The sequence below is a fragment of the Sceloporus occidentalis genome, unplaced genomic scaffold (genome assembly GCF_023333645.1).
Source record: "Sceloporus occidentalis isolate IW3139 unplaced genomic scaffold, rSceOcc1.0.p SCAF_3, whole genome shotgun sequence".
Lineage (NCBI taxonomy): Eukaryota > Metazoa > Chordata > Lepidosauria > Squamata > Phrynosomatidae > Sceloporus > Sceloporus occidentalis.
The window spans coordinates 64,846,744-64,980,570 of record NW_028316983.1 but is presented as its reverse complement, the minus strand read 5'-3'; the positions used below and the strand labels follow the sequence as shown (position 1 = coordinate 64,980,570).

At 40.5% G+C, this 133,827-nt stretch overlaps 6 protein-coding genes across 28 annotated transcripts; 2 read left to right on the top strand and 4 right to left on the bottom strand.

The window, feature by feature from the left end:
- Window positions 1-3,270: 3,270 nt before the first annotated feature.
- KCTD20 (potassium channel tetramerization domain containing 20) lies at window positions 3,271-20,913 on the bottom strand. 4 transcript variants are annotated; one of them, XM_089514752.1, is made up of 8 exons: window positions 20,788-20,913; window positions 13,681-13,880; window positions 12,101-12,356; window positions 9,672-9,774; window positions 8,662-8,782; window positions 8,307-8,504; window positions 5,403-5,513; window positions 3,271-4,183 (listed from the first exon to the last, which is right to left on the bottom strand). In XM_089514752.1, the coding sequence occupies exons 2-8, from the start codon at window positions 13,865-13,867 to the stop codon at window positions 3,891-3,893; spliced, it is 1,269 nt and encodes a 422-aa protein (XP_089370878.1). In that variant the 5' UTR covers window positions 13,868-13,880; window positions 20,788-20,913; the 3' UTR covers window positions 3,271-3,890. The 4 variants fall into 4 exon arrangements, with proteins under 4 accessions (XP_089370878.1, XP_089370879.1, XP_089370881.1 ...); XM_089514753.1 differs by lacking the exon at window positions 8,307-8,504; XM_089514755.1 differs by lacking the exons at window positions 12,101-12,356; window positions 13,681-13,880.
- A 5,912-nt stretch (window positions 20,914-26,825) lies between these two features.
- On the top strand, window positions 26,826-39,709 carry ETV7 (ETS variant transcription factor 7). 3 transcript variants are annotated; one of them, XM_089514749.1, is made up of 8 exons: window positions 26,826-26,909; window positions 31,323-31,446; window positions 32,016-32,180; window positions 35,424-35,546; window positions 36,974-37,153; window positions 37,772-37,914; window positions 38,820-38,920; window positions 39,170-39,706. In XM_089514749.1, exons 1-8 carry the CDS (start codon window positions 26,904-26,906, stop codon window positions 39,285-39,287), a joined length of 960 nt encoding a protein of 319 aa, XP_089370875.1. In that variant the 5' UTR covers window positions 26,826-26,903; the 3' UTR covers window positions 39,288-39,706. The 3 variants fall into 3 exon arrangements, with proteins under 3 accessions (XP_089370875.1, XP_089370876.1, XP_089370877.1); XM_089514750.1 differs by lacking the exon at window positions 36,974-37,153 and having other exon boundaries at window positions 39,170-39,709; XM_089514751.1 differs by lacking the exon at window positions 38,820-38,920 and having other exon boundaries at window positions 39,170-39,288.
- A 2,369-nt stretch (window positions 39,710-42,078) lies between these two features.
- On the bottom strand, window positions 42,079-67,383 carry LOC149316072 (nuclear transcription factor Y subunit alpha). Of its 8 annotated transcripts, none has more exons than XM_089514740.1 (10): window positions 67,278-67,383; window positions 60,237-60,349; window positions 56,355-56,441; window positions 53,681-53,827; window positions 52,052-52,183; window positions 51,582-51,687; window positions 49,409-49,575; window positions 48,105-48,278; window positions 46,796-46,888; window positions 42,079-44,939 (listed from the first exon to the last, which is right to left on the bottom strand). In XM_089514740.1, exons 2-10 carry the CDS (start codon window positions 60,309-60,311, stop codon window positions 44,886-44,888), a joined length of 1,035 nt encoding a protein of 344 aa, XP_089370866.1. In that variant the 5' UTR covers window positions 60,312-60,349; window positions 67,278-67,383; the 3' UTR covers window positions 42,079-44,885. The 8 variants fall into 8 exon arrangements, with proteins under 8 accessions (XP_089370866.1, XP_089370872.1, XP_089370871.1 ...); XM_089514746.1 differs by having other exon boundaries at window positions 49,409-49,557; XM_089514745.1 differs by having other exon boundaries at window positions 56,358-56,441.
- Window positions 67,384-67,426: 43 nt separating this feature from the next.
- On the top strand, window positions 67,427-78,205 carry OARD1 (O-acyl-ADP-ribose deacylase 1). Of its 9 annotated transcripts, none has more exons than XM_089514733.1 (7): window positions 67,427-67,535; window positions 69,224-69,349; window positions 69,640-69,714; window positions 72,463-72,607; window positions 74,809-74,867; window positions 75,886-75,998; window positions 77,329-78,205. In XM_089514733.1, exons 3-7 carry the CDS (start codon window positions 69,682-69,684, stop codon window positions 77,429-77,431), a joined length of 453 nt encoding a protein of 150 aa, XP_089370859.1. In that variant the 5' UTR covers window positions 67,427-67,535; window positions 69,224-69,349; window positions 69,640-69,681; the 3' UTR covers window positions 77,432-78,205. The 9 variants fall into 9 exon arrangements, with proteins under 9 accessions (XP_089370859.1, XP_089370863.1, XP_089370862.1 ...); XM_089514732.1 differs by having other exon boundaries at window positions 67,509-67,531; XM_089514734.1 differs by having other exon boundaries at window positions 67,511-67,531; window positions 69,318-69,349.
- Window positions 78,206-79,210: 1,005 nt separating this feature from the next.
- Window positions 79,211-103,650, bottom strand: APOBEC2 (apolipoprotein B mRNA editing enzyme catalytic subunit 2). Its single transcript, XM_089514729.1, has 3 exons — window positions 102,222-103,650; window positions 80,947-81,494; window positions 79,211-79,748 (listed from the first exon to the last, which is right to left on the bottom strand). The coding sequence occupies exons 1-2, from the start codon at window positions 102,353-102,355 to the stop codon at window positions 80,954-80,956; spliced, it is 675 nt and encodes a 224-aa protein (XP_089370855.1). The 5' UTR covers window positions 102,356-103,650; the 3' UTR covers window positions 79,211-79,748; window positions 80,947-80,953.
- A 3,999-nt stretch (window positions 103,651-107,649) lies between these two features.
- On the bottom strand, window positions 107,650-126,872 carry LOC149316069 (translocator protein-like). Of its 3 annotated transcripts, XM_089514728.1 has the most exons (5): window positions 126,838-126,872; window positions 122,710-122,942; window positions 121,325-121,463; window positions 117,056-117,264; window positions 107,650-108,522 (listed from the first exon to the last, which is right to left on the bottom strand). In XM_089514728.1, the coding sequence occupies exons 2-4, from the start codon at window positions 122,880-122,882 to the stop codon at window positions 117,085-117,087; spliced, it is 492 nt and encodes a 163-aa protein (XP_089370854.1). In that variant the 5' UTR covers window positions 122,883-122,942; window positions 126,838-126,872; the 3' UTR covers window positions 107,650-108,522; window positions 117,056-117,084. The 3 variants fall into 3 exon arrangements, with proteins under 3 accessions (XP_089370854.1, XP_089370852.1, XP_089370853.1); XM_089514726.1 differs by lacking the exon at window positions 107,650-108,522 and having other exon boundaries at window positions 116,138-117,264; XM_089514727.1 differs by lacking the exon at window positions 107,650-108,522 and having other exon boundaries at window positions 116,138-117,264; window positions 126,842-126,862.
- Between the last annotated feature and the right edge of the window lie 6,955 nt (window positions 126,873-133,827).

Below are 133,827 nucleotides of genomic sequence, written 5' to 3'. Positions count from 1 at the left end.
AAAATAGAAATATTCATTTTGCCCTTAATTCCAAAACACACTGCTGAAATAATCCAGTTTGATACTGGTTTAACTGTTCTGGTTCAGTGGTAGGGAATCCTGGGAGTTGTAGTTTATTGTGGCACGAGAGCCCTCTGACAGGGAAAGCTAAATGTCTCTACAGTTCCTAAAATTCCCGAGCATTGAGCCAGGACAGTTAAAACAGTCTCAAACTGGACTTCTGCAGTGTGGTTTGGACCTAAGTCTGGGGGGGGGGGGGGGGGGCTCTTTAGCATTATCTAAGAATTATATTGTTTTTCAGTTAAAAAAACAACATGTATGTAACTTTGGACCTGTATGCACTGTTTTTTCCCCTAAAGATTTAGCTCATAACTATTAAGGAAAGTATAATCTTACAAAGGTGTCTTCAACCTGCCAGTCATCTTAACTGTATCAAATAATGTCAGATTTGCTTTTCTGTGGCATAGTTACTCATTCTTTGGATTACTTCATGTTTAAAGTTCAACCACTTATATGAAAACCTTTATTCTTTGAATCCTGTTTTAAGAACTGCTTCACATTTTATATAATTTTGGATTGGATCCAGACTTAGAGGATCCACTGAAATTGATTTCAGTAGGAAAATCCAGACCATTATGTTTGTTGTGCCAATACTACTGTCTGCTGCAACACATATACAATGTGAAGGGCAAGTGTATGTTTTTGAACATGCAGTAAACCTGGTTAGGATAATAACACTGTCTGGGATTCCTAATATCTGTTTAGAAATATATCTCTGAATTCATTGCTGAGTAAAATCTTTTCAAAGCTACACTGAACATTCATTGCTTCTCCTAAGTTCAAGTTAAAGATGTTAATGAAGTTCCCAGAACTATTTTTACTATGGAGAAACATGTCAAACCAGTTTAAAAACTGGCTTAATTTTGTGTTGGTGATTAGCTTTGAAGTAAATGTTTGCATTGTGTTTTGAGAACAATTGTGCCAAACCTGAGAGTGGCATAATTTAAATGCTGAGTGCCTATAAGTGTGCAAGTTATCCTACTGGATGTAGATGTCTTTTGTTAAAAGACCAAAGGGAGTGAAAACCACCTCAGTTTGTTGAGTTCTGGGGTGGCTTTTTTTCTTTGTTGTTTGTTCTTCTTCAAAAACGTTCTGTAGGCACTTTGTGAAAGAAACACTAGATGATTTGCTAAATAGAGTTAGACCTCTATATACACAGATTCAACCATCCACTATTTGAAAATATTTTAAAAATACATACAAATTCCAAAAAACAAACCTTGCTATTTTATACATTTTACGTATATATGTTGTGCCATTTTATATAAGGGGTACCATTTTACTATGCCATTATATTTAATGGGTCTTGAGCATCCACAGATTTTGGTATCCACTCTGTATGTGTGTCCTATAACCAAGCAGATACCAAGGGCCCACTCTGCATGGCTCTTACTATAAACTTTGAATAGTTGAAAAGTTGCAATACTGTGCATATGTTTCTAAGAGAAAGCCAGCTGAACACAGTGGGCTTTGCTTCTTAAGTAAATATATAGAACTGCATTGTAAATCTGTTTATATTTTAAGTTAGCAATGTGACATTACCAAGGTCTGTTGATCTTCCTTAAAAACAAAAGTGAAAAGATTAATTGAAATGGGTCATGGAGCTCAATGAAAGTAACAGTGATCTAGGGCAATTCATTCCCAGAAAATGTAAAATTGCTTTTTTCTGACTCTGCAAAACTATTTCCAGTATGTGGCAGAATAAAGTAGATGTTCTTTTGAGTGTGCAAAATAGATGTGCTTGCAGGCATTCCTCCCCCCCCCCCCAAAAAAAAAAAAAAGTATTTTCGTAGTTAATTGCAAGTAGGGATGGTTGCAAATTTCTCAACACATTCTTCAAACCAACACTAGACATTCATCTCATTGCTCTGCAGAGAATGTAGCTGCATCATCAACATTTAGAGCTGCTTGCAATTAAGCAGCAGGTTGGCATTAACTAGCCCAAACTGATAGTGTGATTTCCAAAGAGACACTATAGAACAGCCAGGACAAACATTCAGCAAAGCTACTGTGCTTGCCCATTAAAAACAAACAAACAAACATCTTGTACATGGTAAGTTAATATAGGAGCAAAACATGTGCCCAGCTTTCTCCCAATAATATTTTTATAGGGGGTATTTCCCTACATGCTTTCAAAATAAAACTATGAACCATGCCATAGTGACCTTGCTGACACAATTCAGATCTTCAGCACTGCCTTACCAGAGGGAGGAAGCAGCACAGAAGTTAATTGTTCGCTTTGATAATGTAACACCCTTTAAGCAAGTTCAGCTTCATGGGAACTGTGTAACAGCAGATAGAAGTAGTGCTAAGGCTAAACAGGTGAAAAAACAATTCTTAAGTGATGTATTGGCATCACTAATCTTCATAGTAGTTTGACGCTTGGAGGATCAAGTACTCAGTTCCTTAGCAAGAGAAGAAAGCACTGGCCTCTTGGTCTACAAAGCCTATAGCATTCAGCAGGTACTGCAGCCTTAGGATAGTATCACTTAACTACAGGACTTTAGGAAGAAAGGGCAAACTACAGATGCAACATTTCAATGCAGATGTTTTTTGTACACCTCTGTATCAAGACTACTTTGTGGATTTCACTAACACTTTCTGCCCAGATTTACTAGCCAGTGGAAATAAAATATTTCATATATATACTACAGGCATACATGGACACAAATAACTTTGCCCTGAGTTGAAAATGCAGCATTTTTGGGTGGTGAATTAGGTTTTTGAGAGCTACTTTCTTCATCCTAAAGAGACAGCTTTGCATGTTCCCTGGAAGATTATGCAGGAAAAGATCCTAATGTGTTGAGCTCAAAATCTTGTGTGTGTAATTTAGATTGTGTACTACTGTTATCTGCATTTTCAATGTCTTTTCAGCATCTCCCTGAGATTAAGAAGTTTATAGAGCTGGTTTATGAGGTGCTGAAGGAGTGAAGGTGGGGGGGGGGGGGGGGAGGAACATCTGGACTGTTTTCACTGAAAAGAACCACAGGGTTGGATCAGGAATAAAGATCAATGGAGTTCCACATGGCCTTCAAGAGAGAGGGGAAGCTCCAGTCCATGGGCCTAATCTTGCAAAAAGTCCCAAGAATGCCCATTCTCCCATTCTCTATTCCTTTCTGTCTAATGAGGGGGAAATAATGTCAGAAAGTGGTGGCAGAGTTGGTTGGTCCTAGGATCTGGATTGAATTCTGAGTCTAAGCCTTGTGGTAATTGTGGATTCCCCACAAGCCTAAGTCAGAAAGTGGTAGGGCTTGTGAGAAGCCCACAACTTCCACAAGGCTTGGACCCAGAGTGCAATCTAGATCCTGAGACCAACAAACTCTGCCACCCCTGCCCTAGAAGATCTTGGGGTAAGCATCCTTGGGACTCTTTCTAGCAATTATTACCTGCTGAAAAACTGGAGGATTTCCTTTGCAAGGCTATGCAGGGCTGCAGGGACAAAGAGGAATCAGTGAACACAGCTTCCAGAAAGAATCTTTCCATTTATGGAATAATAATCTGGATCCAATCTGTTATCTTTTGTTCCTGCTGACAGCAAACATACCACAGTATAGCTGAGTTGTTCATGTTGTCACGGAGGAGGCCTAAACTGTAACACAGGTGCAGTTCCTCTTTGGAGAAATGTGTGGGAGTGCTCAAAAGCTGATGAAATAATACTAGTCCACGCTGCTTGAAGAATCTGTCTTTAGAGAGCACAGCCACCCAAGAGTAAAATAGCTGGTAGGAGATCCAGTTAGAAGATGACTAGTGGTAGGATGCCCTGGGTATTTACTCCTGACCCAGTGCATTAACCAAATTGGCCTGGGACACCTTTGCATTTCACTAAAGTATTAATCTGGTAGAACATTAGCATCCATTTGAGAAAATGGGGCATTTAATCTGTCAAGTTCATCTACCTGGGGAGGGTGATGAAGCACAATCTGCTGATCTTCTGGTGCATCTTCACCCACCACCACAAGGTTTGTTAGGGATTTGCTTCTAACACACTGGAAATCAACATGGCGACTCTTCCCCTCCTCTTTTTCCCAAGACATCTGGATGAATGGGCGTTGCACATAGTTGTAGATGACTTCTGAGCGCCCTCCAGACCGCCTCTTCACTTTCTCTTTACAGGTGGGATAGCCTAAAACACAGTTATTTTGGCATCATTATAATCATTGGCCAGTTTCAATCTCTAAGCAGCCCTATTATGTATTCAGGAAAGGAAGAGAATTTCTAACATCTATATTTGTAGACTTCAAAGCCTTTTATATACATCAGCTGAAATTATGTATCACCTACAACTATGTAACTGCTTTAGTTACATAGCTAAGTAGTATCTCCCAACCCAACCCCCAATCCTCCCCCATCCTCACTTAGCAGGCAGCAGGCACTGTCAACCACAAGGTTTCTCTGTTGCTTGGCAAGCAGTTGACTGACTTTCTCATCCTGTGACTGGTGTGACTGGCAGAAACAGAGTCCCTGTTGCAATTCCCCTTCACACCAAAGACTACTAGTGGGAGTGGATGGGAATATCAGTCAGCTGCTTCCCAATACAGAGAAGAAACCCCTGTTGCTTGCAGCAGCTGCTGCCCAAGACGTAGGGACTGGGAGACTTTCATAGTCCCTGCTTACTCCCTAAACTAGTGAATATGCAGGGATTGTGAAGACAAACCAGTCAGAGATGCATAACTCTATACATTTGTAACTGCCTTAGTAAATTCATTTATCAGCTTCTCTTTGGCTTGTAAACAAAATTATAATAAAACCACAATACAGTAGACCACACTTCAAAAGCTGGAGGATATGGAGCAAAGACTGGGGAGTTTTACTAGGCAGCTTCCTACGAAAAAAGGCAGTCCTTTTAGTGCCCTGGACTCAAGCTGTTTCGGATATGTTAGGCCTTGGTATGGCAGATCCACTAAAGAGGAGGCAGATGTGTTCTCCTCATTTTACAAAGGAGTTAATCCTCACAGTGTGCAAATTTAACTTCTCAAGCCCTAGTTTTTGAAGTGAAGGACTGCAGTTCTCTAGAATGATTGATGAAAGGCACTGGGTTTTTAATTAAAAGGAAGAACTGGTGCGATATACTCATGCTAACAAGCAGGAAACCTTGAACACAGGACTGACCGCTAACTCTCTGTAGAACTAGTTCCTGGGAACTTCTAAAAAGGGGTTGTCAGCTATGGACCTCCAGATGTTTTCTCCAACAACCGTAGCCAACAACAGCCAATGGGAAGGATTATGGAAACTGCTGTCTAAAGACACCTGCAAAACCACAGTTGCTCATCCCTGGTCTAAAATGAAACTGCTGGTGGTTTCTTCTTAAAAGCTATTTATTACTTTCTAACATCTATACTTGCCTTCAATGCCAATTCGAATGTTTTTCAGGCCACGTTCTTTCAGCACAGCTTTTGCCACATCCCGATTCTCAATGTACTTGAAAAATCTGTAGAGCTTATTGCTATATAGAACTTGGGTGGGGGAGGGAAAGAGTCATAATTAATAATGTGTAACAATTACACCTCATTCAATCGAAAGCATGCAGAAATAAATTCTGAAAGATCTGCAGAAGTGAGAGAATAGGGATGAAAACCTTTGAATTTCAAGGGAGAGAAATGAAAAACAGGTGTGCACTGTAAAATTTGACAGTGCACAAAGGTTTTGCATTTTAGAATAATTGCTATATATAAAATACGCAGTCACTTCCTGCCACACACCTTATTTCAACATTTAGACAAGCAAAAAAATTCTAATTTTAGGATATATATTGCATCCAGGGGAAAAAAAAGTAGAATCAAAGAGCAATCTTTTTGTGCCTAGGTCACAAATCAGCACAAATGATCCCACTCCACTGAAATTAATGGGATGAAGTGTCCTTATACATTGTTCATTTGTGGTTCTGCAGTGACACAAAATCCTACATTTGGGGATCTGTGAATGATGCAGGTTTGAGAGGAAGAATGCAGGCTTCTTTATCACTAAATGAAAATGAGGACTGTTACTTTTAAAAATGAATAAAACAGGCTGAAACTGAGTGGTGACATGATGATGCTACAGTTCCAGACCATTCATTGAGCACTCCTCAGTTATTTATTCTTCTTAAAAGTAACGTTTTGGCCAAGAACCTACATGTGCGTATAGGCCTACAAAGTGGACTGCTTTTAGCACACAATTTAAATTGTAAGCAGCTTTGAGTCCCAATTTTGGGAGAAAAGTAGGATATAAATAAATATCATAGTATTTTATTTTATTCCATTTTATTTTATCACTATTTCACTCCCCCACCCCTAGTCTAAAAATCAAGACAGCTCACAATATAGTTAAAAGCATAATACAGCCAAATCAATCACAACAGTAAAAAATAATTAAATAACACTTTTATATTAAAAACAGCATTGAATATAACAATATAGATACATTTAAATCCTTCTGCAATAACCATTTAATCACAAAAAGCCTGCCTAAATAGTTTCAAATAATTATTTTAATCATAAGTAAACATAAAACTAAAAACAAGTGCACACACAAGGACAAGCACCAAAACAAAATATAACAAATATATATCCACTGCACAAAAACACAAAGACATATAACACTCTATCTTGGGTCTTTATTTTCTATTCTCCTTCCCTTTTCATTCTTCTCACTCCTACTTATTTGTCCCCTACTGTGACTTTTCTCCATATTTCCCTTTTATTGGGGAATCAATATAAAACCAATATTGCTTATAATCTGTTAGTTTTGATGGTTTTCAGTAAATTAATCTACTTTAATGTTCAGATATTTTATCATCTGTGACCCGTCCTTCTCAAACCTTTTAGTAGATTTGTCCCCAAGTAAAATTGTTAGTTCATCATTTTTATTAGAATCTTTCACTTTTATAAATAAAGGTTTTCCTTTTTGCCTTGTGCAGGCTGATTTCCATGAAGCTTTTGTTCTTTACTGTAGTATACTATGCATAGCAGTTTTCAGCAATGGCCAGGAATGCATTTCCACAGTTAAACCCAGTGCTCCAGCTGTGCCCTTTCCTTGAGATGTCAGACTTGGCACATGCCTTGGTAACATCCCATTTGGATTACTGTAATGCACTCCATATGGGGCTGCTTTTAGAAGCTGTTTGGAAACTTCAGTGGGCCCAAAGTATTACAGTTAAAATTTAGACTGCAGCTGTTTACAGGGGACAAACAACTACTTTGTTACAACAGGTTCACGACCTAATGGTCCTTTCCAGCCATAGTTTAAAGTTCAGGTTGTAACCCACCCTCTCCCAAGCTTTGGTCCTCCAGATGTTTTTGACTTCAACATCCAGAAGACCCAGAGAGTTGTGTCAAAAATCAGGAGTTCTGGGAATTAAAGTCCAAAGTATCTGGAGGGCCAAGTCTGGGGACTACTGTTTTAACCAATAAAGCCCTATATACCATGGGCCCAGACTATCTGAAGAGTCTCGTCTCCCCATACGTGTCTGCTCCTCAACTTTTGAGATCCTTTCCCTTGGTTCCAACAGCATCACAGACACATTTGAAAGGTCCTTCTTGGTAGATGCTCCAAGGTGTGATATGCCATCCCAGGAGAGACTAGATTGGTCCCTTTGCCCTGCTTCTGCTGTTAGGCAAATATCTTTTTATTTAAGCAGGCTTTTTGGAAGGAAGAATATCCTCCAGACTAGTTATGGCAGTTATAAGAATACATGGGAAATCTGTATCCCTATGTTGGGTACTGGAACAGAACAACGTTTTTTAGATATTATACAGACCATGTGGTCGAATATCAGTTTCTTCTCTGCTAAATTTTTTTCCTTATCTGGTTGTAATTTTAGTTTGTATCTCTGGTATTTCATAAGACAATATACTATATATACAATCCAGAGATACAAGGACTCCCTGAAACAACATCTCAGGCTCGGCCAAATTGATCACCAACAATGGTCCACCCTGGCCTGGCATCGGGAGGCATGGAGACGCACTATCCACGATGCTGCAGCCTTTTTTGAAAACTCACGCATAACGAGTCTTGAAGAAAAACGACAGTGCAGAAAGAACCACAACCCGGAAACATCACCCAAGGAGACTTTCTGCTGTTCTTTCTGCAACCGGACTTGTTTATCTCGGATTGGCCTTTTTAGCCATCAGCGAGCCTGTAGTAAGCGTGGGATGAGTCCTTCCTGAATCTTCATTCATGAAGAAAAGCCAGAGATACTATATATACAATCCAGTATATTTTTGTTATTCAAATAACTTTCTCTCTCACACAAACAGATCACCTACTTTGTGAGTATTCTTCTCCCATTGGAGGCGGGTAGTCTTCATCCCAGTCCACTATGTCTTCTTCAGTTAACACCACAATGTGACATTCACGTTCTCCTTTTTTGGCACTACCCACCATTATAGGTAGAATTAATTCTTCTAGATAGCTGTCAAACTGTTTGTGAGCTCCATCATTAGACAATTCATGCAATAACGCACCTGGCAGGAAACAAGTCACACATCGGTCCTTTGCACAGAAATGGACATTATCAACCTCACTAAATTCAAAGTGTCATCCCAATAACAGGAATAATAGAAAAATGATCAGATATGTGAAACCTTGACATGTCTTTCCTTTAAGTTTCACTACACTTACTTAAATCCTGACACTTGATTGTGTTGAAGTCAAAGTTGATGCAAAGATAGTCACACGTATCTCTGAGATCAGGAATAGAAATTCCATCAGGGCAGTTAATGACTCCAGTTTTGTAATAATCCTGAAAGTATAAATATTAAAGCATGGCTTTTTTTTGTATTACTATTGTACTTATTTATGTCAGGTCTGTACTTTTTTTCCCCCTTCAGAGATGGCATAGCAATAGTAATAGCAATAGCAAGTACATTCCTATACTGCTTATCAGTGAACTAGCATTCCCTAAGTGGTTTACAATGTGTAAGCCAATTGCCCCCAACAAGCTGGTTACCCCTTTTAACAACCTGCAAAATTGATGGAAGGTTGAGTGCACCTCGGAGCCCTTCTCTAGGATTAAACTTACAATGTTATGGCCACAATACCAGCATTTAACCACTATGCGACCAGGGCACCCGGGTAATTTCTCATCCAATAATCAACATCATAGCCCTCAGATGTGATTGGACTACATCTACATCTTCCATTATTTTTTTTTACCATAGCTCCCAGAATCCCCCAGCCAACATTTTCCCAAACTCTAAATCAGGATGAGAATCATGAAACCTTTCAGATATTGTGGGACTATAACTCCCAGCATTCTTCACATTTTCTCTACTGGTTGGGCTTATGGGAGCTGGAGTCCAACAATATCAGGAGAAATACATGATTCCTAGCCTTACTCTGAACTTTCTCAGGTTCCGAAATTTGCTTCAAACTCTCCTCAAATATCATGAATGGCAAACATGATAGGGGAGAAAAACAGAAGATATTCACACAGTAAGATATGATACAAACTAAATGCACCATATTTGAAGCATGCACAGGGAAGGAAATGAGGTCTACCTAAAGTCTGCAAATAGAGCAGAAAATGCTTATTTCAGAAGTTAAAATTTCTTTGGAACTTGAAAGGAAAAATAAAGATGTAAGAAACAAGGGGAACCAAACTACTTTTCCATCTTTGTGGGCTTCCTCACCAGCACAGTCCGGAAGACAGTGGAGCTGATTCCTTCTGCAATTTCGTATTCTCCCTTCTCATTTGGCCGAGTGAAGTTATATTCTCGTCCTGGTCCAAACATTCTGCAAGAAAACAAAGTATCTTAAGACATCTGTACCTGCATTCAGATACACAAACAACAATACAAAGGAAAATATGCAGTTTAAACCGGGAAAATTGCCCAATTGACATTAACATGTGATTAAAATGAGATTAACACAAGAGCCATTATGCCATGAATAACCAGGGAATAACGAGGCAATAAAACAGTCTTTATTATTTTGTTGTTGTTGTTGTCCTGTGAATGGTTTCCTGACATTTCTTGCCTGGTTATTCATGGGATAATGGCACTTTAATCACGTTTCATCTTGACGTCGTGTGAAAACCATTAGTGCAATTACGGGATTATCACAGGTTAATCACTGTTTATACTTCCAATTGTCCTACGTGTGATAAACTCCTAAGAGTAACTAAAGAATGACTAATCCACACAAATGCAAACCATATTTAAGCATGTGCAGTTATCTATATGCATACCTTATTCATTACATTAATAAATCATATTATATCAAAGACTTTAGTGTGGTGTATCATGGATTAAAACAGCCAAGTATTAAAGAGAGAGAGAAAGAGAGATTACAATAAAAACCAATAACTTAAAAACAAAACAAAACCAGTGGCTGGAATGTATCAGTCAGGTAATGTTTCTCTGTATATAAAGGATTTCAATAGAGACCAAAAACAGAGAAGTATAGGCGCATGCTGAAATCTTAATTGGAGTGGCATTAGCTGGAAGCCCTACTCATGGGTGTTTCCCAAGTGGATAGGGGACAGACAGCGTTTTTGCTACCAGAGGTAAGGCATGCAGTTCTCAAAGGACCAGCTCAGGCCTAACAATCTTGGCCCGACAAACCACGGGTTATCATTCCAAGAATGAGTTTCCCTCATTCCCCTGCCCTTCCCCACCATTTGGCTTCAAGATTCAAAGCTTGGTTTCCAAAACTGTGGTTTCTGCTGCCAAGAAACAAGAATATGAAGCATGGATTTGATCACTAGGCATGACTTTGAGGATGTGGTTAAAAACATGCTTACATTGCCAAGGCTCTTTGATTAGAACAACTAGATACAGAAGCTCCTAACCCAGATCAAGAATTTAGTTTAGGGAGGGGTGTTAACAGTCTGCCATGCTAGTTTACAGCTGAAAATGCTCCAGCTGTTGTTTGCTTTAGTTTTTAGAATATTAAAAATGGGGCAGGCAGCAGCTTCCAAGGAAATTTCAACATATAAGCAATTTAAAGAGATATTTTCCATTTCTATCTGATTTTTGCAAAATAATGTAGCCATTCTAAGAATGTTTTTAAAATAATGTTTTTGTTACATCTCCTTTGATTCTAAGATTACACCTATCAAGACACTACACAATCTATGGGATAAAGGTAAACTGTGAGTATGTTCATGTCTGATTTATAATATCATCCAAAGGAGCAGAAATTGGGGTGCATCCAATAAAATTGAGGCCCTTGAGATTTATCTCTTGGTTTTTTTCTATGGACTATAATCTGATTCATCAGATCTAACACATTTACTTTGAATTAAATCCTATTATTTTCAATAAGGTGCATTTCCAAGCAAAAGAGAACAGTCCTAATATGTTGTCCAAATTCCAGAGTGTCATTGTGCACAATGTGTTTAGGATCAGTGTTGCCAATCGCCCTTGAAAAGAATCCTGATTGGCTTCCCGGAATGCCTCCAAATTCCCCAGAATCAGGCGGGACTTCCAGATCAGGGACGAGATTTCTGGGTCAGGGTTGCCGCAAGGCATTTTGGGAAGGCAAAAGGAGTAGGGAACTTCTGGGATGGGTGGTATGTTGGCCATTTTTTGGGAGGGGAAAGGTATTTTCAGCCATTTTGGAGGGAAAGGGCTGATTCCCCAGAAGTTCCCCAAAAATATTATGTACCCAGAAAATAAACAGAATGGCTTTTTATTACCCGGAAACCGGGGAATTCCTCAGAAATCGGCAACACTGTTTAGGATGGCTGTTCTAAAATCTGAAGGTCTTTGAAAATGAGAATCAGGCGATGTAAAACCAGAGCTTAGAAAAGTTACTTTTTGGACTACAACTCCTAGAATTCCCCCAACCAGTATGTTCACTGATTATGCTGCCTAGGATATTTGTGGAGCTGAAATCTAGATGAGTAACTTTTTCTTATTCAGTATAAGATACAAGATCTTAGCAGCTATATACTGAGTTGGGACCTTATGGAGCTGCAGAATATCTATCTATCTATCTATCTATCTATCTATCTATCTATCTATCTATCTATCTGCCTTCCATGAATGGAGCCAACAAGCCCTGTCTGCATCCGAACACTGGTCTACAAGTTCTATAAAGTAGTAACATTGCTTACCTTCCCAACATTGTCTCAGGATGAGCTGTAAAAATCTGGGGATTTACAACAAATCTAGTGCCATCTACAACAAGAGTCACTTTCTCTGGTGCTTGGACGTGTGGACTGTTGTTCACGCTGTTACCAAATTGCTCCTGGGTCATATAATAGTCTTGATTTCTTTTACTCCCTGCTTGGAAGAAAATGCCTTGAGCTTCTTCAGGAGTATTTGAGCATTGTGGACTTCCTGGGTGAGAAGAGTATCTGTGCTCTGTGTCTAGATGCAGCAGACACAAGCAGCAGTTGAGAAACTGACATGATTCATTACTTTTTTAAAAAAGAAAGAGACCAACCCTTACCTATAATTTAAAAATAAATATTCAAACAAGTAACAGTATAACATTAAGAAAAGAAAAACTGACAAAGAACTCTCAGCCAGTGGTGATCTCCTTTTCCTGATCAATATGTTAGACTGGACTTTTACTGAACTTGTATTCACACTGGCTCAACATACACAAATTAACCAAATAGGAACCACAACACAATACAATTCATTCTCAGAGGGTTATTTAAGTTTGCTTGTTGTAGCCAAATCAAAAATTAGTCTTCTGACACTTTAAAGACAAGCACTTTTTCTTTTGACACAAGCTTTATGGACATTAGCCCACTTCATCCCATACTTGGGTTGTGCTTCTGATTTAGGTGGACTAGAGTGCACAAAAATGTATGACAAATATAATGTAGCCATCTTTAAGGTATTGCAAAAATCCCTGTTTTCCCCCAAAAAACTCATAAAATGATCAGTCACATCTTTCAGTATATTTCAAACACAATGTTGACATTTCAGTAATGGAAAAAGGACTATTTTAGCTCCATGCATGGCAGAGCTGTGGGAAATGCAAGTGGGAATGGGAGAGGCTGGCATACTTATGGACTGCAGGAAAGACCAACTGAGGGCTGAACCAAAGTTAAATTTCCCATGAGCTGAAATCCTGATCATAATTGGGGCCCCTCAGCCATGAAACCTTTGGCAAGTCACATTCTCTCAGTTTTGGGAAAACAATGGCAAACCTCTGAATAAATTTGGCTAAGGAAACTCCATGATAGGTTTGCCTTAGGGTGGCCATAGGTCAGAAATGAGTTGAAGGCACACAACAACAACAAACATTTAAACATATGAAAATGCTCATGCAACAGCAAAACTATCCATTTAATATAATGGATGCATTTGCATGGAATCATAAACCAGGATTCTGGAAAATGAAGAAGCAGTGTGCTAGGGCACATATTTCATTTGGTCCCTTTTGTTTCATCCCACTAGCAGGCATTTCTAAACATATTAGAAGTGTCTCCTAAATTCAGGATCCTGTTTTTCTTTTCCCTCCAAACAAGTCAGAATTCACAAAAAGAGCAAAAAGGAAATATTCCCTGTTTGGTTCGTATGATAAACAAACTATTTGTGATTTGTTTAGATACTTGTGCAAGCTCATTCACATAAGCCAGAATGCACTAGAATCCTGGATGACCATTCCAAAACAGTCACACAGTACTGAGTTGCAAGTTCCACATTCCAAAGAACAGGACACTCCTTTTGTCCTTACCATGATTTCTGAATAGTGGAGAAATGGTAAGAGTTTGACTGCCCTGTTTTGAGTTACCTTCTCCCAGATCACGGGCAGTAGTAACATTTTCTGTCAACTGAGAAGATTCTTGATTGCTTGACCTTTCCATTCCAGTGGCATGATTAACACTCATTTGGGGCATTCGTAATTCAAACTGACTGGCCATCTGGAGAAAGGTTCTGTAAGAGGTTATAAAATAGAGGTTAGATATGGGATGGGGGAGGGACGACTCTCAGCCTAATAGACCACAGGGCATCACCCATATATCACAGCCCAATTAAATCATAATTTATTGCGTTGGAGGAACCCTGAGGGTCCCCTAACAAAAATGTTCACCTTCTGCTCTAAGTGCTATACTGTATCCCAAAGAAGAGATACAAGGACTCCCTGAAACAACATCTCAGGCTTGGCCAGATAGATCACCAACAATGGTCCTCTCCTTGGCCTCGCATTGGGAGGCATGGAGACGCACTATCCATGACGCTGCAGCCTTCTTCGAAAGCTCACGCCGAACGAGCCTCGAAGAGAAACGACAACGCAGAAAGAACCGCAACCTGGAAACAACACCCAAGGAGACTTTCTGCTGTGCTTTCTGCAACTGGACCTGCTTATCCCGAATTGGCCTTTTTAGTCACCAACGCACTTGTACAAAGCGCGGGATGAGTCCTTCCTGAATCTTCGTTTGCGAAGCAAAGCCAGAGATAAATACATCTAGAAATTTTAGTCAAAAAATTGATCCAAAAAATGGGTCGATTTATACATGGGTCAATGTAAGTACAGTCGCCCCTCCCTTTTTGCAGGGGACCATTCCAGACACACACACACACACACACACACACACCATGAAAACAGAAATCTGCCAATATTCAAGCCCCATTGGCTTGAATGGCAGCATGTCCCTGTGGGCACCTGTGGGCACACGCCATGGTGTGCACTCCATTTTATGTCCCTCCATTTACCCCTCATGCATAATCGAGGGATGTGGATTCAAAGTCTGCACTAACAGAGGGACGACTGTACTGTAGTTTAACTCTTATCAAAAAAGGAACCGTCTCCTCCTCTAAGTAGGGTGAGTAAAGGCAAGAGCTTAATTCATTCTGAGAGCACCCAAAAGAAGTACCAACCCCTAGACTCTCTCCACTGTGGTGCCACTTCTGTCCTTTTTTGAATGCCTTGGCAAAATAGTGGTGGCACCAGCTCTTTGGCACTTCCCTTCAAAGGACAGCCAAGGGGAACTTGTCATTGAAGGATTTGAGTAAGACATTTGTGTATGCTTGACAGAATTTCTGGGTAAAAATCAGACAAATTTATCACATTAAAGGCTATAATGACTGCTAACATAGTTGTCATTTTCTTTGCTTTGCCTTGTCATCTTTTTGACATGCATAAATTTTCTTAACCCCTGCCTGTGCCTGGTTGCCTGCCCAACATATGACATAACCATGATTTATTGTAGTTCTCACCTCATCCATCTAGTCTTTAGGGTGATCACAAACAGCTTTAGCTTACAGTTGTAAACTGCTTAGACACTGTAAGTTCAGTATTAAGCAGTATATAAATGAAGCTTTGCCTGTCTCAATTTTATTTTCCTTTCTGTTGTCCTTTACCTCCTTTGGTACATGCCCCTAGGTTCCACCCCTGACTTATTCACAGGTCATATCAAAATCCATAATTTTGGCCCCAACATCTGCCCTCTACTTATATATGAGGTTGACTTATAGTTGAGTATATACAGTACAGTACTTATTAGTGCCTTGCAAATATACAAATTTCACAGGGAAAATATGCTTTATCTCACCACGAGTCCTGAGAAGTGGGAAACAGATAATTTCAACAAGAAACTCAAAACCACCAAAATTCTTTTCCACCCCTAGGTCTGTGGCAGGAAATAGCACAGAGGGCAGCTAACCTATAAATCAAACTCTGAGAGCCCAACTCTGAATGTATTCAAACCAACTTCCCTCCCTCTGCTTTTGTGGGGTGGATGCATCATTTTGTAATGATATTTTCAGATTCTGGCAACAAGACTCCTCTGTGCAATTTTAGTATAGACAGTTGTATAGGCTATCACATGGCTTGACCCTTAATTGTAGGTTTAACACATTCCTGTTTTAAAATAAATCCAATTTCTCCAAATAGAATGTTGAAACTGTAGCCTAAAATACAGGTTAGCATTTACAGAGAGGAGGGGGTGGAATTTGAGGTTTCCATCTGAATGTCACCAGGTTGTGTTTTGTTTTGTTTTTAAAAAAACAACTACCAGTGCATTATTTACTCTCTGGCTCAGAAACAGTGTGTGGCCAGCAGGAGATTTTCTTGTAATGACTTGATCTTTATCCATGCAACTCCTACTCCTGTAATCATTTCTCTTATCCCTGCTTAACATCATCATCAGCATAACCAGAGTGAACCAGCCATGCAACTGAGCTATGATTGGCCAAGGAACTCTGATGTGTCAGTAAGGATGTGCTTGTGTGAACTCACAATAAGAAATTGTGTCTAGGAGGACTGGGACAAACAAAAAAATAGAGTGGATCACTGACTGTCTCTAAACATCCAAGAGAACAACAGTATATTTGTATTAAATAAGACCTTTGGGAGCTTTTTTCTGAATTGTTCCTCTCAGGGAGTCAAGTGACTCACTAAAAGCAACAAAGAGGCTTGCAACCCCTTTAAAGATGAACAACTTTCATTTGGCATTAGCTTTCATGGACTCCAGTCCACTTCGTCAGATGCATCTGCTGCAATGGGTTACAGTCCACAAAAACTTAAACTTTTTGTCTTTTAGAGGTGCCACAAATGGATTTGTGGTTTCTCCTGCAACAGATTAACACACTACTCCTTAGACAATTCAAGAAAATAAAGGCATTTATTTGCCTCAATGTAGATGTATTACACTCTCATTAAAAGTTCTTCCCCCCATATGGGCAGTTTATAGGGACCCTTGACCTGTATACTCTAAAATATAAATAAATAGAGAGCCAGCATGGCATAGGGGTTTGAGTGCTGGACTGTGACTCTGGAGACTGGGGTTTGATTCCCAGCTCAGCCATGAAACCCACTGGCTGACCTTGGGCAGGTCACATGCTCTCAGCCTCCTCTGAACAATTCTTCCAACAAATACCCTGGGACAGGGTCACCTTAGGGTTGACATAAATCAGAAATGACTTGAAAGCACACAACAACAACAATGTAAAAAGTACTAATTTTCCACCAGGATTTGGTATAGCCTAAATGGGCTTGGATCTAGATGTGAGAGGTTTGTGAATGGAAGCTGTTTAAGCACTTGGTCTTTCTGACCCCTTTCTACTCACCACATCCTTCCTCCATCTACAGGTATCTCCTGAGGGCAACTGTCTCTGCCTTATTTCACCTGAGGGCTTATCTATATGTTTGTTTTGAACTGCAACTATGCTAATATCCCAGTAATGCATTCCCAAGAGTTTCCCTTCCTGTCCTATCCCTCTGTTGCATGACCAGTTCCAAGGCCTTTCCTTCAGAGGCATGGAAAAAGGGCAGAGGGCTACAGGGGGGAAGGAGGGGAAAGCCCTGTGTTCTGAACAGGTCCTGTTCAGGCAACCTTTCTCAATTCCCTTGGTGGATTTATGGTCTTGGCTTTATCTGCACTGAGCACTGAATTAGATAATTTACACAATTTAGTTTTACATCATTTAATACAATTTTGGATATTGTTTCGTAATCTGGCAATAAAAAAAATCCTATTATAAAACAGTAAGTAGATTTTCATGCCCCATGCTTAAAAGACAACAACAGAGAACCAGTGTAGTGTATGGTTTGAGTGTTGAACAAGGACTCTTGATTGGCCAGGATTCAAATTCCCGCTCAACCACAATGTGACAGATCCCTTTTCCCTAACACTCCAGACCCTAAAAAACCTAGAAACCTGCTGGGTTACCTTGGGAAAGTAGCACTCTCTGGGGAGTTTATCAAATGGGACAGGAGGCTCTCAATTTTGAAAGGGAAGATAGCGAGGTCAATTCGAAAACTCACACAATTAAATTCATTGTAATGGCCTCCCCAAATGCGACCCAGGTTCTGTGCAAAGTAAGCCATCACATCGGTGGGTTCTTAATTGCGAATTGGCACCCTTGTGCATGCTCAGTGAAACTCCAGATGACTGGAGCATAGCATATTTAGGCAAGTGAGAGAGAGGAACCAAGGAATCTCACAATTTACAAAAGAGGTTGGGGGGGGGGGGGGGAGAATGGTTAAAAGAACATGCTCTATTCACATTAAAACGAGCATATATTCACTCTTGTCATGTTAAAACATGAATATAATGGTTATCCAATAGATCCCGGGCCATTCCTCTTAATTAGCAGGCAGCAGCCCCCCCTCAGCAATGCTGAAGGACAAGTGGAAGCAAAATTGAAGCGGAATTACAGCATGATTTCATGGGAAGCCCCCGCTTCCAGATTGGTGGGGAGAACCAGGACCAAAGGAGACATGTACATCACACCAAAGAACAGCGCACTGAGTGCGAAGTTGCCTAGGACCAGGGTTTGAGACTTCGCTAGTTCACTAAATTTACTTAACTGTGGATTGATGCGTGATTGCGTTCAGAGTGCATTCGGAGTGCCAGCAATCACGTGTGGTAACCTTTCATGCAATAATGTGAATATGCATGATTGCGTTCAGGATGACACTGGATTATACTTCCAATTTCAGTCGTGTGATAACATTCTTGGCCTCTTAGGAAGATAATGGTAAACTCCTCTGAATAAATCTTGCCACGAAAAAACCATGATAGGGTTGCCTTTGGGTTGCCATAAGCGGGAAATGACTTGAAGACACAACTACTACTAAGGAAAACACTCATTCACTTAATTTTAAAAGTACAAAAATCTTTATAACACTGTATTAGTAAACAAGAACAGGGCAGGTTTTTTTTAAAGCCATGTTCATCTTTAGCAGCATAAAAAGGAGGAAACAAGGTAAAGACAAAATGTGGCGGCATCTTTAAGACTAACTGGTTTCTATTTTGTGGAGAGATATTGTAGCACCTTTGAGACTAACTGAAAGAAAGAAATTGGCAGCATGGGAAGCATGATGCCAATTGCATCTGAGGAAGTAGACTGAAGTCTACAAAAGCTCATGCTGCCAATTTATTTCTTTCAGGTAGGGGCTGTGCAGACAATCTCGAAAGGGCAGCCTCCAGCCGCCTCTTTTACAGCCAGATCAGGGCCACAGCAACCTCACAGCACAGCTCCAACCTGGCCTTTCCAGAGCACAAAAAGGAGCTGAAAAAAGCAGCTCCTTTTTGCACCCTGGAAAGGGTGTGATAGCCGCGGCAGCACGGCTTTATGGTGCTCCTTCAGCACTTCATCGTGCGGATGCAGCGCCAGAGGAGCGCAGTGATGCCGCACACCATGTGGTGTGGTGCGTCACATTACGCCACCCTGGGGGAAGAGCCAGGGCATGCATTGTGTAGAGACTCTGCCCCCAACCTGGCCCAAACTGCCGGTCTGAACAGGGCCTTAGTCTCAAAGGTGCTACAAGATCTCTCCAAATACTGATTCTACAGACTAACATGGTTTTTATTTTTCCATGAGCTTTCATGGATATAAATCCACGTAGTGGATTTCAATGGCTGAATGAAGATTCAAACTCTGGTCTCCAGAGTCATAGTCCAATGCTCAAAACATTATGCCAAGCTAGCATTTGCATTTATATTCCACTGTAAACATCTCTACCAAGTAGGTTTTCTGTTTCTTTTTAACAGCATGGCTTTTTGATAAGTAGCATTTTAGTACTCTATTTTATTTTATCTGTGTTTATGTGAGTGAGTCTGAGTATGTCAGAGAGACAGAAAAACAGGAAATACCTGTTTGAAATTAATTGTGGCAAGAGACTCTCCAAAAAGGAACAGCAATTTGTTAATTGTTGTATGTCATTACTGAATGAAGGTTTCAGTTGTTCAAAAGTAAAAAAAGCCTTTCCAGTAAAACAGGGAGCAAAAATCATGGAAATATTAGCTAGACTTGAACTCTATATTATTCCTTAATATTGCATGTTGTAAACAACATTATTTAACAAGAAGACTGGAATAATTTGAATTTATGTAAAGATAGTCCACAAAGCAATCATACTGGAACAGCACAGCCAACATATATATTTGAATATTGCGGTGAGGCATGAAGCAAAAGACAGCCTGGTGTAGTGGTAAACATTGGACTAATACTCTGGAAACCAGGGTTCGATCTCTGATTGGACGTGGAAACCCACTGATGGGGTCACACAATCTCAGCCCCAGAAAACCTGTAACAGTTCATTTTAGGATTGCTGTAAATCTAGGGTTGCCATAATTCTCTACTGAAAAGAGGGACAAAATGTAGGACAAAAATTTTCTTAAATGTCCTACATTTTGGGCTAAATTTTATCCTACAATTGTCCTATATTTTGGTCTAAATTTTGTCCTACATTTTGTCCCTGTTTCTAGTAGAGAATTATGGCAACCCTACTTAAATCAGAAATGACTTGGAGGCATACAACAACACAAGGACAGTAGGATTGCTCCCTTGGGTCTATGAGATATTCTGCAAGCCTTTTTATTTAATGTCTTGTGCATGACAAGACCTACTGCAAGCTTTCCATAACCTTCAGCTTTAACAAAAAGATCAGCAGAGGTTGTACACAAACACTCCTGCTGCCCATTTGGTGCTCCTTTTTGGAAAGGCTACTCAGAGGCCCACGTTAAACATGGACAGCTGATTTCCTTAAAACAGAAATTAATTCTAGATTTTTATGCCAAAGCAATGTTTCTTCCTCCAAACACCCGGCCTTTCATTGCACCTTGAAGTTTTCCATTTCTTAAGAACACTAATTTTAAGATCTTGCACGGATACTTTTTACACATCTGAATTATATAATCTGCATTTGAAGTGCCAGCAACCTGAGAAGGCTGTTTTAAAAACAAAGTAGCCTATTTTGCCCTAGATCTCATGAAAAACATATACAGGGGACTGAAAATCCTGACCTACTTAACGCCAAGATCTATTCTTGGAATCAAAGATTCCAAGGGCAAATGCCTTCTGAGGGCAAAATAAACATATATATTCCACTCACCTACATTCGATCCGTGGCTCCAGCAGATGCAAGAATAAAAATTTACCTTTAGGAGGGAAGGAGGACAAATCTAAGCAGCAGAAATGCTGACAGTTAACATTGTTTCTGCTGTAGGGATTTTATAATCTCCACCCTCATCTAAAGCCAGATGGTGATTCATGGACATATTTCAAGTTAAGAGTCCCTGCTCATCCAAGCACACAGAAAACACACACAGAAAACACACACTGACACTATGCCTATGCCCAGGGTTTAGAGTTTCTTGAAATATTGGCCACTGGATTCACCCTGGATCTCTTAACAAATATACAGTACTATATTTATATTCCCAGCACTGTTCTATTTCTGCTCCCCAACCTGCTTCCTATGAATGCTCTGTTAACCCCTTCCTGGCGCAACATGATTTACTTTTAAATATCTTCACTTTGGTGATAATTTCTTTGTGTGTGTGATGTAGTTAGCCACCTTGAGCACCATATTTAACAGAAAAGGGGTGGGATATCAATGTAGTTAAATGAACAAGCAACCAAATATGGTGTAGTTATTATTTTCTGCCAAAAGAAAACACACTGAAACAGAATTAATTTTCAGATGCAAAGACTGACAGGTTTGCACAAATAAACTGTACATAAAGAATGCAATATTAATCAGGGGGAGGATAGCCATATTAGATTTGCCACAAAAATAGTGAAGATTTTTGTGACCTTCAAGACCAACATGACTCCTGGTTGGGCTATAGCTCTGATACATCTGACAAAGTGGGCAGCGGTCCATAAAAATATATAAGTGCCATGATAGTGTAGGGTGAAATTATTCTTTAAAAATTGTTTATCCTGATATCTGTCATAGAAGTTTTCACAGCTTCAGGCTGCTCTTCAAGAAAAAATAAATGTATTCTAGTTCTTAACTCACCTGAAACTGTTCCTATGCTACATTTTACAGCACAGAATAAGTATAGACATAGGGCAGAAATACCTGACTACTCTAAATACTACTAGTACTACTACTACTAATGTGTATGTTTCCACCAAAGGGTGGTACATATACAATAAAAAGCGAACTATAAACACCACCCTTTATGAAAGTGGATCAGATCCCGTTCCAGGCTGAAGTGCAAAGGAAGGCTGTTCCAAGAGTCAGACCCTGAAAACCTTGATAGAGCCAAGTAATCATTTGTCTGCAGACCTTAAATTTCTAGATGGTACCTACATGCTAGCCAAGCTGCCAAATATGGGGGAGGTTAAAGCACAGGGCCTGAAATGATTAAATGACATCAACTTTCCAGGGCTAGATGAACTTCATCCAAGAGTATTAAAAGAGCTGGCAGGAGTAATCATAGAACCACTGGCAATAATCTTTGAGAATTCCTGGGGAACAAGAGAAGTTTCAGCAAACTGGAGAAAGGCAAATGTTATTCTCATCTTCAAAAAGGGAAACAAAGGGGCAATACAGACCATCCCTTTCCTGGCCGGATTGGAGCCACTACAGCCTCAGCTGAGGAAGTACTTTAGTCTATGAAAGCTCATGCTGCCAACTTCTTTCTTTCTTTCTTTCTTTCTTTCTTTCTTTCTGTTAGGCCCTTATCACACGTGAAACTGGAACTCCAATCCAGAGCCAATTCAAAGTGAAGTGGAAGCAGAGTCAATTCGAATCCAAGATTCATGTGATGAATTATTACGTGTGAAGAACGAAATTGTGGTCATTCCTGAGTCAAAGCGGAGTGAGTGCACATTAAATTACCACACCAGTACATACCATGTGAATTCACCAATGCGAATTGGGACCCTTCCGCATGCTCAGTGGGGGTCTGAACGCATCGTGAACCTTTGCACTTCCAGGGTGAAGAAGGGGGCTACTTCCTGTTTCCAGTTTTACGTGAATCATGTGAATTATAGGGAATGTTACCTATCCCTACTTGCCCTCTGCTTCATCAGAATGTATCACCAGCAAAATTATTATTATTATTATTATTATTATTATTATTATTATTATTATTTTGCAGCAAAAGACATTTTTATTAATGATAATAATAATAATATTTCCTTAATAATAATTATTATTATAAATTCTTTCACTGTAACATAATCAGTGTAGAAGCTGCAGCTTTACTTGGAAGTAAATCCTTTGGATCTGAAGGAGATCCATTTTGGAGGAGTGCAGAAATGATCTGGTTTCCCTTATTCTCCATGCTCCCTAAAGTACCACCTCCCTGAATCCAATCCACTCTCCTTCCCTTTGTAACACTTGCCTTCTCTCAGATTGCATCCTCACTGGGGAAATAACCCGGTTTGACTCCATTTTAACTGTCCTGGCTCAGTGCTATGGAATTCTGGGAACTTTAGTGTCATGAGACATTGAGCCTTGTCTGCCAGAGAGCTCTGGTGCCTCAGCAAACTAATAACTTATTATTATTATTATTATTATTATTATTATTATTATTATTTTGCAGTGCCTTGTTCTCCTTTATTCTACTTCTTATTATTAAAGAAATATTATGCAGCCTCCATTTTTGAAAGAGTATCGGAAGTAAATGGAGCAAAATTGCAGCGCAGCATCATGGGAAATGTGGGACCTTGGAGGTTTGTGGGGTGTACCAGGACGGAAGCAAAGTTGCATTCCACACCAGACTAATTCGGATTGAAATTGAAGTGAGCTTGGAAACAATTTTTGTGAATTCGCTTGTTAACCAAATTCACAAAAATCAGGAGTCACTTTGGATTGACTGTGGATCCACCTGGAACAGACCCCCATAGAAAGCAATCGCGTGAGATAATACATCATGTTTTAACGTGAATTTGCATGGTTGGACCCGCAGTGGCTTTGGATCAGAGCTGCAAAACCCTCCGTGTGATAAGGGCCTTAGTCTCAAAGGTGCCACAAGACCTCTCTACATAAGGATCCTTCTACTTTACAGTTCCTCTATATGGGGAATGGGAATGGAGGGAGAAGAAATCAGCAGGGTTTCTGTGGCTTGTGAGTAAGAACACAAACTGGGAGAAGAGAAAGAGAAAGTAGGAGCTTTTGTGTTTGTGGCAAATCATGTCTTCCTTTCAGCAAGTGGCAACAAACAGTACCTATGAACTTTGGGGGACTCTGAACCTTCTGTGAGGGTGTTTTCAGAGTTTCAGGGCACAATAATGGGTCTAGTAGGCTGCATGGGGCCCATGGGCGCACATTGCTCATCATCGCTGCTCTTTAGGAAGGTGCCCTCTATTTGAAAAGTGGTCTGACCCAAGATCCATAAGAAGGGAGGGCCAGAAGGGCAGCAGATGGAGCCAGCAGGCACACAGGTCCTCTGGCTACAGTCTTCCTCACTAAGGGTGAGAGGATGTATGGTATTTCCTTTTAAATCTTAACAATTTAGAAATATGCTCCTAAATATACAAGCTAACACAAGCAAATTGTATGCAAGTGTATTTTGCACTTTTTTTTTTGGAAGGAGGTGATGTGTTTCTCACTGTTCCGATCTGTCAGTGGCCAAACTTGCCCTCAAGGATGCCCCAAGACCCTCATGCTGAATGCCTCTCCTGAAAGTAAGGAGCTGGTCTTTGTTTTGGCTTGATGTAAACTCCTAGCCCAGCAGGGCAACTATTTGGAATGCCCCAAGCAGATAGGAAGAAAATCAACTCATCTGAGAGATGGTGCTGGAGAAGAGGAAAGCCAGTGTGGTTTTGAGTGTTGGATTGTAACTCTGGAGACCAGGATTTGATTCCGTGCTTGAGCATTAAACCCACTGGGTGGCCTTGGGCAAGTCACATGCTCTCAGCCTGAGGGGAATGCAATGGCAAAATGTCCTCTGAACTAATCTTGCCAAGAAAACTTCAAGATAGGGTTGCCATAAGTCAGAAATGACTTGAAGGCACACAACAACAACAACAACAACTAGCAAGCAATAGCAAGTACATTTCTATCCTGCTTATAAGTGCACTTAAGCACTCCCTAAGCAGTTTACAAAGTGTAAGTTAATTGCCCCCAACAATCGGGGTACTCATTTTAGCAACCTCAGAAGGATGCAAGCCTGAGTCAAGCTGGAGCCACCTGGCTGGGATTGAACTCGCAACCTTATGGTTTGTGAGTGACTGGCTGCAGTACAGGCAGAATGCTGAGGATATCCTGGATGTCCAAGAAGACAAACAAATGGGTCCTTGAACAGATCAAGCCTGAAATCTCCCTGGAAGCCAAGATGACCAAACTGAGGTTGTACTTTGGCCACATCATGAGAAGGCAAGAATTGCTAGAAAAGACAATAATGCTAGGAAAGGCAGAAGGTACAGTAGAAAGAGAGGAAGACTGCATCCTAGAGGGATGGATTCAACCAAGAAGGACATTGGGTTTGAATTTGCAAGACCTTAGCAGAGGAGTGGAGGACAGGGGGGCTTGAAGCCACCCCAAAAATGTAGGACATTCAAGAAAAAATGGAGGACATTTCAAAATAAAAGCTAAAAACACCCCTAGAAATGTACATTAATGCTTTTTAGTCCTGCTCCAAATAGAGGACATTTTGAAATCCCTCCTGGACAGAAGGTGGGAATGTAGGACATGTCCTGGAAAAGGAGGACATCTGGTCACCCTGGCTTGGAGAGGTCTCATCCACAGGGTCACCATGAGTTGAAGGCAGTTAACAATAATAAACCCTCCTTGTGGACAAAACAGAATGTCATATTTGGGATATAATTTCATTGTGTTTTAATTTACTTTTGTGAGTTAAGTGTATAAAGAAAGAAATGGATATCTGGAGGATTACTGGGATCTGAATGTTTATGGAAACTGAATGTCTTTTCTATGAGTTTGTCTTTTATTCTTGGAAAGAAGACAAACAAATGGATCCTTGAACAGATCAAGCCAGAATTCTCCCTGGAAGCCAAGATGATCAAATTCAGGCTGTGGTACTTTGGCCACATCATGAGAAGGCATGCTGTTGTTGTTAACTGCCCTCGAGTCATTCTCGACCCATGGCGACCCTGTGGATGAGCAAACTCCAAGATTCCCTGTTCCTCACTGCTCTGTTTAGGTCCTGTAAACTCATGTCCATGATCTCCTTAACAGAATCCATCCATCTAGCATGTGGCCTTCCTCACTTTCTACTTCCCTCCACTTATCCTAGCTTTATTATTTTTTCCAGTGACCGTCCCTTCTCATGATGTGCCTCACTTTCGTCGTTTTGTCATCTTGGCTTCTAGAGATATTTCTGGCTTGATCTGATCTAGGACCCATTTGTTTGCCTTTTTGGCCGTCCACGGGATCCTCAGCACTGTTCTCCAGCACCACACCTCAAACAAATTGATTTTCTTCCTATCTTCTTTCTTAACTGTCCAGCACTCACATCCCTACAGGGGAACAGCAACTACGATAGCGTGTATGATTCTAACTTTTCTGCAGAGAAGGCATGCCTCACTAGAAAAGACTATAACGCTAGGCAAGGTAGACGGCCGTAGGAAGAGAGGAAGAATGCATGCGAGATGCACTGGACTCCATTAAGTAGGCCATTGGGCTTGGACCAGGTGGCCAGATGTCTTGGAAAGAATACAAATAGAGCAAAGTCAAAGGCTTTCACGGCCGGCATCCATAGGGCCTACCAAGAGCCACACAGTATTATGTGTGTGTGTATATGTGTGTGTGTGTGTGTGTGTGTGTGTGTGTGTGTGTGTATATATATATATATATATATATATATATGTCAGCAACAAACTCTCCTAGAACAGGGCCACATAATAGCCCCCCAAACTCACAAGAAACCTCAATAAAAAGAGGAGCCCCCAGCCCTCCCTGGCAGGGCCAGTTTCCTCAAATGAAGAGGCAGAAAGCAAGGGGGAGCTGGGGAATGGAGCAGGCCAGCCCTTGCCCTTCCTCTGCTGCTGCTGCTGCTGCCTGGCAGACCAGACAGGAGGACCAAACTCCAGCAACACTTTCGGGTCGCTCTGGTTTCATTTTCGTTTGCCGGAAGGAAAGAAGGGAGAGTCATCCGAAAAGACCGCATTGCTCTTCCTTGCAAGTTCCATCCTGAGCCGCCTTAAGGAGGAGGAGGAGGAGGCTGCTCGGGGGGGTTTTGGGGAGACGTTTGCTGTGGACCCCAAGGATCCCAGGAGGCCCCCCTGGCGCCAGAGCCTCCACCTGGGATGCAGGTAAGGAGGGAGAGAAAGAGAGAGAGACCCTCTGGCAGCAGGAGAGGCTTGGCGCCTTGCTGCCCTTGCTGCCCACTCTCCTGCCTGCCTGCCTGCCTGCCTGCCTGCCTTCCCTGCTCCTCTTCACACACATCCTCCTCTGTGCCTCTGTTCCCACACAGGTGCAGCAGCCCTTCCACCTCCAAAGCCCCCTCTCTTTTCTGCTTCAGCCTCAGTGTTCAGCTTTGTTTGGTTCCAGTGCCCACCCTGGCAACCCACTCTCTCTCAGCCTCAGAGGAGAGCCTTGGCAAGCCCCCTCTCAACAAACCTTGCCAAGACAAATCATACCAGAGGTTGGCCCTAAGTTGGAAATGAGCTGAAGGCTGGCAACAGCAACAACAAAGCTCCAAAACACACCGCAGACAAGAATCCAGTTTGAGGCGGCTTTAATTGTCCTGGTTCATTGCTGGAATATCCTGGGAATTGTAGTTTACCGTGGCCCAGAGCTCTCTGACAGAGAAGGCTAAATGGCTCAGAAAACTAGAGTTCCCAGACTTCCATAGCATTGAGCCAGGGCAGTTAAAGAGCTCTCAAACTGGATTATTTCTGCAGTGTATTTTGGACCAAAGTAATGTTTAGCTGTTGAGCCCCCTTCCTCCCCCCAGGTTTTATAAAATCTCCTTCCAGGGTAGATCGGAGCCACATGGGAGTTTGTCACCCTGGGGCTGATTTTGGCTTTAAAGCGAGATTGAAGCGCATTTAAAGCATCCCGCAAAGGAAGTGGGACTGGCGAGGAATGGCATGAATGATTATCCCACACAGTTGTCCAAATAAAGCGGTGTCAGGAATGCACTGACATCACTGCTTCTTTGTGATCACTGTAACAGCGGGTTTTGTGCAGCATCATGTGAAATTGTTAGATGTAATGACACAATTTTCCCGGGATATTCATGGGATAAACTCCCAATCTCCTTTGCATGATAAATTCCATAGCCGTGTTAGTCTGGAATATCCATGGCAAACCCCCTCTGAAGAAACTTGCTAAGAAAACCCTGGGGTGGCCATAATTTGGATATGACTTGAAGGCACACAACACACACACACATACACCCTCGCAGTCTCCAAATGCTGTGGGTTTCCTGTGGACTGCATCAAACCTCCTTTGTTATTGTTGTTGTGTGCCTCCAAGTCATTTTGGACTTGTGGCAACCCTATCATGAGTTTTCTTGGCAAGTTTCTCCATAGGGTTTTTTGCCATGGTCCTCCTCTGAGGCTGAGAGTGTGTAACTCATCCAAGTTCACCCAGTGGGTTTCCATAGCTGAGCTGGGATTCAAACTCTGGTCTCCCAGAGTCTAGTCCAGTGCTCAAACCACTATGCCACGCTGGCCCTCCAAACTTCCTTACATGGCTTTTTTCCCTCTAAATATTTTTTGTCTCTTATTTCACCAACAGGCTCTGGAATTCCCCAAAGCCACACATTACAAAGGCTGGGAAAGCGACAGAAGGAACTGGTTGTGAGAGCAGCCTTGATAGCTTTTCAAAAAGGGAAAATGTAAGGTTAGGCACACAACTGGATTATTTGCAAAGAGAAGGTGAAAAACGTAATAATAGTGTTAATCTAGTTTTCATTTGGGTAAGGCCAAGTGTTGTGTTTGGCAACATACTGGATATGCACAAACTTTAAAAGACATTGGAGTGGAGAAAATGCGTGCTGGGCATCTTTCACTTTTATTTTCTCTCTTGCCTGGGGTTCAGAATAAATCGGAAGCATTTTTTGTGTGTGTAATGAGCTAGCTGTGGTGTAATGGTTTGAGCATTGGATTAGGACATTGGGAGATAGGGTTTGAATCCTGCCTCGGCCATGGAAACCCACTGGGTGACCTTGGGCAAGTTACACTCTCTCAGCCTCAGAGAATGGCAGTGGCAAACTCCTTTCAAACAAATTTTGCGAAGAAAACCTTACAATAGGTTCACCTTAGCGTTGCCATAAATTAGAAATGACTTGAAGGCACATAACAGCAACAACAAAGTGATGCTTCGCTGTTGAGCTCCCAGGGTTTTATAAAATCTAATTACAGGGTGTACCTCAGAGACATAGCCGTGTTGGTCTGGAATATCTGTATGCCAAGAGATCTTGTAGTTCCTTTGTGATAACTTTCATATACCTCAGTTAATGAAGCAGATGTGTTCCTGGAAGTGACATTTTTAACATACAATTTGGTACCAGAGGCAGAAATAACATGGAAAGAATAGGGATAGGTTCCAACAGCACAAAAAAGAAGAGCAGTTCAACATGTTTCTCCAAACTTTTTATCCAAACCTAATATATACATGTGAAATGAAACAACTAGGTCAAGTAAGTATTCCATAAGTAAACAAAAACATTTTGAACTCAAAGAGCTCACTTGAAATAGTAGAAAGGAAAATCTCAAAGTTGAGTCAGGTGTTCCAGAAAAGTAAGTAAACTGCTCAAAAATATAGTTTAAATCCTGCACTGAATAGCCACTAATAAAACTAACCCAAGTTCTAATGTAAGAGGCATCTCAACAACCATGGTTAATTATTATTTCGCTTTTGAAACTGAAAGAGATTTACTTGCTTAAAAGATCACACAGTAATTCCGATGAGGAGGGACATCTTACAATCAGTAGCACTGACTTCTACTTTCTTGGGAAGTCAAAAACCCACTACACACTTAAATGTATCCTATGCAATACTGAAGACTATTACTACTAATGCTGATTATCACATTGTCTGAATTAACATAAATATATATATGAATGTTAACAGCACTACTGCTGGCCCTAGATAGTTTTTTTGCCCCCTGTGAAATGGGAATAGGTTGAACAGTTCGGTTTCAGCAAAGTCTTCCTTCCAGCAAGCACTTGCAATAACATTTGTGCCTTGCTTGAAAATAAATTAATTACTGACACAAAGTGAAGCTACAAACTCTGTGCTCCCTCCCCCCCCCCCCCCAAATCATCAACTGTATATTTCTAGAGTTTTGTGATCAAATCATGGCAGTGATAATAAAGGTCTCAATGCTAGACCCAATGTAGTGACTGGAGCAAAAAACCACAGTAGTTTAGTTGTATTGGGTTTAACCACTGAGCAAGCAATACTGCAATAGAGAGTTGAAACATGCTGTTTTGCCAACTGATTCATAATTAAAAATTTCATTGGATCTGTCAGTTGCATTAATTTTAGAAATGTAGTTTTGTTAGAGGAATGTACCTGACCCAATGTCATCATTGGATTCAGGCCAATAATACAATCACATTGAAAGTTCACCCGTTTTTATCACCCGTTCCGTTTAAGTTGCTTAAAAGGTTATCCCATTTGATCTTCACCACAACTTCAGGGTGATCACAGAATCAAAGAATTGGAAGAGACCACAAGGGTCATCCAGTTTGACTCCTTGCCATGCAGGAATACACAATTAAAGCATTCCTGACAGATGGCCATCCAGTCTTTGTTTACAAACCTCCAAAGAAGGAGATTGCACCACCCTCCGAGGGAGTGTGTTCCATTGTTGAACAGCTCTTACTGTCAGGAAGTTCTTCCTAATGTCAAGGTGGAATCTCTTGTTGCTTGAATCCATTGCTCCATGTCTTAGTCTCTGGAGCAGCAGGAAACAAGCTTGCTCCAACTTCAGTATGACATCCCTTCAAATATGGCTATCATGTCACTTCTTTACCTTCTCTTCTCTAGGCTAAACATACCCAAATCCTTAAGCCTCCCCTCGTAAATCATAGTTTCCAGACCTTTCACCATTTTGTTGCCCTCTGTGGATACTCTCCAGCTTTCAGTATCCCTTGAATTTTGGTGACTGAGCTTAGAGCAGAGAGGTCCAGGGTCTTTAATATACACTCCTCATTGGGCCTTGAAGAGCTGTGACTCACCACTGCTATACCTCATTGTATGATTTCTTCAAAAATTGTGATATATATTTTTTAAAAACCCTCTGGTTTACTTCATTATTTGAAAAGGACTTTTCCTGAGCCTAAAAGAGCCTGAGGGGCATTTAGCAAAATTGTGTCCATGCCCCTAGAGAGTGTGAGGACATTTTGAGTTTTAAATTTTTAAAGTTCTTTTTAAAAATGGGGGTAGATGCCCTTGGAGTCCTCCAGAATGGAGTTGCATGTGGCACTTTCCGCCAGCCCTGGCTAGAGACTCTGACTGGCTGAGAATCACCCATGATTGTGTAACTAAATAAGATCTTGACTCTGGATCTTTGCAGCACACTTTCAGTTACACCATACTGACTCTTTTGCTATATTTCTCTACGGTAGTTCTCTTGTACTTTGATCAGATTTGCACTTGCTTCACTTTTAGCAGAAAGTGACATATCAGTTAAAGTGGGACACTACTGAAATGTAGATGATTTCAAACAGGAAATCTATATAGCATTAATATGGTTTTCCTCTCTTAAGGGTGAAGGAGCAACTAATTCTTCAAGTCCTGTCGCAACAGCTGCTTTGCCCCTACAGCCCACTCCTGTAACATCCTTCCAGCCATTCCATGGTGGACAAATTTGTGCCTTGCCTGGCCAACTAAGTGAGTAGAAGATTGTTGTTTAAAAGGATGAACATGAGAGAGCATGTCTTTTAAGGGTTTATTTTTAGAGGAGTGGGCTGAAGTGTGTCTTCATACATTAGAGAGTTTAGCAAGCAGAAGTTCCCAGGTTTGTTTGGTCCTTGGCATTGCCACTGAAAAGTAGCAAGTCATGGAACAATCCTCTGCTTTAGATCTTAGAGAGATAATGCTAGCCAGAGTGGACAACTGCAGGCTGATTGGCATCAGTTATCTTATTTAAGGTAGATTAAACCTTCAATCAACAGAAAAAGAAGCCACCCCTCTTTAAATGGGATGGGAATTGTTTCTTCAAAATAGTGGGATAGGAGAAAGAAGAAATATAGGACAAATCACAACATGCTTAATTCATTTTCTCATTATTACTTTTCTGTCTTTCCCACTCCTATCACTATTGTCATTGTCATTGTTGGGAGTAGTACTGCAGTAATACCATTTCTTGGACTTTTTGTTTTCCTAAAAAAGACTTTGGCAACTTACAGGCTGAAATGTATTGTGACATTTAATGTCAGTGTCAGTCTGATTTGTTTCAGGAATCCAGCCCTCTCTGTGGAACAAGGATGATGTGATTCACTGGTTAAGATGGGCAGAAAAAGAGTACTCACTCAGGGAATCAGAGGAAAGCAAGTTTGAAATGAATGGAAAGGCTCTTTGCATTCTCACAAAAGAAGATTTCAGACTCCGGTCTCCTAATTCAGGTTAGAGCTGCTGCCCCTAATTCTCTACAGGAAAAGAAGAAACTTTTCCAAAATCATATTTCTTACAAGGAAAAAAAGTTGCTTAGTTTTAGTACAGTATGTGGAATGAACATGTAGAAACCTTAGCATGGCTCAGTTTGCTTATATGAGCATGTCATTTTTATTTTTAAAATTTTAAAATTTTATTTCTATTCCGTCTTTCTCCGAACAGGGACCCAAGGAGGCTCACAATATAAAAACACATTAAAACAATTTTTTTAAAGACAATTGAAATCATTCTTGAAGTTGCTTTGAAATAGATTTACACCCTCTTCTAGCTAGATGTTTATTTTATGAGCCTCAGCATGGGGATGATGAAGAAAGAGGGCTGGAGAAACACAGACTTTCAGTCTGACCCTACTGTAGCCACAACAGGCAAGGTAAACAGTAGCTGCCTCCAGAGTTCTTTACTAAGACTGAACAGCAATAGCAGTAGCATTTACATTTCAATACCACTTATCAGTGAACTCAGCATTCTCTAAGTGGCTTACAATCTGTAAGCCAATTGCCCCCAATAAGCTGGGTAATCATTTTACCAACCTATGAAAGGATTGAAGACTGAGTCAACCTTGGAACCTTGGGATCAAATTAACAATGCTGTGGCTGCAGTAACAGCATTTAACCACTGTGCCATCGGGGCTCCTAAACATCAAAACAGAGAGCATGGTTTTAAATAAATAAATAAGCCTAGAGATATATGTTTGCCCACCAAAATGGAAATAATAAAAAGTGGACACTGGGAGCAGGGGCGGGGAGGCATCCTTGGATGCATTTTGGAAGAAATGTTCAAGTGGTCTTGTTTCATTTCCCATGAGCATACTTTCAAACAATTTTGAATGAAAACTTCGCTGGAACATGTTAAGCTACTCTTCTTTCTGTGGTGTAGGAAACTATCCATATTCTTTCTATGTTATTTCTGCCTCTGGTATCAAATATTGTGTTAAAGAAATAATGCCCAGGAATACACCTACTTCACTAAATGGGATGTACAATTATATCCAACCTCTTTATCATATAATTACACTGATGATGTGGGAGAACAGTGGGAAGAAAAAGTTCAAAGTTCAGAATATTTCCTAAACTTTGAGATTTATTGTATGAAAAAACAAAGCAAAAATGGAGCTAGAATAGTGGCTTTCTCTGTGCAGGATATCATAGTGCTTCAGTTCTCTTCCCACAGGAGACAGTTGTATCTTTTGTCAAACTGACTTTTTCAGCTAGACAAAGGATGTGCTTTTACAACCATTTTTCGTGGGAAGAGAACTGAAGTGCTATACACCGGCCCAGTTTCTGCTTTCTTTTCTTATGTGATAAGGCTCTTTAAACCTTTTCTTGAACAAATTCTGTTCATTAGGACAACCTTGGGAAGGCTGCCTTAAGTAGTCCACAGTGGTGCTTCTTAAAGACACCCCCCTTTTAAATTGTTTTGATCTCCACTCTGCCTTTGTGCAGTGGTCCACTGAAAGCTAGAATAGTGATGGGTGCAGTTTCATTCTTAATGCTAGGCTGATCTTTTTCATCACTAAAGTTCCAGTGCATATACCACATATGAAAAATAATGGCCCAGATTTCTGTTGGGCAGTTATGAATATGTAACCTACAATTATGTATTTGTAACTGCTGTGCATTCATTATCCCTATGTAGTCACTTCAAAAGCCCCCTAAACCCCACTTATCAGTAAGCAGCTATTCGGATTCCCTTTTTGATTGATGCCCCCCCGCCCCCAAAGCAATGTGTACCAGTGCCTATCACATTGGAGATTATTCATGGCACAGGGTGGAAACATCAAGCTCCAACTTCTCGATCAACAGGGGAACAGACTCCCATTGATCCCAGTAACTGCTTACCAATAAGTGGGGTTTGCAGGAGTCTGGTTGGAACCCACTACGTACACCCTAGTTGCAGTGCTACATACTACATATTGATCAGGTTGGATTCTGCTGCGTGGCACTGGATGGAGTGAATTGGTTCCTTCAGAACAGATACAAAGGCCTGTTACAGACTGCCAAAATAAAGCTGCTTCAGGTCTCTTTGGAAGTATGCTATTTAAATGATGCTTGAGTCCTAAGAGTCCGGAGGTCGTGCCAAAGCCACACTCCATTCCTAAGCACTGGAGTGCAGCTTTTGGTGCAGCTTCCGGATTCTTAGGGTGCATGCATCATTTAAACAGCATACCTCCAAAGAGACCTGAAGCAGCTTTATTTTGGCAGTCTGTAACAGGCGAAAATACACTAAATTTGCTAAGGGCCATTGTAACGCATGATATTCCATAGAAATAGATTGTTCTTCTGAACTGTCCTCTGTGTAGAGAATTCTGTATTTTTGAACCAAGGCTCGTAGAGCAGTGTGCCAGTTTCTAACATGGTCTATTATTTGTTGGAGGGAATCAATTGCTCTCCAGTGCTCCTTTGGTTTCCTTTTTGATAATACATCTCCCAAATGGTGCTTCCACAGAGTAGGAGATTACAGCACTGGAGGCAGGAGTTAACCCATTTTAAGTGAGATAACTACATTGTAGGGTTTAATGAGAGGTATCAGTTTCCCATTTAGACTGAGTCTCCACTTGCCAGAATGCTCTGAGCTGTTCTTGGAGTATTGTGGTCCTGAAATCCCCTCAAATTCACCTGATCTTTTGCTGCTGGGTTTCACTTCTTACAGTGAACAATGAGCAGCTGCCTCCCCATGCAGCTCTGTTTATCACCTGGCCCCATTTCTTGGGTCAGAACAGGACACTCAGCCCTGATATTGACACTGGGCACCTTGTTCTGACCTCAGCTCGCAGGGATCCAGAAAAGGCAGCTGCTATCGTTGCTGTGAAGAGAGCTGAAAATCCACAGCAAAAGGTGAGTAATTTAAATATGGGTTATGGGTGGGAGCCCTGAATTGGGTGTGGGTGTTGTGAAGATAGTAGAGTCCTGATTCAGGGTTTTTGACCCCATGTCATGCGAAAGGATGCAGTGAGCCCGAGGGGAAGTGTCAGGAAAATGAATTTCTGTTTTCCAAAAAATTAGAAATCTCCCAGGCTGGATTCATCCCTACTGCAGAAAGTGGCAGACAGGACTTTCCTTTGAAATGAAGACAGCACAAAATGCCACCCAGTTTTCCACACAGTGCTTACATTGATAGCCAAAGGCTACAGGTAATATTAATGTTGGGGGTATAAGGGAAGTGAGATGGAGCCTTCTTTGTTTCTTTTCTTTCAGGAGATGTTTTGTATGAGTTACTCCAGTACATTAAGACCCAGAGAAGAGCCCTTGTTTATAGCCCTTTTTTAAATCCTCCATTTCAGGATGCGGTACTTTCACAGACTCAAGGCACTACAGAAGGTAAGTGCTATGAGGCAGTGGTTCATCAAGGTAAATTACCTGCTGCATGAATTCCAAAGGCTGTGTTCTTGTGTTCAGCCATCCTGGGAGGACACTTCGTTATCCAGCAGAGTTTTCTGTTTTTCCTCCAAGTAGGGTTGCCAGGTCAAGAATGTCCTAGGCCCTGAGACCTAGGGAAAGCCTCTTTGGGATATCAGTAGGTAAGCCTGTGGTGATGTTTCAAGCGTGATGTTACAAGGGGTGCCTCCAAGTGATATCATCAAGCGTAATACAAAAGCCACAGTGGCACAAAGTATGCCAGTCAAACAAAAAACTTAAGTATAAAAAAATGAAGATACACACACACATATACACACACACTTTTCATGTCAGTGTTCTCTAAGATTCCTCACCCTGAGGACTGGAGAAGTGGGGTTAGACCCTGAGATTTGGCAACCCTACTTCCACATACAATATTTGGCATTTCATCTTGACCAGTATTATTCTTAAAATACATGCTATCATATTTATACCTTAATTATGTTATTCATTAAAATAGCATCTTAAGATGTCAGGGCAGTGTACAGACAGAAATGAAACACCATGGAGGAAAGTCAGTGTCAGGAGCAGAATGTACAGAAGGGATTCAGAAGCCCTCCAACTAAGCAATCACTTCCTGCATATTCAAGAGGATAGCATTTAAGATGACCAAACAAAAAACCAGCAACAAGGGATGCTGCATGCCAAGGAAGGAGTTAAGGTAACTGTCAGCCCCAACAAGAAAGGAAAAAAAAATGATGCTGGTTGTTTCTTAGGGGTATAGAGGTATCTGTGTGCCAGCAGGACAAGGTGAACTGGGAAGTGTGTTTTCCTGGTGTACACATTCAAGATGTCATTGACAACTTGCCAAAATTCATTAAGAACACAGACGAGTATCCCTTTCTCCTTATTCATGAGGGTACCAATGACATGTCCAAGAACACCTTTTAGCAGATCACCTCTGAGTATGAAGCTTTGGTCAGGACGCTGAAGGCATTTGAGACACAGGTAGTAATCTCTACTCTGCCAGTGAAGAATAGAGAACTGCATATCTACAGAATCTACATAGCCAATTATTCACTTTAGATATTAAAAGTCAACGACTGACTTTATAGATTCTGTAGGTGGGTGGGGTGCATCTGAGGAAATAGATGTAAGTCTATGAAAGCACATGCTACCAGCTTCTTCCTTTCAGGGCCAAAGCTGATAGGCCAAAAAGAGTGTCAGAGCCACTCTGGCCCCAATCAGCCTTGGACCATGCTGATGTGGTAGAAGAAACCTTTAACAAGTTTGTAGATGACACCAAACTGGGAAGGGTAGCTAACACATTGGAAGATGGCCTGATCTCCTCAGAAACTTGAAGTGCAGGTTGAAAGCTCTCTCAGCTAATCTGCATGCTCTCCTTACAGAATGTTCAAGTGTCACTAATGGCCACCGAAGAAACACAGAGCAATCCAGATCTCCCTCAAAGTTGTTCTACACCCCTGGGGTATTCTCTCTTTCTCAGCACAACACTGGGATCTGTTACAGGGCAGATGTTTGTTCTTTTCCTGCAACATCACTAGAACCAGTTAGTGGTAAGATCGCAGGTAAATATGCCCATTCAGAGACTCAGCTCTGTTGTAATTTGGCTCTCATGTGATTGTGAGAGCTGCATTTAAGTTGCATTTAGCCTATATCAGACTACTGTAATGCACTCTAAAGGGAGCTATCCTTGCAGATCACTCACAAACGAAAGCTAGTGTAAAATGCAGCAGCGAGATTGTTGGCTGAAATATAGATAAAACATAACACTGGTCTTAAAGGTGCTGTGCTAGACACCAGTTTGCTTCTAGTCTGAATTCAAGGTGGTGGATATGACATTCAGAGCCCTAAATGACTTGGGACTTTAATATCTGTGATCTGCTGAAGGGCCTACCTCCATGTTCCACCAGAAAGAGTTAAAAATTATATGAGGCATAGAAGAGGGCCTTCTTTGCTCTGTTGGGGGAGGGCTGGTGCTTTTCTCCCGAACTAAAACTGAACTTCTGGTCTCTGCTGACTTATGGGAGAAGATGCAGCCTGAAGTCTATCCCTCAGGCTTGCCCTCTCTGCCTCCAATTGAATCCTCATCTGCTCTTAAAAGTCATACAGAAGGATGGAGCTAATTTATGTGAGCACAACTGCACAACTGTTTTAACATCTTATCCTATGCTACTAATTCTTAGACTGCAGGTTACTTTGGGATTATGTCTACCAGCTCCTCTGTGACAGCCGATATGAACCATTTATCAAATGGGAAGACAAAGAAGCCAAGATCTTTCGGGTTATTGATCCTAATGGACTTGCCAGACTTTGGGGGAATCACAAGGTACCTAAGAAATTTAGTGTATGAGATTATATAGTAGGGGTGGGCAACCTTTGCTCCTCTTAATGGCTTCACACTGCAACTTCCATGGTTCTCCAGGACTTGCAGCCAAACACAACCTGGAGGACCACATATTCCCCATCACTAATTTATTCGGAAGTTTAAAGCATCAAAAAAAGATTTTGGTTGTTTGGATCAGTCCTAATTCAAGTTGAAATCATTAGATGAGCTTGTACCGAAGGGAAATTCCATATACTTTGTGGTTTTTCCCCAGTCAATTTATAAATAGCATTTGTAAAGTCATCTTTAGGTTGCAGAGTACAAAGTAATGTTTCTGAACTCTGGATCTTAGTGTTTTCCAATGACCACAGCCTACTCATGGCTTACTCCCACTGAATTTAAAAAATTTCAGCTGGATTTCAGGGTGCTCTCTAGCTCAGCCAATCCAAACCATTCAAACTGCCATATCTATAAGTAAAAAAATGTATGCCAAAAATTGATCCCAAAATCCCAGGTCAATATGGTAATGTGATAGCACCTCTTTCAGATTTCCCCATGCGGTCGGGAGAGCAGTTTCTTTCTCTCAGGTAGAAAGAATCCTAGGTGACTGATTGCTGTTTCTTTAAGAGTCCCTTTCCCATGCCGTTGTCTGGGAGTGAAGGCTGAAATGTTAAAGCAGAAAGCTTCATGGGTGATAGATTGCCCCCCCCCCCCCACACACACACACTGAAGGAGCCTCCAAGTTTTACCCTTGACTTATCCATGGGTCATGGCAAAATCCATAATTTTGGCCCCCAAACCTGCCCTCGACTTATACATGAGGTTGCCTTATAGCCCAGTATACTGTATATGGTATATTCAAGGGAATTAGTTTTCAGGCTTACAACTATTATCTTTTGAATTTTTAGAATCGTAAGAACATGACATATGAGAAGATGTCAAGAGCCCTGAGACATTACTATAAACTCAACATCATTAAAAAGGAACCTGGACAGAAACTTTTATTCAGGTCTGGAAAATAAAATTGGGTGAATTCATTGGGGTTGCTGGAGAACAGCATGACAGCAGAGTCAAATGTAGGTGTTGTTTGCTTTGGTGAAAACCTGGGGCCCCATAGCAAATGCTTAGCCTCATAGTGGCTAAGGATGGAGGGCTATGCTTTGACCTCAACTTTATTGTCCATCATACAAGCAAATAAGCATCTTACATTTCCATGTGGCAGAACTCAAGTGATTAAAAAAAAAAATTTCCCCCCCAGATTCCTGAAAACTCCTGGAGAAATCAAACACGATAAAACCACTAAGTTTGAACAGCTAGATAATGAAGATCAAGAAGGGGAAGACTGGAAAGATGACAGGTTGGAAATCTCACCATAAACATTTGCCATGCAAAGGTTTAAAACAATGATGTGAAGGAAATTAATGCCTCAGCAGTGTGTTTATGTTGTAGTTTTCTGTAACTCAAATGGATGAATTTAACTACCACATCTTTACTGCAGTTGCACCTGCCCACCTCCTTTTAACTACTGTTAAATTATACGAACTTTGTAAATACATAGCAGTGAGCTGTATGCAAAACAAAATCCTCAGAACCAGCTGCTTACCATTCCTCATATCGGGAATGAAGCATGTACTTTAGTGCTTTGCTACAGCAGAAAGAGGCTGACTGCACAGATAGGCTGAGGAGAGGCATATCTTTTGTTTTTGAGAATGGATGACACTATAAAATAAACTGATCAGGAAGTGTGACTCAAAAGATATGTTGTACTTTTGTCTACTGACTTTTTAATGCTTTATATGCCCCATTATATTTTCCCACAAGCAGCATACTGAGAGGCAAGGACTTACTGAAGGCTATCCAGCAAGGGCTCACATTTGTTCAACATTAAGCTGCAGTGAGGTTTAACACTTGAATTTCAGATCCCATTTTTCAAACTCTGAAATTCAAGAATTTTTTTACAAACTTTTTGCCTCTAATCTGTTTTATGATGGTTTGTGGGATGACAAACCACATAGATTAGATCATACTGAAATATTCTATAAAAACGGATCTATATCCATATATCACATTTCAATTGTGACATCTTTCAGCTGTTAAGAACATGATTAACAGCAAGCTCATTCACTAGGTTCTTACAAGCATATAAAACAAGTATGATATATGTGATATATAAAACTCTTAGTCAATACTATGCTTTGATATGTTTTAAAAATATGGGAGAAAGATTAACTCAACTTTCCTCTTGCCATAAGAACTGCAAGTGACGACTCAGAATTTTCCAAGATCTGAGCAGAGCTGGGAACAGCAGGATCTTTTGAAGATGGGGTTGTCTTAAGTCAATGTCAACTTGATGCACAAGAACAGAGCTTTGAGATGACATACTATCTGAAGAATGGTGTACCATATATACTCGACTATAAGATGACCTCATGTATAAGTCAAGGGCAGGTTTTGGGGGCAAAATTATGGGTTTTGAAATGAACTTTGCATAATAAGTCCAGGATAAAACTTAGGGACATGCAACAAAGGAACTAAATAAGTAAAGGAAAACAATGCCAAACAGCCTACAAAATTATGGCAGGCGCTCACACTAAAGACTGGATGAAAGAGAGTGGAGGAAGGTCAGTGCTTCCAGGACAGATTGCACTCACCTTTCTCCAGGGGATGGTTCCCTTTTTAATAATAGTTAAAGTATAGTTTTTTGTGGGTTTTTCAGGCTATGTGGCCATGTTCTAGAAGAGTTTTCTCCTGATGTTTCACCAGCATCTGTGGCTGCCAGCCAGATGCTGGCAAAATGTCAAGAAGAAACTCTTCTAGAACATGGCCACATAGCCCGAAAAACCCACAAAAAACTATGGATGCTGGCCATGAAAGCCTTAAAGTTCACATTAAAGTATTTACATTCACCTGTGGTTAAGTCGACTTAGATTTTTTGGGGTCAATTTTTTACTAGAATTACTAGACTTATACATGAGTATATACAGTATATCTTTGTTTGAACTGTATTACATCAGGCTAATGGAAAGATGGGCTTCATGTCCAATTTTATGTCAAAATTCTCCTTTGCTCTACAATCCAAAACAACCTTGCTCACAGAAAACTAGAATTCATTTCCCTAGTATGCTCTTTTAATATGTGCAGACTTTTTTTTTTATGGGAAGTAGAAATACAAGTTACCCACCTTGCATGTACTGCCCAGGAAGAGCTTCACCATGCAGTCATCAAACCATGCAATTTTGCTGGAGTCCATTGGGTAAAAGTGATACTTACTGGAAACCAGGGACTATCATTACATTAGCAAAGCATGCTTGAACTCTTGGTATAGAGGAAGACAGTTATTTCAATTTATACATGTTGTATAAAGGAATTATACAGAATCCAGACAGATTTGACCGGTCGTGAACAACTAAGCTCCCAGCAGGTGTGCTGAGGTAAGTACATATCTAGTATACATCCCACCAGCTTTGCTACCTCATTCCCGTAAAATGTTTTGGACTGCTCCAAATAAAATACTCTCCCAGATAACTCCTTGCCATCAAGCAACTGACAACCTAGGATGTACACGTTTCCATGAAAACACTGCTAAATACCATACTGATTCAGGTTGAAGCAACTACTTACTGTTTACATTTAGATTATCTCTTGAGAGCCAAATCAACTTTGAAAACACTTTAAACACGCAATTGTTATCCTGTGTAACACATCAGCTGTGTAAGCAGGGAAGCTCTTGAGCTTATGAAAAAGCAGCATTACAACCTCACAGTACTAAAAGTATGGCTAAAATATCTTATGTAGACAATGATGAACTGTTACTCAAAAATAGAACTATGTTGGTTATTTGGAATAAGATACAGAATTATTGGGATGTACTGTAGATAAAAAAAATTCAGATAAGACTAGACAGTCTTAGGTAGCCAACTGAAGCCACGCAACTGGAGGTCACTCAGTCTGATACACAAAAATTAGCATGCATTAGTCTTGATTATGCAAGTATAAATAGATGATAGGGGGTTTATTAGATACAAAGAGAGGTTGTGCCCCTTGCAACTACAATTGTTTGAAAAAGGTGCCCTTGTTCTTATAGTGTTTTATTACCCCTTTCTTTACAGTTTAATTTTTTAACTATCCAAATAGAGTATAAGTATGTTTAGACTAGATGCCAACATATATTTTACAAACATTTTATTGGCTGGATAGTGTACACAGTACTTACAGTTGTATCTATTAAAGACAAAATACACTTCAAAATGCAGCATAAAAAATTATAAACTTTTGAACTATGTACAAACCTTTCCTTACAATTTCACAAATATCAATGCACCCAGCCCAAGAAGTTTCACATGCAAAATATTTCAAAAAAGTTTAATATTGGAGTTTGCTACTCCACCCCATTAAGTGTCACACTGCTTTACATAGGCTCAATGTTCTAGTGCTTTTTAGGTCAATAGAAGAATTTGTATCTTTTTTTCAAACGCATTACAGGTCTATCCTCAATTGTATTATTGTTTGAATATTTACTTCTAATTAAGAACTTGCATTTGGTATAACTTCCACTTTAATTTTTATTCAGGAACTGATCATTTTGTGACATGTTCTAGTTTAAGTCGTCCAATATTAACTAATATTTCAAAATAAGTTTGACTTACACTATGAAGTCTAAACCACTGGTATAATAGATCCTATTCGGTCATTTTACACCATTACAGAAAAACCTGACTACAGGAATTCTCTAGAGACCAAAAATTAAATAGCTGTCTGCGTCATCTACATATAAGTATCACAAAAACAATTTAATTTTTAATGTGGGGAAAATAGTGACAACTAGGTTGTTAAGTTGTAAATGTCTTTATGATTTTATACACACAAAGAATTAGAGAACCTTGATTCCCTCAATATCCCTGTTAGCAGTTATAAAACTAACAACTGAAAAGGAGAACTATGGAAAAACATCTTGAATCCAGACTATGAAGTATTTCCCCCTCACCATGCATATCACTATTTCAGAACATATACCAATGCTTTAAATATTTACAGCAATTCTGAAAAACAATAATCCCTCCCTCAAAAGCTTTCATTGTTCCTTCACAAATACAGTTACTTAAAGCCTGCATTGGATATTTATTGTAAAATCCAGTGAGAAGTGCTGTAAGGTATTGAAGTAGTCAGGTGAAGAATGCCACAATGGTAACTAAAGGCACCTAGGATGCTGAAGTTGCTGGAGTGAATTGAAAGGCTAGTAGAGATTTAAACACAGCCTTTATGTAATTATAAAAATCACACGGGTAGTTGATGCAAAATGAAACAATATTCTTCATTCACTCTTCCAGCTTAAGTTAGGGCACTGGCACTCTAGATGACCATAAACTGTTTAAAACTCTTCTTCACAGATTTTTATGGTGTTTTCATCAAACTCATTTTATTGACCCTTCAGCTATTGTCTAGGTTTTTTCACTAACACAAAACATTTTCTCTCTCAATTCCTTCCATCAGAACTGTTAATTTTAAGTAATGAAAAATGAATCTTATGAAGGTGTTCTTCTCCAAGCCATGGCAAGGTCATGTGATGAATTAATTCTTCCTCCCTCATTGGAAAGAGCTATTGCCAAACAGTGATTTTTCTTCTGAACTCACAAGACCCCTGTTAAAAACTAAATGCTCAATATCCAGACAGCACCTTTCTTGCTACTGCTTTAATCATCTTTCAAGTGATGGGCCTCCTCCAATTACCTTTCCCTCTCAATGCTGGTAAATGATGCAGACTTAAACATAGATATATGAATAAATAACAGTAGAACACAGTGGCAGCTGGATGACCTAAATGAATAGTGCAAATGTGAAAAAGGCAGCAAGGTGAGGCTTGCAAGAATGATTTCCAGATCCAAATTTTTGAATTATCAAACAAGACTAGAAAAAAAGCAAAAGCTACATAGTGCTTAATCACCCAGCTGATAAAAACATGAGGGGCAGACACAAGAGGAAGAGGACAAAGTGACTTTCATATCAGAAAATGACAGCTACAGAACTGTTAAGTGCCCAGTTTACAAATATTAAATATCAAAGAGGAAAAGAGTCCACATTAATTCTTGGGTACACAGCTGTCTGAGTTAACAGCGGGATATAATGATGAATGGTTTGGTTTAGGCAATTATGCGGATCTAACATCTTAACCAATGCTCACAAAACTATGTCTAATCCTCCTACCCTGGAGAAGACAACTGTGCCAAGGACAGGACCGCTTTGCCTACCTGCAAATAATTCACTAGCTTATGGGAAGAGCAAGCCAGTAGTTCTATGACAAGAACCACCATTTCAGCTACTGCATGCATTATGAGCTTCAACACCAGCCTGTTCTCTCCACCAATGACCACTCCCATGGCAATCCCCCAGCTATCCTTCAGAATGTGTATACTAGATGGATATCTGATGACCAAGACTGGGCAATATTTCCTAAAAAATGTTCAATGTTTGTCAAGAGTTTTATCTGAGTTGATGCTTCTGTAGTGAGACGCTGTGCTGTCAGAAGACATGAAGGCTGAGACTAAAAAGGTTACATTGAGAAAACAAAACAATACCAGCTCTGGCTGCTCCAAGCATTAGCATTTCCTCTGGGTTTGAAGAACCATGGCTTGTAAATGCTGTAGCTAGCCCTATTTTGTGCCAGTTATTGCTGAGACAGTGGCAGTTCAATCTGGTCCACTGTTACTGTCAAAGATATTAAAGGTACGTTGAAGCAGACTTTTCAGCTCCCTGGTCTGACCTGGGTGAGTAGAGAACAAACGTTCACAGTCATTTCCGTTGGCTGATACCACTGCAGTTAAAAACCTAAGATGATCCACTCACTGAGTGTAGTATTTGTTCTGAAAAAGAACAGGCTGAGTAGATGGCAAATTTTCCCATTTAGAAGTCTGTTTGATAGGTAGGATAGGGAACAGTTGCAGAGACAAAAGGTATTTGTCCAGATGTTTAGCTGGCTGTTAGGATACTCTGATCATCTGTGTCATTGCTTCTTCATTTGCCTGGCCAGGATCCTGTATGGGGCGGAGGGAAGGTTTTGTTATCCACGCTATCTTCATTAAAGTAACCAAAAACAAACAGTAGTTAGCCATTTAGGGTACACACCCAAGTTTAGTGCAAGAGGACTGGTAGGCAACCCACGGCTGTGTTACCCACTCTCCTGTAACCAAAACACTGCCAGCCACTTTCCCTTGCTATTCAGCTATGGACTAGATGGCAAGGGACAGATTTCCATTTCCCCACCACTAATAGTGGCAGAGTAACAGCCATCTGGATCTAGACTGCTGGACAAGTGGTAACAGTATTATCTTACACCCCTAATGATCTCATCCCTGGATACCGTGTACTCCTAGCCCAGCAAACACCTGTTTCACATTCAGGGAGGAGCTATCTGCTGAGGTGAGACAAGTTTTTCCCTTCTCCATTCCATCAGGAAGAGCCTTTGAAAGTGAGGACAGTCACAAATATATTGGGAGAACCCAGTTTTCAAAGCACTCCCTAATCTGGGCAAGCAGGAAAAAGATGTCTTAACAGCCCTCCCTTGTGTACAGTGATATGGGTGGGTGAGAAGATAAGATGTCTACACTCCAATGGCCATACACATCTGCAGTCAACAAATCAGTGCTCTTGGGGGTAAAAAAGGGTGCCTATCCTTGTGCTATAAGAGCTGTGCAGGAAAAGGTACCCCTTAAAGTACCACACAATAAGCATCTTGTGTTCATGTATAGAATGTGCCACCTATGCTATGTTCTTGCCTACTAAAAGAATCAGCAGAAATCTGACTCTTTTTCAATATCTGTGAATAAATGCACAATACAGCACATTCAACCATGACATAGTCCACCAGTGGACAACTGGCAACAGAAGGGTAGCATCCTGGTCCCAAGAAGCTGACTCTTTTGTTTTGCTGTTCCCAATTCCTCATTTAGTATTATTTACCTATATGTTAACAATTGTGTCACACACAGAAGTGGGCTTCACTGCATTTCACTTGCTCTGTCAGCTGCTATCTCCTAATCCCTTTCATTTAGACATGTCAAGAGGACTGGAGGTTCTTCCTTTAGATTCCAGGAGAGAGGGTGACACCCTCAATGAATAGTTATAACTTGCCACCATATTTTGAAATAGGTTAGGGGTGTTTAGTTGAGGTGGGGTTGCTGGGGGGTGGGATGGGATGTAACAACCCTTTTCTTCCTGCCTCTCACAAATATATGGAAAACTCAATAGTTGCCTCAGCAGGAAATGCAGATAAATGCAAAGTATTCTATGTTTACAGACACTCTCTATTATGAAACAGTATAATCTGAAGTATCACTCTGTCATCAATCACTGCACAAAAAGTATTGTGAAGAAAGGTGGAAATCCTGTGGTGGGGATTTTACAATCCAATCTTTTAGAATATCTAAATCCAGCACTTAACTATACAATGGACTGGATCCCTTAAGAAAACAGTTTCTGGTTAGAAATGTTACTAGCATCAGTTCACTAAGTACTGGAATAATGCCTTACAATTTAAAACGATTATACAAACCAAATCTAATCAGCTTATCAACTTTGCAATTTTGGTTTAATGCTATCAGTACTAGTTGGAAATCATACAGCTTTGTTGGTCACAGATTTTATCTGTATAGTAATCCAGCTAGTACCATAATCTTTACTGGTGTTAAAGTGTCCAAGAAAAGAACAAGTGTGGAGTGTGCATGTTAATTCATGGTAAAGTAGCAAACCTAAGGTCTGCAAGTTTAACAAAGTGAGAGCAAATGGCAGATGTTTTGAGTTTGTTTCTAACTTTCATTCAATGATAAACTAGATCATATGCATAGAAACACTGGCTAAAATACAGCACAAAAATGAAGAGCTTTTTACTGACCTGCATTTCCTTTTCTTTTGGAGAAAAGAAACGTCCACCTTCTCCCCGCTTTCTTGCCATAGCATGCCTATGCCGAGACTCATGCAGGTACTTCTGCAGATGACACCAATAAAATTGTAAAGATAAAAGGAATGCCTTAATGTTATCACATATACCCCTCCCATTATGGGGCCACAAAATCTTAGCAAAATTGAAGGGAACGCATTTAGAGAACCAAAACATTTCAGATCCCCACACTGCTTGTAAAGCCCCCTTATCCAGTGTTCGCTATTAAAATTGCTGAGGTATGTTTTAAAACAGAAATGATTGCAGCAGACTGTGTCTTCTTATGGTTGCCATTCTGTTCTCTCGTGCCTTAAGCTGCTGATAGGCACACAGGTTAACCAGATACAGCCACTCTCCATCCAGGTATCCTCCATAATGACCAAGAGGAGAAGTGGAGCTTGAAAGCAAAGTTATCAACAAAGATTATAGAACCATAGAGTTGGTAGAGATCACAAGGACCATCCATCCCAACCTCCTGCCATGCAGGAACACAGAATCAAAGCACCCCCAACAGATGGCCATCCAGCCTCCGTTTAAAAACCTCCAAAGAAGGAGACTTGTTGAACAGCTCTTGCTGCCAGAATGTTCTTCTTAATGTTGAGGTGGCATCTCTTTTCCTCTAGTTTAAATCCATTATTCTGGGTCCTATTCTTTGGAGCTGCAGAAAACAAACTTGATCCATCCTCAATATGACATCCCTTCAAATATTTAATCAGGTCTTTCATATCACCTCTTTGCCTTCTCTTCTCCAGACTAATCATATCCCGCTCCCTAAGTTGCTTATCACAGGATTCTCTGCTGTCATTTATAGTCAAACCTGTGACCAGTTAAACTGCATCTGGGTCAATCATTTATTGGTTTTTATTGTTGTGTGCTTTCAGGTCATTTTCAACTTATGGTGACCCTAAGGCAAACCTATCATGGGGTTTTCTTGGCAAGATTTCTTCAGAGGGGGTTTGCCACTGCAATCCTCTGAGACTGAGAGGGTGTGACTTGCCCAACAGCTAACTAAAGCCCAGGCCTGATTCATTGTAATGCAATATAAAATAAGGCATTCACTGCCTGAGTGAACCACTTTACAACTTGACTATAGTATGCTTTTGAGTCCAGTATTATACATCACACCCATTACAACTAAATGAAAAAAACATCAGAGGTGAACGAGAAGAGTTTCTGCTTTAATAGGAATACAACCAATTGCAATGGCACATCACAAAGATTAATCACATCCTGATTTTTGTGAATGTTAAATTTTTAGCCTCACCCTCCTCTCTTTAGGAATTTTCCCTTCTGCTTCCAGCTTGGCTCTTGCTTGCCTCCTCTTCAGAATCCGGTGGTACTGCTTAGCATTCACATACAAGGGCTCCTCTTCGAGCATTTCTGCTCCAGGCAAAGGTATCCTCTGAATAGCTGGCACTGATCCAGTACCCGGAACCATCTGCATCAAACCAAGAAAGTAATCTGATAAAATCAAGACATCACTCACTAGAAATAACATATAAATGACAGGTAAGAACTGAAAATATAATAGAGCTGGATTTCTGGAAATTAGAACTAAAAATAAAAATAAAAATTGGAAAAACAGTTTGAGATAGATGTTTAAATCCTGTAATATGATAATGCCAAGAGCATGATAGCTCAAGCAATAACTATGTTAATTCAATGAAACTAGAAATATTTACTGCAACAAGCCAAATACCACGTCTGTTGTTGTGTGCCTTCAAGTCATTTAAGTGTCACTAGGAGGGTGTGGGCTGTACCAAGTGACACCTTAAGGGACAGGGAGGCTGACAACACTGGTTCCCAAAAAACTACCTTTTTTGCAGAAATAGGCTGTGGTGTTTGCTTGTGTCCCTTTAAAACCCAGGGGAAGGGATGGTGTGAGTGGGGCAAGGTTCAGTGGGAGGAGAAAGGAGAAGCCTCAGGTTTTTTAAAAAAAATAAATTTTAAATTTTTTAAAATTTTCTTTAAAAACATTGTATTTTACAAAATTTTCACTTTAACCACATGTAACAACATATAAATACATATAGTTTTAATTTTGCTAGTTGTTTATGTCACAACTATTACCATTACATTCAGTGATTATATAGGAATTATGATTTATGCTTAATATTAGTACAAAACATTACTAAGGATTCTGTATGGTGGGGCATGGGAAGAGGTCAGTGGGTGGGGTGACACCATGAGTTATTGCACCGGGTGATGCCAACCCTAATGACGCCACTGAGTGATATCTGACTTATGGCAACACTGAAGTGAGCCCATCACAGGATTTTCTTGGCAAGACATGTCCATAGAGGGTTTGTCCTTGCATTCTACTGATGCTGAGAGACTGTGACTTGCTCAAGGCCACCCAGTGGGTTTCCATGGTCAAACTAAGATTTGAACCCTAGTCTCTCAGTCCTAGTCCAACATTCAAAGCTCTAGTGTAAACTACAACAACAGATACTAAATACAACAATTTTTTATGAGCAAAGCAAAAGATTGCTAAGTAAAACAAAGAAAGTTTTGTTCTACTGATTCCATCCAGCAAGGGAAGGGATATTAGAAACATGCAATACATACCATGACCATCCCACCAGAATTAACCACATTTCCAGCAACAGGCAGCGTCACAGTTACCGTCCCTTGTCCACTGCTGGTTGTGTTGGTATTGGCGCCAGTCTGAACTATTTGTGCTCCAGCCAAACTGGCTGCTGGAATGGTGATCATGCCTGTAACAGGGACTGTAACTTTAAGAAATGAAAACAAAACGAAACAAAAAACATACACAAAAGATGAAGGGAACATCATTAGTCCCACTTCAGATTCATTTGTTCTGCCCTGAAACATACCTGTGGATTTATTAACTTTTTCAGGAGACTGTTGAAGAGATAATGAGCAAATTCACCCACAATTATGTTAAATGTTAACTCTGAATATCTACTGCTCAGGAGTAAAACCAAGAGGCACATATTCTTTTTAACAGCTGTCTCAAAATTAAGCAGATGAATTATTTGCTAATGCTATTAAGAGTTCAGTTGTGGCATGCACTACTGCAGACAACACAATCCAAAACCACATACAACCATTTAGACAAATAAAAACAAACCACATACAGTAATTTCAAAAAATGAACTAAAACTACAACTAGGATCATCTATATTCTACCTTGCATCTTCTTGCAAGCCGCCTTGGATCCCATTTTGGGAGAAAGGCGGGATATAAGTCCAGTAATAAATACATATTTACAATATAACCTAAGATCCATACTGATGCTGCTACAACCTGATACACTCCGCATTTAAAACATTTCAGCATTCCTTTTAAAAAGGATTTCTGATCCTTTATGAGTCTGTAAATAAATCTGAAAACAGACTGGCAGTGCCTGGAAAGGGACAAAGATTAGGTAGCATCCTCCTGTGGTCAGACATAAATTTACAAAATTTCTAAATTAGCAGAAACTTGTTTTCTTTTAATTTAAGCAATTCAAAAAGTGTATACTGTATATATTCATCTATAAGTCTAGAAATGTAAGTCAAAAAATTGACCACAAAAACCAGAGTCAACTTATCCATGGGTCAGTGTTAGTACTGTACTTTAACTCTTATTTTAAAAAATGTACCATTCCCTGGTGAAAGGCAAGAGTATAATCTTTCCTGGAAGCACTGACCCTGCTTTGTTCTCTCACCCATCCAGCCTTTAGGATGAGCACAAAAAGTTTTGCCTGCTGGAATTTTGTTAAGTTCTTTGGCATCGTTTTCCTTTGCTTCATCCTTTAGATCTTTTGTTACATGCCCCTAAGTTTTACCCTCGACTTATCCATGGGTCATATCAAAATCTACAATTTTGGCCCCAAAACCTGCCCTTGACTTATGGTATACATGAGGTTGACTTATAGTTGAGTATATATGGTAACTCTTCAACAAGATTGAATCTGATTTGCTCACCACCAATTTCAAGTACACACACTTCTGTATTTGCATCCATATTTTTAAAATTTGTATTCCTTTGCTGTCCATTCTCTAATCTTTACACCACAAAATTCAGCAATTACTTGTATTTTCTAAAAATCACCACCACAGTCAGGAAAAATATGTCTTTACAAGACATATGTAATTTGTGTCAATTGCTGAAATGTTTTAAATGCTGAGTGTATCAGGTTGTAGCAGCATCAGTGTGGATCTTAGGTTATATTGTAAATATGTATTTATTACTGGACTTATATCCCACCTTTCTCCCAAAATGGGATCCAAGGCGGCTTGCAAGAAGATGCAAGGTAGAATATAGATGATCCTAGTTGTAGTTTTAGTTCATTTTTTGAAATTACTGTATGTGGTTTGTTTTTATTTGTCTAAATGGTTGTATGTGGTTTTGGATTGTGTTGTCTGCAGTAGTGCATGCCACAACTGAACTCTTAATAGCATTAGCAAATAATTCATCTTTATGTCAATTTGTCACAATTTAATTTTAATTTCCTGCTGAAACCTTAGAAAATTTGACCTTCATGAGAAAAAAGTATTCAGGAAATGGGCACTTTTCATGACACAAAGTATCATCACCATAAAAATACCCAACCATCAACACAGTAACACAGTAGCCAGAACAAAACAGGACTAATATTATTTACCAGTAAACTTAACTTCATAATCTTTCTGACTAAAAGCCAAAAACACAAATTAAAGACCATGTTGCCCTGCCAATGGTAAGCATTATTTTAGAAACTGTCATAGCAGTTTGTAGCATGGAGAATCCATACCTTGTTGGAGAATTGTTCCATCAGCATTCACTGGTTGATAGACAATCGTCTGGCCCTCTGCGGTCTGGGCTACCTGCTGTCCCTGAACTGCAATTTGTGGCTGGGTCTGCAAGTACAAATGTGCCATTAGATAAAACACTACATAATATAGAACAATCATATCTTGTGGCTACCTAATTTCTCAAGGGGAGAGGTCCCTTATCAGCCTGTTTTCAAAGATGTTCTTGGGCACTGCAGTCCAGTGGTGGGAAGAGTCTAAAGCAAAAGAGAAAGTCTCTTATTCTTACTGCAAATAATGATACTACAGAGTTTTCAACCTTTGGTGTGGAAAAAAGTTCTATAAAAGCTTGGAATCCACACCATGATGGTGTCACAGGGAAGGAGTCATGGTCATCTGAGGAATTCCTGGACTTGAGGTTTCTGGCCCCTCGGTATCCTTGCAAATCTCTACCCTCTATTCAAATGTTTACCTGTGTCTGTCCAGCAGTAACTGCAGTCTGTGGCTGCTGAATGATGATCTGCTGTGTTTGGCCCTGCTGACCTTGAACCTGCACAGCTTGACCACCCTGAATCTGAATCTGACCAGGTTGGACCAACTGGATCTGGGGAAAAATAAATGGGGAGGGGGCAACTTTAGAGGCAATACATCTAAATCTAATATTGGCATTGCCTAAATATTATCAGATAAAATTCAAAGATATAGCCATGTTAGTCTGTACCATCAGTATGTAGAGAGATCTTGTAGCACCTTTGAGACTAACTGAAATAAATAAGTTGGCAGCATGAGCTTTCGTAGACTTAAGTCTACTTTCTCAAATGCATCTTTGGGTCTGAACAGACAGACCAAAATAAAGCTGCTTTGGATTACTTTGGAGGTATGCTGTTTAAATGACACACACAACTTAAGAGACTGGAAGCTACGCCAAAGCCACACACCATTCCTAAGGACTGGAGCTCAGCTTTGGTGCAGCTTCTGGCTTCTTAAGATGCATGTGTCATTTAAACAGCATACCTCCAAGGTGACCTGAAGCAGCTTTATTTTGGCCTGTCTGTTCGGGCCCTTTCTTTCAGTTAGTCTCAAAGGTGCTATGAGATCTATTCTCAGATAACTTCAAATTAAGTCAAATCTGCCTTTTATTCCCTTTTAAAACAGAGACATAAGATATTATTTCTAAACATTGACAAAAGTTAAGCTAATGCCTATAGGAGCCTTGGCCATACCACTGTATATCTCATCAACTAATCCACTTTTTGCCAAAGGAGTACAGCGCGCCCGCGTCGTATGCGGGCGCGCTTTACGCAGCTTGAGCATAAGCGCTCAAGCCGTGGGGCGCGCGTGGGGCGGAAGGGGCAGCGCGTCCCATTCAACTGAATGGGTGTGTGCGCCTGTTGCGCCCCGCGCGCACGAGCCCCATTGTTTCCAATGGGGCTTGAGCATAGGCGGAAATAGCCTTACGCGGAGGGATCCGGAACAGATCCCCGCGTAAAGCAAGGACACACTGTATTATACAGCAGAGCTGGAATAATACATTAAAACCTTTGACCATATTTCAGGCATATAAAAACGGATTCTCTCACTCCCAGTTCTAAGCAGGAATGTATTCAATGCACTAAACCACATAAATCTTTGAAAACGTTGGTAGGGAAGGAAGGAAGGGAGAGCACAAGTGAGCATGGTAAAACTACTGTAGCATATTCTCTAGAAGCAAATGTCTCTTTCTTTGTAAAGATTTGAAAAAGCAGAGCAACATTAGCCCACTGTAGTGATAGGAAGTACATTTAAAAAAACAGCTGGGTCAAAAAGAAGTTTCCTTGACTTTTTTTCATGCACTGCTCCTTTATACAAAATCTTATTGCTGTTGATAATTGTCCTTGAGTTGATATGCACACATGGTGACCTTATGGATAAGACATCTCCAAGACTCCCTATCCTCCACTGCTCTGCTTAGTTCCTGTAAATTCATACCTGTGGTCTCCTTAATAGAATCCATCCATCCATCTAGCATGTGGCCTTTCACTCTTTCTACTTCCTCCCACCTTTCCTAGTATTATTATTTTTTTTTCAAAACCTACAGGTCATGAAGTCTGGGCATACTGACCTGCTGAAGTCCTTGTGATCCTGAAACTGGGACTTGCATAATGGTCTGACCTTGACTCCCAGGTACTGCCTGCACCATAATGGGCTGACCAGTTGATGTGATCAGCTGGCCTCCACTCACTTGTACCATCAGTGGTTGACCCTGTACCTAAAGGACAGGAAGAAAAAGGCAATGAAACAAAAGTCCAATATGCCAGTTAAACCAGGAATTGCAAATTGTTCAGACATTGTACAAAAAGGCCACAGTGCAGCAATAACAATATAGTTTCATGCATCACAGCAGGCTCAGACTTCCAGCACTGATCACTTTAAAATGCTTGCTTCTCAAAATTTTTCACCTCTACCTTTGCATTACAGACTAACAAAAATGTTAAGTCTGAGGAAGAAACAATCTGTCAGCAATGCCTATATTGATAGTAAACAAATACTTACAGCCAAAGCCCTGTACAGACAAAGAAGTTCACATTTGGTTTTTATATTTTACTATCTCATCAAATTACATCAAATCCTGTGGAACTTGAAAGATTAACAGATGTATTACAAATAAGCTTTCACAGGCCAGAATTTATTTCACTATTTTTAGTAGCACTTCCATATTTCTTGCAATACACAGTTGTATTGCTAGTAAGAAAGGAAAGGAGAAATTTGCAAAACAAAGCAGAAGAGAACATTGTAACATCTCCTCCTGCTTTTGAAAAGAGAAAGATTGCAAAGAAGAAGGCGTCTAGTATCTTTGTGTCAAATAGCTCTTGAGTAGTAAGTGGTGAGAAATAAAGAAAAAAATGTCACAATCCTACTGCCAGACTTTGGCCAGAAACACACAGGCCAAATAAAATGGCTTCCAGCCACTTTGGGGGAGTAGTGCTTACGTGACACACTCCCAAAGTGGCTGGAAGCCACTCCGAGGCCACACTAAGGGGGTAAAAGCAGGGCCTTTAAGGAGTGGAAATAATCTGGCTCCTGGCAGCCTTGGAACTGTGCAAGAAGGCCATGCAGTCACTACAGTCCCAGCACAATCATGGCCAGAGACCGTTCTTTATCAGCTGTCTTCTTCACCCCTTTGTTTCTGATCAGTCTACTGATTGGTGAAAGACAAGGTTAGGAGACGGTGCCCAAAAATATTAAGAAGAAACTTCTTGGTTTAGGCCTCTCAATTGAGGCAGACCAACTGAGTGGCAGGGTCATCAAACATGTCTTCAACCCCTCCACCAAGTGTATCTTTCAACTTTCCTAATCTATAAGGAAGAAGTACACTATTCAAACTGATGGGGCAAATAGCATTTACCAAGTTGAGAGTAACATGTAACATATCAGACCCAATACAAGTACTTTTAAAAGATGTGGCACAAGGAAATAACTCATAGGCTCTTACATAGGACCTATAACCCATGTGCACAAGGGCAGTTAGAGGCTCCCAAATATAATGTCTCAAATCCTCTCCTGCATTTGATTGGCCATTGGAGCATGCCAATGCACCAGTGTCCTTGCACCCCCAGGGAGGAAGCTGCAAAGGTTGTGCCAGCAGCTCTATTTAATCTTGACCTCACATAACAGTCAGGACTTCTAGCACTCGTAGTTCAAACAGACCCCTGAAATCATGAGATCTGAACTGTCTTCAGTGCACAAAACGAATCAGGCACCTAAAAAGATATATTTATAAAATGATTCCGACAGGAGAGCTGCCAATCATGTTATTCACTCAGTACTATGAGGCACGTAGAAATGCCATTATGGGGGGCAAGCCACTGAGTTTCCTGGTCCATTGGCCTTACCTAAGTCCCCACAGGCTTATTACTGTGGAATTTCAGACTAATTCATGGGGAGCTAGCATTCATTTAGGAAATGAACAACCAGTCAGAACAAAAGACAGATAAGATACATTTGGGGGGGGGGGGGGGGGAATCTATCAGAGAAATCAAGAAATTTTTCCCAAGGTGCTTACAACATACAGAAGAGATGAACTGCATAATGAAAAATCCAAGCTAAGTCAACTCCATGCAAGCAAGCCACTTTAATCACTCTAGAACTTAGAATATATTACTGAATTTTAATTCAAATAATTTAGCAAGCAAAAGAGCAAGCCAAACCAGCAAAAGCCACTGTAAAGCTTTCTGTGGTATAAAGTGATGATTAACAAACCACTTGATAATACTGATCATTTACAAAACCAACCAACCAAAAGTTAAAAAAAAAATGCTTTTGACTGTCCAAGCATATCTCAAGTGAGATGATCTTTGCAGTGACATTATTTCACAAAAACACAAATTGGGGTTTGAAATATCTCTCAATGAATTTCATTTTTAAAAATCTTATGGACCATTTTCACACAGATTGTTTTTCAGAAAGAGAAGCTATAACTAAAGGTTGCAAATCTTCAGCTCTCTTCTCCACCCCCAATTTCATATCTTCATATTTACAACAGGAAATTTTGCTAGAACTAGATTTGCCACATGCATTTTTAACTGGAAAGGGAAGACCAGCTCTTAACTATTTTGTTAATTTTACTGTTACCCATCTACAGTCAGCATAAGCCATGGCTGTTACAAAGCATTAGAACTGCCACTATTTTTCTCTTCCTATTTCAAGCCCCAGTGCAAACACAGCATCAGATGTGAGATGATGGGGAGGGAGTGATTCATGCAGTGCTCACACAAATACAACAGATAGATCACCACTACCTGGAGGGTCTGGACTTGCTGGCCTGAGGCAGATGCCACCTGAGCCTCAGTCTGTAACTGGACAGCAGTGACACCGCCCTGCTGCTGGGAACAGGAACAGGAAGAACTTGAAACTTTGTAGGAGGAAAGGAAGAGCTCAAGACAAGAAACATCTGTGAGGATGATGGGCTCTATAAGGGGAAGAAACTGGGCCACTCTTAATATGAGGATCTCTCCAATGTTTGGTCTGAATAATATTCATAGATAAAGACAGAAAAAATACTGTGATGCTGTTGCCCACACTAAACATGGAAGCTTCTTAATAAGAAGTCTTAGATTTTGGGAGGTATACAACATAAATAAAGAGGTGATGGGAGGATCTGAAGTCTAAAGAACAACTCTCAGCACCCCGTAACTGTATCATACTTAAATCAGTACATCTTGTACATTGTGGTCCTAAGACTTTGCTCAGAACACCTTACCTACATTAATCTGCTGCATTTTATTCCATATACTGCCTTTACTCCATATACAGAAGCTTTAAAAACAACCTGAGGAGTGAAACAGGGATGCCTTCGGGCACCCACCCTCTTTAACATCCATATGAACGATCTGGTGCCTTTCTTATCTTCAGTTGATTCTCTTTCTCCAGTTATCAGGAACAGAAAGATCTTCATTCTGATGTATGCAGTCGATTTAGTGCTCCATTCCCTATCTTGTTTGGTCTCAAAAATCTATTAAATGCTTTCAGTGTCTATTGTCAGCAAGAACACTTGTCAATAAACTACTCCAAAACCAAGGTAATGGTATTCGGCAGAAACTCTCCAAAGCACAAATGGATCTTAGACTAACATAACATGGAACAAACCCAACTATTCAGATATCTGGGCATAGTTTTCAGTGAGTCCCTTTCTTGGAAAAACCATAGGGAGGCAGTAAAACTGAAAGCTGACAAAACAGCCAGAGCTTTGTTGAAATTCTATTTTTCCAGGGCAGCCAGTTGATTGAACCTGCCTTAAAAAAATTTAACAGCAAAGTTATCGCCCAGATGCTTTATAGTGCAGAAATATGGGGATCAGATATCCACACTGGCAAAGCCTTGGAAATACTACAAAATAAATTTCTCTGAAAGCTCTGCAATTTACCAAATGGAACTCCTGCACCTTTTTTGTGCACTGAATTTGGCTGCCCTTCAGTTAAAACAAGAATAGATTTTACACAGATAAGATATTTTAAACATATTGCTACCTTATCAACTAATCGTCTCCCAGCATTGTGTTACTTGGAAATGTGCAACAACCAGTTCTGGAAATCAAGTTTTCAAATTCTTTCACAAAAATATAACTTTTCTGAGCTGAACGCTGTTATTGGCATGGATCAGAGGCAATTAAGAGAATGCCTTCTTTGGACTGATTCAAGAAAAGATTTGCAGTCTATTAGGACCTCACAACTCTCCTTTTGGTTCTCCTTTTTGAAGACTGAACATTTTAGAGCCAGATATTTGACTAAACTCAAGTCGCCTACTTTAAGAATTGCCTTCAGAGCTACGACTTCAAGTAATGCCTACTGCAGTTCTAGACCGACGCTACAACAAAGTGCCTTTTGAGAACAGACTATGCATTTGCAGTCAGTCTCAGGTGGAGGATATTGTTCACTACTTGTTAATTTGTCCATTGCACAGCAACCCTAGAAAGAAATTTTTAACACCCTTGCTGACAAACAAAAGTGGGAGCTCCACTGTTGATTCAGTCCAATTCCTTTTGAGTGATACCAATGACTATGTAACACATAGAGTGGCTCTTTTTGCCATGGCTGCAAAAAAGATTAGAAAGAGAGTAAAACAAAATTGCCATAAATAGCCATGGAGGTGCCAAGTACTAATTCGATTTTATGATTTTATTGTATATGTTTACTAATATTCAGGAAAGATGTCTCTTTTTCCTTTTGTCCTTTTTAACGGTTAACTATTTTAACTGCACACTAAATGTTGGGACATTTTTTGTCCTCTATATTCTGTGCCTTTTGTTTTAAACATTTTATGCTTTTTGATAAGCTCTTTTTGTCATGGCCTTTGGCTAGTATAATAAACATTAACTTGGCTCCTAAATCAGTAAATCTTGTGCATTGTGGGCCTAAGACTTTGCTGAGAACACCTTACCTACATTAATCTGCTGCATTTTATTCCATATACTGCTGCATTTTATTCGAAGCTTTGGCCTTGATCTTAGGATGCCTTTATAGTGCTAATAAGTAAGGCATAATATTACTATCGTATTTCAACTAAAAAAAAGCTCAAAGAATTACCTACTACAAATACATGTTCACGCCCATGCACGCACACTTTTTTCTTTCTTTTTAAAAAAGTTTCATAAAGTGAGGCTAATTAATGCCACTTAGTTTGGATGTCAGCTAAAAATTCATTTCAGAATAAAGACTTTTCAAGATTTCCCCCACCCACCCCCAAGCCTTATAATAGCACATCAACGTTGATGTTGTTGAACAAAGTTGGAATCATTTGTAAAAATGGATAAAAGAAGTCTGAAAGACAAGGTTCTTCCAGTAATTACTGTGATTGTGATGTTTTATGTTATGACCTATAAAGACCTATACGGCCTGACTCCAGGCTATCTGAAGGACCATATCCACCTATGTGAGCCTGCCAAAGCTTAGATTTCTAGGGAATGACCTTCTCTTGGTCCCATCCTGTGAGATGACCTTCTCAGCTGCTGATCCTTCCCTAGGGAGACTAGCATGACTCTTTTCTTTTTAATAGCATCCCATATTATTTTTATCTTATGTTTTGTTGGTTTTTTCCTTTTTTTTGCAGAATTCATTTTAAAAAGGTAACGGCTGACAAGGTTGTCAAGTCGTGGCCAATCATAGGAGCGGTGCTCATTTCCATTACTAAGCCAAAGAGCCAGAGTTGTCAGAGACTACTCTATGATCATGTGGCCAGCACATGATGGTGCTGTTTACCTTCCCACCGGAGTGGTTCCTATATATCTACAGTGGACCCTTGGTATACGCTGGGGTTTGGTTCCAAGATCTCTCGTGGATAACAAAATCCATGGATGTTCAAGTTCCATTAAATATAATGACGTAGCAAAATGTTGTCCCTTAAAAAAATGGAAAATTGAGGTTTGATATTTGAAATTTATACTTTTTTTGAACATTGTCAAACCGCGTATGCTTGAATCCGTGTATAAAAAAATCCATGTATAAGAAGCGCTGACTGTACTTGCATTTGCATGCTTTCAAACAGCTAGGTTGGCAAAAGCTGAGACTAGTGATGGGAGCTCACCCCATCATGCGGCAACCAGGCCTCAAACTGCCAACCTGTCACTTCTGCAATCAACATGTTTTTAATTCTATACATAGCTTAACTGCATTTCAACAATAACTTTTTGGTATGTTTTTACTGATGCTTCTGTATCTGATTTCATCTGTATCTATTTTAATTTATGTATGCTACCTAAATCTCTACTTTTGGAGGAAAATCAGGATATAAATGGAAACAATTACAGTCGCGCCTGTGTTTTCGCGGTGGATCCATTACGGACCCCCCACCGTGAAAACGGAAACCCACAATATTCAAGCCCTATTGGCTTTAATGGCAATGCGCCCCTGTGGGCGCACACCACAGGCACGTACCCCATTTTAAATCTCTCCATTTGCAACTCATGAGGAAGCGAGGGGCGTGAATTCAAAGTCCGCACAAACAGAGGGACAATGTATCATTACTTAAGGTGTCTAAAAGAAATCTGGAAATTAATCTATGGAAAGAAGATTACAATGATCATTTCAAATCATACTTAGCAAGGAATTTGTCTATTCTTATTGGTTTAAACCAAGTTTAAGAATGAAAAGCATGAATTCATAATCTAAAGTACATTCCCACACCTGTTGCTGAATTTGTCCAGCTTGCACAACTATCTGTTCTGTTGAGCTATTGCTGTTTGTTGTGTACTGCTCCATGGTTTTCTAAATCCAGTCCTCTCTCCTCAAATGGAAACCTAAAAGGTAAAAAGAGAATATTAGTTTCACAAATTATGAAGATTAGATTTATTTTATTGCAAATGAAAAAAAAAAGAGAATTCTTGTAATTAAAAAATCCTCCCTGTCAAAAATTGCATTGCTGAAAATATAGGCAACACAACAACAACAAGTCAATAGGCTTTTGATATCCGCTGTGTTTTGGTTCCAAGACCCCCCTTGGAAATCCATGGATGTTCAAGTCTCATTAAAGACAATGACATAGTGAAATTGTGTCCATGATATAAAACAGCAAAATCAAGCCTTGCTTTATGGAATTTATGTCTCTTGGGAATATTTTAAAGCTGTGGATAATTGAATCCATGAATAAAGAATCTGTGGATATGGACTGTACTTCTGACACTCTTATGCTCAGACAGTAATACAAATAGCAACCATGCACATTACTTTGGTTTTTAAGAGGCACAGGCTTACATCAGCTTAGAGACTGCACACAGATCCAGGGACCTGGGCATAAAAATGTGGTTCATACAAATTATTAGAAGTTCTATTGAAACATTCTGTCAGCTCTCCATGGTACAAAAGAATTCAAAGACATGCTGTGTTAGCCTGGAGAATCAGTAGGCAAAGGGATTGTGTAGCACCTTTGAGACTAACGGAAAGAAAGAAGCTGGCAGTTTAAGCTTCTATAGCATCTGAGGAAGTAAGCTTAAGTCTACAAAAACTCATGCTACCAGTTTCTTTCTTTCATTTAGTCTCAAAGGTGCTACAAGAGCCCTTTGTATACTGTTAGTACATAAGCATTGTTTCCAGGCTTAACCCAACTATCTTCTTCCAGAATCCAAAGACATAACCCGGTTAGTCTGAAAAATCAGTATGCAAAGGGATCTAGTAACACCTCTGAGACTAACTGAAAGAAAGCAGCTGGTAGCTTGAGCTTTCATAGACTTGAGTCTACTTAAACATGCATCTGGGTAAGTAGATGCAAGTGTAGGAAAACTCATGCTACCAGCTGCTTTGTTTCAATTAGTCTCAGAAGTGCTACAAGATCCCTTTGCTTTTGTTAATTGCCCCCACAGTGGATGAGACTTCTCCAAATCCCCTATCCTCCATTTCTCTGCTTAGGTTCTGTACATTCATACCTGTGATCTCCCTCATTGAGTCTATCCATCTGACATGTGGTCTTCCTCTCTTTTTACTACCTTTCCTAGTATTATTATCTTTTCTAACGAGTCCTGCCTTCTCATGTGACCAAAGCACGACAACCTCAATTTGATTATCTTAGGCGGGGTACAGACCGCCGCTTTGCAGCGGTCTGGCACCGCCGCCAGAAGGTCCGCGGGGGAGCCGGAGCCTTCAAACGGCCCGACTCCCGCGCGGACCGAAAAAAGAAGCTCCAAAATGGAGCTTCTTTTTGCGTCGCGTTTGCGACGTAGCGAGGCGCCAGGGGCGCGCTCGCTACGTCAGCAGCGGCGCGACGCGTCTGGACGCTGTGCGTCCGATGCGTAAAGATGGCGGCGCCCATGTAGAAGGGGCGCCGCCATCTTGTACGGACGGAGTCCGTACTAGACCATGGGGCGTCTAAAAGAGACGCCCCTTTTTTAAAATGGGACGTCCGGAGGACGTCCCAAATGTCCGTGTGGAAAGCCCCACAGCTTCCAGGCTTCCTGATCTTATCAGGGGCCCATTTGTCTGGCTTTTTGGTTGTCCCTGGTACCCTTAGCACTCTTCCCCAGCACCACAATTCAAATGAACTGTTTTGCATTTTGATGGTAAAAAAGCATTGCTTCCCCAGCCTTACCCCAACTATCCTATGACCAATATGGCTCAGGACCAGGCTATTTGGCAGACCGTATCTCTGAGTATGAACTGGCCTGGGCTCTGCGATCTTCAGGAGAAACCCTTCTTTCAGTGGCACAACCCATCACAAGCATGGTTGCTTGGGACACGAGAGAGTGCCTTTTCCATGGCCTCCCTCCTACCTTTTCTAGGCTGCATCCACACTGCAGAATTAATCCAGGGTGACACCACTTTAACAGCCTTGGCTCCATGCTATGGGATTCTGGTGCCAAAACAAACTAAAGTTCCCAGAATTCCATAGCATAGAACCATGGAAGTTAAAGTGGTCTCAACACAGATTAATTCTGCAGTGCAGATGCAGGGTTAGCATCATTGCCTTTTCTAATGATGTCATGCCTTCTCACGATGTGGTCAAAGTAGGGCAGCCTCAATCTAGTCACCCTGACTTCCAGGGTCCAAAACAGACATATATCGGATGTAGGGTTGCCATATCCCGGTTTCTGCAGGACATTCACAGTTTTTAACTATTTCTGAATCTCCTGGCTCGGATTTGAAGCCAGTCTTGGCTCCTGCCTCCTTCTCCACCGCTGCCTCCTGCATGCAAGGCCTAGCTGCCTTGCTAGGCCTCGCTTGGCTCGGGGAGGGAGTCTTGGGGTGGGGCCTCCACCACCGCCTGCCATGCAGGGCCTCAGCTGCCCAGCTGGGCCCTAAGGACAGAGGCTGCCACAGCAGACTCTCCTCCACCGTCTGCCGCGTGGGGCCTCTGCCTAACAACTTCACATTACACAATCCACAAGTTTGCCACACTTATAGTCCAACAGAAAAAGAAAACTTGATTTTAAAATTTGTTGAGAGAAAGCTGCCTTTCTCAAGTTAGGAGAAATACTAAAGATACGCACCATGCATGCTAGTTCTGTGATGTGTGAAGAAACTTACATAGGAAGCCAGAGTTAGAGATTATCAATACAATGCTACAGCCACCAGTCATCAGTAATGCTGAGACAAATTTCTAATTATTTTGCCATACTAAATACTAACATGATGACTAAAGGGACAGGTTTGCCTTTGCCTCTGAAGGAGGGACAGTGCCAGTTTCGCCTGGGACCCTGGTCCTCACCTAAGGTTCAAAACACACTGCAGAAATAATCCATATTGAGACTGCTTCAACTGCCCTGGCCAGAGCAGTTAAAGCAGTCATTATTTAGGACCTCCATCACCATCCTGAAACCACAGATACAAGCTATTTCAACCATAAAAATCATGTTATTGTTCTTTTCTGCAGAAGTTACATCTTTTATAATTTTTGCACTGGGTAACACCAAAACATTCAAATCAAATCATATTACACTTTTGCTTCCATTCATGTTTTGTGACTTGATAATTCTTTTGGCATCCTGTTGTAAATGAGGATCCATGTTTATATGCCATGGATTTATATGCCATGGATCTTATGGGAGTGATTTTGGGGTACAATGTAAAAATAATCCAAATCCAAGAAAATCCCAAGCCTAATGTTTAGAAAATTACTTGGAGAAGCAAAATGTGTGTGTGTGTGGGGGGGGGCACACACCATGGCTCCCACAGCACATTCTCATGATTTTAAATCATGGGATCCGAAAACACTGGGTACTCTGGCTCCAAATGAAAGCAGAGAGACTGGGTAGTGGCTTCACTTCTGTGAAATTCCTTTATGTCTGAGACATGTCCACACATGAATATGATCTTTGGAAGATAATGCAGGCGCTATTTGCGCTAATGTCTTCAGACAGGTTTAAATTGGTAGAATGGCAAATTTAGGACACACAATTATAATCTCTAATGTTTTAGAGAGTATTTAAAAATAAACTTGAATCACTCTGCTTTACATGTTACCTGCCTACACTTTTGGCATAAAGAAATTGTCTTCTACTATTTCCTTGATAGCAAATGACGATTCTGATTTTGTAAAGTAATTTATTTTCAATGTAAAAAAAAGGTTCAACACTGGTTCCCAACCTTTGGCCCTCCAGATGTTTTGGACTTCAGCTCCCATAATTCCTCACTGTTGGCAAAATTGGCTGAGTCTTCTGGGATTTGAAGTCCAAAACAAGTGGAGGACCAATGGTTGGGAACTATGGTGGTACAACAAAACAACTGATATGGGTAACACACACAGCAGTTTTGCAGTTGCTTTTTATTTCTAGCTACTTTGTATTGTTGCTGAACTCTATGCACCTGTTTGTTGTTGTGTGTCTTCAAGTGACTTATGACAACCCTTTCAAAGGGTTTTCTTGGCAGGTTTTGTTCAGAGGGGGGTTGCCTCTGCCTTCCTCTGGGGCTGAAAGTGTGTGACTTGCCCAAAGTCATCCAGTGGGTTTCTATGGCTGAGAAGGAGTTGAACCCTGATTTCCAGAGTCATAGTCCCACATTCAAAACAATACACCACTCTCCTATGCACTGTACTCTTCAGTTAACTTTCATCAAGATCAGTAGGTCTCACTTCTAACTTTAATTAAATCACTGTCTGAAGCACAAATAGAAAACTGTACGTACTGAAAATATAATACTGCACAAAAAAGAGAGGCTTTTAAAAGTTTCTCTCAACAAATGCATTATGAGATACCATGAGATAAGCTTTCAAAGGGCCTTTAGAGTGCATGTGTAGATCGTCCTGAGGATTTTATAGAAGAACAGCAGTCTTTCCCAAACTTCAGATCATATCTCACAAGGAACCAAAGTTCTTCTGCCAGTACCTGAATTGGTTCATTATACTTAAAACAAAATACTTCATTACTTAAACGAACAACATTTTTAGTTTTTAAGATGCCATGCAATTCCTCATTATTTTGCATTACACCTTTACTGAGGATGCAAATCTATGGTACCTGAAACAGCATTCAAAAGGCCATAGTGTCTCATCACCAAGGGTGGAAGGAAACTTGCATTGCCCTTGCTCCTCTGATGCTGGGGTTCTGTCAATAAAGGCAGAGGGGAGGCATTCTGGCACAGGAGTGAGAAGCGCAGTGACCATTTACACCAAGTAAAGAGGGCAGATTTTCACAAAATGGTATGTGCTAATTTGTATATACAGTGCAAAATGCGAAATGATTTTAATAATTACACATAATTTAGATTTAATAAATTAATATCTAAAGTAATAATTTAAGCATCTTGTGAGAGCAGAGCAGTATGCCTGCTGAGTCAGCTGTCCAGGTGTTTACTGCAAGCAAATTCAACCTTCATGGTTCTTTTATCTTTAAATCAGACTTGGATTGAACAGCACTTCAGAGATCTGTCCTTCACGGAGAGGAGAAACAGATGACTCCAAAGCCTTCCCTTCCCGGCCTATCAGTGGTCCAAAACACACTGCAGAAATAATCCAGTTTGAGACTGCTTTAACTGCCCTGGCTCAGTCCTAGAGAATCCTGGGAATTGTAGTTTGTGGCACCAGAGCACTTTGACAGAGAAGGCTAAATCTCTCACAAAACGACAGTTGCCAGAATCCCCTAGCACTGAGCCAGGGCAGTTAAGGTGGTCTCAAACTGGATTATTTCAGCAGTGTGCTTGGACTTGTGTTGGAGTTAGGGCACAGTATTTTCCTTATCATGCAACTTGTAGGGGGCTAATGGTAAAAGTAATGAAACACTCCAAAGGTCACTTCCCTCTGTGTTCTGCCCTGAGCTCTGTAGAGCTTTGGAAAAGGCAGTCAGTCCCCCCACATTGATCCTCTGTCCCAAGCAGTGATCTACATTTATACTTAAGCTATTCTCTTAGACAGGGCTTTGTAGGACACAGCTCCACTGACAGCAAACAGTAGAACGGTCTCCAGCAGAGACAAGTTACAAAGTAAGCTGTGAACAAGCAGCAATAGCAAACCCGAAGGGTGTGATAGTTGGGTGGGATATCAGTCTTCAGCACCCTACAATTGATTAGGAGAGAGGGAATAAGGAGATTTGTTTAGATAAAACATCTGGTATAGGATCCCATCATGAAACAGTAGATGCACAATAAACACATCATCCAAACAAATGGTACAGCTAAGCTTTCCTAGATTCAGCTCGAGGTCCAGAATGGAAATGGGGTGAAAGAGAAACATGAGACTTTGCATCACTACTTGAGATTAATTCTTCCTCCCGCTGCAAACCTATCAGTTTAATGGGAGAGCTGTATGGCAACTATCTACTGCAGCACAGAGTTGCTTACGTTAAAAATTACGCCTCTCGTTTTCTAAATGTTTGAACAATAATTTTGTTTCATCTAGTTATACAGGAATCCCACTGATTTCAGGTAGCCTTTTATCATTTACCCATAAGAAAACAATAATATGAACCATTATCCTTCCAGGTTGTAGTCCAGGTAGACAACAGATCACAGTCCCAATGGCACTGGAAGATACATGTTTGAGACCAATCACATCACATGTAATGGGCAAAACCAAAGCAGCTTCGTATTACACAATCCACAAGTCTACAACACCAGCCCTGCTGAGACACATTTCTAGTGATGTTGCCATGCTAAATATACTAACATGATGATGAATAAAGGGACAGGTTTGCCTTTGCCTCTGGAGGAGGGTCAGCGCCACTGTCGCCTGGGACCCTGGCCCTCATCTAAGGTCCAAAACACACTGCAGAAATAATCCAGTTTGAGACCGCTTCAACTGCCCTGGCTCAATGCTGGGGAATTCTGGGAACTGTAGTTTTGTGAGGCATTGCGCCTTCTCTGTCAGAGAGAGCTCTGGTGCCACAACAAACTACAATTCCCAGGATCCCCTAGCACTGAGCCAGGGCAGTTGAAGCGGTCTCGAATTGGGTTATTCCTGCAGTGTGTCTTGTGGACCTTGGGTGAGGCTCCGCTCTGGGCCCCGCAACGAACTCCAGCTCCCAGAATTCCATAGCCTTGAGCCAAGACACTTAAAGCGGGGCCAAACCGGGTTATCCCTCCAGTTGGACGCAGCCGCCGAGAGGGGCCAGCCGAGCAGGAGGGCGCCCACCCAGAGGCCGCTCGCCCGGCCGCACTGGCCCCTTGGCTGCTGCTGCTGCTGCTGCTGCTGCTGCTGCCGCCGTGGCTGGCCCTGGCGCGGCCTCCTCTCTGACTGGCCACTGGGCCCCGCCAATCCCGGCTCTTGGGCCGGCGCTCGGGGGCTCCATATTGGCTGCTCGCACTCACCGTGCCTCGCTCCCCCCCCGGGTTCGGGTCCCGCTCTGATTGGCTCCGCCACCGGCCCCCGAAACCCAATCAGCGCCTCCACTCAGCCGCCGCACAAAATGGCGCCCAGCTCCCCCCCCCCCCCGCGGACGCCCAACAAAGAAAAAGGGCAGAGGGAGGCTTCCTCCTTCTGCGCAGGCGCAGCTCCGCCCCAACGCTCGTTTGAAAAGAAAGTGTCCGCGCATGCGCCGAGTAGCCGTTAGAACTGTGCGTGTGTATGTATGTATGCATGTAGTGGTTAGCGTCTTTACTCTGTTCCCTGTGGAGCCTTCTGGTTGCTTCACCACGCATGCGCAAGACAGGGTCTCTCTCTCTCTCTCTCTCTCTCACATCCTTTCCCCCAGTACTTTCTTCCCCCCCCTTTCGACATACTTTGGGGGTGATGCCATAGAGTCTTGTGCCTAGAGGGGCATTCCTAATGGCGGCCATTTTGTGTCTTCCTTGGGGGACTAGTAGAGTGGGCGCCCCAAACAGAGCGAGAGACTGAGGGGACGAAAGGGGTTCCTGGGGGCGGCGAGGAGCCATAGCGGCGGAGGCTTCCCTCAGGCCATACCTGTGGCTGGCTGCCAGGCTTCAGCTCAGTGCTCCCCACAAACTGCCCTTTAAGAGGGGTTTTTTTTTTTGGGACTACAGCTCCCAGAAGCCTCAGCCATGTTGGGCAATAGCTTGGGATTCTGGGAACTGAAGTCCAAAATTCCCTTAAAGAGCACAGTTTGGGGACCACTGCAGCAGTATTCAGTTCGACAGTGGGACACAGTTCCTCGAAGGGTGGTGGTATCTCCTCCTTTGGATGTCTTTAAAGAGAGGCTGGATGACTATCTGTCAATGGGATGCTTTGGTTGAGAGTTCCTGCATAGCAGAATAGGGTTGGACTGGATCAGGGCCCATAGGGCCTGCCTCTTCCAACTATGATTCTACGATTCTAGTCAGTCCTGAGGAGGATGAAGGGGTGGAAGAAGGCAGGAGCTTCCTCTAGACCAGCAGTTCTCTAGGGTTTTTTGAGACTTCAACTCCCAGAATTCCTGAACAATGAGCAAACTGACTGGGACTTCTGGGAATTGAAATCAGAAAAGCATCTGGAGGCCCAAAGGTTGAGAACCACTGCTCTAGAGTATTTATGAGCCCTCTCTTCCGAAACAAATGCTCTCAGAGTGGCCTACGAATTGTAAATTGGACAGTTCCCTGCCCTCAGGCTTACGATCTAAATAAATAAATACAGTATAAAAAACGACGACGTGACGCAGAGAAGAGAATGGCAGTGAGGAAAGAGGTCAAGTCCAGCAGATACTGAGGATGCTCTTCTCCCTCCAAGGCCTGGGTGGTAGCACTTAAGATGGAGGGAGGGCTTTCCGTCTTCTTTGGGGAGGCATGATGGAGCTGTGACTGCTCCTTCTCTCCCTCCCAAACCAGACTGCTATATTGAATCAGCTGCAGTGGTGCCTTCCTTAACTGACTGCCATCCAGAGCTATTCGACTGTGGCCCAACCGCAGTCAGTGTTGGTGCAAACTATATGACAGGCTCCAAATCACAGACAGCTGATTGTCACTTAGCTTTTGACTTTTAACTTTGGGTGGGGGAGTCAGTGTGGTGTGATGGTTGTAGTGTGTTTTATGTTTTCTGGGGCTATGAGTTTTCCACTTTCCAGACGCCTCCATAGTTCCCATGGGAAGGCTGCGAAAACCATCCAGTCACATTGTGGATGATGGCGCGCGGAGGAGCTAAAGCACAGGCTTCTCTCTGGTCCATGTCCTAGCTAGATGTCAGGCTGTAGCACCCACATCACCAGTTTACTTCCCTCATCCCTAGCCTTTATCCTTATTTTCCTGTTCATAGCTTTGTGAGTTTGTTTGTGGCATATGTGAGCACTGGAGATTTTATTTTCTCCTCACCTTTGGGTGTTTTCTAGCATGAGGCCCTGATGCAATTGGGGTGAGAGCCCGGGTTAGAGAAAGGCAGGCCGTGTCCTTGAACATTGCAGAATCCATCTTCTTTTGTTACAGTAGGAAGACAAATGCTGTGTGGTGTCATGGAGGTATGTGATAGAATAGCTATTACGAGTTGGGTTTAGCAGGAACCCTTTATGTGTCTATTGTTCTCCTTTATCCCAGAACATTGTAAGCATAGGGGGCACTTGTGGTTTGGTAAATAAAAGGGAGAAGGATCCAAATATTAAATGCACATCTTGTTTTTCAGGATTGCCACAGTGTTTCCTGTTCCTCTTTTCCTGTTTATTGATTTGGTTCTGCAGCTGTTTCTTTTCTTTATTGACCATTCCAATTTGTTTTGCTTTTCCTTAATTATGAATGCTATATTTCTTTCCAGTCTTGGAACTGAAGAAATCCTTAAAAACTCTCCCATGCTATCATGGCTAGCATCCAGCCTGCAAAAGAAGAAAGGGTATGTAATGGAGTCTCTTTAAGTGTTGCAATTCTATTTTGCAAGTGCAGTGATAGTTGTTTCAGCTGTCATAGCAGAAAATGGGATTTATTTTTCTTCTACGTCTGTACCCAAGATGTAGGAAGACTTCATTTAAGCCTTTTGTTTTTTGCAGAGGATTTATAAATGTAGATAGTCACAGAAGTTTGTTGGATTAGTCTTTTGATCAGGGCCTGTTTTGTTGTTGTTTTTTGTGTTCCTTCAAGTCATTTCCAACTTAAGACCTAATTTCTTGACAAGTTTCTTCAGAGGAGGTTTGGCATTGCCTTTCTCAGAAGCCACGAGAGTGTGACTTGCCCAAGGTCATCTAGTGAGCTTACATGGTCGAGCTGGGATTCGAACTCTGGACTCCAGTCATACTCCAACATACAAACTACTACACCACATGCACTAAATGAAAAATATTAAACACTCAAATGCCACTTTTGTTGGAATACATGTATAGAACCTGCCTCTGTGTTCAAGAGGACTCAATATATTATTGAAAAGAAAAGAATGAAAATGGACCCCCCCCCCCCCCAGTTTTCAGTTTCTTTCCCTGATACAGTACCAGAGCCATAAAAAGCTGAAGTTCTCTAGCGTGGTTCTGTGCCTAACGTTATTATTATTATTATTATTATTATTAACCTTTATTTATAAAGCGCTGTAAATTTACACAGCACTGTACATACAATCTTTTTAATTGGACATCTAATGGGAGCCTCATGAAATTGGCACTTTTTTCAGTACAGTTGGCCCACCCCTTACACAGGCTTGCTTTCCGCGGACTTGAGCTCACATGGAAGGCAAGCCCCAATAGAAACAATGGGGTACATGCTGTGGGAGTGTGCCCCATTATCCTTAATGGGATTTGAGCATACGCTCCATTGCACTTACGCGGGGGGATCCGGAACAGGCCAACTATTACTGAAAAAAATATACTATTGTGCCATCATGTGTACAAAGCCCTTCATAGTTAATCCTGTGTTGTTCAATCTTCTTTGCTAAACAATGCACTTTATTTGGGGTTTCGAATTTAATACCCAGTAGTCTAAATCCAACTGTTAGTCTTAACTAATGTAAATCCAAAGACCCAGTTAGATTTTAGTAAATCCACACTTATTTAAGTTCATTGATTCAGTGGGTTTGCTCTGAGACTAGCAATCATATGTAGGCCAATATCTTCTTAAATATTAAACATATCAATCTCCTCTTTCCTAGTGTGTTAACAAAAGATAACTGTGGAATGGTATATGTGCTTAGAACCATAACAGCTGAGGTTATTATGACCACTGAATTCTTCTAAGGAGGAAACCCTTATGGTTCTATGTGGGATTGAATTCAGTTTGCGAGGCCATCAGCAGGAGACTTAGGGTTTCTCTTCAAACAAGTGTTTCCTGTCAATCATTTGTTTATTGCTATACATTTGTCCCTCCATATTCGCTAGGGTTAGGGACACAAGACCCCCGTGAATATGGAAAAACTGCAAATAACAAATACACCATGTTTTTACCTGAAAGGGCACCTCTCTAGGAATCTCTAGGTCCTCCAGGGCAACTCTGTGGCCAACATCTGCCAGACACTGACCACAAATGCCTAGTAGTGTATCCTCTCTAGGAATCTCTAGGTCTTTCAGTGCAACTTTTAAAGTTGACCATAGAGTTGAACTGGAGGACCTAGATATTCCTAGAGAGAACCTATTAATCAAATCCGTGAATAATCAAATCCGCAAATATGGAGGGATAACTGTATTTGTTTTTATTCTATGTTTTCATGTTGCCTTATATTAACCCTAAATAGGGGAACAAGTTTGTCAGATTGGATTCCTACACCTCTCAAGCTTAGAATAGCCTGCCCATGTTTTTAATGTTACTGTCATGCACCCTGATTTCACAGGTTTCTTGTCTGTTGTGCCAGTGCTCTCTTTGTCTTCCCTGTGTACAGTAAAATGAGCAATCAAGAAGAAGCAAAGCTAAGAAGCTTTACCTGCTCTGAGCTTTCTCTCATCAGGAAAGATATGGTGCAAGCAAAACCAGTTCCCAAACCTATGCACAAGTTAATTCCTAAGGTTCAAGGCTTTAGGAAAGAGTGATTTTCATGAAGGCAGAGGTATCTCCAAATTAACTGGGCTAAATTAAATGTTCAAGCTGGAGATTCTCTTCTCTTTTAATCTGTTGGACACCAGTCTATAATCTCATATGTAGAGGTTTATAGTGTGTGTGTGTGTAGATAGATAGAGAGAGAGAGAGAGAGAGAGAGAGAGAGAGAGAGAACATATAAACATTATATTTAGTTATTTTAAAAATAACTAATGGCAGAAGTTATATACATGCCTTTTTCCTTCTGTAATTTTATTTATACAGTTTTTACAATAAAATAGTAAATCATCATACAGAAAGCAAACTAACAAAAATGGACCATATTGTAGTCAAAACTATATAAGAACATTGCACTCCATCCACCTCATCTGTTTTTGTACAGTATGATATCTTGGGCTTTTTAAGCATGACATGAATTAGTCCATATCCAGAGATTATGGGTAGTCCAACAATACCTCCTATGGCACTCGGTTGGGAAAAAGTGTTGTATTCTATACAGTGGGAGTTAGATCTGAATAAATGTGCATTAGAATTCCCTTTTAAAGGACATAGTCACTGGTAGGCTGAGGAATTCTATATATTATTCTAATATATTTATTTTCTCATTCTTTTTTTTCTAAAAAAATATCAGATTGTATACAGACAAGGAGACCTTTTTACCTGTCCTGAAACAAACTCCTTGGCTCACTGTATCAGTGAGGACTGTCATATGAGTGCTGGCATAGCTGCAGTTTTTAAGAAGAAATTTGGTGGTGTTGAGGAGCTTTTGAACCAACGTAAGTGACACAATCAAGCTAGAGCAATTTATAAAGTAAAAAAAAGGAATGCATACCCTTTTTATACACTTATCAAACCATCTAAACCAGTTTAAATGTAGCTAAATATAGCTTTGGTAAAATCAAATATTTTTGGTGATTCCAGTATCTAAAACTTTCACAGAACAACATTGTTTCTTGAAGGATTATTAAAATATTATTTGCAACGCTAACAATGGAGTGTTTAAAACTGAAGATGTTACAGATTCTTCTGCCAATAAAGGCTGCTTCCAGCTCTTCAGGAAAATATGGCCTGATACAGACAGGCCAAAATAAAGCTGCTTCGAGTCACTTTGCAAGTATACTGTTTAAATAATACATGTGTTCTAAGAGTCCAGAATCTGCACCAAAGCCACGCTCCAGTCCTAAGGACTGGAGTGCAGCTTTGGTGCTGCTTCCAGACTCTTAGGATGCATGCACCATTGAAACACCATACCTCCAAAGTGACCTGAAGCAGCTTTATTTGGGCCTGTCTGTATAGGGCCGATGTTTGTTTTTTTATATTAGTCCACAAACTAATCAAAGTTAATGTCTGCCTTTCTATTTTTTTCACATCTATGTGGAAGATGGATTTGTTTTTTTTAAATATTGTTAATAAGTGAAGGTTTTCCTCCCATTTTCTGCAAGGCTAGCCGTAATTTAGGTGGTTCTTGGATTTCGAATGATACGGAGTACTAATGGGTTCTGAACCAGCTAAGACTATGTAAACCCAAATCTCCATTTTGGTTTGTAAAGTTACAGCAGCCCATTTTGAGTTGTTACAATTGTACATACTGCAGCAACTCCATGCACACCTGTATGGGGAGATACTGTATTGGTTTGTACCTCTGGTGCCTCCATGTGTTGTAAAGGTGGAATTGCAAAACATCAGCATCCCCTCTGTCATACTTCCATGGGTAATTATACGTGTCAAAGGTGACTCCAAGACCTGAGTCACCTAGAAATTTTATTTAAATACTGATGCAAGAACTATATAATAAACCTAACTAACTGTACCCTGTATCTGTGACTTCAGAGGATTCAACTGATGGAGCAGGAATCCATTAGTATCCTGTAAGTTTGTTATTTTTTTTTGAATGTGTGTGTTCTGTGGAATGCATGTTGCACTTAAATTAGTCTTTTAATATTTACTCTGCCATCAGCTGATTCAGTAGTAACATTCTTTTTGCTAACATGAAAAGTCAAAGAAAAAAATGGCTTGCTCACCCATATTTTGGTTGTACTGTTTTTGGAATGAATTCAATAATAATTTTTGTAGTTGGTTTTTATCCTAAAGTTGCTTGTAGTTTTATTCATTTCTTTGTAGCCATCTTAATCAAAATCATGCATAAGAACATTTAGAACTGTTTTCTGTGCTCAGTTCCAAAATTATTCCCAACTATATTATTTTTTAAAATCTTATACAGGCTTTGAGGCTAAATGTTTGCATGTCTATGCATACTTTCAGAGATATGCCTAATTAATGGATAAGAATATTTACATTAGTTTGCAAATCACATTTTTGTTGCAGTACAGGTATTCATACACATAGGAAAGATTGTCATAAATAAATAAACAGTTTACAGAAATTATAGCAGCCTGTTATAAGTCCATATAGGATAGTCAGACTGTTGGCTTTGGCCACTAAACTCTTCATTTTATGTATAATATCCCCTACATTAGAGTTCTCATGGCTATAGTTGAAAAGACTTAATTGGGCTTTTTGTTCCTTCTCCCTATTTCCAAGCCATAGGGAAAAGACAAAGGATTTTACTATAACTGCTTTGTTTTTATATCCTTGTTTTCCCTAGAAAGATCAGAGAAACATCTAAAAGCTCTAATTGTGCCATTCCACTGCAGCTTTCCCCTAGACATGGAATGCAGGCATGTTTAGGAGCTTTTCAGATCATTCATCATGGACTGGTAACCATGGAAGGTATAACATAGTGATAAGCTTTTTTTAGTGTCATCTTCATCACTAAGATGTTTGATAAAATGAGGGTATATTATCCTAATATTGATGTATATTTAAATCTGGTTTGTGATGCTAGAGTCAGTAAGTCCTTAGATTAGGAAAATACTTGTATCAAATAGTTCAGAAGGTTTTTGAAAGTATATGTTTCTAGAGTGCTTCAGAGTATCATCAATTCATTGGTTTTAAAATGGTTTTAACTCTGTCTTAGAAAAGAAGACTGGAGAAGTGGCTGTTCTGAAGAGAGATAATCGATATGTGTACTATTTGGTAAGTGTAAGGCATCTAATGTTATTTTTTGAATGGCAAATTAAAAAAAACTTCATACTTTCATCTTGCTTGCAAATTCAGTGACAGGTTACACTGACATAGATATTTGAGTATTACTATTATACTGCTGCTGGAATGACCTATTTCTAATATGTGTTAAATTTTTTAGTAGTGGACAATCCAGTATTCCTAACAGTGCCATTTAAAGTTTTCTATTGACATCAGCATACTTGGTAAATATATTGTTTCAAGATTTCAACCTAAATGTCCAAATTATTGCAAATCCCACCATAGTGCAGTAGAGCTTTAATTTGGTTATTTGATCATTCATGTGATCTGACTGGCTAGTATAACAACAATGGTTAAATGTGGCTAATATTCTAATCTAGTATAGGAGTTTTAACAACAAAATCCTATTCATAACTATTCAAAGCTCAGTAGAACTTTCTGTATATCCCCACGTATAAGTCTAGAAGTTATAGTCAAAAAATGACCCAAGAAACCTGAGTTGACTTATCCACGGGTCAATGTAAGTATGTACTGTACTTTAACTCTTATAAAAAAAGGAACCATCCCTGGTGAAAGGTGAGAGTGTAATCTGTCCTGAAAGCACTTACCCCCCCCCCCCGCTCTCACATCCACCCAGTCTTTAGTGTGAGCACAAACAGTTACGATTGTTGGGATTTTGTACGTTCTTTCACATTGTTTTCCTTTGCTTTAGATCTTTTGTTACATGCCCCTAAGTTTTACCCTTAACTTATCCATGGGTCATATCAAAATCCATAATTTTGGCCCCAAAAACTGCCCTCGATTTATACATGAGGTTGACTTATAGTCGAGTATATACTGTAGTCCCAGTCTAAATTCAGTGGGACCTTCTCCTGATATAAAGCTGCAACTGTAAAATGTTTATTTTGGTGAAGTCCTTTAGATTTATTTTTGAGTAAATGTGTAACTTGCAGTACAAAGCAGTCTATTCAAAAAGGTTGGTAATGCTAATTTAATCTTAAACTTTCAGATTACCAAGAACAAATACTTTCATAAACCGACGTATGATAATCTACAAAAGAGTTTAGAAGCTATGAAATTCCATTGTGTGGAAAATGGTGTACCTCACATTTCTATGCCTAAGTAAGCAAACTTTGTGCTCAAAATTTCTATTATAAATTTCTATTATATTTTATATGGATGTGTGTGTGTGTGTGTGTGTGTGTGTGTATAGGTGTGCTGTTATTAACTGGAACACATGAAATAACAGTTGTATTTACCTCTGGTGCTGAAATATGATCAAAAGCATATATTAGTCTTTGGGTGTGTTTGCCATTATTATGTATGGCTTCTTTTAATCATTTTGTGATACCCATGTTCTTTGTGGTCTGTGTAACTGGCACAAATGGGCCATTACTGCACAGCAGATATTTAGAACCTATAGCAGCTCACAGATGACCATTGTTGCATAGGCCACAGGCTGTTTAGCAGATAACCAAACAAACCATGACTTCTCTATTTCTGGTCTGTTTTGCTCTCATCCTTTTGTCACCTGTTTCAAGATCAGAGATTGGAGAAAGAGCCCACAGACAAGCCATGATTGTAGGTTACATATGAGAACAATCCATGGTTTAAGCCAGAGTTCGTTAAACAATCATGTGCCATAGGTTAATATTGTTGTTTCAGTATGGTTAACAGGCCATAACGTATTACCAGAGTTTGCTTTGCACTAGATTCTAGCAAAACCCACTGGCATGTCCTGATATTCAAACACATTCAGCGAGTCCGAAGGAGACAGGTCTAATTAGTCCCCACTTTTTAGACCTGGAGAATAACTCATTCAGAATTATCAAATAATAATTACCTTGGAACTGGTCCATATGATGTATGTTGATTCCTGACTAACAGTTCTATGGTATCCATGTTGTAAGGACATTTGTATGGTTTTCAGTGAAAGACTAAAGTCATAATCCTGATTGTGTTTACTAGGAAGCAAACCTTATCAAGGAAATAAATTTTCAGAGTAAACATTATGATAGTGTGGAAGAGGAGGTTCTGAGGATATTTCTGTACAGTGAGTTACAGAAGTTGTGAGTGTGAAAGTGCACAGGTGTGCAACTATTTTCATAGTCACTTTTTCACCTAACTCATAGAACAACATAGAGACAATTTGATTTATACAGTGCTCCTGTGCCATGTGTGGATGCGTTTTACGTGGCTTCCAGCTTACATGGAAACCGCTTGGGGAGAACAATGGTGTGTGTGCCCGTGGCGTGCGTGCGCCACACCGCCACATGCATGCACCCAATTATTTCCTATGGGGCTCAAGCATAGGCGGAATTTCACTTATGCGGCAGGAACCAGAATGGATCCCACTTGTAAGTGTATTTGTTTTGGCTTTGTTTTGTTTTGCACTTTGAGTAACTCTCAAATGAAAGTGGCCAAGTCAGTTGGATTTTGTTTTATGTTCCAGGATTGGCTGTGGACTTGACCGCCTGGATTGGAGAAAGGTTTCAGCAATGCTTGAAGAAGTATTTGAGGGTACAGGTGTTTATATTACAGTTTATACTCTTTAATTCTTATAACATTTTTCTTACTGTCTTGTTTGTATGATTGTAATTGATTTGGAAGAATTTAGTAGCATGATCTTAATCTCATCATTTTTCTAGTCTTCCAGATATTTCTTATTTTTCTTGGTTTTCAGTCACACTATTGTAAAAAATTGCATTGATATGTTTTGGTTGCAGCAAGCATTGGTATTTAATCTTGCATTTAAGAATTAAGACCAAAAAGTGTGGCATTTAAGTGGTCAGTTATTAAAGATGTATATGTTCAGTTAAAAGAAATAAAACAGTGAAAGTAAAACAATCTTTCAAATACAAATTATTATTTGAAATGGTTCAGTCTGTCATTGGGCAAATGCTAGGACCCACATGCACAGCCTGTTACACTGCTGAAATTAATGAGAAATTTTGCATGTTAAAGAACTTGGTGTACCTAATGTCACGGTGTTGAATTCTAGGAAAGTTTTGTTAAGGCCATATGTGGAAAAATAGAGAAATCAGAACTAGACAACATAATTGAATAACTGGATTTTTCCCCAGACTTTGCCAAATATAGACTTATCTTCTGCAGTACCTGTACTTGATCTTGTAATATATATTTTCAGTATTTTCCAGATTAATTCTGTATGCATAATACATACTTGAATATGTATGTGGAATAGATGCTTGAATATAGGTATATAATTCAGTTAGCATACTTCCTTGATTAACTGTATAATGTGCTTCCTAAAGGATCTCGGGACCAGATAATACAAATGTTAAAAAATAAAGATATCCTGAAGATTGTATTTGATTAGTTCCTTCTACTACTGGAGAAGCTGCCATCGATAGTCTGGATTATTCCACCCTCTGAATGTTGGCTTCAGAAGATTGGGGGGGGGGGGGTTCCTGTAAAGTGTATTCTGAGATGAAGAGTTTTGCAGAGAGTAACTGAGGAAGGTCCTGTGGCATGAGCCAGAGGTCTAAGAATATTGTTTTCATTCACATTTCCTAAAAAGAGCTCATGAGTAAGCAAGCAGATCCTTTTAAAACCTTCCCCACTCCCCAACTGAGGAGGCTACACTTGTGTGCACACACCATACATATTTGTTGAAAATTTGGCAGAAGTCAGACTTCATTCTCTTAGAAGAGGCTGCTATGCTTTCCCATTTTATCCACTTCAGAGTTGGTATTGATTTATGGTTCATTGATTTCCCAGTCATAGTGGAGGCACCACCTGCAATGATTTTCTAAAGTGTAATTCTTACTTGGAACATAGGACTGCATCTGCACTGCAGAAATAATGCAGTTTGACACCAGTTTAACTGCCATGGCTCAATGCTATGAAATCCTGGGATTTGTAGTTTGATGTGGCACCGAAGTTCTCTGACAGAGAAGGCTAAATAGCTCACAAAACAAATCCCATAATTCCATAGCATTGAACCATGGCAATTAAAATGGTGTCAAACTGGATTAATTCTGCTTTGCAGATGCATCCAAGGTAATTCTCCAAAGTAGTCTAAGCTAACCAGGCGGCTTTCTGAATTGCTGAAACAGAATGCCGATCGAATCTTGTACGTGCATATCCCTAGTCAGCTGCCTTGAATGGCAGTAGACAGAAGTGGCTGTGTTCACTTCTTGCAACAAAACTTGAAACTGATATTACAGTAACTGGTATGGGTCACAACTTTCTCATCCTACCATATGTGTGTCTCTGGAAGGTGGGTAAAATGCTTTCTGAAAACCCAAATTAGCTTATTAGCTTAGCTCTGAATTTTCATTCTATTCAGAAAAATATTCATTGAAGGTAACTTTGGTAAAGATAATTTGTTTTATTTTCTTATTTGTTTTTTTAACCACATGAACACTTATAGTAGAACCAGCATTGTGTTCTACTTGATGCATTTGCCTTGGAGCAATTAACCTGCATGATAAGCTACGGGTTTTAGTTCTGCGTTATAAAAAGAAATTTAAAACATTTTAAACTAACAGTAATTTTAAAATCTCATTTTTTAAAAAAAAAATACACGTTGGCTAAATTTGTTTAATTTGCAGTATTGTTTCTCTAAAATGTGCAATGATGAAAGATTTGACTGCAGATCTTTAACTTCATTCCACCTTACCATTCTTTTTTTGTTCCATATGAACAGCGGCAGTGCAGATTTATGTGTTTCAACTACTAAATGCCTACATGCAGCACAGTAAATGTATTTTTAGTCTATCAGCAGAGTGGCATGTCAGCCAGAGACTTGTGTTTTTCTGTTTCGAAGTGGCTCTGGAGGACTGAATAGGGAGTCCCAGATGTCGAAGTATATCATGGTTGTCTCTCCACAGTTTTAGCAGATTTCTCCTGGGGAGAGAAAAGAAGACTTGGGTTGATGTTTCATTTTTCTCCCTCAAATGTTTGGAGTTAGACTTTTATTCCTGCATCCATTCTAAATTTTAAAATAGATTCCATGTGACAAAGTTGGTAGATAAAAATAATTACCTTTGGGCTTGTACAACTTCTCTATGGTTGCTGCTGCAGTTTTATAATCAGGCTGGTATTGGACTTTAGTTTTATAATGCTGCATTTTCAGCTAGTAGGTAAATGTTGGGTGAAAAATTGTTTCTATCTCTTCCTTCTCTAATATAAATTGATGTGTGTTGCAGCACTGAATTTGTGCTGCAGGAAAGGCAATACTGTTTGAAATATGCATCTAGAAGCTATGACTTATAAATTGTAATGCATACTCTTAGATGTAGAGCATAGGCACACAAGTGCCCCCTGTGTGGTGTTGGACTACAACTCCCATCAGTTCTCACCAAAGTGAGGTGGCTGCTTCCCACCAGCCCCAGACAGACATGATCATAGGCTAAAATGCTATTGTTTATATAGCGAAAACCATATGAAGTGTGTCCTTGTTGGAGACAATTTATTATTATTATTAACCTTTATTTATAAAGCTGTAGATTTACACAGCGCTGTACATATAATCTTTTAATTAGACAATGCTGACTTAAATGGATCAGTACCCCAGCTTTGCGTGCAGCAACTTCCTATGCTTATTTGCTAGTCACACTGAGAATATTTTAAAAGCCTGACTCCATGAGGTGGGGCAATAGTGCTTCCACATATTAACAAGGAAGTATGTGATACCACTGTCATATAGAGGATTTCCTGCATTGACTGCTAGTTATGAGGCAGGTTGCAGCATGGCTCTTCTGAAATGTGGCGGGGGTAGGTGTCTTCTCTTTTCTGCCCATCTTGAAACATTTTTTTTTAAAGACGGGGCAGGTCAAAATGCAGAGCTGGCCCTAGAGAGTGAAAGTCAAAATGAGTGAGGTGGCTACTTCAAGGAGATGATTATGATTCAGGGTTAATTGCATTCTTTTGGTGGGATTTGTGGCCTTAGACTCCAAAAGAACTTGTCCAGCCTTGAGTACTGTGTACCTTGACTTTCATGGTGTGGCACAATTTGACGTTTTACCTCAACAGAATATCTTGAGCTCACCTGCCAAGAAGTATTTTATTACTTGAAATTAATTTTCAGAGGTCATATACTTACATGAAACTCAATGCAAAACCTCAGCTAGTTTTTCTTCATAATACTGGAAGTTCTCTTGAATGTCCTCCCAGGGAGTAAATGCCTTTGCTTCCTCCCCTTCTTCCTGCTCCACAAAATTCTTCCAGATATATTCAAAGTCTTGAGGCTTCATGATCCTCAGTTTGCAGCCAGCTGTTTTCATTTTCCTCAGAGCAGCTTGGATGTCAGGTTCCTCCCACATGAAGAGACGGCCTACTGCGATGGAGAGTCGCAGGTTCTTGTTCTTCTGCAGTGCCTTTGTTATCCGTTCAGCACAGCCCACACAGGGGCTAGAAGACACATACCAAGTGACATTGTAGCGGAACCCTGGCTCGCAGGTGGGCAGGATGGTATTGAAGAAGCCATCTTCTGCATGGGCTGCTGCATGCTCATCCTCCAGATAGCCTTTTAAGGTTTTTGATTCCTTGCCTTGAATCTCTACAATATAGCACAGGAAGGTCTTGTTCCTGCCTGAACTGTATTCTACATTCTTGAACTGGAACTTGAAAAAGAAGGCTGGAAGACGTTCCCTGTATAGAAGAGTAAAAGTCAGTATTTATATCTACACCGTTTATAATATATAACTTTGTTCAGTAACTCATACTGCTCTGAATACATCTGATGTGAATTGATTTCAGAAACTGAGCATGGTCATTACTGGGATGGGAAATCAAGAGGGAATACCAGTGATTTCCAGGCAGAGCTAGGAAAGGACTCTTGCCCAAAACTCTTTGAGAGCCATTGCTGCTCAATATGACAGTTTCCACTATTTTTGTGCTAAGAAAATTTCACACTAGCACTACACACTTGTGTAGTACATGAAAAGTTAGAGGAGACTTGGACAATAGCTAAATGTCCTTCATGTGGTAATTCCATGTATTGAAATCACTTTACCATTTCAAGTAACCTGAAAGTTGAGGGTAGCAATTGGTGAAAATAACAAAGACTTGTGTTTAGAATTGGGAGCAAGAGTACCTGTTCACCCATAGTTGGTGGCCAGGTTGGCTAGGGATGATGGAAATTGTAGCCCAGCACATCTGGAAGGTACCAGACCAGGACATGCTCTTCTAGAAGATATGTTTGCACCACCTGTCATTTGGTTGCTGAAAAAAATCTGCACTCATTCCCATGTCATCACTGTTTAGTTTTTTATTTCTTCCCAAGGGTCGATAGTCTTAGGAGAACAGGTATCCTAATCTTCAGCATTTATTTTCCTGTTCTTTGTCCACTCCTCTCCCCTTTTCCATCAGAACTCTTTGTGCTTCCACACTAAATTTACAATTGTACCTGTTCACCCATATCGGTTCAACATCACTTTCCCCATTTATTATTACAAGGAGAGTGATAAATAATGAAATAAAAACATGATAGGTACTAGTTGCCTACACAGCCTTAGTATGGGCAGATTTTCTACCTTCTAGATATATACCTTGCAAAAGTAAAAATGTGTACTTAGGCCTGTTACAGACTGCCAAAATAAAGCTGCTTCGGGTCTCTTTGGAAGTATGCTATTTAAATGATGCATGGGTCCTAAGAGTCCGGAGGTCGTGCCAAAGCCACACTCCATTCCTAAGCGCTGGAGTGCAGCTTTGGTGCAGCTTCCAGATTCTTAGGATGCATGCATCATTTAAACAGTATACCTCCAAAGAGACCCGAAGCAGCTTTATTTTGGCAGTCTGTAACAGGCCATAGATTCCAAAGTGACATGTTGTGGCTTTGCATAGATGCTTGTGTTCAAAACTAAAAGTGGTTCTTTTAGTCCTTGGTTATACTTGACCAGTACTTCATGGTGATTTATGAACATGTCTCCAGACTAAGCTCCAAGACACTGAATTATGAGGGTCCCACAAATTGGAGTTGACTGAAAGGCATAACAAATGATGAATTAAAACTAATCCTTAAAAAATCTGTTTTATTTGTATAGTCATTTTGGCTTACTAGATATTAAGGCATGTGTCTTTATTTCTTTTCTAGCTCATTTATTACAGCCTCATCTTGGGCCATTCAGTCCTTCATTCCAAGTCTCACTAGGTAGCACTTAATCCCAATACATATTTTCCTTGCCCGCAGGAGTAAAACTCTACTCTGACCTTTCTGCAGCTTGGGTACTGACTCTGCTTGAGTCATATATGAGTCAGAGTTTGGAAAACTGTGTCGTGGTTGGAATCTATATTGCCCTGCAAAAACTCTTCATTCTACAGACTTGGTTTATTAAAATTATATATTAAAATTTCCTATTGGGAATGTAAAAAAAGTGGGAGGTGGGAGTGAATTTCATGCAGGACGTTTACAGTACTGCAATTATCTTTAATTTTCTCTACAGCTGTTCATCAGCTTGCTATACTATATCCATTATTTCACAGTTCTTTGGGATATGTGATCAGTTTCATTTGCTATTTATCCAGTTAATTTAGATCCTTCCTTTCTGCAGAAATGGACCCTCAAGTTGGGTAACAACAGTGCAGTTGAAATGAAGAATGAGTAGAGTTAAAACATAAAAAACAGGGTGGTACAAAACATATTAAAAAAACAATTGCAGCCCTCATCGGGTGAAACCAGCTAAGTGTCAAAGGTTTAGCTGATTAAAATGGTCTTTGCCTTCTAGTAGGAGGGCAAAGGAGAAGGAGTTAGCCTTGCTCCCCTCAAAATGAAGTTCCACAGTGGGACTGGCCACAAAAAAGCCCTCTTCATGTCCCCACTACTGACATGTCCAGTTGTCTCATTTGTCAAATTTGAGAATTATTCTACTCAACTAATTTGTCTTCCAGATTTTTATTCCCAGAATTGCAGGTCTCAGCTATATTGATTTTTTTGGTATATCTTCTATGACAGTGGTTCCCAACCTGTGGGTCGGGACCCCTTTGGGGCTCGAACGACCCTTTCACAGGGGTTGCCTAAGACCATTGGAAGACATGTATTTGCATGTAGCAATGAAAATAATTGTATGGTTGGGGGTCACCATAGCATGAAGAAGTGTATGAAAGGGTCGCGGCATTAGGAAGATTGAGAACCACTGTTCTATGAGGTGAACTGAGACAGCTGTTTTGAGGGCGATTATAGATGCCATCACCATGAAACATGAAGAAGCAGGGCTTTCCCTCCAAGTGGGAAGATATGCAATGTAAATATAGTAACATAGCTCAGTGGTAGAGCATGCACTTTGTGTGGAGAAAGTCCCAGGTTCAGTACCTAAAGGATCAGATAGCAAAGGATGCTAAAGACCTCTCACTGAAACCCTGGAGAGGTGTCACCAGACAGAGTCAACAAGCAATGGGCAATATAATATCACTGAAGTTTGTACAAGAGAATGCTCTGTGCCATGCCAATTTGTGGGTGGGTGCCTTTTGGACTTTGGGCACCAGAACATGTTGAATTGTCTTGCCAACAACTGTAACGTTGGGTTGCAGTAAAGTAACAAATAATAAAATGTCAGAGAATGGCATGTAATATCTAAAGTGGGGGGAATGCATATATGTATGCATTCCCCAATACCAAAGTAAGGAAGAGCCATAATGAAGAAAAGGTCTACTTACACACTGAAAATTTTCTAATTTCTTAGTGATGTCAAGTTAAACATGTACAAAACATTTGGAGCCATGTTGGAAGCATCATGATGTATTCCGCTGATAGAGGATACCACCCAGAACATCAATGTGAGATACAAAGAACAAATGTCATACACATTATTTCCAACACATTGGAAATAACACTTGTTCCTTGTTTTATATCCTTTAGTTGCTCAATTATGCTGCATTTTTTTAGAAGTTTATATAAAGATAGTATAATTGCTTATTAGGTATGGAACCCAATCTTCCAGGTCAAGGTCTATCAAGACTGCTCCATTAAATAATCCACTGTCATTCATTCACTAAGGCCTCCATTCTTGAACATGGAAAGGAGAAGTATGTTTACCCTAAAAGTGAATCAGTTAACGCCACACCAAAATGAGTCAATGTTATGTAGTCATTTGAACATTTGGACTAGGACACTGGAAGACCAGAGTTCAAATCCTCACTCATCCAAGGAAACCCACTTGGTGACCTTGAATAAGTCACACACACTCAACCTCAGAGGAAGGCGATGGCAAACCTTTTGTGAACAAATCCTGCCAAGAAAACCTATGCTAGGTTCTCCATAAGTTGGAAGTGCCTTGAAGGCACATGACAATACGATTTCATTAAAAAAAGGAGTAGAGAGTTAGTCCTCTGAGCATGTGCCATGCCTTTACTTTTAAACTGCTTCCAATAGGCCCTGGATATATCCAATCCTCTTACTAGTCAGTTCTATTGGTATACATGCAACTAGCATTGCGCCATGTTCTTCAGCTTCAGCTGATAACAGGTGATCCAACCAAAATGATATTCCTTTTGGCTTTGTTTGATTCCCATGTTTTAAAACTGGACTGTCTATCCACTCTGTTTTTTCCCACTGAATGTTTGACAACTTTATGCACTAGATATAGTCAGCTGTTCACCTTCAGAAATTCAGACTACAATAATCAGTACAGCTTGTTCAGTTATTTTGTCTACAGCAATGAAAAATGACAGCTTTTCTGGAATCATTAAAATCCATTTACTTCAAACCATAATAGTTACCTCCTAATTAGATTACAATTATGTGCTCTACATGAGGCTGTTTTTGAAAAATGTCCAGAAGTTACAATTAGTGCAAAATGCAGCAGCCATACTGGTGTCAGGTGTACATATTCGAGACCATATAACACCAATCTTACAAGAGCTGCACTGGCTTTGAATTTGCTTCAGGAGTCAATTCAAGGTGCTGATTTTGATGTTGCTGCTGCTGCTGCATGTCTTCAAGTCATTTCTGACTTATGGTGACCCTAAGGCAAGATTTGTTGGGGGGAGGTTCCTTTGTGGCTGAGAGAGTGTGACTTGCCCATGATCATGCAGTGGGTTTTTGTGGAAGAGTGGGGATTCGTTCCTTGATCTCCCAGAGCACTAGTCCAACAACCAAACCACTACACCACACTGGCTCAAGAAAGTCTTAAACAGCTTGTGTGTGTATGTGCCTTCAAGTCACTGGTCCACTTATGGAGACCCCATTAATTACTTAGAATTTTCTTGAGCAAGGAATATTCAGAAGTAGTTTTACCAGTTCTTCCCTCTGAAATCAGCACCTGCATTTGTTGGTAGTCTCCCATCCAAATACTATCTAGGTTCACCCTGCTTAATTTCAAAGATTAGATAGGACCTAGTGCCTTTAGCATATTTAGGGCTCAACTTTGGGCCAGGATATCTGAAAAACTACCTTGTTCCATATGACCCTGTCTTAAATTTGAGTTTCTCAAAGGAGACACTCCTACATATCCCAATATTTCCTGAAATTAGGTTGTTATATACACATAAAACAGCCTTCTCTGTAGCAGCACCCCAGCTGTTGAATTCTTTATGGAACAGAGGTTAGGCTGGCTACATCTCTTTTATGCTTCCAGTGGGCACTGCTGATCCACATAGCTTTTAATATTTGAAATTGTTCTGTTTTAAAATTGTGTTTTAGGAAGTTTTTTTCTGTATGTACTCGTGTATAAGTCTAAAAATTTTAATCAAAAAAATGACCCACAATACCTGGGCCAACTTACCCACAGGTCAATGCAAGTACAGTACCTTAATGCTTATCAAAATAGGAACCATCCCCTTCTCTGAGTAGAATGGAAAAAGACTATAGAGTTTAGTCAGTCCCAAGAGAGCCTAAAAGAAGCACCAACCCCCTCTACTCTCACCACTATGGTGTTACTGCTGGCCTTTTTTCACGTCTGGGTGGGAAAATAGGTTCATTTTGCATCGTTATCCTTTCCTTCATCATCTTTTGCTATGTGCCCCTAAGTTTTACGGTTGACTTACACAGGTTATACCAAAATCCATAATTTTGGCCCCCACACCTGCCTTCGACTTATACATGACATCAATTTACAGTTGAGTATATATGGTAGCTTGCTTTTAAAACATTAAAAATGTTTTAACATGTTTTTTAAATGGTTTAACTTTGCATTGTTTTAATTGATATTATTTGTACATCACCTCGGGAGCCTTTGTGGGCTGGTAGGTGATATAAAAATACTTAGATAAAGTTTTTCAGTAGATAGCAAATGTTCAGGTGACTGCAATGTATACTTAAAGCAAAGTAGAGAGACTTTAGAATGTTAAGTGACTGACTTGTCTCAGTACCATGTCTTCTACAGTGTTTATACCAAAGTGTCCAGAAAGCATGGTATAGATAGTCTCACCATCTGTGCTCTTTTTACGTTCTGTTTAATTGCAGTTAAGTACTGTCACAATGTACAGATTCATGTGTATATGTGTGTGCTGATTAAACCTTAAACAGAACTTGCTCCGGGGCTTTGAAGTCTCTGGCCTCAGCAGTCACAGACTGTAGCAGATGGCATGTGCACCCTGTGGCTCTGAAATGCTTAGTTATCCATCATTGAAAGGGCAAGGGAAAAAGAAGCCACATGTACTATAAATCAACACATATGCACACGTCTCTGACACACAGTTGTCTTTCAGGCTGTTTTTCATGCCTTTCAACTCCTCCTAACAGTAGCTTTTATTTCTAAATCAGCAATGTTTTCATTTACAGCATATTCTTATGTAATTGACAATAATATTGTATCTAAGGAATGTAAATAGGAATTTACTGAATAAAATATAGGTTTAAATTTTTTATATCATATTCAGATTTATAGTACACTGAATTTCTGAGACACAGTCTAGCTGACACTGGTTTTGATATGCTTAGTTTTTAGTGTGATAATGACAGTATTACAGTATATGCACATTTCTGTTTGAAAATGAGTGAAAATGTATGACTTGAAGGCACACAGCAACAACAGCACAACAATATGTGGAAATAGATGCATCCCATTTGCCAATGCTATATAAACAAGTTATCCCATATTACTCCTTGAAACAGATGCCAGAGGATCTGATGTTTAAAACAAGCGTATATATGAGAAAATACAACCCTATCAGAAGTACAGGATTCTTTCAAATGAGTCTCTTCAGGACCTGAGGTCTTTGGGAGAAAGGCCTTCTCTTGGGTCCTGTCATCCTTACAGGCCGGCTGAGTAAGGACATAGGATAGGGTTTGCATGGGGATTGCTCCCAGGTTGTGGAACCTGCCACTAAGATAGACCTGTTGTCCATCTGGCTTTTTATTAAATAGAATTACCGACTGGCTACTGAGGAGGGAACATTTAAAGGTGTTTTGCTTTTTATTTCTTATGTGTTTTTAAATGGTTTAATACCATAGAATTTTAATTGTAAAATTAGTGTAATTATATTTTAATATTATCACTTGAGGGTTTTTTTTAAAAACAAACTAACTTCTGCCTTCCCTTATCTGTTTCCATCTGTGCCTGTTTTCATCTTATTATGAGATACCTTGAGACCCAGTTCTGGGGAAAGGCAAAATATGAATCAAATAAGTATATGAACAACAGGCTCTCTCTTAGGGTTTAATTTCATCATAGTGTTTTTCATGTGTAGAAAGATGTGTGGAACTGCCAAGTGAATTTGTGAGTCAAGTTGGTTCATTTATTGTCCTTTTATTAGAAATTTCCCGAGAGGACAAAAATAATTTTATTGTTGTAGTGTTTTCTGGAACTGCAGGAGACCAGGGTTTAAACTGGGCAAGTCACATTCTCTCAGCCTAGCAGGAAGGCTGTGGTAAACTTTCTCTGAATAAACCTTGCCAAGAAACGCCTATGACAGATTTGTCATAAATTGGAGTTAACCTGAAGGCACATAACACCAATGTTTTTGGTGGTGGGATCTCTGGACCTCTTCAAAAAGAGACTGGATCGATTTACCTGCTGGGGATGTTTTATCTGGAGATTCTGCATTGAACAGGGCGTTGGATATGATGGCTCTTAGGACCACTTCCAGTTCTGTGATTCTGTGGCTTTGTTTCTCACAAACAATTAGTCTAGGAGCACCTCTATGGAAAATGGTGACGCATTAGAACAAATTGTTCCTTATCTGCCAGTCTTATTATTTATTAACAGTAAATAATATATGAATCAGGGTGCTATAAGAGTGTCAGGCTAGTTAGATATGAGACAAAATTAGGCAGGGGACAAGGAAGAATGATGAACATTGCACTGCATTGCACTCCTTGGTGTATGCATGAGATATAAGTATAATAAATATGATAAAGGCACAAAATAAATAAAGTTACAAAATAAACAAATACACATATGTATGCATGTGAAGAACAGCTTGTAAACTAGACAAACTGTTCCTCAAACAATTACACCTTTACTAGGGTTCTCTTTTAACTGCTCCCACCCCTTCTGTGGGTGGTTAGGCTGGCCCTCTCCCTTCTTTTCTTTCACCAGCATGGAAAGACATTTTTGTTTAAGCAGTCTTTTAATGTGTAAGCAGGACAGCCTCTTATTGGGATACATTGGCCTATTACAGACAGCCAAAATAAAGCTGCTTCAAGTCACAATGGAGGTATGGTGTTTCAATGATGCATGCATCCTAAGAGTCCAGAAGTCGCACCAAAGCCATGCTCCAGCCGTAAGGACTGGATGGTGGCTTTGGTGCAGCTTCTGGACCCTTAGGATGCATGCATCATTGAAACACCATACCTCCACTGTGACTTGAAGCAGCTTTATTTTGGCTGTCTGTAACAGGCCATTATTTTTCTTTTTTCACTTTTGTATGTCTTTTAAATTTATACTGTTCTATGTGGTGATTTTAATTATTTTCAAATTTTGTTATGAAGGTTTTTAATTGTCTCTGGGGAGCTGCCTTTGGTCCCACTCTAGAAGAAAGGTGGCATTTTAAGGAAATAAATAAATAAATAATTTCATGGATGCTGGAAAGAAATCTCATCATCTGGTGTCTCCCAGTTTTAGAAATGGAACTACAGGATGGGTGATCACCCACTGATTTAAGATAAACATGGAAAAAATGAAGTTCTTGGTGTTTCAGCCTCACTGTCCAATAGCCCTTCTTTCATGTCCTTTGCTATGGTTGCAGTGTTTCACAGTGGTTCCTGTTTCATTTGTCAGGAATCTCAGAGTCCTGCTGGGTGATTGTTCCTGTGCCCCTTTACTGGGGTAACTGCAACAGCATGTAATTTCCATTTTTGGAACATCTGTAGGATCTGTAGGTTCTTGACCACTGAAACTGCTCATCTGCTTGTCCAGGCTTTTGTTATGTCACACCTGGATTACAGTAATAGCCTGGCAAATTTGCCTTCTTGTTCTCTTCTTCCTCTGGCCTCAATTTAGACTAGTGCCATCTGGACTGTTTAAATCTCCCTGTATATAGGGTTGCCATAAGTGAGGACCTCCAAACCGGGACAAATGTAGGACAAATGCAGGACAACATTTTCAAATGTAGGACACATTTTTTTTTAAAAATGGAGGACACGCAAAAAAATTGAGGCTTTTTTAGAAATGTTAATATAAATGCATGTTTCTTAGGCATGATCAAAATGGAGGACATTTTGACATTATTCGTAGACAGATCACGGAAATGTACTTCCTTTTCTGGCCACCCCCCTCTCCCCATTCCAAACAGCACATTTGGGCATTGAACATGGCTTTATTTTAACATTGCCTCTTGCATATTTCAGAGGCTTATTCCACAAACAAACCCTTTGGTCAAGGGACTTTGGTTTTTCTTCATTTTGGCTTGTTTTGTCTGTATTCCTCCCCACTAAATAAAGGAGACATGAAATGGAGTTAATGGGTACAAGTTGTTAAACAAAAAAGTCTTGTGAGACTCTGTAGGCAAGAGGTGCACCATGTTAAGAACTGCATTAAGCACACTTAGGCTGCTGCCACACTGCTTTCACTCTCATCACTCCATCCTATGGAATCCTGGGATTTGTAGTTTGTTGTGGTGCCAAGGCTGGGCTTTGAAATCTCAGGCATAAGAGAGGCAAAAGGCTTGGGCTGCATCTACACTGGAGAAATAATCTGGTTTGAGACCACTTTAACTGTCTTGCCTGAATGCTATGGAATTCTGGGAATGGTGGTCTGTTCCAGCACCACAGCAGAATGGCAGTTAACCCCTGGAAAGCTCTCTGACCAAGGTGACCAATGCCCTCACCCCAAAATGTAGGGCACCCAAGCAAAAAAATGTAGGACATGGCCAAAAATAAAAGCTAAAAACACCCACATAATTATAAATCCATGCTTCTTAGCCATGATCCAAATGGAGGACATGTCCTGGAAAAGGAGGAGGATGCCTGGTCACCTTGTCTCTGGTCCAAAACACACTGCAGAAATAAAACAATGCTGGACTGAAATGCCCAGAGTTCCTCACAAAAGCTGCATCCACACTGAGGAAATACTGTAATCCAGTTTGAGAGTGACTTAACTGTCCTGGGTTAATGCTGGGGAATGCTGGGAACTGTAGTACATTGTGGCCCCAGAGCTATCTCTGACAGGGAGTCCCATAACCCTCCAAACGTAGTTGAACTGCAGTGCCCAGAATGCCTCCCCAGGTGCATCCACACTGAGGAAATGGTCCAGTTTGAGACTGCTCAGTGCTGTGGAATCCTGGGAATTGTAGTCTATTGTGGCCTCAGAGCCATCACTGACAGAGAAGTCTCAATGTCTCCCAAACACTAGCATTCCCAGGATTCCCTAGCACTGAGTTAAAGCAGTCTCAAAGTGGGTTATTATTCCTGCAGTGTGTGTGAGAGATATAAAAGCTAGGGACTGGATTCATTTGGAGGATCCCTGTGTCCAAAACACACTGCTTGGACTGCCAGGGCTCAGTGCTATGGAATCCTGGGAATTGTTGTTTATTGTGGCACCAGAGCTCTCTGACAGAGAAGGCCAAATGCCTCACAGACCCCAGAATTCCAGAGCATTGAGCTTTGGCAGTTAAAGGGGTCTCAAAGTGCAGAGGGGGGAGAGAAAAGCCAGGGAGTGTGAATGAGCTCTGAGAGGAGGAGGAGGAGAAGGAGGAGGAGGAGGAGGGAGGGAGCCAAGGGAAGTGGCCAGGACCACCAGAGGAGCCCCTGCTTTTCCTCATCATCGCAACCTTCTCACTGCTGGCAAGAGGCTCTGCCCCCAGCCAGGCAACGCCTCCATTCAGTCTCCTTTTGTCAAAAGAGCTCTGGTGCCACAAGAAACTACAATTCCCAGAATCCCATAGCACTGAGCCATGGATGTTTAGGGGGGGGTCAAACTATTTCTGCAGCCTTTTGCAACCCCAAAGCCTTCTATTATTTACCAGCAACTTGCAAGGCAAAATCTCTTCCTTCCAAGCCCTTGAAAACCAACCCAAGGGGAGGGGGGCTGATTGCTTCTTTCCCATTGGTCAGCTTCGGGAGAAATTTGCATATTACAAGGAAAGGTGTTTAGGGCCTCAAAAACGACCCTGTGATAAAGAATTACAACAATACTGAGTGGTAGACATTTAAAAGATGAGGCATTTAGACTCCCAGGGAAACAGGAACGATTGATGGCCTTTTTTTCTTTGCTCACTGTAACCTGAAAGTAATGCCTTTTGCAGGGTATATATACCAAGTGGGCTGGCAATAGCTCTGAGTGGCAGATGTCTTGAAGACCTGCTCTCTAGGCTTAAGTCAGGCAGGGAGGCGGGGAGGGTGCCACACAGCCATGGGGAGGGCTGGAGCTGCCTCCAGGGCCTTGCTGGGGGGGGGGAGGTCCTGGGGGAGGGGCCAAACTGGGGCGGGACCGTGTGGCCCTGCCCCAAACTGGGAAAGTCCCGCCCCCAGGCGGGATATGGCAAGCCTACCTGTATACTCACATGTTTCTACCTGCCACCACCACCATAGATCCCTTCGCTGGCTACCAGTTTGGGCCAGTTCCTGTTTCAAACCTTAGGTTTTTCTGTTTAGGGCTCCTTGCTCTAATCCCCCCAGTACCTGACAGATTAGCTACTATGATATGCACCATTTAGGTATTTAAGATCTACAGGCAAAGCATTATTGTTGCACACAGCTCTGTTAAGGCTGTAAACCTTTCAGGATCTGACTCTAGATCTGTGGAATGCTCTACTTTGGACATTCGGCTGGAGAAGGATGCCACCCATTTTTGTAAAGAGTTGAAGACTTTCCTCTTTGATTCACTGGATTAATTTGATGAGTTCTAACTTCTGCCGCAGGTTGCTGGGGTGGGTTGTGGCTTATGCGATGTTAGGGGTTTTATATATATTTATAGTGTTAACATTTTATTGTCTTTATGATTGTAAATGTTTGATGTACCATCCTTTGGTGGAAAGGACATTATAAATAAATGCTGTTGTTACTACTACTGTTATTATTACATGTATTCCCATGCACTTGTTTATTTAATGGCAGGAATGCAGAGCAGCATTTTCAGGGAAGAATTGGAAGTGAGTGATATGTTTAGACTCCAGTTGTTTTGTTCCTGTTTTCTTCAACTGCTGTTTTTACCATTTGGCCTCTAAGAATGGAAATAAGCCCCAGAACACAGAGGGCACAGTGTGAGTAGGAGGGGGAGCTTTCAGAGGAAAATGGCACCAAGTCTTCTACCTCATTCTGTCCTCTTAATTCTGCTCCAGTCACGCTCCCCTTGTATTATTTAGCAGTTACTGGGTTTGTGAGTATAAGGCACTGTAAAGTAATAAATGATGCATGTACCAGTAGAGAATTTATCCTGCCTTCTTTTTGTGTTTTTAATTTACAGATCCTTTGTCATACCAATTGTGGATATAAAATATGTTCCATGAATCTCTTTCTTTCCCCTACCACCTCCCCCGCCCCCAACTTGTGATCTCCAAATAGAAAGCTACTATGGAAAGGAAAGCATTTTTCATAGTACAGAGAAAGACAGAGTTTCTGTGCAGGCATGCCTCTTGGGTAATAAATGTATTCTGGAAAGTAAGCTGTCAACACTGCCTCGATAGTCACCTGTTCCCAGCATGTTAAGCAGTTGGCATTGCAGTTCAGCTTTACAGTACAGGCCACACAAATACTTTGAGGCATCTGTCTGTGTCATCATTGTCCCTGAACAGTGCTTTTCCCCCCTACACAAATCTTAGGTATTGTTGGAAAGCTGTGATTATTTTTCTGACCCATGGAAGCAATCTATTTGGTTTTAACAAGATTTTTTGTAACTCCTTATATTATATATATATATATTTAGGCTAGGTTCATTTTTGTTCTAATCATTATTTTCCTATTATCTAACAATGGCATTGGATTACATACATTTTTATGGCAGAAAGTGCTTAATGATTCATAGCTTGTTTCTAACTAATGCTACTAACATTAGCATTTACAAGCATAGTATTATGGGGTGATTGAATTTCATTCTTAAGTGCTATGTATAACTGGTATAAAAACCCCTCACAGAATTAAATTTACATAGCATAATAGATTTTGGAGTATGCACTTCATAGACTTCTTTAAACATTAAAGCTGAGTTGTGTAAAATGGAAGACTTTCAGACCAAAGGTACACATACGTTTGATTCAGAAAGTGTATCCCAGAATCCTCCAGTCAGCATGATCAGTGGGATTATGGCAAAAGTAATCCAAAAAAGTAACTGCTGAACTCTGGTTTGATTATTCATTAAGTGGTATCCTTGGTCCAGCCGGGGTCCATTATACCTTGGTGAGTAGCTTATGCTATTGGTGCTAATTAAACAAAATTTCCAGCCTGAACAATAGTAGTAATTAGATAATAGCTCAGTGCAACCAATTTTATATGATGGTTTGTGACTTCAGGTAATTCACAGGATAAACTAAACATGTACTGGAATGTGGCTGTGGAATGTGGAAGGACCTACAGAAATCAAATAAGCAGAACAGCACTTCAGCTTTATGATGTTGGTGGAGATAGATAGAGTTTTTCCAAGTGCTCAACACTTGTATAACAGCCCTTTAAAAGGAACCCATTGATGTTACTTTCACACACAACTATAGTGCTGAGGTTGAGAACTAGCTTATTCTAAGGCTCATTAGTAGTTTCATGAGATGCCAGATGAACCAGGATCCTTCCACTCCACACTTAACTGTGTGCTGCCAGGTACTTCTGAATGGGAGACTGGAGACTTGTTAATGAACATAGCTTGGGACTTCAATATTCGAAGGAGCAACTCTCCATGTACATGCCTGCATGAGACTTGGAAGTCTGTTAGTGGGGCCCCTCTGTGTACCAGCTCTTGGGACAATAAATTTGGAAGGGCATGGGAGACAACCTTCTCAGCTGTAGCACACTGGTTATGGAATATCCTCCCTCAAAATCCTGATTGATACCAAAACCAATGTCATACATTCATTTTTTGATTAAAGTCTTTTTGCCTTAACTGATTTTATCCAATTTGTGCACGTGCTCCAGTCAGTCTTATTTTAAATTGTTTTAACTACCAGTAGTTTAAGATGTTCAGTTTTAAATGATAAATTATTTACAATATGTTTAGTCTTTTAAATTATTGTTTCTCTTATTTATTGTCCTGAATTTATGTTATTGTACACTGAACCAAGATCCTCAGATACAGGGTGGGATATAACTATTTTAATAAATAATTAATAAGTAGACCTGGCTAATTGCTCATCATTTTTTAGCCAAATATTCCACTCTCCCTGGAAAAGAATCAGGTGGGATCAGTTACTTTTTCTGTTTAATTTGATCTCTTTCTGGCACATTACTACATACTTGACCCCCCAAACAACACCACACCACGCCCAAAGCTATTAAAAATTATTCCATATTCTTGATCCCTTAGCGGAGCCATTTGAGTTTTGAAGGTGCTTAGTGCAGTGGCTTAATATGCTAGGATGAAAGACCTGGCAATATTTTGTGTGGCTTTGTCTCCATGGAAAAATGGCTGCTCCTTTTACTTTTGTCATTTAAATTAAGCAGCTGTGCTTCTAACCGAAGGTTGAATTTCTGGCCTTGAACTTCATTTGTGGATCCCTGACTCTCTTTGCATAACAAATAATGCTACAATTAGTCATGAAGAATATGTGGATTACATTGGCATCTTTGCCAAGTCTAGAGCTTTAATTTGTTGCCATTCCCCTTTCAGCCTTTCATCTCTAATTCCCACAGTGTTTCTGCTTAATGTGCAAGAACAACTGGGGACCAGTGTACAAAATCTGAATGTAGTCTTAAAGTATTTACTAACAACATTGGCCTTTAAATGGTCTTTTATTAAAGGCTATTTAAACGGACAATATAGCAGCATATGAAAAGAGCTCTGAAAAATGCTCTTTGCAAGTGTACATAGAAACTATGGATTAGAAGCCAATAGAAATAATGTGTGTGTGTGTGTGTGTTTTAATTTTATTGTACTTTGCTATGGGTAACATCCATAAAACAGCATCAGTTTAGTTTTATAAACTGAGCTCCTTACAAAGTAAGTGTGTACATGTTTGCTCCATAGAATTCAGTGGGATTTGCAGTTATGTATTTCTGCATAGCAGGAATAGATAGTCCTTCCAGTTTCTTCCATCTTCCAACAACTGGAGTGCACTAAAATGTAGCAATCTGGTATAGGGAATATACCAGCTCTAACGGTGTTCTCATTCTCACAGTAGTACTGTCAAGGTAAATGAATCCAAGAGGATGGGGCAGGGTGTGGTGGCAGTCGTCATGGATTCCTGCCGCCATCGGTTCCCTTTCCGACCTGACCAGCAGCTTCACTAGAACTGGAAGGGCTTGCTGGGAGGCAGCAGTGCCCCATTCCCACCAGTGGCCACAGCAGGCAAACAGCGGGGATGTCCTGGATGACAGAGGAAGGTATCTCGGGTGTGTGCCAGGCAGCATGGGCAGGAGGGGGAGGGCAGATGGTGAGCATCCCTCTTTGTCTGCTGCCACTTCTCCTTCTGCCATCCCTTTGCCTCCCCTCCTGCTCTTTCCTTATGTTGCCTCCCCTGCAGTTGCTGCCTGCCTGGAGGTGACAACATGAGTTACCATGCTGGGGTGGCCCCAACCTTAATGATCCCACTTTTTCTGTAACTAGAGTATACATAATATCAATAGTGATATTACTTACTTTTCTATACCACTTTGTACTGCTAAGCACTCTCTTGGTGGTTTAAAATGTGTTAGCCAGTTGGCCCCAATGAGCTTGGATACTCATTTTACCGGTCTACAAAAAGGATGGAAGGCTGAGTCAACCTGGAGTTTTTGGGGATGGAACCCACAAAGTTTTGGCTGCAATACCAGCATTTAACCATTGCGCCACCAGGGCTGCTTGTGTTGCATTAAAGAACATCTGCTTGTAGAGAAATGAGCCCCAAATATGAGTGATACCACAATCCCTAAATTGCACTGCATACTTTGATTTCAGGCACCAGATGAGAACATAATCAGTCAATCATAAACATGTGCCTACACACATACACAATAAAATAGTAGAAAGAGATTATTAAAAAGTTGTTAATGCTGCCTCTCCCAAGGCCCTTCATTAGCATCACTCATTTGTCTTCTCACTTCCAATGCAAGTGTTAGAAATTTCATCACAAGTAGTGACACTTCTGAGTCAATCCCAGATTAATTTACCTGGTGGAAATACATTTACACTTCCCTCTCTCTTTCTTCAGGTAAGTATAAAATCATAAATGTTGGAAGAGATCATAAGGGCCATCCAATCCAACCTCCTGCCATGCAGGAATACCCAATCAAGGCACTCCCGACAGATGGCCATCCAGCCTCTGCTTAAAAACTTCCAAAGAAGGAGAGTCTTCCACACTCTGAGGGACCATGTTCCACTGTCAAAGTATTTAGATTCATGTATCTTGTGTTTTTAATTCCGATTATTCATCATTAACAATTGTGCCTATGTGCAGGAACACATGGGACCACCATAAATGAAAGTTCTCTTTCAGTCTTTCATTGTGCTTGGTGGAAAAGTTATCACTGGCCATATTAGCTGGAGCTAGGGGAATTCTGGGAGCTGTAATCCCAAAAAAGTAATGTTTCCAAATTCTGATCCTTGGAGGAACAGTATTTTGGTTAGAAAGATCTGGCTGATAGACAATTACTAAGAGCCAGTCAACACCCTGTTAAGAACAAATCTTGATTGACCTTTTGAGATGCAATATCAAATATCCCTCTGTTTGACTGGGCAGCAAAGTACTTTGCCACTGCTAAGAAGGGAGCAGGATTTGAACTTTGTCTTACTCCATTTTGGGAGCTATAGCAATTGACTAATATATTTCATTTCCATTGCAGAAGTATGTTGTGTAAGTGAATGCATCTATAGGAGTCTCAAGTAATTTACATGGCTACTTCAGGAAGAAGTCATAATACTCTAGAAAGAGGCTTAATTATAAAGACTGGTCAGATTCCCAGCACAGTTTCCATAGCTGCACCTGTCTGGGAGCAGCATTAAAAAAAGAAAAGAAAACCTGCCAAGATAACATGAAACTTTCTTAATCCAAGGATAGCAACTGAAATACTTGAACTATTATGGGATAATTAAGCAGAAATGCCAGTTACATTTAATATTTTTAATTCCTTCGTTAGCTGGATTAGAGGCCTCAATCATATTGAAGCTGATGAATAAATAGAAGATTTGGACTGAGATTCCTGCTGGCAGCTGCAGAGGTTATGTAGTCTTCAGTGCTGCTTTTTTATGGGCTGTTAAAAATGTTTTAAAAAGCTGTATTGTGGGAAATGTTCAAAGCTTAAGCAGAACCACAGAGCTGATCTTGTGTATTCTACTTCCATGAATTAGATATTACCAATAAAAGCAATTTGGTACAATGAGTAGTTATTTGAACAGAGGTCTGCGTTCAAATGTCATCTCACTGTGGACATACTGAGTGGCCTTTGGCTAGTAAGAATTTCTTAGTTTCTGTTCTCTATATGAAAGAGATGTCAGTGATTACAAATATGGGAAACATTAAGGAAAAATTGCCTACTTTGCACTGCAACTGCCAGAAAGGTAGGTTGTTGTGAGGTTCAGATAAAACCAATTACTTACTAGTTTGACCTCTATGGAGGCAAGATAGGAATGGGATGTGATCAAGTGTATTAAAATATTATCTCAAGTTGACTGATGTACAGAATCAGTGAGTCAAGGACACTAAGAAAATATGTTATGTACAGCAATATTTATCTTCAAAGTACAGTCGGCCCTTCTTATACACGGATTTTTTATACACGGATTCAAGCATACACGGTTTGAATATGTTAAAAAAAAGTATAAATTTCAAATATCAAACCTTGATTTTCCATTTTTTATAAGGGACACCATTTTGCTATGTCATTATATTGAATAGGACTTGAGCATACACGGATTTTGTTATACACGGGGGATCTTGGAACCAAACCCCAGCGTATAACAAGGGTCCACTGTACAAGCTGGAATTCTTAATGTATTATTTTAAATGTTGAATTATCTTCATAGTAATCTTGGTCCTAGAACTGTTGGGGCTAATTCTCACCAACTAATGTAACAATCATAGATGAAGCAGTTTAATTACGTTTGGCTGTTCTATCTCTAGTCATTGCAAAAACACGTGTAGTTATGTGTACACAAACATCTCAAAAACATAATCTATCAGCATTGTTAAGATTTATTTCAGCATTAGTGTTTGTGGATTTCAATTTACTTCTTCAGGTGCACTGATGGAATACAGTATTAAAGACAAAGATATAATAGTACAGTTATAACATTGTGGGGAGGCTGGGATGAGAGTGCAGTAGGATACAGAAAGATACCAAATTGCAACCCTGGTTTATGGCAACAGTCACTATTGGTATCTTTATCCTCTATTCCACGCCTACAAACATGTAGCTGTTTTTAACTACCTGTGGCTTTAATATTACTTGATCAGTGTCTCTGAAGTGGATTGTAATCCATGAAAGCTCATGCTAAAATCAGTCAGTCTAAAGCTGCTGCAAGATTTTCCCCATCCCTCTTTCCTGTTTATGGTATATGTTTATGTTTCCTGTTTATGGAGATGTTGTTTTTTAGACTAGGAGTTTTTGTTATTGTGTGCCTTCAAGTCGTTTCCAACGTATGACAGCCCTAAGGTGGACCTATCACGGGGTTTTCTTGGCAAGTGTCTTCAGAGGAGGTTTGCTAATGCCATCCTGGAGACTGGGGAGACCCAGGTTGATATTCTTACTGTGTATGCTTGGTCTATTCACTGCCAACCCATACTCCCTTGTGGCATTGTTCAAGAATAAAATGTGGTGGGGGAGGAAATTACCAGATCATCTTGAGCTCCTTGATGGAAAGATGGAATACTAATACCATGAACAAATATTTCCTATTCTCATTTCCACCAAAATTTATTGCTCCTTCACCTTTCTTTCAGTGTAAACAATACTGTCAGAACTAAAGACTCCACACTTCCACAATCCTTTTTGAGCCTTGAACCAGCTTATCAAAAGCAATTGCTAACAGCACATTTGAAAAATATCTTTAACAAGACCTACATGCAGTATGTTTAATCAGTTTTATTCATATCCTACTTAAAGGAAAGTTCCACTGCATTTGATTAGTATGTTTATAAGATTGGAGCCATAGCATCCTAGTTCTAAAGATTCTGTCATTTGTGCTGATAAAGTTAATACTTACAATTTGGACCAAAACTGTAACCTTCTATTATTTTTAGTAATACAAAATTAATACAATTTGGTCTTTATGACTACAGCCTGGAGTGGCATCGTTCCTTAGACCAGCACATGATGATACCCATCAAAAGAGTGGAAACTTTAAGAATTTACAACTTGCCCATATTCTGGATGGAAAAAAAGCATTATCTCCAGGGTTAGCTGGAAGAGATGAGGCTTAGAGATGAGGCTTGGAGGAGTTTCCTTCCTTCCTGGAGCAGCACTCTGAGGGTGATGCTGGGGGATTCCCACTCAACTCCTTGACCATTGGTCTGTGGAGCTCCTCAGGATTCAGTCTTGTTCCCTATGCTACCTAACATCCACATGAAACCACTGGGAGAAGACTGGAATTTTGGACTCAGGTGTCACTGATACACTGATGATACCCAATTCTATTACTCCTTTTCACCAAATACCAAGGAAGCTGTTCCTGTGCTAAAATAGTGCTTGGAAGCTGTAATGAGGGCAAACAAATTGAAGCTTAATCCAGACAAGACAGAGGTGCTCCTGGTCAGTCAAAAACAGATCTGGGAATAGGTATTCAGTCTGTGTTAGATGGGGTAACACTCCTCTAAATGCAGGTTCTCTTGGCAGGCTTGCAGTTTGGGGGTACTCCTGGATTCAGCTCTAAACCTGAAGGCCCAGGTTTCAGCAGTAACCAGGAATGCTTTTACACAATTAAAGCTAGTGTGACAACTGTGCCCATTCTTGGAGAAGTTGGATTAGGTCATGGTGGTACATGCCTTGGTTATGTTCTGTTTGGATTACTGTAATGCACTCTACATGGGGCTGCCTTTGAAAAGTGCTCAGAAACTTAGGTGGGTCGAAAGAGTTGCAGCACACAACTCCCTTGTTGCAACAGCTGTCTTATTATTAATCCTGCTCTTTTCCCAGAACTGGGACTCAGAGTGGCTTTACAACATTTATAAACAATACAATTAAAAACATAGAAAAGATTCTCAGATTCATTTGGTGGGAACAAGAGAATAGGGCTTCTCAGTGGCTGCTCCCAGACTTTGGAACTCCCTCCCTAGAGAAGACAAGATGGCCCAGTCCTTGCTTTCTTCCTGTCAGGAATCCAAAACATTTTTAGCTGCACCATAGGCAATATTTGCTTTGTGATTTCAATCCTGTAGCTGGGCATTTTTCTCTTTTGTGAAAGAAAATAATAATTGAAGTGGCATTAAAGATAATAGCTAAATTAATGGATTTGCCAGTGATATGCTTTGAGCTCATCCTACCTGAACAACATTTAAGGCCCTCTAAATTTTTACCTAACTGATCCTTTTACCTAAGTCCAGGTTAGTACTTGGATGACAGATTGCCAACAAATACCATGTGCTGTAGTCCGTATTTCAGAGGAAGGAACTGACAAAACCACTTCTGACTAGTCCTTGCTTAAGACAACCCTAGGAAATTCATGGGGTTGCCATAAGTTGTCAGATGAATTGAAAGTCTGTGTGTGTGTGTGTGTGTGTGTGCGCGCACGCACACACACACACACACACACACACACACACACACTTTGTTACAAAGCTCTGATATAATTTCCTTTTCTGTCTTTAATCGGGGAAAAAATCAAGCAGAACTCTCCTTTTGAACAATCTGCAAATACCCAAGAATCCCTGTGCAAAAGAAGGGGAAAGCTTCTTTTGACTTCATGCACATTGCCACCATCTAAAGTGAACTGAAAACTGCTTTCTTACCCGGTCACAATTTCAAATGGTGGCAGAGGCTCCAGCTTTGGCTTCTCAGCCTCCTCTGCATTTTCTGCATTTTCTGCATTTTCCGTCTTTTCACCATTCTGGGAGGCTTGGGGCTGCTCCTGTTTCTCAGCCATCCTGTTGCAGCAGGTACCCAAAGATCCTCACTGTGGCCAAGAGCTCTGCTCAGGCTTCAGAAGCAGATATATGAGAGTAGGACGGGGTGAGGGGAGGAAGAGAGTGAAAGGTTCCAGTTGTCAGGAGCTATATATGGAATGGGAGCATCGGCTGGGATGGGAGCAGGCTAGGATGACCCCAGCACTCTCCGGTGTCGCCTGTCCTTCACTTTCACTCTGGCCCTGGCCTCTCTACCCTCTCTTTTATTTTAAATATGAAATGAAGGATTCTGTGTGGGTGGTTTAGGTCATGGATGGAAAATCCTGAATGCAGAAGGAACCTATTTATCCACAGCTCTGACAGGAACCTGGCTCCAAAGTTGGAAAGCTACACACTGCTATATGTTTTTGGATTTGCCAGTGGTGCTCTCTTTCTGCCCTTGAGAGACCATCCTTTCCTCAAAAATAGACAGGAAGAGGCAGGTGCAATGCCACCATTTTTTTCATGGTTTCAATTGGTTTTTCAATGTATTGATTTGAAAGGGTTTTATTGTTGTTAAAATCTCATTTACATCCCTATCATGAAAAGCATAGAATTTTTGTGTTGTTAACCACCCTCAAGTCGATCCCGACCCATTGGCGACCCTGTGGATGAGACATTTTCAAGACTCCCTGTCCTCCACTGCTCTGCTTAGTTCCCACAAATTCATACCCGTCATCTCCTTAATGGAGTCCATCCATCTAGCATGTAGCCTTCCTCTCTTTTCACTTCCCTCCACCTTTCCTAGCTTTATTTTTTTCCAGTGAGTTCTGCCTTCTCATGATGTGTCCAAACTACAACAACCTCAGTTTTGTCATCTTGGTTTCTAGGGAGATTCTGGTTTGATCTGCTCTAGGACACTTCTATTTGTCTTTTTGGCCATCAATGGGATCCTCAGCACTCTTCTTCAGCACCACATCTCAAATGAGTTGATTTTCTTCCTATCATCTTTAGAGCTTTACACTGCAGAAATAGTGCATTTTGAGACCACTTTAAGTAGCTCCATCTTATGGTTTCATAAGCAGGGAATCAAACCCTGGTCTCCAGAGCTACAGTCAAACACTGTACCATGCTCGCTCTGTTTGGTGTCTAACTGTAGAAATAATACACTTTGAAACAACTGCTGTAGCCCCATCCTATAGAATCCTGGGATTTGTAGTTTTACGAGGTCTTTAGCCTTTCCTGCCAAAGAGTGCTAGTGCTTTACAAAACTACAAATACCAGGATTCTGTATGATGGTGCCACGGCAATTAAAGTGATATCAAACTGCATTATTCCTACAGTGTGAATGCACCTGAGTAAAGCTAAGAGCCAGTATTGATTTTACATCGGTGTCATACATTAAAAAATCCAAAGACATAGTCATGTTAGTCTGGGAAATCAGTATGCAAAAGCATCTTGTAGCTCCTTTGAGACTAGCTGACAGAAAGAAGCTGTTAGTACAAGCTTTTGTAGACTTGAGCCTACTTCTTCAGATGCATAGGATGGACATTAAAAACACACACATTTGAGGTGTGATATTCCAGTAAATATCTGAATCACTATTGATTTAGATACTCTTGATTTAGATACTAGATAGCAAACCTACTGGACAGGAAGATGTGTCTTCTCCTGAAAATTTGAGACGTGCCAAAACTTCCTTACCTTACCAAACTTGAACCTGAAATTTTCAGATCTTGGGAGCCTTGTTACCACTGCACCACTCTTGTTTTCATCATTACTGTTATAATTGCAAAATGAATCACATTGGTTGAAAAGAACTATCAGGGCTTTTGTCTTTTGAAGACTGGTTCTCTTGCATCTGTACAGTCCATCTGGCTGTGAATATTTTGCTTGGTTGGAAGCTAAAGTCAAGTCTGGACCAAGGACTCCTACAGAGAGATTGGAGCTATTAAAATTAAACACATTGAATGTGGAGGCAATTGTGGGCAGGTAGAAATCATGTTGCTTACCAGAATGGGACTCTGCTTGAGATTTGGAAACAAGAAAGAAACAAATGAATTCTTTGAAATGCAGTGAATTTGAAATGTAGCAGATTGGGTATAGATCTGGAAGAAGAGAAGCTTAGTCAGCTGATCTTGCCTATTGGAGCTTTAGTAAGGCATGCATTTATTCCAAAAAGAATATATATTGTACAGGGCTAGGCTGCACATTTTCATAAGCACACCTTTGGAATAACTGTATTACTCCACATTGAAGTATTCAAATCTTTTTGACAATGGTGATTCCCTGGAATGGCTTTCAAGTAGGATTTAGGCTATAAAGGTTTAAAATTCCACCATTCATGTATGTAACCGTGGCCTGTTACAGACTGCCAAAATAAAGCTGCTTCAGGTCTCTTTGGTGGTATGCTGTTTAAATGATGCATGCATCCTAAGAATCCAGACGCTGCACCAAAGATGCACTCCAGTCCTTAGGACTGGAGCGTGGCTTTGGTGCGACCTCCGGACTCTTAGGACCCATGCCTCATTTAAATAGCATACCTCCAAAGAGACCCGAAGAAGCTTTATTTTGGCAGTCTGTAACAGGCCCATATTAATAATACAAGGCAGCACTCATAGTATGTACACCTACGTAGGCCTTGCTCCCTTAAATTTTCAGCCCTCTTCCCCCACCTTCCATGTTCTTGGATACTGCTACACTGACCTTGTTATTCCAAAATCTTAAAGTAATCTTGGTTGTTTTCCACACAGCTCCAAACTGCTCCGGAGGGAATATCCTTTCAGAACAGTATGGGATAGTGTGAAGAGAGCGGCGGTAGCCAGATAGAACTGGTGAAAAGTTGGTGGCCCACTTTGTATGAAACAAAAATAGTTTTCTCTTGCCACCTCCTCTTCGTATTTATATGATAGGACAGGGAATGTATGCCCCTCCCGATGTTGTTGGATGACAACTCCCATGAATGCTAAGCCAACCTATCATCCAATGGTAAGGGATGAGGGGAGCTGCATACCATCATCATCATCATCTGGAGGTCCACATGTTCACATCAATGCTATATGGGATTATTAGTTTTCCCTTCAGAACATTTTAAAAAAAGACTAAAAATATTTCTTCAACACTGCTTTTGTTGCAACTGGACCAAGTCACACAAGGCAAAAACTCAGTGCTATGGCCTAGTGAAATGACATGGTCCCTTTGATATACTGCTGCTCAGATGCTGTTGTTTTTAAATAAGACAATGACAACAAAGGTTATAGGATATTCTATCTATTGGCTTTGATCTTATGCAGAGAGGGATTCTTTTAATGGTATGGAATATTTTCCTTAGAAAGTGTATTGTTTTCTTCCCCACAGTGGTAACTATGTTCAAATACCAGCACTCCAACCTTTGACATTTTAGGGAGGAATTGTGGAGATGGGAATCCTGAGCTGATGAATGATTGCTCTTCCCTCCTCCTTTTCCTCATGTCCCTCTGACCCACTTTATTTTTGGAAGCTCTTGACTGCTGGATTAATCAGGGTCCCATCATTCCTACTGCTTTAAACTTTCACCAGAGCCAGCCATGTTGCCCAGATCAATGCTGAGCTTTAATCTAATCTCTGGAATGTGGTCTTGGGGATGTAGTTCTTCTGTCTCTTTCCCAGCTGCTGCCCAACTCCTTCTAGGGCAGTGCTCTGCATTTGTATAGACAGACTGCCATGGGCTGCATGTAGTAGTAGACCAAGAACAGAGATTGTGTGCAGGGTGGAGAAAAATAGTAGTGCTATGCTCTGCAAATTAGCACAGCACAGAAAGAGTGGTGATGCGCATGTGGGAAATTTGTCACTTGCATTTTCTCCAGGATCCAGGTTTGTTAAAGTTCTCTCCCTTCTGAATTTGTTGACATTTGCAAATTTCTGTGAATTCTCATTCATGTGCACTAGACAAGTTTTGTAGGTACAGCTAACAACAACAGAGATTCCTAGCTGTGAGAAGACTTTGATGTTTCTACCATACATGACCTCTGCAGTATATGACATATATGTTATTAATTGTAAGGAGTTCCTCAAAAGAAAGAGGGAACAACTTTAAGTCAGCAGCAACATGGCTGAATACACAGGGATTCAAACCCAGATTTTTAAGATTTTAGCATCCAAAGCCTTAGGCTCTGATGTTAGTTTCTTCCACCTTTCATTTTTTAAATCAGTAACTCTTTGCAGTTTAGATATGAAGCAATTTGTGGGATTTGGCTTAAAAAATAATAAAAAGGAACTGAAACAATATTCTTATCCATCCATAAGCTTTGTACAGATGGATATGTAAGAGACATAAACCTTAATATTTCTGTGTAAAAAATCCCTATGTGATGAACTTGCTTCTGGGGCTTCAGAATTGATACAGCTTGGCCCTATACAGACAGCCAAAATAAAGCTGCTTCGAGTCACATTGGAGGTATGGTGTTTCAATGATGCGTGTATCCTAAGAGTCTGGAAGCTGCACGAAAGCTGCATGCCAGTCCTTAGGACTGGAGCATGGCTTTAGTGCGGCTTCTGGACTCTTAGGATGCATGTATCATTGAAACATCATACCTCCAATGTGACTCGAAGCAGCTTTATTTTGGCTGTCTGTATCAGGCCCTTGATTCTGCTTTAACTATGAAGGCTCCATCTTATGAAATTCTGGGATTTGTAGTTTATCATAGCAGCAGAGTGCACTGACAGCAGCTAAATATCTCACAAAACTACAAATCCCAGAATTCCATAGCATTGTGCCATGGCAGTTAAAGCAATGTCAATTTGCATTAATTCTGCAGTGCAGATGCAGCCTCATTCACTGATGTGTCCAGGTTCTTCCTCATGAAAATGCTGCTCCATAAATATGAGAGAACACCACTCATTATATATGAAGCCCTTTCAAGAAAGCTGGTCATTCTCCTCAGGAATCACATTAACATAAGGCCTTTTCTACCTGTTGTACAAATAGGTATCCAGTACCTTCTTGTGCAACCTATTGGCGCAGTAGTTAAATGCCAGTACTGCAGCCACAAAGTTGTGAGTTCGACCCCAGGCAGGGCTCCAAGGTCCACTAAGCCTTCCATCCTTTCATAGGCCAGTAAAATGAGTACCCAGCTTGTTGAGGGCATTTGGCTTACACATTGTAAACCACTTAAGGAGTGCTAGTTCACTTGTAAGCAGTATAGAATGTACTTGCTATTGCTATTGCCAGACGGCTGCTGGGCACAGCTCCATTCCCAAGCAAAATGAGCACAAACTGGCCGGCGGAGCACTGGGAAAGTTTTCTACATGACCATTACACTCCTAGCAGCCATCATGGTCTGGGAACAAGAACAGACCAGACTTACTCCAGAAGTACACTGGTGTAGCTTTATTTGTATCAGTGTCAAAGAGGATCTCAGCCATGATAACAAAATCCCTGGACAAAGATTATTGTATTCAAATGTAATAAGGATTGCTTTGCTGATATTTGATGTTGCCACCTATGAGTCTTTACAAAAAGCATTTGGAAACAATTTCACTATATGCAGTTTCCAATATTCTGTTTTTCCATACATCCAATATTAATCAGGATCTCTTTACTGCCCAGTGAACAGTTGTCTTTCAGTGCCTCAAATATACTAACAAAGTATCCTGACAAATCTGCCACTGAAGTCCACTAACTTCAAAAGCACATTAAAAACATTAGAAATTGTTATGACTTCTATAGTTTAACTTAATGAGTCATTAGTCCCAATTTGCAGTCTTTCCCATGATGAGTGAGGCTACTTTATAAATCACTGTCTTGTTTAGTGTCATATAGCAGTCAAAATGTGCCCCCAGCTCTGCTCACTGACAGGGTTTCTTAAAATTGGAGTGTTATGTCTTAATAGCTTTTGGTGGCCAGTGTTTAAGGACTTCCTTTTATGTGTGTGTATGTGCGTGTTTTATATCTGCTGCATGTGCCCCTCCAGGATACTTTCCACTTCTTATTTTCATTCATTATTCAGTTCATTTTTATTGTTTGCTACCAAGAATCCAAGAAGGGAGAGAGTATTTGCAATCCCAGGCTCAGGAATTATTTTGTTGGCCAGAAGTAAAGGTGAAATAAGACACTGTCGGTGTCAGGCAGAGACGGGGATGAATAAAAAGGACAGCTGCTTATCAAAACAAACCATATCCCTGGATACGATGTCTGGCACCCATTCCTCTGTGCCCTCAGTTGTAACTACTGCAAGACAAACAATAAACAAACATAATTAGTACCAGCGTAGAGGACAGGACATGCCTTCTTTGCCTTTTCATAATGTTTTCTTTTCCTTTTCAGTTTGGAGGGTTTACATTCCAGAAATTTCATGGGCAGACTGGTCTGACTTTGTAAACCTTTGTACAGATCTGCTCCATACTGTCATTACTGAAACAGTATGCAGGAAGCTATGAGGCAAAGGATGCAAGGACTCTTTGCACAGACTGCCTTAATTATCTGGCATCCTTTTTTTTTGGTCTCCTGTTGCTCGTCAAAGCCACCATTAATTGGTGTCCTTCTTAGGAGTCTCAGAAGGCAAACAAATGTGTTAATCTAGTGGCATCTGACAGCATTTACATGCTTTAACAACCTGTTGGCTAGGTGCTTGGGCAGCATGGAGACAACTGTCTAAAAATGATGATGGGCTGCTTCACAGGTAAGAAAAAGGAAAGGTAGAATGGAGAAATTTAAAGATTTTGAGAGTGATCCTGCTTCCCGTTCATGCTTGTGCCTAGATTCCTACAGCCTGAACCTACGCATATCGATGTAGATTCTATATATGTAGCCCTGATGCGCAGTCAATAGAATAACCCCCAGTTAATCATCGGATTGAGTCTGCTAGTCTTATAGCCAGTCGGTGGGAAGAACAAGCAAGATTATGGTAAGGAGTTTTGCAAATAAAGGAAGCACCATTCAACATTTGCATATTCAAGGTCTGTTTCATATATTACACTGTTTGTAACCATGAGCATGTAAAATTATATTGGACACGTGCAATAAATGCACACAATTTACTGTGTGTGTATGCACATGTGTGTAAGAGAGAGGTGGGTGTATAAATCAGGTTTTGGAATTGGTGATGACTCCACACAAAATGCATTTGTTGGTCTAGGAATCATGCTTCTGGGGAAGTACTGTAGAGTAATAGAACTCAGGCTCTTCATGGATAATGGACATTATCACTTGGGAGGAAAGCATCCTCCTCCCGTCATTAAATTGCCATGAAATCCTGTTAATTCATGATCGGGGGGAAGATTATCACACCCCCGCTTCTCCCATTCTTGTCCCATTTGTAAACAGTAATAGACCCGTCATTTAGTATTAATGGAAATTCTGTTAATACCAAATGATGGGTCCATTACTGTTTACAGATGGTACAAGAACGGGAGAAGTGTAATTGTTTCCTCCGGTTGATAATCTCCCCTGAACAACTGTTCAACTGGATGAACCAATATTCCACTATGATCTTAAGCACTCCAATTGAAAACCAATGGAAGAAGTAAAGCTTCAAGTGACACCAACCCTCCATTATTTTGGAACAACCAATGGGTTTCAGCTGTGTTAACAGCCTGAGTGCTTTACAACTGCAATAGATTCCTAAAATTTCAACAAGTAAAATGCAGTTCCATTAAATAGAAGCAAGATGCTGTTTTAAACCAGAGTACAGAAAAATTTCTTTTAGAGAGCTCAACTCTTTAGAATACCCCCACAGGCCATGGTGACTGGAATTGTGGGAAATGTAGTCCAAAAAAGGAACTGTTTTGCACACACCTGAAACAATGCTGAGTGGAATATCAGGCACCAAATGGGATAAGGAAGTGCCAGCTGCTAAAGACTGTTTACATATCCTAGTAACTAGCAAATTTGGAAGTTGGCTTTGGCAATGATCAAGTGAAGGATTAAGTTAATAAACTGTCTCTTTGGAGATAGAGGAACAGGCTGGTAGGATGTGTGTGTGAAGTCTGAAACAGAATGTGACGATCTCAGTTGTGTGCCAATGACAAATGAATAGACTTGTTTTGGGGCGCCACAAAAAACAATAACTATGTTAGTCATCAGCTCACATATAAACATAATGTTAGATGTAAATTTTAATCAAATAAGTCATAAGTTCATTACTTATTTATTTTAATGCCCATCCCATTTTCTTTAGCCTGGGAAAGTAGCTCACAACATAGAAATAGAAAGTAATTATGATATTAAAAACAACATGATAAGGAGTGCAGTAACTGAATCAGTAGTTAGAAGAGATTGATTGCATCCTGTTAGTAACCTTGTTGTTGTTAACTACCATCAAGTCAATTTCAAATTATGGTGACCCTGTGAATGAGAAACCTCAAAGTCATCAACAGGGTCTCGCTGTCCTTCCAAGTCCTAGTCTGCTTCTGATTTCTTGACTATAGACCCATTTTGATTAATGACTGAGCCAAGATATAGAAATCTTTCACTATCTCAGTGCCTTCATTCCTTGACCTCTTTCAGTTGTCATCACAAGTCTTTGCTATTTTCTGCTAGTAATATGGTGTCATCTGCATATCTTCAATTGCTGATGTTCCTTCCTTCAATTTTCACACCTCCTTCCTCAGAGTCTAATACAGCTTTGTGTACAATAAGTTAAGTATACAAGTTAAACAGATGGCGTGATTAAATGCAGCTTTGCCTGACTCCTTTGACACTGGAAACTACTCTGTTTTTCCATATTCTGTCCTAATAGTGGCCTCTTGTCTTGAGTACAGATTAGTAACTTATACAAGAACAAGGCAAACTTGTGTCTGTGTGAGTAATTCTTTTGGTCATTGCAGAGATTCAAATTCTTTCCTAACCTAATATAAGCACTGAACAGTCTCCCAAACCCACTTTTAACCTACTTCAGCCTCTCCATGGACATTTAGTGGCTGCTGGATATTGGGTAGTTGGTGGTGGAAAAACATACAATTGTTTTCCTGCATCTGGATGCCTAGCAATGATATCATCCTCTGAGACCTCTGGAGGATCTCTGCTCTAGGAACATTGCTGAATACTTCTCTGCCATTGCCACCTGCTACTTTTCACCAGCCAATTTCTTTTTTTCAGTTAGTCTCAAAGGCCTGTTACAGACAGCCAAAATAAAGCTGCTTCGAGTCACTTTGGAGGTATGCTATTTCAATGATACATGCGTCCTAAGAGTCCAAAGGCCACACCAAAGCCACGCTCCAGTCCTAAGGACTAGAGTGCAGCTTTGGTGAAGCTTCCAGACTCTTAGGATTCATGCATCATTGAAATACCATACCTCCAAAGTGACTCGAAGCAGCTTTATTTTGGCTGTCTGTAACAGGCCAAAGGTGCTACAAGATCTCTCTGTGTACTGATTCTACAGACTAACACAGCTATATCTTTGAATTTTCACCAGCTAATAAATGGAAATGCTTGGGGTTGAAGCTGGTAAAAGGTGGGCTTCAGGGGAGGAAAGAGATATGGCTTAGTTCCACCTGGCAAAACTTTTTGTTGTCTCTCCCTGATCCAGGAATTTAACCATTATTAGTTCAGCCTCCTACAAAGGCCTCCTTAGAGACAGAGCATAATCAAGTATTAGAAAGCACAGGTATACAACACACAGGACAGTCACCTCTAAGGAGTATATTTCATTCTACAATCAAGAAAGCCCTGTTTCTTGTATCCAGGTCTGACATTTGTGAAGATCCATCACCAATCCTCAGATTTCTAAAGATAACTTAGGGGAAGGAAGGAGCATTTAGTACACTCATTTAGATTTGATTGTTTTATTACTTGGATGTGCACATGCCTCAGGTCACACTCCTTTTCTCCTGGGAACTTGACTTCATGTTGCTGAAAGGTCATCGATCTTTCAAGAACATGCTGTCTCCAGATATGAGATATGAAATATAGGTATTCCATAATACAGTTCAGGTTATGCAGGGTGTGCTAACAAACCTTTGCATCTAGTCCCGTGCCGCTGTTCAGAATGCTGTGGCTGGGCTGTTAACTAGGGCTGGTTACAGGGATCATATAACTCCCCTGTTGAAACAACTCCACTGTCTGTTTCCAGGCAGAATTCAAAGTCCTGGTTTTGACCTTTAAAGCCCTAAAGCAGTGGTTCTCAAAATGGTGGGGCGGGACCCCCAGGGGGGACATGGGAGTTGCTCAAGAGTGGTGCAAGACTTAGGAGGCCATGATCACACCTCCTCTTCTGCCTTTTCTCAGATTTAAATATTGAATTTGTTTATATAAATTTGTTCTGTTTTGAACAATGTTATTTCTTTATAAAATGTTAAAATATGAATAGACATGCATGTACAAATAAAAATATGCACACTAAACAAACAAAATACTTTTTATTCATGCACAGTCGGACTTTCGTATCCACGAGAGATCTGTTCCAACCCCCTGCGGATACCAAAATCAGCGCATGCTCAAGTCCCATTTTTTTCATGGTGGTGCTGCATGTGCAGCTGCACCCACTAGCATGGCCACATGCATGTATCATCTTTAAGAAAAAGGGGGGCTTGCAGTCTGCGGATTTAACCACGGCATGTCCGTTGATAATGGAGGCAGACTGTACTACATGCACATTTGCATGTAGATATAAAGGGGATCACAAGGGTAAAAAGTTTGAGAACCACTGTCCTACATGGCTTGGGCCCAGACTACCTGAAAGACTGTATCTCTTAATATAAGCCAGTGCATGCTTTCAGATCTGCAGGGTAGGTCTTTATCTCAAGCTCACCATCTCTGCAGGTGAGGACTGTTTTCCATTGAAGATTTGGTTGTCCCCCTTCCTGCTCTCTTCCTGTCAGCAGCTGAAGACTTTTTTTTATTCAGACAGGCCTTTGCATTTTAATTATGGACCAGTAGTGATTGAGTGAGTGTGTGTAACGTGGTATGCATCATTTTTACTCTTTTACTAGAAATTATGTTTTAGTGTTTTAACTGTTTTTAATCATGCCTTTAAAATAATGTTGTTTAATTCTTTTTTAACCTTTGTAAACTAATGTTTTAGTTTAACCTTCTTAACATTATTTTAAGCTGCCTTAAATATCATCTTGGGTGGAAGGCAGGATGTAAATTAAGTAAGTAAAAATATACTAAATATTACAGTGCCTCTGTAGCATATGCAAAGATGAGAATGAAAGAATTATTTGATCGATCTATATATTGCTGATACAACTCAAGAGTTCTAACTGTAATCAACAAATAAAACATTATCTTGTGGAAATGCTGTTATGAAAAAATCAAAGAATAAACACCTGTTTCTTCTTAAACCTTTACTAACAAAAATTGGAACCCAAATGGTGTAGTGGTTTGAGCATTCACTCTTTCAGCCTCAGGGGAGGCAACCGCCCTCTGACCAAATCTTGCCAAGAAAACCCTACGACAGGTTCACTTTAGTGTTGTCTTGGTTAGAAATTACTTGAAGACACAAAATTGAAAAAAGAGCAATGTTTGCTTTCCTATATATCACTAGATGGTGCTACAGCTCTCTAAATAGCCTAGTTGTGTCAAGGAAAATTGGCCAAATGCATGAAGTGAATGCTTTGGGCCAGAGAAGATGATCTTTTACTGACCAGCAAAAAACCCATTCTTTCTTATTTTGCCCATGTTATTCCAACCATTGCACCTTTAGCACATTTCCCAAATTAATTTCATTGAAAATATTTCTATACCATCTTTTGAGGTAAAGCTTATCCTGTGGAGTAAAAAGTTAAAAAAATAAAATATACATAGTTTTTGTGGGTTTTTTGGGCTATGAGGCCGTGTTCTAGAAGAGTTTATTCCTAGCGTTTCACCAGCAACTGTGGCTGGCATCTTCAGAGAATGCTGGAATGGAAGAGAGTGGGGTATAATTTTATAGCACCATAACTACCATGCTTACACATATGTATCCACCATACAGGATTCCAGCCCAAGTCTTTAAGGGCCATTTAAAAATGAGTCATGCACTCATCCAGAGGTAGATTCTTTCATGAAGATATCATCAGTGATCAATTATGTAGTTAGCTATATTCTGGATAGTGAGCATGTTGTTACAATTATCATCATCATTAGTAGACATATATTGCTATTTACATGCATGCTGGGAAATGCTAGTGTTGTCATCCAAAAAGAAGCTTTTCCAAAGTCTGCCTAAAATGAGATGGCAGCTGGTCATTTGATTGAAAACTGATTTCTCATTTGGCTGATCATTGCAGGCTAGAAGGCTCATGTGATTCAGCCTGCAAAACGGTGCCCAACCACTTCTAATGTTTATGTTGGTGAAACTTTGTCAGGCACATACAGATTGATCATCCCTTATACAGAATTCCAAAATTTGAAATACTCCAAAACCAAAAACCAAAAACAAACAAACAAAAAACAACTTCATGAGTGGCTGAGATAGTAATATCTTTGCTTTCTGATGATTCAGTGTACACAAACTTTGTGTCATGAACAAAATTATTTAAAATATCATATAAATTTACTTTCAGGCTATGTGTACAAGGTATATATGAAACATAAATGAACTGTATGTTTAGACTTGAACCCCACTTCCAAGATACCTCATTATATATGTAAATTCCATTATACATGTAAATGCAAATACCTGTGCAGGTATTCCAAAATTTGAAAAAAATCTTCTGATCCCAAGCACTCCAGATAAGGTAAACTCAACTTGTACTTTCATCAAGTTCCCAAAAGCTAACCTGATTTTGGGAAAAGGAACCCTGTTCCCACCTCTCCTCAAGGCTTTTAGTTACTGCTTTAGTCTTTTAATTACTGTTTTAAAATGTTTTTATCCATTATACAAAACATCACCTTTAAAAAAAAATCAATTATACATTTTTATCCATTATACATCACTTGGGCTGAGAGGCAATAAACAAATGCTTAAACAAACAAGTACCTAGATATGCACTATGGTATAAATGCAGCCAACTACCACCTTTACTGACAACCCATGAGCATTATCACTGTGAAGAGTGGTTTTTTTAAAAAATAACTCAACAAAAAAATACCTCTAATTTGTTTTAAGAATTCATCAACTTTTAAAACTTTGCTATATGAATTGCTTACATCCAATCCTAGTGGTGACATATGGTTATGTAAACCTATGTCTTTGCTGGGATGCTGCAGAAACAGCTGTTCAGTACTTCCTCATGCAATGCTCCCCATGAGTGGAACATAGCTTTAAAGGGTACAGCACACTCCCCCAACCATTTAGTTGCCAGTGAAGAATGGGAAGTACTGGGGAAGCATCTGGCTACTGCTCTATAGCTGGGAAAAGAGAGCTGATGATTATTACTTATTTTTTATTAAAACATTTAATGGCTTAAAAAATGTTGTTGCCCTCCAGGATCTCCTGGGTTTATCAGACCCTGCCCTGGCACCATGCACTCTTTTGCAGACACTAAATGTCTGGTGGATGCTCTCCAGCCCCTTGAAGCTTCCTTTTGGTGAATGCAGAAAGGGCCACATGCAACTGTTAAGGGAGAGAGTTTCACTCTCCCTTCACTACTGTCTTAGGATAACACCCAAACAGTGCTATTGGTTTTTTCCCCAAATAAGATTAATGTTTTAGCCCTTTACTTTTGTGAAGGGTGAAAAGGTTACATTTTTAGTAATTTCAGTTTTTTTTAGCAATTATTTTTACCACAATGACATAATAAATTAATGTTAGAAATTCTTCTTGATGTTTTATTATTAATATATTATTTCTATTTAATGATTTAATGTGAAGACAATAGTGCTCACACGAATGTTTCTGAGAGCTGGTGTTCATGTTGCATGGTGTGTCTTCATAAATTAGAAGTAGCCAGATTAGTCCATTATGAAAAAATCCAAGAGCCACAGCAAGGTATTACATTTATTATTGTAAAGCAACATTACCTCCAGCACTGAAACTGGATTAGTTTGATTTAAAGACAATCTCTGTTTGTGAACGTTCTCTGCATTATAGATGCATTTGTAATTACCAACTCATATAACAAATGACCTGAACAAAGAACAAAAAATTAGATGAAAATAATTGCTCCTCCATTTCAAACATCTGAGCCTATGCACAGATTTGTGGCAAATCCACATTTAAACAAGGGATTTGGCAAACCTGTACTTTGTTACATTAATGCTTCACATTTTTAAGTATACATAATGTTTTAGTCAATATATAACGTCTTATGATGCAATTTATGTAATCTTTTCAATCAAACAAACAAGCAAACACATTTCTGTCCAGAAAGAGCTTACAACCTAAACTTTGACAGTGTGAGAAATGAGGAAGAAAAAGAAGTGGAGGAGGAAGGGGAAAATGACAGTGGAACTGATAATAATGCATACAGTCTAAGGCCAAAAGTGAAACAAACCCCATATCTTTGGTACATCTGATTATTTAAATGTAAAAAAAAATCACATACAAGTAGAATTTGAGCCCAATCAACCTCAAGAATAATTATTTTTTTCTCCTGATGCTCTCCTCTAAATATATCAAATCAAAGCTAATTTCAAGTTTCATTAAAGACATCACCATACATCTGTAAACTGACAACATCAATTCAGTAAGTTACTGAGGTTGCAATTCTATACCTGGAAGCAAGCCCTACTGACCTGGATAAGATTCATGTTGTCATGACAGGAGTTGAACTGTATGGCAGCCTTACAAATATATGCCACTGTATATTGTCTATCTTTCCATGCTAAAATGGACAGTGTTCTTGGACATGTATATTAATTTCCTTCCATAGTACCGTGTCGCAAAGGCCTGAGTTACCAAAATACGCAGTATTGCCAGTTCCTTCCTTATTCTTTCTTCTTTCCCTGTTCTGGATTGTCTCTCCAGATGCGGTAAGTGAGAGAAGTAGCCAAGGTCAGCCAAGCCAGGTAAGGCACCATCAACAGTGTTGCGGTCTTGTTAATCGGATACCAAGAATACATAGTGGCCAGCACCAGGCCATACAAACCCACAATGTCAAACAGGGCCTGGAAGAGAGAAAGAGAAATGTCCACATGATCTACACACTGGGCAGAATGTAAAAAGCATTTGTTTAGCTAGGCCAAAGAAGAACTATGGCCACTTGACTCAGAGCTTGCATGAAACAGCTCCAGCCTCTAGTGCCAGCAAGATTTCCCCAGTGCCAACTTTAGAAGACATTTGCAAATGCTGTGTTTTAGTCACCAATGTGTAGTAGACCAAGGATCAGGGCTGTGGTGGGACAGTGAGCTTTCTCTCTAGAACAGGGGTGGGCAACCTGCGGCCCGCAGGCCGGATCCGGCCCGCCAAGGCCTTCCAAGCGGCCCCCAAGCACTCCTGCCGCCGATTGCCGCCGATTTCCCCCGTTTTTTTGCCGCTCCGGGCGCCATTTTGTTTTTCAAAATGGCGGCCGAAATCTAGCGAGACCTCAGGATGGCAAAGGTCACACGAGATTTCGCCTCCATTTTGAAAAACCATGTAGCAGGCCCATTGCAGCCCCTAGAGCACTCCAACAGGGCTCCAGGGGCTGCAGTGGGGCTGCAGCAGGCTCCACCTCGTCCTCCACCCTCCTCCTCCCAAGAGCAGGGAAAGGAGAAGGAGGAGGCAGCAGAAGGAGGGCAAAGCCAGGGAGAAACGGAGCCAGAGCAGCAGCTGCAGCCACAGGTTGGTTCATTGGGGGAGGGGGTTAGGTGGGTGTTCTTTGCAAAATGCCCTCCCAGTAGTACTTTCTGGCTTTTCTTTGCTTGCTGCCTTTTATTTTGAATTGCATTTTAGTAATCTCCATGCCTGTAACTTTAATATTAATATTATTATTTAATTGCCCTGGTGTTCTTTGCAAAATGCCCTCTCAGTAGTACCTTGTGGCTTTTCTGGGTTGAAAGAGTGCATGTTTCCTGCCTTTTATTTTGAATTGCATTTTAGTAGTTTCCATGCTTGTAACTGATTATTATTATTATTATTATTATTATTATTATTATTATTTTCACTTGCCCTTGGTGTTCTATGTGCAAAATCCCCTCTCAATGAGAAAGAGGAGGAGGAGTGTGACTTTCCAAAGTGCATTTCTGTGTATTTTTGGTGCATTTATTGCTGAAAGGTCTGCTGTAACAATGATAGCAGTGGAGGTGGTGATGATGATGATGATGATGATGATGCTTCTGTGGAAGCTCCGCCCCTGGAGGGTGGAAGCTCCACCCCTGTCATGTGGCTCTGCCCTGCAGGGTGGAAGCCCCACCCCCAGCATGCGGCTCCGCCCTGGGGATGGACGCTCCACCCCTGGAGGGTGGATGCCCCACCCCTGGTATGCAGCTCCGCCCCCCGGAGGGTGGAAGCTCCACCCCCGGCTTCGGCCCCCCAGTTGTCTGAGGGACAGCAACCTGGCCCCCAGCTCAAAAAGGTTGCCTACCCCTGCCCTAGAACAACAAAAGATTCCTATTAAAATGGAAATTGTTTTGTCCAAGAGGACTCCCATTTTCAGATTTATTCTGGACTCTTCACCCTAGTTGAACTGTATTACTATCTGCAACTAATACTAAGAACAGAATTTGGATTAAGTCAGTGGCAGGAAGGAAACATGAGTATTTCAGAACCCATCAGCCTAGAAAACCTTATTCTACTCTATTTATTTAATTTACATCCCACTTTTCACCCAGTATGGCACTCATGGCAGCTCACAATGTGAGCTAAAACAAAATACAGTTAAAACAATATCCAATAAAATATTAAAAACAACAACTAAATATTTATATTAAAACACTAATTTATAACACTAAGGAAATGCAGGAAAGGAAAAAAATCATATAGCCTAGACCTGAATACTGTTAATCCCAGTAGAGTAGATCCACCGAATCAATGGAACTGACTTAAGTGCCAATTTACCAAATTAGTATTAATTCAGTGGATCTGTTCTATCTGAGTCCAAAGATTTAATTTAGGCTTTTATAGTCTAAAAACAGTGTTTGTAGTAAACAGCATTCTCTGCAATGCTGACTACCTGATTACAGAGTAGTCTCTGACAATGCTGGCTCTTCGGCTTAGTAACGGAGATGGGCACCGCCCCTATGGTTGGACACGACTTGACAACCTTGTCAATGGGGAATACCTTTACCTTTTATAGTCTAATAAACAGTGAAATGCTGCAAATCCCCAGCATAGGTCAAAATTCCAACAAGGTTTCTGCATATGTAAGTAGTGATAGACTTAGATCATGATAATCCCTGTATTGTTATTTAAATAACAGGCTACTTGCTTGCTCTACATGATCATGTTAGTATCCCATTTTTTGCAACACACAATAATTACTACTCTTGAACCCAGCGTTGTAAAACCTCTGGCCCTCTAGATGTTTTTGGACTTCAACTCTAACCAGCCCCAGACCACATCTGTATTGTTCAAGAATTATAGCGTTGTAGTCTGACAGCATCTGAAGTCCACCACCCTTGCTTTAATATAACCTTGGTACCAAGTTTGAGAGCCAGTGTGGTGTTATAGTTTAAGCATTAGATTACAACCCTGGAGATCAGGGTTCAGTTCCCCACTTGGCCATGGAAACCCACTGGGTGATCTTGGATGAGTCACACACTCTCAGCCCTGGAAACCCTATGATAGGTTCACCTTAGGATTGCCATAAGTAAGAAATAACTTGAAGACACACTACAACAATAGTACCAACTTTCAGTAAAACCTCTATCTGTATTTAAGACTAGCATATCAGAGATATAATCAGCCTCCCACAGTTTCTCACATACTACATTTCACTCATCTGAATGCTCTAGGACTATCTGCTCTTTTCCCCCCATGCACTAATATGACAAATGCTTTCCTCTAAAATATCATTTGGTACTTGACTATTTAATAAGATGCATAGAACTAATAAGCTGAAGCTGACACTCTAATACTGCATTTGCCCCTTGATTAGGTCAAGAGGAGGTGCCTGGAGTGTTTATCATAGACACACCATTCTTAACAAGAAAGTACAAGGAGCAAAAGATCACAAGGCTGCTAACTTGACACCCTTCTCTCTATAGCCAGCTGCTTAAAGTGTAGACCAGGGATAGGCAACCTGCGGCCCGCGGGCCGGCGAGGCCTTAGGACCGGCCCCAGCCCGGTCCTGCCGCCGATTGCCGCCAGGGCCTTTGGGGGGCAATTGTCTATAGAAGCCTCAGAAACATGCATTTATATTAACATTTTTTAAAAAAATCAGCAAATTTTTTCACCTATCCTCCATTTTTTAAAAAGAGTGTCTTCCATTTGAAAATTTTGTCCTACATTTGTCCTGGTTTATTTATATATTTAAAATTTTTTAAAAATTATTTAATTATTTATTTTTTGGGTTCGGCCCCCCAGTTGTCTGAGGGACAGCAACCCGGCCCCCGGCTCAAAAAGACTGCCTACCCCTGGTGTAGACTATACACAACTGTAAGGGAGAGATATCATTGCCAGGAAAGTGGAAGCGAGCAACACAAGCCTTTTGCTCTGTCTTTTAAAAAAAATCTTCTTGCTTTAGTTATGTAAGATTATAATAAAAAAATCTTAAGCAATTTGTCTCAAAGAGTCACATATACTGGGATCAGAAAGCATGACTATCACCGCTTGCAAATTTCAATGAGTGTATTTAATCTGTAGGCATTGTTCTGAGGCAATATGTTTTGCATTCTCTTCTTCAACCTTTGGGAATATGGACATGGAACTGGGTACTATAGAGAGCAAGAATTGAAAAATTCCAGACTACAAGTTCTTTACAGGTGAAGTATCTCTGCTTTTAACCCCCCTCCCCCAAGAAACTGCCACCATCTTCTGAAGCCTAGAAATTATGTACTGTATTTATACAAACAAACAGGAATGCCAGAATCTTAACACTCAGCACATTCCTAAACAATTTTCTGAGAGGAACCAAATAAGTTACTTTCCTGGACTTACAACTCTTGGAATCTTTGAGTCACTATGGCCAGTGGCCATTCTGGAGGGTTATGGGAGTTGCACTCCAAAAAATAAAATTTCCAAGCTCTGAAGCTAAGTAACTGAACTACAGCCAATATAATGGTCCTGCAAATTAAAGCAAAACATTACCAGTTTGAGTTTATGAGCTCCAAAGAATATAGGAGTCCATGCCCAGTTCATGGCAAGCTGAGCTCCATAGAGACCTAGTGGGACTACAGCATTACTGTTAAAGCCACCAAGATCCTTCCACACCAAGTATGAAGCATACCTGTAGAAAAGAAAACCAGTTTAGTACTGTACTTTGCTTTCGGCTGCCACATATGAATAGATCTTTGAACAGAAGCTTTACTCCAGTTAAATACATATTCAGGGGTAACTTTGTTGGTTACACAGCAAAACAAAACAAAATCCAAAACCCATAAAGAAGCAATACCTTTATTGGCTAAACAAAATGCACAAAATACATTATGCAGTTATTTCTTCCTCAGGCAAAAGATGTTTTAAAAAAAACAGGAGAAAGAAAAAAGTGATGATGTTGGAATCCCAGGCCTACATTTTGTATCAGATATTGTCTCTGCTGTAGTTCAGTTGGTTTGGAGGGATACCTCAATGCAAGCAGAGGCTGCTCTCCCCTTTTTTGGCCATGAGAGAAAGAAAAGTCAAATTTAAATTCCATTAGCAGCAATAAAGTAACCTCTCATTGAATCCAGGGTGTCACCATCCTTTGTGAAGCCACAGTCACCTTTCCTGAGCAGACAATACTGAATTTCTCAAGAAGTCTTTGTGCAACTGCATCTGGAAAAATGTTTAGGTGCTGTCTAGGTAAAACTCAATCGATTATAATTCACAAGAAAGTTTCACATTTGATGGAAGTAGAAACCTCAAAGAGTTGAGTCCCAGTTCTTACTCCCCTCTCGTTTAGGATGGTAAATGCAGTTTAGAAGCTGATTTAGGGACTTTTGTCAACATCGTCATCATTATCATCACCACCACCACCACAATAATATTTATTTCTTACTCACTTCTCACCATGGATTGAGATGGGGAACAATAATAATTAATAGACAAATATCAGTTAAATATCATATTTAAGAGGACAAATAAGTTATACACATATTAAAACAATCCATATTTAAAATTCATCATTTAATATTCACAGTTCAAAAATCATCTGGATAAGCCTGCTGGAAGAGACTGGTCTTTAATGCTCTTTTAAATTCAGACAGCATATTAAGCTGTCAAATCTCTTCTGGCAAGTCATTCTACAGTCTAGGGGCAGCTGAATAAAAAGTCTCTTGTTGGGAGAAATCTCAAAAGACAAACATTGTAAGATCCAACCTGTTTTGTGGCAATGCTTTTAAATGACCAACCAAGAAAGAAGAAAAATCTGTGCCTGCTTTTGATTCTATGTGTGCTTGCTATATATATTTGTGTCCACTGGGCTGACTTCTAAGAAAACATATTTGGGATTGCAACCTTAGATGATAGGGAAGGATGTACTAGAAAAGCCTTACCCCATGCTTGAATATAGTGTTGTCCAAGCAACTGGGAACATTCTATTGGGTGGACGCCATGATGGTTTCTTGAGATTTTCAAACCATGTGGGTACTTCCTTCCGGGTTATGAGCCAGCCAAGAAATCCACCCAAGTGGGGCAAAGCTGTGAAGCCAAAAGCATGAGCCCACATCTTCAATTCGGTCTCCAAACAATTCAAGGAATTTCTGACCACTCTCCAGCACCTTTGAAACTGAAAACCAAGAATTGAACATTGTTAATTCACATTGCTGTGGACTTAATCTCATTGACTATGTTCTGTGTTTCATTTTATAGGTAAAAGCAAGCATGAATTACCAAATAATTATTCTCTGATCTTCTAGGGACTGTCATATTTCCAACATGAGTAATGATCTGAATTCTACATCTAAACAGGTTTTTCTTAGAAGTAGGTCCCACTAACTCCAAGTATGCTTAGAATTATAACTTTTCTTTTCATAGTATTCATTATCATCATAAAGCAGGGAAGAATATACTGTACTGTAATCAAATACTTTCTCAGACAAGACAGTAAGTCCCCTAGGACTTGCAGGTTAATAAAGTGTCTTCTCAAACAGCCAGTTCTGTTACTCTTTGTCATTTTTTCTAAGATATGAAGGAATATTTCTTTCATAGCCCCTGCATTCTGAAAAGTCTCTGTTGTGACAAACATATATTTAAAGGGAGGGGGGAAACCCAGATAATTCTATTGAATTCCAATGGCACTTTCCATGCTGGAAAATGTAGCTCTCAAATGTAGTTGTCCGCTATGTGGTTTGTGTGCTGAAATACCAATGTCTGTTGCTTTCTGAACTGAGGGATATGGCAGCAACACAATAGGTTATGAATGGAGAAGATGGACATCCAATGTATATTTTCTCCTTGCAGTCCTCATGCAATGGCAGCTCAGGCTAGACCTGTCCTCTCTTTATTCTTGTCTGTCTGCATGTTGTTGTTGTTGTTGTGTGCCTTCAAGTCATTTTTGACTTATGCCGACCCTAAGGCTATCCTGTCATAGAGAGAGAGAGAGACAGAGAGAGAGTTTCTTGCATATTTACTGTCTTGCATATTTACAGTTAACCCTCCATTTTCGTGGGGTATTCGTTCCGGACACACACCCTCGTGAATATGGAGACTTGCTGATATTCAAGCCCCTAGGATTGAATGAGGTGCATATCCACAAGCATGCACAGGGTGTGCTCTGTGGGGGCATGCCCCATTGACAATAACTAGGTGCTGGTTATTACCTATAAAGCCCTACATGGCTCAGGTCCACACTATTTGGCAGACCGTATCTCCTTGTATGAATCAGCCTGGACTCTGAGATCCTCTGAAGATGCCCTTCTCTCCGTCCCAACACCATGACAAGCATGGATGGTGGGGATACAAGAGAGGGCCTTCTCGGTGGCTGCCCCTAGACTCTGGAACTCCCTGATCTCCCAGGGAATAGATCAGAATGGCTCCCTTCTTGATGGCCTTCCACTGGCAGGTGAACACCTACCTGTTCACACAGGCGTTTAAGAAATTTCTATAAGGACAGGCTGGGATGTTGGACCATTTTAAAAATCTGATATAGTTTTTCTTCTCTATATATAGTTTGATCTTTTTAAAATGTGTTTCATTCTTTTAATAACTATCCGTTTTAATCCTGTAATAATTTAATTTCTTTTTAATGTACTTTTTTCTATGTTTTTAACTGTACTGTTTTTAATGCTATGAAGCTACTCTGAGTCCCAGTTCTGGGAAAAGAGTGGGATACAAATAAATATAACAACAACAACAACAACAACAATGGAGGTCACCCCTCCATGAATATCTAAGATTGCAGACCTCAAGTCTGCATGAAAGGAGGGGCGGCTACTTTCATATTTCTCATTTCTTCCATATTTACTTTCTTGCCTATTTAACTAGTTTCTTGCACATTTACTTTCATATGAATCAAGAAAGCTGTATTGTTTGGAAATTTCAACCAAATAAATATGACACTTGTTCTATCGATCTAAGTAGCCTAATGATTCATGGGCAGGTGGCCATATCCTTGTGCTACCATTTGACTACAATCTATCTGTTATGAGTAATTAAGATATAAATGTGACATTTATGAAGAGATCAGAGTAGAAAAATTAAGAAGTCAGAATTGAAAGTTTGGTGTTTACAGCCCTGCCTGGTTCTTGGGATCAGAGGTGCCATTGAGCTATGGTCTCTCCTATGCGAAATGATAATTCTGAGCTTCTTTTTTCCTCTCCTTTATGTTCAATTTACTGGGCAGTTGACAGTATCAGTCAAAGTGAATTCACAGACGGGCCCACACCTCTTATCTCCCCACACAAGCCTCCCAGGGGTGTGAGCTTCAGGAAAGACAGATAAACCTGGTCAGATGTTTGGGTTAGCTTTCAAAAATGCTTTACTCTTGTCCTTCACAGTAGGAGGTTCACTCTCCCTGAAAGGCCTTTGGCATTTCAAACAGGGGTATGGCAGACAGAAATTCAACTGGGAAAGCTGCTCCCTCCAGGCTAGGGAACTCTGGTCCTGTGCGCTCTCAACTGTCTCTCCTGTATCACAGGTGCAAAAGCAATCTGGGTGAGTGTTAATGCTCCAAGCAAATTTCTCGAGAGGCTGGAGTGATGGGAAAGTCCCAGTGTGGTGTAGTGGTTTGAGTGTCAGGACTCTGGCAACCAGGGTTCGAATCCCAGCTTGGCCACAGAAGCCCACTGGGTGACTTTGGATGAGTCACACTCTCTCAGCCTCAGAGGAAGGCAATGACAAACCTCCTCTGAAGAATCTGGCTAAGAAAACTCCATGATAGGTTCACCTTGGGGTCCCCATAAGTCAGAAATGTCTTGAAGACATACAACAACAAATAAATGTCGAGGTAATGAGAACTAAAGGGATACAACAAACACACACATACACAGGAAAGTGGGTGCATTTGTGTATCCAGAACAGAGGCAACCCACCTGCTTAGGCTACTCTTAACAAGAGAAGGAAGGAGTGTGCAATTGGGATGGTCCTTTTCTATTTCTAGGGGCAAACGTCCAGGTGCATAAATCACTTGTCAGCATGGAGTAGTGGTTTGAGCGTTGGGACTTTGACTCTGGAGACCAGGGTTCGAATCTTAGCTCAGGCATAAAAACCTACTGGGTAATCTTAGGCAAGACACACTCTCACAGCCTCAGAGAAGGGCAATGGCAAAGCACCTCTGAACAAATCTTGCCAAGAAAATCCTGCAATAGGTTGACCCTAGGGTTGCCATGAGTCAGAAATGCTTTGTAGGCACGCAAGGAGGCACCAGCACCAGGCTTCTACTGGATGGAGCTACAGCAGTGGTGTCAAACGGCATTATTCCTATGGTGTAGAGGCCCAATAGAGCAGTGTTGGGGAGTGGTTGGAGCACTGGAATAAAACTTTGTAGCCCAGGGTTAGATTCCCCACTCCATGAAACCCACTGAGTGACCTTGAAGGGGTCACACTGTCTCAGCCTCAAAGGATGGCAAAGACAAACCCCTTCTGAAGAAAGGTGCCTAGAAAACCCCATAATAGGTTCACCTTTGGGTCCCCATAAGTCAGAAAGGACTTGAAGGCAAAACAGCAGCAACCCATCTCTTGCAGCGGAGCATCACGCCGAGCATCACACTGACACACATCCCTTCAGAGACATGAACTGTGACTAAGCAGCAGGAATTTATATTTCTATGCAGGTCCTCCTTTTCCAGGACAGGTCCTACATTTCCACCTTCTGTCGAAGAGGAATCCCCAAAACGTCCTCCATTGGAAGCATAGTTTACACTCCATTTGAATTTAGACTTCTATGGAGGGTGACCAGAGGTCCTCCTTTTCCAGGACAGGTCCTCCATTCCTACCAGGAAGGATGTCAAAACGCCCTCCATTTGGAGCAGGGCTAAGAAGCCTCCATGGAGGTGTCTATGCCTCCTTTTCCAGGACAGGTCCTCCATTCCCATCTTAAGTCGAAGAGGAATCCCCCAAAGGTCCTCCCTTGGGAGCAGGACTGAGAAGCAGGGCTTGAGAGCAGCTTCCGCTGTGGCTGGGCCCCTGTCCTCCATCTGCCCAGAAGGCCCTCCATTGGGGAGGGAAAGGAGGGCTTGCCTTACCTGCCTTGGCTCTGCCTGGGGCTCCGCTGTGCCTTCTTGGGCCAAAGGGGCTTCTTCCTCAAGATGGAGTTGGGTTACACAACCCAAGAGGAAAGGAGGAGGAGGAGGAGGAGGAGGAGGAGGAGAGAGAGAAGCCCAGGCACGCCCAGCTCCTCTCTCGCCCCACAAGGGAAGGGGGCCGCCTCCGCACTGCAGGGCTAATTCGCATTCACCCCGCTTTGAATCCGGGGGAGGCTCGTTGGGAGGGACTTTCCCGGGGAGTCGCGAAGTAGAAACCATGAAGCCATGCCCCTGGAGGCATCCACACTGGAGAAATAATAACCCAGTTTGGTACCACTTTAACTCTTTGTCTGGCTCTTTGCTATGGAATTCTGGGAGTTGCAGTTTGTTGTGGGCCCAGAGCGGAGCAGAGCTCCATAGCAAAGAGCCAAAGAGTTAAAGCGGTATCAAACTGGGTTATTTCTCCAGTGTGAATGCAGCCCTAGTCTCTTTCAACTTGTTCCTGACTCCTAGTGATTGTAAGGCAAACCTGCCATGTTGGTGTGTTTTTTTGGCAAGCTTTGTTCAGATGAGGTTTGCGGTTACCCATTGGGTTTCATGGCTGAGCCGGGAATCAAACCCTTGGCTCCAAAGTTGTAATCCGGCACTCAAACCACATCACAATTAACATTTTCACACAATGTCACAAAGTGCTGTTATCCCGGGAATAAACAGACAATACACAGCAACAAATCATTCACAAGGAAATCCTGTGAATGATTTGTTGCTGTTTATTGCCTGTTTATTCCCAGGATAGTGGCTCTTTAATTATAATGTGTGTGAAAATATTAATTGCAATTGTGTGGTTTTCATGGGATAATCGATGTTTAAACCCCCAATTTTCCCTGTGCAATAAAAGTCCACAACTGGCTCATTGTGGCAGTGAATCCCAGAGTTTAACTGCACATGTGAAGACATCCTGAGGGCCAAAGGTTGTTCACCCTTTTTGTATACTAAAGCAACATTTGCACCACAGATTTGTCTCTTCTCATTTTTGTTCTCTGTGGTTTAGCTACTGGGATTTGGAGGAAGAAGCTAGTGGTTGGTATTCAAGGGAACAAATCTGACCCCCCCCCAAGACCACTAACTACTGATTTCTATTGTGAGGCTTACAAACATATAGCTCTCCAGTGTGACGGGGAGCAAAATGAGAACATTGCCTCCAAATAAGAATTCTGCTTCTATTCCATGACATTTTCTTCAGTCCCTGAACTTCTAGCATGGCAGTAACCTAAAACCTCAATTAAATATTTAGAAATATAGTACAGGCAGCCTAAGACAAGGCCCGGCAAAGTTCCCAAGGGAATGTGAACACAGCAAATGTAAGAGTTCTAGGCTTGAACAATTTTCATTGACTTTCCCTGCAATGCTAGAAATTTGGGGACTGAAGGGAATTTCATTGGGAGGCAGAATTCTTATGCAAGGAATGCCCATGTTTTGATTCCCTCCATAACTAGGCTGACCATATGTACTATTTTAAAATAGGACAGTACCATTTTTTTTCATATTTCCAAACCATCCTTCATTTTAATATAAATGCCAATTTTCTCCCGTCTTCAAAAAAATGTCCTGCTATGTTGCAAAAATGGTTTGACGATCCCTGTTTGAAACTGTGGTTGTCAAAAACAAAATTGTGTCATGGAGTACAGGGCGTTTTATAATAAGATGTTGAAAGACCAAAATATGCTGTGTAAGATTTCTTCATTGGAGTGATTGGACTGTTACAGATTGCCAAAATAAAGCTGCTTCGGGTCTCTTTGGAGGTATACTGTTTAAATGATGCATGCATCCTAAGAATCCGGAAGTTGCACCAAAGCTGCACTTCAGTGCTTAGGAATGGAGTGTGGCTTTGGTGCGACCTCCGGACTCTTAGGACCCATGCATCATTTAAACATCATACCTCCAAAGAGACCTGAAGCAGCTTTATTTTGGCAGTCTGTAACAGGTCATAGTCATGGGATGATCATGGTGAAATGCAGTTCCTTTTTATGAGGATTATCACATGGGGACAATTGGAAATATAAATGGTGATTAACCCATCAAAATCATGCATTCATGATTAACATTTTTACATGACTTCGCGTTCAAAGTGTGATTATCCCAGGAATATCCTGGGATAATTGAACAATTGCGGTAATGGTTTTCACATGATGTCACAGTAAAAATTGGTTAAAGTGCCATTATCCCATGAATAACCAAGCAATAAACAGCAAACCTGACTTTCCCGTGAATGATTTTTTTTGCTGTTTATTGCCTGGTTACTTCCTGGTTATTCCCGGGATAATGGCTCTTGTGTGTGAAAATGTTGTGTTTAATCACGTTTTAATCTCAATTGCACTATAAGTTCTGTCACTGAAGACCAATTGTTAGCTCAATATGTTCATGTAATAAAATTTTGTAACCATCTGACTTTTCCATGAATATGGAATATTACATAACCCTGTCCCGTTTTTGCTATCCCAATGACTTATTTTTGTCTGTGGAAAATATGGTCAGCCTATTCATAACTATACCCCTGGATGAGAGACTGCATCTGATTCACTTGTGTCTAGTTAGTGCGTGCCTCCATAAAGGCTTTTAGCATGCATTTGAAACAGTACCAAATTCTGAATGGTAAGTGGCATCTGAGCTGTTGTCTTTGTAGTTTAAATACCAATGCTGTTTACTGCACAACCTTCATTAACCGTATGCTCTGGGGGAGCACCTCTGTGCCAGAACCAAAATGAGCCACTTGAATAAATAGTAACAATATTACAGATCCACGTTAAACACAAATAAAAGCCAGATATCCATTTTCATTAGGAGTTTGCTTACAATGCGTGAAACATTAAAAGCCCATTCACTTTGGCAATGGATGATTATCTGACTTTTTTATTATCCAAAAGAGAGCTGATGTGTCCAGATGGAATTTAATACTATTCCTATTGCACAGAATTAGTGTCATGTTTTATTGCATTCAAACAGTACCAGATAACATTATTTGGTGGAAGGCATTAGTTCTTAAGGAACAGCTACTCAGCTGGTGTGATTCCTTCAAAGTGCCGTTACGTCTACATGCAGATGTCGCTTGAAAGTGACATGTGAAATATAGGTATTAATCTAAGAGCAGGACCCTGCATACCAGCACAGTGCTAGTCATAGTGGCCAAGATCTTGAGCAAGCAAACTATATCATTGTATTAGTACTACCAGGTTTTGTGGGAAGCTTAGGGGAGGTGAAGCACCTTTTACTGGCCTTTGCATTGGAGATGATACCAGAAAAACAACGAAGAGTTAGAAGAGAGTTGACGCAATATCCTATATAGCATTCTCAGTACATAGAGCATTGTGTAGCCAAGTGCAGTGAGCATTTTAATTGCATTTTGTTTTAATTTTATACTGTAAGTCTCCATAGGTCCCAAACTAGAAGAAAATGGGAATGAATGAATGAATGAATGAATGAATAAATAAATAAATAAATTTGGAAAATAGCATTTTGACATAGGCGTGGGACAGACTGCCCCAAAAGGGTGGCCTGCCGGCAACCTAATTCCCTCCAGAGGGAAGCCGCAACCACCAAACTGTGTGGCTTCCCTCCAGAGGAAAAAGAACCTGGAAAATCCAGGTGCTTTTAGTGCCGCAGGGCAGACGTCATGAGTGCGCCAATGGCGCACTTGCAACATAAGCGCCGTGTGGGCACCATGCGGCACTTATGTCACAATGTCAGCGCCTGTGTACACAGGATGCCACCATTGTTATGCCGCCGCATTGTGCTAGGGTTAGGGACCATGCGGTTGCTTGCACAGTCCATAACCCTAAAATCGGTGCCAGCAGGGCACATTTGGGCAGTCTGTACCACACCATAAATTAGCTGAAAACATATCTAAGGGTAGCGATTTTGGCCATACAGCAATATACAGTAACACCTGAAATCCACGAAACAGTGATACTTTTATTGGACCAATTAAAAATGCACATTTTTTTATATTGGTTGTGTGTTTTTAGGTATGTTTTTAACTTTTGTGTTTTTGTATTCATTTTATACTATTTTAACTAGATGATTTTAATTGTTTCTAAATTTTTATTGTCATGATTTAATGTTTTAGCTTGTGAGCTGCCTTGGGCCCCCCTTTTTTAGGAGAAAGGTGGCATAAAAGTGAAATAAATAAATAAATAAATAAATAAATAAATAAACAAACATACACGATACATGTTTTTGAAACTCCACTGACTTCTTCCTCAGGCAAAAGTGTTAAAAACATATAGAAGAAGGACCAAAACCATATTTGTCAAGATGCTCTTGCTGTTGTCAGTTAAGATGGTCTGGAGAGCTATCCTAAAATGCAGAAAATAAAATTTAAACTCCATTATCACCAGAAAAAGCAACTTGAAATTCAGGTTGTTTCAGCCCTGTGTGAGGCTCCCTGCCTCTTTCTTAGGCAGAAAACACTGAATTTCTCAAGAAGTCTGAGTACTGTTGTTACCCAGGCTGTTTTATATAAATTTTGGAATCAATGATAACCCTTGGATGACCCCTGCAGCCTGTCCGCCATTACTGGCAAAGCGAGAGGACATGTATACCTCCCCTGAGGGGAGCAGCCACATTAACATCTTAGAAGGTCTGGGAAGTCGCATGGAGGGATTATCATAAGATCAGGAAGAGCAAATGTTTGCCTTGCCTAAGCTATCACCCCCTCCTCAAATCTGTTATGTTATCAGATCCAGACATCCAGGTGAAAAGAGAATAATTAAACACCTTTTGTTTTGGCCAAGCCAGCCTCTTTGCCTAAGGCCAGATTTGGCCTATATAAAGTCCCCACTTTGGCTGCTCAGCGCGCCATCCCAAAGGTCTACTTACTCCACGTCAGTCAGACCTCTGTTTTGGTAGCCGGCATTTCTGCTCAAATCCAGGTTGCGGAGCAGGCTTGTCTCACTGTCCATCACTCCATTCGCTTCCTGGAGGGAATCTACATTCTGGTAAGCATCTCCATTAGTAACGCCTGAAATCTGTTCCTATTTTCCAACCCTAATTTTCCTGAGTGTGTGTGTGAGTGTATGCGCAACACATGTGTTTTTCCCCTATTTTAATAAATTAGACATCTAGTTATTAATATCTGTCTCAGCTTTATTTATTGGGATCCCCTGGTCTACTCCGTATACATATCGGGAGAGCGATTTCGGTGGGCTCTTGTAGCCAGCCCCTCTTGCAATATTTGAGCTAATAACAACATAATAAAATTCCCCTAAACGGACCCTTGGCTACACTGTTGCATCTGCAAAAACCTTTAGGTGCTGTTTGGGTAAAACTTGCCAATGCAGTCCCAATTAAAAACATGTTTTACCCTTCTGGAGGTAGAAACGTTATTTTCCTTTCTTAGTACCCTTGCCCTAACTGTTGTCTCTTCCTCAGGTTGCTCTTTCCTAGGACAGCAGATTTAAAGTCTGATATGTAGTGTACTGGTTTGAGTGGAGGCCAGGGTTCAAATCCCCACTCGGCCATGAAACCCACTGGGTGACCCTGGGCAAGTTGCACTCTCTCAGCCTTAGAGGAGGACAATGGCAAACCCCTTCTGAACTAACATGCCAAGAAAACTCCATGATAGATTTGCCTTTGGGTTGCCTGCCATAAATCAGAAATGACTTGAAGGCACACAACAACAACAATGGGACTATCTGATGATGCATTTGGGCCCATTAATGGAACTATGAGATAGATGCAAAGTCAGTTTCTGGACTTAAATTCTCTGACTCCATTGTTATTTTTTTTTTTAAAGAACTAAACAAACTTATACTTTGAGGTAGCCTTGATGGTTGTCAGTTAAAGCAAAACCGATAGGTTGTGTTAATGAGTATTTATAAAGCTTGGCAAGTTAAATACGGTAGCTGCCCTTTTTATGAGGGCTGTTCATATTTCCTTACAGTTTAACTTTCCACTAAATGACAAAAGGGTAGAGAGAGAGCTCTGCAGTAACAGGTGCAGCTGGTAGCATTATCACTCGTTTCTTTTTATACCTAACCTGCTAAGAGATAGACAATGCTTGAGAACAGACTGTGATCTCATATACACTTGAGCACATAGCTTTCCATTTGCCAACATAGTATCTGCTTAAGTAGGACTAGCTCAATACATTTTGCTGTCTGAGGTGGAAGTGGACATGTTAATATACACCCCCATGCACATTAAAAACAAAATGCATGATAGGAAAAAAAAAATTAAAAACAGAAATAAAATGCAATCCCCACTCCTCATTCACAAGTATAAAACTCGCGTAGAAATTTGGTTTTCATGTCTATATAGTCAAACAGTACAAAGAAGCACTTGAATATAATTTTGCATATAATTTTTATTCTGAAATATATATGCATATATATATTACAGCTACTTAACATTTTAAACATTTTAACTATTTAAATTTTAGTGCCAATAGTGTGCAATAGTATAGGAGGCACTTCACAATTTTAGACTTTAAAAAAAGGTATATAAAAGCAGCAGCTTTTCAGTAAACAACCCAGTGCATTCCCCATGGATATGCTATGCAATAAATCACCTTTCCCCACAAGCTGATTTGGGGTATGTGAAAAAAGAGGTGCATTCTCTGCATTTCCTGAGGGAAGAAGCACCACCATGTCCCTCATGGAGAAGTCTCTTCTTATCTTCTCTGATGGAGGTAGAATGGAATTATTTTATTTTGCTTGATGATTGCAATACCATATTTCTTATTCCCAAAGAAACTTCCCTTTCCCTCCTTTTCTGTTTTTTAAGACCAGAAGAAAAATGAGGGCTGGCTGTGTATTACGTTGAACATTGTAGACAACTGTCATTCCAAATTGCAAAACAAGTGCAGACAAAAGGTGACCCTGTCTTCCTTCAGCTCAGGATCTTAGTAGAAAGCTGCCAATTCTCCAAAGTACAAGCCATGTGTATCTAAATCCCATCAATCCAAATTATGTGATTTCAAAGTAACAACATTTT

Coding starts and splice junctions, on each gene's coding strand:
- ETV7 (XM_089514749.1), top strand. Junction 32,181..35,423: donor ACTCCGGTCTCCTAATTCAG/GTTAGAGCTGCT, acceptor CTTTTCTTTCAG/GAGATGTTTTGTATGAGTTA. Junction 35,547..36,973: donor GACTCAAGGCACTACAGAAG/GTAAGTGCTATG, acceptor CTCTCCTTACAG/AATGTTCAAGTGTCACTAAT.
- KCTD20 (XM_089514752.1), bottom strand. CDS start 13,867: ATGGCCAGTCAGTTTGAATTACGAATGCCCCAAATGAGTGTTAATCAT. Junction 12,357..13,680: donor TCCACTATTCAGAAATCATG/GTAAGGACAAAA, acceptor TGCTGCATCTAG/ACACAGAGCACAGATACTCT. Junction 9,775..12,100: donor CCTGAGACAATGTTGGGAAG/GTAAGCAATGTT, acceptor GTTTTCTTGCAG/AATGTTTGGACCAGGACGAG.
- LOC149316069 (XM_089514728.1), bottom strand. CDS start 122,882: ATGTGGGCTCATGCTTTTGGCTTCACAGCTTTGCCCCACTTGGGTGGA. Junction 121,464..122,709: donor ACACTATATTCAAGCATGGG/GTAAGGCTTTTC, acceptor TCTTTTCTACAG/GTATGCTTCATACTTGGTGT. Junction 117,265..121,324: donor GAGCTCATAAACTCAAACTG/GTAATGTTTTGC, acceptor TCTCTCTTCCAG/GCCCTGTTTGACATTGTGGG.
- OARD1 (XM_089514737.1), top strand. CDS start 69,682: ATGGCTAGCATCCAGCCTGCAAAAGAAGAAAGG. Junction 72,608..74,808: donor TGAGGAGCTTTTGAACCAAC/GTAAGTGACACA, acceptor ACTCTGTCTTAG/AAAAGAAGACTGGAGAAGTG. Junction 74,868..75,885: donor ATCGATATGTGTACTATTTG/GTAAGTGTAAGG, acceptor TTAAACTTTCAG/ATTACCAAGAACAAATACTT.
- LOC149316072 (XM_089514740.1), bottom strand. CDS start 60,311: ATGGAGCAGTACACAACAAACAGCAATAGCTCAACAGAACAGATAGTT. Junction 52,184..53,680: donor GATCACAAGGACTTCAGCAG/GTCAGTATGCCC, acceptor ATTTTTCCCCAG/ATCCAGTTGGTCCAACCTGG. Junction 48,279..49,408: donor ATTCTGGTGGGATGGTCATG/GTATGTATTGCA, acceptor GGTTTGATGCAG/ATGGTTCCGGGTACTGGATC.
- APOBEC2 (XM_089514729.1), bottom strand. CDS start 102,355: ATGGCTGAGAAACAGGAGCAGCCCCAAGCCTCCCAGAATGGTGAAAAG. Junction 81,495..102,221: donor CCATTTGAAATTGTGACCGG/GTAAGAAAGCAG, acceptor TCTTCTATACAG/GGAACGTCTTCCAGCCTTCT.